Below are 144,179 nucleotides of genomic sequence, written 5' to 3'. Positions count from 1 at the left end.
TTTGCAGGTTTTGGGCTATTTTTATATTTTTTTTACATTTTCCCCCATATCTTTGGTGTTTATGGACCGATTTTCAAAAATTTTTCAGTTACAGATATCAAAATTAAATTTCCGCTCATTTGAAGAAATCAACAAAGACGGTCAGACTGCCTTTTTGCAGGTTTTTGGCTATTTTTATATTTTTTTACATTTTCCCCCATATCTTTGGTGTTTATGGACCGATTTTCAAAATTTTTTCAGTTAAAGATATCAAAATTAAATTTCCGCTCATTTGAAGAAATCAACAATGACGGTCAGACTGCCTTTTTGCAGGTTTTTGGCTATTTTTATATTTTTTACATTTTCCCCCATATCTTTGGTGTTTATTAATCGATTTTCAAAATTTTTTCAGTTAAAGATATCAAAATTAAATTTCCCGTCGTTTGAAGAAAACAACAATGACCGTCAGTCCCATCCACGAAATTTTGTGCTTTGCTACTTATGGATGTTGTCATCCTTGTTTTCTCTATGGTTGTAAGTCACTAAATTATTGAAATAGAGAAAATGATAATAATTCTTTACTCAGCCTGAACGTTTATTCATATACTTTTTTTGGGTTATAAAAATGATATATGACCTTGTATTTTGTTTAAATAATGTACTATTTTAGCCCATGGAAAACTAAGAGGCAAATTTATTTTTATTTTTAAAAACTTAAAATAAGCAATATAATAGTTCGTTCCCTAGTGCCTAGTCGAGTAAAGAAGCCCCCCTCCCCATTATTTTGAAATAGATTTAAATTAAGGTTTGTGTTTTAATTCAGAATGATTAGTTTAGGAAATTGCATGTAAAGGCCCCACAGGGCACACTTAAAGTGTTATGCATATTTTTTTCAAAAATAAGAGGAAGAGAATCTGTTCACTATCATGATAAGTAATCAAAAAAATATGTTTAATAAAAAAACTAGGGTATTATCCTCTTAGAAATTTTTTTTCAATATTGAAAATTTGAGTACCCCCCCCCCCCTCCCCGACAGCGAACTATGAACTCTGGCCGCAGCGCTCGGCTCCCTAGCCTGCCTAGCCGCAGCGCTCGGCCACCTGCCTAGCCGCAGCAGTACGGCCCCCTTGCCTGCCTAGCCGAAGCGCTCGGCCACCTTGCCTGCTTAGCCGCAGCACTCGGCTCCCTAGCCTAAAACCTAACCTAACCTAAAATAGTTGTTAATTGGGGGGGGGGGGGGGTGGGTACAAAATTGAAAAAAAATTTTAAAAATTTTCTAAGAGGATAACGCCAAAATAAGCTATCGAAGAGCTTTACAGAAATCTCTAGAGTAATCTCATTACCAAAACATTTTCGGATTATATTCTTGTCTACGAGCGTTTTTTTTCGCCTTGAAATCGGCCATTTTCAAGCACAAAGTCAGAAATTCTTTATCCCAAAATAACAACATATTTATACTTCTACATACTGCTAAGCACAGGGTATTCAAACAAAGTCAATTTTCAGCGCAGCTACAATATTGTACATGACGAAAGTAAAAAGTTATTTTTATATAAAATATATTTATTACTTATATTTAAAACTTAAGTTCTAGGCAAGCCATTTACTTAAATGTTTTAATTGATTTAGTAGAAATTTACAACTAATCACTTATTAATTTCATTGGATCAACAGTCAAAATGCAAAATTGTATGTATAAATAATAATAAGTATTCCCTCAAAAGATTTGTTCATAATATTTTGTTTTGGCGCACTGTGTTAGGAAAAGAAAATATTTTTTAGTGAGGTAATCAGAGAAAAGGATTGAAAGCTGATGTAGAGGGATGGAGACAGTAGCGAGGCGCAACAGTCTTCTCCCCTCCCAAGGGAAGGCACCATAAGGATAATTTTTGTTTTTAAAAGGGGATGGGGGGGGGGGAGAGATCAGATGCAGATTATATGTATGAGCTGGCCGGTATGTGTCACAGAAACGATAGCTTGCCCCCTCAACCCAAACACCTTGCACAGATTTACTTTTAGTCAGTCAAACTTAGATACTTCTGAGTCACACATCATTGTCAAACGAAAGCCATATCGCACGTACGAAAAACGAACAGTATAACAAAACGAGTATAAATATATTATAATTTAAGTTATTGTGGGGGGAAGGTTAAAAATGCCTACGTCAGTGGAATCGCTGGACGCGTCAGGTTACCTGAACGGAAGATACACAGAAGAAGGAATGGATGAGGATGGTTTCTTTACCTGTGCGGTTTCTGTACAACATAAGGTTTTTTGTTTATTTAACTATTTATTTTTTATAAATTAAATGTATGCTAAAAATCTTCACTTTTACATTTAAAAGATTTATTTTGTTTTAATATGGTAATTTTTTGTGATTGAACTAATATATACTTTAATTAACTTATTATTGTGTTATTTTTTCACCCTTGTTTTCCTATTTAATTAAAATAGTAATAAGAGATAACAAAAACTAAGAAAAGTTTATAACTTATGATTGCTCCGAAAATGTTAAACATTAAAGTAAGGTTGAAATCTACAAGTTTTGTTAATATTTAATTTATGCAATTTTTTGGCGAATATCTATCTCAAGTTATTTAAAAACTTTTATATTCAGGGGAAATTTAAGGTTTTGAAAATGTAGATTTAAAATAAAATAAAAAGCATTAGTATGACATTAAAATGGAAAAACATTATAATAAACTAATGATTGATATAAAATTAATTTTTAGCACGATGAAAGTATTTTACAAAAAATTACCAACCCGACATTGTTATATAGTTTTGCTATAAAAAATCTCTTTAGTAGCGAAACTACTCGATGATTCACTTTATCTGTCTGCCTGTCCGTAAAGCTTTGAGGGAAATAGGGTTTGCTCAGTTCCTACTAAAGGTAGACCTATTTGTTTTCTTGTCAACATTCCTTGTATTATGAAGCATATTTACGTATATAAAACCATGGCAAAACCATGGCAGTACGACTCCTTTAAAGCAGCTTTTTAGCTGCATTTCTATTTTTACTCATTTCCACATATCTTTGGTCTTTTTTTAGGATAGTTTTAGGATATTTTATGATCCTTTATCTAAATTTTCAAACAGGTTTAAATAATGCGTATATATGACAGTTTGACTCAATTCGACAACCCCCTACGGGCCTACACCCACCTAAGTCGGCTTGTGCTCGCCTATAATGTTTGGATTTTTAAGTACAACATTTTTTTTTATGTTTATGTTTATTAAAGTATTTTTGAATATGAAATCAAATTTTAGAAGCACGAGACAGAAACTGTGAGTCAGACCCGTGAAGAAGAACTTGGAAGAAAGGTTGTCTGGCCAGCAGAACAATCAAGATTAATCAAGAAAGCAATTGAATCAAACAAATGCTTCCAGAAAACGATGAAGAGCGAGGGATCTGTTCAAGTGGATCACCCACACTACTGGCTGAACAAGCAAGAGGATGACCAGAGCCAGGCAGCCCCGGTGCGTGTCAGCAGATCTCGCAGCCGCAGCAAGAATATCATGGAACGGGCACGATCCTTTGAAAGAGGTGCGGTAATGCAGGAGGCAGATCAGCACCAGCAGGCTCATATTTCCAGACCGGTCAGCAGGTCTGGATCTTTCAGAAATAGATCTGCGTCTGGTACAAGAAACAATGCCATGGAGAACAACTGGAATCAGCTGATGGACAGACCTGGCTCCAGAACAGATGTCGACTCCAGGAGATTCATGGAGGTTGGAAGGGTTAATACCCAATGTTGGGAAAATAGGATTCATGGTTCCACAGAATATATTCCCCCAAGAACTCCTCCACCCACAAGAAAAGATGTGCAAATCATGAAACAATATCGTGAGGATGTTGATGAAGGAGCTGGTACTCCTGAGCCTCCTCCACCACCAGCAAGAATGCACCAGATGCCCAAGCAGGAACAGATGTTCCCGCCTCCGCCATGTAGCGCCGGCAGCAAGCTTTCAGAGGAGTCGGTCAACATGCTCAGCCAGGATAATAAGGAGAGAAGTGTACTAGAGTGGGTACATTCAACTACACAATCCAGGGACGAGATACAAAAAGAGTTGGAAAAATTTGCCTATGATATTGCCGAGTCAGTTGTGTCCACTATGGAGAAAAATTCTGAAAAGGTAAGAAATATTTAAAGTTATTCATTTATATAGATGTATCAAAATTAAATTCATTAACGAAATTCAATAATTTTAGGTGGCTAAGTATGCAAAAATTTAAAGAAAAATTTACATTTTTACTTTTGGAAGAAGTAAAAGTTAAGAATTTAATTTTGAAAATTACTCAAATGCTTTGCAATATTCTAAGGTCTACCAATAACGTCAATTAACGCACGCATAATCTTCAATGATAATTTTTATATTAGCATTTGATATTTGTTAAGACATTTTTTCCCCTGAGATAGGGAGGTAGGGTTGTCTAATTTAGAATAAGGGAAATTGCCTTTATTATGTGAAACAAAGATTTCCTTGAAACTTTATGACATTTAGTCAGAAACATTTTAATATCCAATTCTTCGTAATTTTTGTATAAATTTTGAATATAATATTATGTATATTATTATACTAACATCTACTCCTCTGTAGACCTAGAGCTAGAATAATAGCTTAAAACCACCCCAAGATTTAAATATAAAATTAGAATGGCCTAAAACTATCACAGGACATATATGAAGCTTTCTTAAAATTGGGAACCCAATCGGTTTGGTAGTCATTGAGATCTTGAGCTCAAGGCAAAAAAAACTCTTACTACTTTTTATAATTGGACAAGTTTAAATAAACCAATATGACATTATTCTTGAAGCCGAAACAAGGAAATATTTACTTTCTCTAAATTTGTTAGGCCTGATAGTCACAGACAAAATATTCTACTATACCTAACTTGGATGGCATTTTAAGAATGGGCGGACGTTTGAACCGACCTCAGTTAAAGAAAACATTTGCTGTTCCTTTTTGTACAGTTGTTGTGATAATATGATTATTATTCCAAATTTGTCATAACATATTTTCCGTCCAATATTAAAAAACAACAATAAAGAAGATTATATATACATATGCTATACGTAATTTTTTTCAACTATTGTGTGCCTAATCGTTACAGGAATATAAATATAAGAATTCATATCAAAATAAATAACAACTATAGTAATCCTATATACCCATATATACTAAAGTGCATAAATTCCCATATATAGAAAACTTTTGTGCTTATAATTAAAATAATTATATTATTTTTGTTTTAGTCGTGTTCAAAGCAAGATTTAAGTGTTGCTGTAGAAAATCAGGTAAATCATTTATTATTATTATCTTATCTTTCTCTTTAACCTTTTCTTCTGCTACTAAGAATGTGCATGGCTTACTAAAAAATAATAAATTCTTCCACGTTTTTAATTAAACTGTTCAATAAAAAAGGAAATTTTTGAAGAATTTTTATTCAATTATAAATAATTAGATTTTATGAAACAATAACTATGGCTTGCTTTCTGCCAATTAACAGATATTATACCTTTAAGTAGATTTACTGGAAATATCGGTCTATTGGTTATCGAGATCTTAAGCTACAGACAATCACACATAGACAAACAAGATATTAAATTATGTAAAGAATGAACTAAAATTTTTATACTCATCACGTAATAAGTAAATAAGAGTCACGACTATCTTTAACTTTTACAAAACCTACTACTTTTCACATCTATCTTACAATGAAGTAAGCTCATCAACACAGCATGCAAAGGGACATTTAAAATGTTCTTATGCTTAATTGAAAACCATATGATATAGTTTTTTTGAGAAATTTTTTTTGAAAATTTTTGAATCAAATGTTCAACCAGCAAAAGTTCATGAAACGTACAAATTTGTTAGGAAATATGAATATTTATAAAAAACAAGTTTGATTTTAATTATAATATTTCAAACTATAGTCGATTAGAGAAATTATGTATTTTCATGATCTAAGCAAAATTTTGACAAAATATCGAAAGATTATAAACTCCTCTAAGATTAAGATTTTCTCTAAGATTAAGATTTTCAAATTGGCATCAGATTTTTTTTACAGATAGGGCCTATTTATAACAGAAGTAGGTCTGGTTGGTTCACACTCAACTTTATCTTAATTTTTTGAAAAAATATATGCATATTCCTTGGACGATTAGGAATAAATAACGATAAAGGTGTAGCAGTTCTATATTGGTAGCTTCAAATATAGGCACATCCATATTAAGCTTTCTGTAAAATTATATCATAATAATTGATAATAATTTGGCAATGGGCTTTTATGAATATTGACATCCTTGTTGATACATGAAGTAATTTATGAAATTCTTAACAGTTTTCATATAACCTTTCTCTGAAGCTGAAACATTTGCCCTTCAATTTGTTTTCTTATGTATAAAAATGATTGATTAGATTATGCAATGAAAGTGGGAAATTTTAAACTTTTTTTTACAACAAAGCTAAATATAGATTTTATAAACATAATCCTAAATTTTTATAATATTTCTTTCGGGGTGTTGCAGTTTTAGATTAGTAGATTTTATTTTCTGGCAATTTTTTATTTCTATAGAAATTCCTTGAAATCTTACAATCTTATACAAGCGTAGCAGTCTCCTAATTTTAACACTTTCACCATTTTGTATGTAGAAGTAACTATTTTCTTCGCCTCCAGCCTTCAGAAGCTTTATATTAAGCTGTATTCTGACATTCATTTATGTTCAGATATATAAAAGGGGAGAAAATTCGTTATGAGGGTAATTTTATTTTTTCAAAGAGTCATATTTATTTAAGAGGAGTTTATCTCTACTTCCAACGCACAGTTTACCAAATAGTATGACCCTCAATCTAACCTTTTAGGAGATCATGCTAGACAAGCATTCCTACATTTACAGATAAATAAATACATCAAGCTTATTTAGTAATTTGAACAAAATTTTTTTAAGTTGCTTTGAGACAAGAAAAATAATTATATCAAAACATATTTTGTCATAAAAGTTTATGTCATTAAGAAACCATTTTATAAAGTTAAGGTTTGTACAATTTTATGTTTTTATTTATCATATTTTGTAAATGATTTATACTTGAATGACATAAGAAGACAATGACAATGCAATGTAAAGTAAAGCTGCTATCATTTTAATTGATAGAATTCCTAGAAATGAAATATTTGAATTTCTGTTCTGAGATTAGAGAATGTTGCAGAGCACAGATTTATATAACAATTTCAACTGTATTATTTTTTTTACATTTTCAAATACTTTTCGTTCATTTTTTTTCAAATTAGATTTCTTTAAAAACGTAGTAGCAGTTAGATTTTTTCTCTTAATTACATATCCACAGAAGCGTATCCATCCCCTTAGCAAAATTAAGGCGGGTGGATAGAACCCTTTAGGCATCCCTCTCCACCCTCTGAAGCAGGGTAAAACAATTTATTAATACAGTGGGGGTATAAAGTGAAAAAAGTCCTACCCCTATAAAAATTAAGGGGGTATGAAACCTGTGCACGACACTCCATATTCACATAATAAAGTGAGGATGTTTATATAAATATGTTTGGTTTGTTGTCTTCTTAGAATTCGCTAAGTCGATTGTTGACAATTTTCAGGGAAATTTTTTAATTGGGTTTGTATGATTATAGGCCGAACCCCCTCCCCTTTATCGTACCCTCTATATGATAGCCATATAAAAATGAAAGGACTCCCTCAAAAAATCTTTTTTGTTTATTATTTCCATTCTTATTTTGATTATTGATGTTAGGGGAGATGCTTCTAGTATCTTTAAAGAATATTAAGTTATTTCACACTTATTTAAAGATAATATTGAGATTATGACCTAACTGTGAAAATATGCTGAGATGCATGTTTGTAAATAGACATCTTTGCATTTACCTTGAAAATTGCAGGGATGTGGAGTTTTTAAATAATGCAACTTTCTGTTTTGATTCTTTTATCAAATATTATTTCCATAGCTGGGTTTCTTTTTAGGCATAACGATCCTAAGTTGTTAAATTTAAATCTGTAAAATTATTTATCAGATACGTTGAATAGCTTCGGTATCCGCATCTCTGAAAACCTTGGACACAGCTTATGGTGCTGTCACACTTTTTCATGTCTTTCAGATGTCATATGTTTCTTAAAACATACAAGCATAATGATATTTAGAAATCTTTATTAACTTTTTGATTTGAAGTGATACATATGATTAGTAGCCTGCACAGGAGGCTGTATGTATATAAAAAAAAATGCAAAGCCAGGCCTTCCTAATTTAATTTATAAAAGGTTTATTTTACAACACATTTTAAGCCCCTCCCTTCTCAGGTAGTAAGGGAGGGGACAATGGGCAATTAATTCAATTTAAGAGTTTTCGCTGAAAGACCATGAAATCCAGATTTATCCAGAAAATGTTAAGGAAATTTTAAAGAGTGTGTTAATAAAATTTAAATAACTATAAAATAAGAAAAAAGTTCCCAGAAAAAAAATCATTCATTTGAAAATTAGATTACCAGCACATCAGACTGACTAACCATTCTGTAATTAATTACTAGAAAAATCGTCCCTGGAACCCATTCAACCCATAACCCCAAATAGTAAGGGTTCTTAGCTTGTTTATTACACAAATATTACAATAAAGTTTTGTACCTATGAAATGATATTTTCTGGAGAATTTTTTTTTTAAACCAGCCATTTCATAACAAATTAAGTTTATTCATACTCGTCTGCTATATTCAAAACTAACGTTGCAGTTAGAACCTGCTAAATTCTTGCACATTCCCTTTAAGCCAGTACCCAAAGTCTGAGACTCCTAAAAATTGAATATTCGGTCCATTGTCCCCTCCCTTATTCCCTGCCCCCCCCCTCCAATGCACGCATTAGGCCTTTCTCTTTTCTTAATCTTATTGCCAGGCAAAACAAGTTACTATTTTAACGTTTTTAATTATGTCGAGATTCGAATTAATCACCCCTCCCTCGGTAATTCTGGGGACGTGTTTTGTTTTATATTTTTATTTGTTTTACTTTTTATTGCTACAATGACATGACGATAGACACACGTCAGGTCAAACATTTAATTTTATAATTTCTTCGTTACTAAAATAACATGGCATTCAATTTTTTCATTGAAAAAGTATTAGAGAATTAAGAAATATTTTTTTCAAATTATCTGAGCAAGGTAAAACAAAAGATAAAGAAAATAATTAAGATAATATTTGACTTTCTGTCCTGATCACACACACACAAACACCACACACACACACACACACACACACACACACACACACACATACACACACACAAACACCACACACCCATACGAACACACACACACACGCCACAAGCAGACACACATTCACACATACTCTAAAACTCGAGATATTTTGAATTACTTTCGCATTCTGTTGAAGTAAAATATTTTTATTTTACTTGAAAAAAAATATGTTATCATATTATAACTATTTTTGATGTTTCATAAGATTCTAAATATTTATTTCAAAATATTTGAAAAACGATTTTTATCATTTGAGTCTTGACTATTCTTTTTACTAATAACATGATTAAGCTTGAGGAGAATACCAGATTTGTGTTTTTATTTACTCCATCTTTTAATACTAGTTTGAAAACATTCAAAGAACCTTATTAAGTACAAAATTTGATTTGCTAATTGTTTTTACAACAAAAATTGTAGCTGTAGTCACATCCTGAAATCTGTACTTGTACAATTAATCTTGGATTCCATTTTTTTCTTTCTATTTTTGAAGAAAATTACTTTAAGCTGGATTTTCGTGACTTTAGCAAGGCTTTTCATAAATTGGGGAGTATAAACTTTTCCTTTTAAGTTACTTTTCGATATATTAAAGTAATTGTATTTGTTTATAATATTCTTAAAGGAAATCAAAATAAGATTTCTCGTAAGACATAGCATCTAGGATTTTTTTGATAACCCGATATGTCCGTTGTCAGGTTCTTTTCCTGTTTTCATACTCGTAATAGAGGGAGGAATTTATTGCAATTTTCTTCAAAATTTCTGTTAATGGAATAACCACGTTAAATCTTGATTTCAAAATCATTGTAAAAATTTTAAAGTGTGTTTTTAATACTAACATCTAAAAGCTAAAAATGTAAATACCTGTTTATCCCATTAATTGGCACTGAATGAAACCAAATCTGGATAATTCCCTGCTAAGCTTGATGCTAACTTGTTGTGTTTCTGTTTACCCAGCAGATGCCGTCCCATCTTGTAAACCAGTTCTGGGAGCGACAAATGTCCATTCCTGAGAGTCAACTCTCTTCCTCTTCCTCCTCCAATAACCAGGCCTCCATTCCCGCCGTCTCCGCAACAACAACTAACTGTACACACTCTTCTACGCCGCAGGTCACCTTACAAACCTGCCAGCAGTTGCCGCAGGTCAGCCTAGTTTATCCATGAACAAGTGTGCGCGTGTGTCCATCTAGATTTTTTTATAATATAGAGATTTGTATGTACATATGCTGTTGAAATTACATATGATAACTGTCTCTAACATATCTCTCCACTAGTTTCCTTGACATGTTTGCTTGCCTTGATATTTTCCCCTTTATCCTGTCTAGATTCCGCACACATAAATCTCCTTAAAGGCCAATTAGAGCAGAATTTTTGCCATAAAGAAAGTTGTTGTGTTTTACACATCGTATTGTCCATTGTCTAGCAAAGATAAAAAATTAAAATACATGTTTCACATATTTTTTATATATTTTAGGTTGCAGCCCCAGAGAGGACAAGCGGTATTTTCCATGCAGTGCCAGCCAGGACTAGCCAACAGCTTCATGGTCCTGTTTATATCCAAGACCAGACACCCAGAGGACAGATGACATTCCAGCAAGAGGAAAGAAGAAGGCAGGAGCTGAGGATCAAGGAGGAGAAGGTCCAAGAGGAAAAGAGAAGGGCGGAGATCATGGAGCAAGAAAGATTAAGAATTGAGGAAGAGTCGCGAAGACAGGAGGAAGAGAAAAGGCGTTTAATCGAGGAACAAAGAAGACAAGAGAATATGAAAAGAGAACACGAAGAAGTCTTAAGACTTGAGGAAAAGAGAAAGTTCGAAGAGGAGCAGAGAAGAAAAGAGGAATTAAGAAGATTTGAGGAAAAGAAAAAAATCGAGGAAGAGCAGAGAAAAAGAGAAGAACAAAAAAGACTTGAGGAGGAAAGAATGCGACAAGAGGAGGAAAGGAAAAGGCAGGAGGAGGAGAGAAGAATTCAAATTTTAAGAAGACAAGAGGAGGAAAAAAGAATAGAAGCTATACGAAGAGAAGAAGAAAGGAGGAGAATGGAGGAGGAGAAAAGGAAAATTGAAGAGGAAAAGCGAATTGAAGCCGAGGAAAAAAGAAAAAAGGAGGAGATGGAAAGAAAGCGGCGTGAAGAACAAGAGAGGTATGAGAAGTTGCGCAGAGAGGAAGAAGCTTGTAGAAGAGAAGAAATGAGGCTAGAACAAGAGCTAAGAAGACAATATGAATTACAACAACAAAAACTTACTGAAGAAGAAACCATTAAGAAAGAGCAAGCTGCCCAGGAAGAGATTAACGTGCGTGAACATATTCCTAAAATCAATAAATTCCGAGCCTTTGACAACTCACAAGATCGTTTAAATGAGGTTGGAAAGGAACGTGAACATCTTGGCAAAGTTAAAACTGGCCAGGTCAATGACAAGAGAAACTTTTGGATTAGATCAACTTCAGCGGAAAGATCAGGTAACCAGGGCTTGAGTCCAGCTCCGCGCAGGAAAAGAATTAATACCTGGAGCAAGCAGAAGGATGCCGCACAGGAGGAGTCTGAGTCCAGACCTGGCTCTTCTATGGGACAGCCTGGTAATAGTTCTGTTAAAAATATAACCAATGGATTTCTTTCAAAATCTAGATCAACAGCTGCTGTGATGCAGGAGGCTGAGCGGGGCCGTCCTCCATCCAGAACTAGACATGAGGTAGCATGGACCAAGGAAAAATATGATGAAAACACAAATAATCAAAACTTTCTAAAATGCCAGGATGTAAAGACAAACAAGGTGAATGAAACTATATCTAGCTGGGGAAAGCATGATGATAATACTGCAGGCAGGGTCACACCTGTTCCCTCCAGAAACATTGGTCAGGTTTTTTCTGATAACAAAGTTGCGAAGGCTGAGAATGAAAAGCATGCAAATTCCTGGAGAACAAAGACCCCAGAGCCAAGCGTGAAATTGATGAATGTGCATGTAGAAAAATCTATTGGGTCTTCACAAAATATTCATATTTCTGAGAGTGCACATGCCCAGCTTGCAGAATTTGTTCAGGAAACCAAGACAACTGGCCACCAGGAGTTCTCCTCTTCTACAACTAGCTCCAGCAGTCAAACAACTATGCAGACAACTTCAACCATGAGTCAGCAGTCAGCAACTAAAGAGCAGTATACAATGAGCAGCCAGCAGTCAGTGACAACAGCAGTTAGTCAGCCTCCCCAAGCTCCAGAGAGAAACCAGAGTATTGGAGGTAAGTCCTCAGCATGTTACATACAATCTGAACAATCCGGTTGTCAATTCAATACAAAAAACAAGCTTGAATCAGTTCTTTGTGAGCGAACTGACACCCCCCAATCTAACCAAGTTTTAAATTTGCCAAGCTCTAATACCAATATTTCTAAACAGGACAAGAAGCAGTTTATAACCCATTCAGCATCTGCTCAAAGTATTAATTCAACTTTATCTACTTGCAGTAGCGGAAAGATACCTCTGCCAATAAAGAACTCATGGTTTGACGATGACCAGATGACCTCTGCCGCCTCAAGCTACTCCAACATACCAGGCAGCCTGCTGTCGCCCACTGGCCGCACCCCAATACCTGTGTCAGCTCAATGGTTTACACATTCAGATCTGGAGAAATCCTTCAGTGAAAATATTAAACACATAAATTCATTTGCGTCAATTAAATCAGTGTCCAGTGAAAAGAATGATAATTCTGATCATGCCGGCACAACTGATGACATTGACTCTAAATCAGTGAAAAGTGACACAACAGTGATTGAAAATTATGAGCGCACTTGCACACCCGCTCCTATCATTCCTCCACGCCCTGTTGAACTGAAACGACCATACAGTCCTCCCCCTATTCCTAAACATAATGATGAATATACAGATGATAATAATGCAAATACAAGGCAAAAATTTAATAAGCCTGATTTGATACCAACACACACAGAATACAACTCAAATCAAAATAAATCTCGCCTAAGTACATATGAAAATGTTTGTAACATTGAGCCAATACATGAAACTAAAACATTTTTAACAGAACACACAGACATGTTGAGCATACAGTCGGCTACCAGCTCATTCTGCAGCACAGCTGACAGAGATTCTATTAAAACTGACATTACTGTCACAGAGAAGTCTCAACTTACATCTAATGATGATAATATTTCAAAGCATTCATCCTCAAATGATCAAACATTTGCAGATCTTGACAAGCTTATTTCAGGTCAAAATGAGACGGTTGTCACAAATCAAGATTCCAATAATAAACCTGTCCATGTTTGTGCAAATGTTAATGCATCAAAAGCAGAATCAGATAGTCAAAGTGAGGCCAAGGACAGTTCCTGCATTATCACTGTGCCTCAATCTCCCAAGGAAATTAGAAAAAAGTTCCAGGAAAACGGTCATGCTCAAAGAAAATTTCAAAAGAGTGCAGATCTTGAGTTGTCACACGAATTCCGCGAGGGCATACGAGGCAAGGTCAGGGAATCAAAACAATCTTTTCTAGCCAGCACAAATTCTGACAAGTTTATTGAGGCCAAAGAACAGAGGGCCATGGAATTGAAACAAATTAGACTTCAAAGATCTGAGTCTAAAACGCGTTGTGATGACGGAGATGAAACTATTGAGACTCTGGGTGACAAAATGAGACAGGAAAAACTAAGAGAACTTCAAAATATGCAAAAGTCAAGATTTGACTCTAAAAATCTAGAAGAAACAATTAGTTCCTCAACGTATAATGAGCTGAAAAGGGAAAGACAGCAAGAGTTGGCAACCCTGGCTAATCGGAAAATTGATCTTGAAGACGCAGCATTTTTTTCACCCACGGAGCTTAGGGAACATCAACTTAGGGAGGAAAGAGAAAAAGAGTTGGCTGCCCTGTGTGCAAGATCTTACATGGTTGATACAGAGACCGAACAATCTGAACAACAATGTTCTATTGAAGAACTAAGAGAATCTGGAAGTTATGAGTCTAACCAAGGTATAGTTGAGGTACCTGAGTCACCTAAGCCAACACTAACTCGCAAAGCATCAGCTTTGTCCCTACCCTCAGCAACTATCCAAGATCTTACACGAGAGCTAGACGCACTTACAGATGAAGCCTTTGAAGTTCTTGACTCTTCAAGACAGAAAAGTATTGAACCTGAAATGGATGTTAAATCCTTGCGTGAAAAAAAATCCATCTGGCTAAACAAAGAGTCAACAAGTAGAGTAAGCGCAGAGAGATCCAATTCCAACACACCAACTCCTTCACGCAGAATTGGCAGTATGTTTCGCAAGGATTCTGAATATTGGAGTCTTGATGATGATTTACCAGCACCTCCTCCTGGACAAGAACCCCTGCATGGTAGCACTCACCCACAACAAATTCAGCCCCCTCAATGTACAGAAGATCCCAACCTACCTCCTCCCCCTAATAGTGACTCAACTGAAGTACATCCCCCACCTCCTCCTCGACAAAGTTCCCGTGGAAAAGTTGATGAATACAGGTCCTGGTCTGGAGCTTGGAAGTCAGGCAGTTCATTTGGCCATCAAAACTAACATTTCTTTCAAATATTGCCATGTATAGTATATCATTTAATTTAGAATTTCATTATTAGATTCATATTAATTTACTTGAAATATTTAGTAAAAAAATCTCCTGCTTAAATCTTAATTTTTTCTAATTGTAAAACTACATTTCTTATCTAATATTTATATAAAATAAAAGTATAAAACTAAATATTATTGTACTAATACCAGTGATAAATTTATATTTAAAGTAAAAATCTTTAATTTTGTAGTTTAATCAACATTTTTTTTCTAATAATTAACTTAGGAAAATTAACAAAGATAATGTGTACAAATGACAATAAATTTTAACTAAATGATTATTTGACTTTTTATTAAATACTTAAATAGTAACTCTACAAGCTTATCTATGGTCTGTTGGTAACTCTTGCATGCACTTAATATATTCTTAATTCAGTAAAATTCAAATTGTTAACGTTTCTTTGTCACCTGATATTTTTGGTTTAATTTGTTTTATTTTAAAATAAAAGCCATCGTTGTTTGATTTATATCACATCATTTAAGATTTAATGAAAAAAGGCAACGCTCCTGAATGAAATTTATATTCATTTTAATGTTATGTAGAAAGTTGATATAAATAGTGAAGTAAGCTGACAAGCACGGCTAGGTATTATCTGACATATTATTCTGCAGTCTAACATTAAACATCATTTATCTTGAGATAAATGTCCCTCCTCCCTCATCACATGCTAAATTTACCTTCTGACATCTAGAGAGGTGAGGAAGGTGTGCATTAATTTCCACCTAAATGTTAGTAGCGCAAATATTTACATCGAAACCCAAAAAGCACAAGTTTATTATGTAAAAAAATGGTCTTGGTCAAAAGAATTTTTATTTTATTACGGTCGGTCCGTCTGTCCGCACGTCCGTAACGGAATGCCCTTTTCGTTTATTTAGACATGTCACAATTGTCTTATCAATTTCAAACATTTCTTGATGATTCTTATAACAATTAGGCACGATTAAGGAAGCGTAGCAATTTTAAAATCGATACCAGAATAAACAAAACCGATCTTTTTTCAATGTCAAATTATCATATCCGCCTTTCACCACAAATGCAGCGGCGTGCACAGGGTTCTCGCAAAGTGGTGGGTATGTAATAAAGACACCAGGAGGGTTGTTTTGTTGTCAGGCGCTAAGTTTTTGTTCCCCTTCTCCTGCTTTTCTTGTGAGAAAGTGATAGAACTCCATAGAGGATAAAGTATTTGTGAGGGGCATAATATCAATACTTATGTCAGGAGTTATTCTAACATAATTCCCCCACAGATTACGATTAATGACCTAAAATTTTCGAAAATAAAATTAAAAGATAAGAAAATTATTTTTATAAATTCAAATAAAGAAGTGTTAAATTTTTGTTAGTTTCAGTACTTATAATTATATATAAATAAAAGCTTTATTTTTAAATAAAAAGTTTGACAATTCTTATAAATAAAGATTAATATAAAAGTAAATATTTAATTCATATACACATACATACTTATATGCTTATGTATACATCAACTTTCTCAAAGTATTATTCGCAAAAGAAAATACTAAAATATTCCCTAATATTCCTTTTTAACAGAAAAGGTTATTTTGATCTCAAATTTATGAGGGGGGCATTTATAACAGGGTCTGACAGCCGCTAATTTTTTTTTTTTTTTTGATGGACAATGCAGCAGATATTCGTTGCGTATTTAGGGAAAAAAGTGTTACTTATATGCGGCTGCAGATTGTTAAAAACAGCTGGAACTAATCAAATCTAAAAATAACGGCTGGATGTTGAAAATTGTTGCCAGTGGCTACATATTGTTATGTAGCCGACAACTGCCAACAGTTTTGTAAATGTGGCTGCACATAATTAAAAAAGAGCAGATTACTTACAACTTTGATTTTTTTAAACAGATGTACCCCACTTAAGGCTGCGGCTGTGAGTTTTAAAATATGCTGCAGGAAACCATGGCTGTTACTTGCCTAAATAAGGCGGTTAAATATTGCTGCAGATGCGGCTGCCAAATCCAAATTTAAATGTTAATCCTTATGAGGTTGCTTCTGAAATATTTACAATTACAAATAGAATCTTAAGGTGCAACTTTTTTAAGGATTTACAAATTTTATAGTTAAAAAAAACAAATGTGAAAATAAATCTCGGATCATATGAAATAGTAAAATAAAATAAATATATTTAAGCAACTTATTATAAGTAACAAATGAAAATAAAGTTACATCTTCAAATGTAAAGCGTTTGAAATAAAATAAAGTGACAGACATCTCGACAAACTTTAAAATGCCTGCGTTTGTAAAATTCTCTTTCAAAGTAAAAACACAATGTAATGAAAATATTATTAAGTGCATAAAAAATAAGAATTCAAGATTTTCTTGCAAGTATATCAAATTTTTGTTAGGCAAAATTTGTCTATAATGAGATAGTGTACGTTTTCAATATCAGGTTGAATTGATCGTTTCATTCGGTCCATTCTTTATCAAATAATTTATTATGATAAATGTAACTATACAAAAAAAAGGATAGTGAATAAACAGGAATTATAAGACGCGATGCGCAGAGAAAAAAAAATACAATCCTTGACAAGGGGATTCATAGAAATAGGTGCTTATTGATCAGGGGATACATGTCAAAAAAACTTTGACTTTCTATCACTCATAGTAGTCGAGTAAATTACATTTTTCGTATTCCATCCATCCCGTCTATCAGTCTGTCAATATATGTAAGAAACAGAATAGGAGAAGCAAGAATTGCTTAGCTTCTATTCAAGATAGACATAGAAAAAATTGTCTTCAAGATTCCCTGTACCAATAAGCTTCCAGTATATAATTAGTTGGTCTGTATGTCTATGTAATAGTCTATCGGGTTACTGGTCAAAGTATTTCAAAATCAGCCATGTGACGTCATAACAATGAGGGAGATGTAAGGAGAAGTGTGAAAGAAAATCCCTAAAAAAGAGATGGATAATCCCTCATTTTATGACGTCACATAGCTGATTTTTCAGACACTTTGTCCAGTTACGTCTATGATAAAAAAGACAAATAAGTAAAATCAAATATAAATTTCCGTGATTTGCTATATGTTTTTTCCCTCTCTTTCTTTTCCCCCTATCCTTTCATGATTATTAAATATCTGCTCAATATGAACCTAGTAATAGTGTCTAACTTTTTATCTTTGTGACGTAACAAAAATCGAAGGATGAGAGGGGAGGTGGGAAAGGAAACCTCTAAAAAAGAGATGGATTTTTGTTACGTCACAAAGATAAAAAGTTAGACACTATTACTAGGTTCGCTCAATATAATACTTTATTCGTTGGTGAATCCATGATTGCGTTTGTATCGCTTTCCATGGGTATTATCATCCTTGTTTAAATTAAACGATACGGTTACAATTTAAAATATTTCACTTTAACCTTAAGAGATTCACTTAAATAACGATAATAAATTAAATAAAATTTGAAGGTCAGCTACAAACAAAAACCCTATTCTCTATTCAGAACAAGTATATGTCACAGTAATGACTTGTGCAAGTAAACAAAACCGATTACGTGCAAGGTAGTGTTGTTAAAAACCTTTAAGCAAAAAATTAATAAATAGAAATCATTACAAATTCATAATGGGGAGGGAGATGTGTAAACCTTTTTCATGCTGTCATAAGGACCTGCATACAGATCTAACAGCAGAGAAAAACAATGTTGTTACAGCGATTAACGATTTCGTTTTGAATAATCAGACATACATGCATACATCCTGCCTCTTTTTATCAGAACTTTATTGAGGATTAAATCGCATTTTGTGTGTGTTTCAGAAAAGTGCACAAATTATCTCACACGTGATATCATAAAAACTATTGAAAAACTATTGTGTTTCAAATCAATAATAATTATCTTTTACATTAAATGTTCTATCTTACCAATGATCTACTGCATTCTAAGTGATTAGTTAAGAAGAAGAAATGTGTGAATATTAGACTGATCCATTATATTAAGGTCAGTTGTAGATACTCTGCTTTTAATTCTAGTTTCAAAGGAAAATTAAAAAAAAAATTCCTCAGGCGATTTCTCTTAAATGTGTGGTGGTACTCTCCCTAAAACAGTTATTAACTTTTTAGACCTATTAGAAGCTTCACTGTAAAGAAGAACTATATCGGTTCATAAGTTACAAGATTTTTATGGTAGAGACGGACGGACATCCTGTTACTTTTATCTTTATAATAATGGACCAGACTAGTAAATATAAATGAGATGTTTAAGTTTGGAAGACAATGCTTTCTTTGTCAAGAATTGCAACTTTCCTACAATTAGTTTTGCCAAGAAGGACAGGCATTCAACTTTACTTAGAGCTTTAGTTCACAAGTTTACACAAGCACAATTATATCCATATTATGCACAGTTTTTAAAGTTCCGTATATGAATTATCAGAACAAAACAAGTAATAAAAATAAAAGAGTAACAACACCAGTAATAAGATTTTTATTGGGATATGTAATATGCATGAACCAAAATCTTTTCTAATTTTCTGTAAAATTGAACCTAGTAATAGTGTCTAACTTTTTATCTTTGTGACGTAACAAAAATCGAAGGATGAGAGGGGAGGTGGGAAAGGAAACCCCTAAAAAAGATATAAATTTTTGTTACGTCACAAAGATAAAAAGTTAGACACTATTACTAGGTTCATTTATATCAACACAAATAGACATAATTACGTTGCTAATAACCTCGACAAACCAACTGTATATCAGGTGATACTAACAGCTCTCTAGATCATGAGGTAATTTTCATCTCGACTGTAACAGACAACCAACCCTTTTATTATAAAGTACAATTGTGTTTGTCTATACCTCAGATATTTAATGTATATGTGCATTCAAGCTATATGTCCTTAAAACAATTATTTTCAGACTCACAATGCAACACTCAGTCAATAGTAACATTGACAATATTCGAATTTTTTTTTTTGTTTACAAATAAGTTCAGTTGATTGGTATTTGGTGTAAACATTAAAATATATCTAACGGCAGTAAACTTTAAAGGGTAGCTGTGTTACTTAAAATATCAATTAAATCATGTGTTTTTAGGGTGACCCAAATTGCATGATGCATTACCGATAAATTTTCACTTAATTTATCAGGGCTGGGCCGTCATGCCTAAATGCAAGGTTGCAGTTGTGGCTGAGGCTAAGGAAGGCCATGGATGGCTCAAACTAAGAATGACTATTGTTGGCTGAGGGTGGCTGCAGCTGATTTGTCCTTTGGCTAATTGGGTTGCTTTACGCAGCTTTGCGTCTGATAGGAAGTTTGATTGGGGGGGGCTTTTGAAGCCTCTCGGCTAACAGTGTAGTTTATGTAAGCCTTTCCGCTGATGGTGTCTGTTTCTTTTAAGCCCTGAAATTTATAACCTTTCATTATTTTACATGATTTTAATCTTTATCTAATTTAAAGTAATTTAATTTGAAAAAGTTTGCAGTTCTATATTTTATTTAAATTAAAAAAAAACTACACGAAAAAATATTGAAATATGAAAATTCTCAAACTAGAGGTCAACGTACAAAATAAGCATACTTAAGTATATTCACTATAAAGATAATTTTTTATATTTCTTTCAAACAGTCTAGCACCATTCTATACTTAAAATAATCAATTTCAAATATTTTGCAACGCGAAGATTTATTTAGTTTGAATTAAAAAACAACAGTAGTTCATAAATAACAGGACTTGAAATTTCGTTGTCTGATACTCGCGCCATATTTACATTCTGATTGTAGTACAGGTTTTTTACTATCTTTATTCATTTGTAACCAAGTAACCTGTAACATCGACAACTCTCTTTAATGAAATCAATATTTAGAATATGATAATCGACAATTTAATAAAGTTTGCTATTTTTTTATTTATGGCGTTGTTGTACCGCTTATGTTCTTGTATCAAAATTGTATATACATGTATAACAATATTAATTTAGCTCAATTATACTTAATAAATAGAATAAAATCCATATTAGAACACATTCTGCATGTTAAAATTCAATTAATTCTAAGACTATATATGTATAAAAGTGTATACTTGTTGAAAAGTGATACAAATTGTTGAAATCAACCTAAGCATAGCATTGTCTAACATAATGTTCATGTTTTGCTTTTTAAGCCCATAATGATGTGTTTATCTGAGTTTATTTAAGAAAATATTTAAATTAACTCACTGATAAAATTAAAACAAGTGGATTATATAAAGCAAAGCTTAACAAATTAAACTCTGGATGTCAAAACTTATAATATTTAACTTACACAACCATTTTGAGGTCTTATTATAAAGGTGATTATAACCCTAATCGTCGAAGGAACCATCATTTGTCAAATCAAATGAAGAGAACATTTTATTATATAACATGTTTCAAATGATCGTTACCAATTTTGTTATATAGAGTTATCATTTTCTCCGGATTTTACCTAATTATTACAGGAATCCTTGTGCATGACTGAAAATCGAAAGGTTGCTTTAAACATACCCAAATATACGACATGAGTCTTTTGTTTTATTATACATTACATTACTAGCGGCTTCGCCCCTAGCCTCTAGGGGCTTTGCCCCAAGAGGTTTCATCAAACCAATTTTTCATATTTTAGATTTAAAGAAAAAATTTTAAAAAAATTTTGGGGGGGGAGAAATTTTTTTGGGGGGGGAGTAGGTAGTCGACCCCACTATTTTAATTTTAGTTTTAAATGAAAAAAGAAATTTTGAGGGGGGGGGGTATTTTTAATTTTTTGGGGGGGGTTCGGGGTGTCCCAACCTCCAAGAAAATAGTTATAAACCTTCCCGGGACCAATGAGAAGCTACCCTGTATAGGAGAACCCGATCAGTTTAGCGGTTAGCGAGATCCTTCGCTACAAACAAACAGACAAACAGACACATAGACACACAGACAAACAGACAAACACTCAGACAAACAGACAGACATCGTTCTACTTTGTATAATAGACTAGCGGCTACGCCCCTAGAAGAATCTAGGTAGGAGGGGAAAAGACGAACCCTTTTTAATTTTAAAAAGAAAAAAGGGGCGGTCATGTTTTATTGGGAGGGTGGAGATACCCTCCCCCAGAATAGTTAAAAACCTTCCCTGTACCTATAATAAGCTTCATTGTAAAGGAGAACCATATCGGTTGAGCGGTTATCGAGATCCTTCGCTACAGACAAAAAAAACTTATTACTTTATATAATAGGATAACAAAACTAAAGGTGTCTAGTCTAATCAGTTAATCAGTTTATAACTATACGTTTTAATATGCACAATTATCATTGCTTTTAACTTGAAAAATCAAGTATATCTTTATCTTGTATTTTTTTGCCGTCACCAAAAAAAATCATATTAAAAATATTTTTGTTTTAGATTATTTTTTAGCTCCACTACTATGGATGGATAATTTGATGTGCTGTAATAATTTAAGGTTGACAGCGGACAGTTGATGACATAATAGCTAAAATTAAACATGTTCTTTGTAGTAAAAGTTTCGTTTCTAGTGAACAAGGATTGAAAAAACTTTCAAAGGTCGCAGCTCAATTATTTTTTTATCGTAAAATATTTAGATATTATTGTTTAATATATATTTGGAAGAATATTGTTGTACAAATAGATGTAAGAAGTAAATTTAATCTGTAAATACTCAGTTTGAATTGTAAAGCAGGTATATGCATACACCTATTGATTTAGGTGCCACATTTCTGTCAGTGTCCAATACGAGATGTTTGAAAAATGAAACAAATGAACCAATCCCTTTTTATAAAAGCTTCGCTTTAAAAAATACTGTTTGGCAGATTTCCAGAGGAGCAATGTAAAAATATCTTGTTCTCTATAATAAAATATTCTGCAAAATCCTTCTTTATGCAATTAAAGAATCTAATTAGCCCCAACATTCCTTATTGTTAATTCATTTTTACTTGTAGTAAAAATTACGTTTAGCGTAATCGTGCAGATAAAAATAATTAGGTGGAAGGGGACATTAGATAAATATCAAACTTTGATTGGTTCGTAAAAACTAGCATTGTCCAAACTTTTCCATCAATAATTATCGTCAACTGTTTAAAAAATCTTCACTTTTAAAATACAAAATCATCTTTTTTTATATTATTTTTTCATGTTTGCTATATCAGTTTATGACAGTCAATTAATAGAATGAATTTCTAAAAAAGTAAAGTAAAATAAGATATTCTATTTGCAAAATCAAGTTTTTTTTAGAGCGGGTTGACGGTCAGACAGCCATAATCTAAATTTATAATAGTTGCACACTAAAAGCGACTAGAAACTAAATATAACATTACGCAAATCTAAATGGGAATGTATAAGTAATGTATATTTTCTGGAGTTGCAATTTTCTTTCTAAGATAATTGCAAGAAAGAAAAGTTTGGATCATGGAAAGAAAACAAAGTCATTCCTAATTAGGACAGAAGTCACTGGAAATTGATCTAAGGAAGGCTACTTATGTCCTTCATCTAACAAAATCTAACTTAAGGAAGGTGACTTATGTCCTTTGTCTGACAAATTCTTACAGTAGGAAGGCTGCTTATGTCCTTCATCTTGCAAAACTTAGCTTTTCTGTCCTTCACATAGCAAAACCTCACAAAATATTGCTTTTCTGTCCTTCACATAGCAAATTCTTGCAAAATATAGCAAGTTCTTACAAAACATAGCAAATTCTTGCAAAACATAGCAAATTCTTACAAAACATAGCAAATTCTTGCAAAACATAGCAAATTCTTGCAAAACATAGCAAATTCTTGGAAAACTTAGCTTTTCTGTCCTTCACATAGCAAATTCTTGCAAAACATAGCAAATTCTTTCAAAACATAGCAAATTCTGGCAAAACATAGCAAATTCTGGCAAAACATAGCAAATTCTTGCAAAACATAGCAAATTCTTGCAAAACTTAGCTTTTCTGTCCTTCAAATAGCTAATTCTTGCAAAACATAGCAAATTCTTACAAAACATAGCAAATTCTTACAAAACATAGCAAATTCTTACAAAACATAGCAAATTCTTGCAAAACATAGCAACTTCTTACAAAACATAGCAAATTCTTGCAAAACATAGCAAATTCTTGGAAAACTTAGCTTTTCTGTCCTTCACATAGCTAATTCTTGCAAAACATAGCAAATTCTTACAAAATATAGCAAATTCTTGCAAAACATAGCAAATTCTTACAAAACATAGCAAATTCTTACAAAACATAGCAAATTCTTGCAAAACATAGCAAATTCTTACAAAACATAGCAAATTCCTGCAAAACATAGCAAATTCTTGCAAAACATAGCAAATTCTTGCAAAACATAGCAAATTCTTGGAAAACTTAGCTTTTTTGTCCTTCACATAGCAAATTCTTGCAAAACATAGCAAATTCTTGGAAAACTTAGCTTTTCTGTCCTTCACATAGCTAATTCTTGCAAAACATAGCAAAGTCTTACAAAATATAGCAAATTCTTGCAAAACATAGCAAATTCTTACAAAACATAGCAAATTCTTACAAAACATAGCAAATTCTTGCAAAACATACCAAATTCTTACAAAACATAGCAAATTCTTGCAAAACATAGCAAATTCTTGCAAAACATAGCAAATTCTTGCAAAACATAGCAAATTCTTGCAAAACATACCAAATTCTTGGAAAACTTAGCTTTTCTGTCCTTCACATAGCTAATTCTTGCAAAACATAACAAATTCTTGCAAAATATAGCAAATTCTGGCAAAACATAGCAAATTCTTGCAAAATATAGCAAATTCTTGCAAAACATAGCAAATTCTTACAAAACATAGCAAATTCTAACAAAACATAGCAAATTCTTGCAAAACAAGCAAATTCTTACAAAACATAGCAAATTCTTACAAAACATAGCAAATTCTTGCAAAACATAGCAAATTCTTACAAAACATAGCAAATTCTTGCAAAACATAGCAAATTCTTGCAAAACATAGCAAATTCTTGCAAAACATAGCAAATTCTTGCAAAACATACCAAATTCTTGGAAAACCTAGCTTTTCTGTCCTTCACATAGCTAATTCTTGCAAAACATTGCAAATTCTTACAAAACATAGCAAATTCTTGCAAAACATAGCAAATTCTTGCAAAACATAGCAAATTCTTACAAAACATAGCAAATTCTTGCAAAACATAGCAAATTCTTACAAAACATAGCAAATTCTTGGAAAACTTAGCTTTTCTGTCCTTCACATAGCTAATTCTTGCAAAACATAGCAAATTCTTACAAAACATAGCATATTCTTGCAAAACATAGCAAATTCTTACAAAACATAGCAAATTCTTGCAATAAGTGTCCCAAACTCAAAAACAAATTTTCAGCGCGATCCGACCACCGGTTCTTGAGATATGGTGACCTGGTGTCCTTAGTACGGATGGTAAGATTTGGGAAATGGTTCAAATCCTTAGTAAATTTGGCTAAGTCCAAAAATTCTTTGACACTTTGAATATTTTCGACCTGGTGTCCTCTCAGTAGGTAGGCTTGGTGTCACCTGGGTATTTTTTCTTCAAAAATTTGTCTAAGTGTCAAAATATTTTTAGACTTAGCCAAATTGACTAAGGATTCGAACCATTTCCCAAATCTTACCATCAGTACCAAGGACACCAGGTCACCATATCTCAAGAACCGGTGGTCGGATCGCGCTGAAAATTTGTTTTTGAGTTTGGGACCCTTATTGCAAGAATTTGCTATGTTTTGTAAGAATTTGCTATGTTTTGCAAGAATTAGCTATGTGAAGGACAGAAAAGCTAAGTTTTCCAAGAATTTGCTATGTTTTGTAAGAATTTGCTATGTTTTGTAAGAATTTGCTATGTTTTGCAAGAATTTGCTATGTTTTGTAAGAATTTGCTATGTTTTGCAAGAATTTGCTATGTTTTGTAAGAATTTGCTATGTTTTGCAAGAATTTGCTATGTTTTGTAAGAATTTGCTATGTTTTGCAAGAATTAGCTATGTGAAGGACAGAAAAGCTAGGTTTTCCAGAATTTGCTATGTTTTGCAAGAATTTGCTATGTTTTGTAAGAATTTGCTATGTTTTGTAAGAATTTGCTATGTTTTGTAAGAATTTGCTATGTTTTGTAAGAATTTGCTATGTTTTGCAAGAATTAGCTATGTGAAGGACAGATAAGCTAAGTTTTCCAAGAATTTGCTATGTTTTGTAAGAATTTGCTATGTTTTGCAAGAATTTGCTAAGTTTTGTAAGAATTTGCAATGTTTTGCAAGAATTTGCTATGTTTTGTAAGAATTTGCAATGTTTTGCAAGAATTTGCTATGTTTTGCAAGAATTTGCTATGTTTTGCAAGAATTTGCTATGTTTTGCAAGAATTAGCAATGTGAAGGACAGAAAAGCTATGTTTTCCAAGAATTTGCTATGTTTTGCAAGAATTTGCTATGTTTTGCAGGAATTTGCTATGTTTTGCAAGAATTAGCTATGTTTTGCAAGAATTTGCTATGTTTTGTAAGAATTTGCAATGTTTTGCAAGAATTTGCTATGTTTTGCAAGAATTTGCTATGTTTTGCAAGAATTAGCTATGTGAAGGACAGAAAAGCTAAGTTTTCCAAGAATTTGCTATGTTTTGCAAGAATTTGCTATGTTTTGCAAGAATTTGCTATGTTTTGCAAGAATTTGTTATGTTTTGCAAGAATTTGCTATGTTTTGTAAGAATTTGCTATGTTTTGCAAGAATTAGCTATGTGAAGGACAGAAAAGCTAAGTTTTCCAAGAATTTGCTATGTTTTGCAAGAATTTGCTATGTTTTGTAAGAATTTGCTATGTTTTGCAAGAATTAGCTATGTGAAGGACAGAAAAGCTAAGTTTTCCAAGAATTTGCTATGTTTTGCAAGAATTTGCTATGTTTGGCAAGAATTTGCTATGTTATGCAAGAATTTGCTATGTTTTGCAAGAATTTGCTATGTTTTGTAAGAATTTGCTATGTTTTGTAAGAATTTGCTATGTTTTGCAAGAATTTGCTATGTTTTGCAAGAATTTGCTATGTTTTGCAAGAATTAGCTATGTGAAGGACAGAAAAGCTAAGTTTTCCAAGAATTTGCTATGTTTTGCAAGAATTTGCTATGTTTTGTAAGAATTTGCTATGTTTTGTAAGAATTTGCAATGTTTTGCAAGAATTTGCTATGTTTTGCAAGAATTTGCTATGTTTTGTAAGAATTTGCTATGTTTTGCAAGAATTAGCTATGTGAAGGACAGAAAAGCTAAGTTTTCCAAGAATTTGCAATGTTTTGCAAGAATTTGCTATGTTTTGTAAGAATTTGCTATGTTTTGCAAGAATTTGTTATGTTTTGCAAGAATTTGCTATGTTTTGTAAGAATTTGCTATGTTTTGCAAGAATTAGCTATGTGAAGGACAGAAAAGCTAAGTTTTCCAAGAATTTGCAATGTTTTGCAAGAATTTGCTATGTTTTGTAAGAATTTGCTATGTTTTGCAAGAATTTGCTATGTTTTGCAAGAATTTGCTATGTTTTGTAAGAATTTGCTATGTTTTGCAAGAATTAGCTATGTGAAGGACAGAAAAGCTAAGTTTTCCAAGAATTTGCAATGTTTTGCAAGAATTTGCTATGTTTTGTAAGAATTTGCTATGTTTTCCAAGAATTTGCTATGTTTTGTAAGAATTTGCTATGTTTTGCAAGAATTAGCTATGTGAAGGACAGAAAAGCTAAGTTTTCCAATAATTTGCTATGTTTTGCAAGAATTTGCTATGTTTTGCAAGAATTTGCTATGTTTTGCAAGAATTTGCTATGTTTTGCAAGAATATGCTATGTTTTGTTAGAATTTGCTATGTTTTGTAAGACATGTGAAGGACAGAAAAGCTAAGTTTTCCAATATTTTGCTATGTGATGGACCAAAAACCAATTTTATGCAAGATTTTGCTATGTGAAGGATCAAAAAGCTAGGTTTTGTGAGGTGAAGGGAGGCTACTTATGTCCTCAATCTTGCAAAATCTTTGTTAAGGGAGGCATGTTATGCCCTTCATCTAAGAAATTCTCACTGAAGGAAGGCTACTTATGTCCTTCCTAGGAAGGTGACTTCTGTCCTAATTTAGGAATGACTTTGTTTTCTTTCCATGATCCAAAAGTTTTTTTTCACATCTTCGTACATATAAAAAGTAATGACAATAATTGCCAAAGATAGGGAGAAGTACAATAATTATATCTGCAGAATTATGTAATTCTATTAAAAAAGGAAGTAGTATTTTCCTTTGTACAGCTATTTATTATGGCACATAGTTTTAGACCCGGTTAAGTGGAAGGAATTTAATTAAATTGTTAGTTCTAAGGCGTAATATCTTAACTAAGGGCTGGTGTAGTTGATATGAAGTTTTGCCTTCTATATAAATTACACTATACTGTAACTATTGTGACTTACTGTGACTACTGATATGATAATTTTTCATTTTTTTCATTTTTTTCTATATTGAATAATTATAAGCACCTTGACATCAACAAAGTGTTTGATATATATATAATTTGATCATATCGTGTTATTAATTCACTTCATTTAGAGGAGAAATGAGCGTTTGTGATGAGTCATTCAAGTAATGTGACAACTGAAGGCAAAACAAATTCAGGGAAGGAGAGAACAGTAAACTGTAAATTATTCTAATCCCAAAAGCTGTATAATAACATTCAGTTTTTTTTGAACGGGTTATTTTGTTTATCATAATTGGAGATGTATATCAATTTATAGTCCATTCTCATATGCTATAAGATCCATGAAAAAAAGTGTCTTTTTAAAAGAGTGATTTTGACTGAAATAATATTTTCTTAAATCTAAATCCAAAATATTATTTTGTTTTATGCTGTTGGTGATTATTCAGATGAACATTGTTAAATATTTGTATATATGCCACAATCCTATTATATAAAGTAGTAAGCTTTTTTTGTCTGTAGTGAAGGATCTAGTTAACCGATGAACCGATATGGTTCTCCTTTACAGGAAAGCTTCAAATAGGTCCTGAGATGGATTTAGGCAATTATATTTTTATATATAAGTCTGGGTATGGTTTTAGGGTATTTTTATGCCTTTCAATTTCCTTCAAATATCGAGCCCCTAGATGTTAGCCGCTAGTTTATAGTGTTTTATTCAGGCGATTTCCATATAATCCAGTGTGGACCCTCTCTCAAGAGTATATAGGCCCAGGGAGTTGGGTTAGGGCAAATAAAAAGAAACAAAAGTGATTTAAGATACGACATTGCTTGGTAGGCACATCTAAAAAGGCTTAACTTAAAAAAAAAGGTATGGAAGTGAGCATATCACGGCTATGGCAAATTATTATATATATTGAGCACCGAATTCCTTTACAGTATGTATATACAAAATAAATTTAGACGGTAGTGACTATGCTATGCGTATTAAAGTTTGTAATATAAAATATGGATTTATTGGATTTATTCTTGAACAATATTCATGCCAAGACCCATGATGGTTTCAATATTTCTATTTTTAAAGTAAAAAAAATATCATGGTTTTAAAAGCGAAGCTTTTCTATAATTAGGGTCGGTCCGTCCGTAACGGATAGCTTTTTTTGTTGATTTAGGCATGTTAGAATTGTCCTATCGATTTCAAACTTTGCATGGTGATTCCTGCAGTAGTTAGGTACGAATTAGAAAGCGTAGCAACTCTATAATCATTACCAAAATGTCCGTACGTCCATTTTAAACATGTTGATTTTTTTACTTTTTGATCTAATTATCCGATTGATCTGATTTTTTGTATACTGATTCCTGGGACAACAAAGTACAATATTATAAGCGAAGCAACTCTATAATTAAGTCCTAAAAATGTAAGTATGTCTATAAAAATCATTCTGTATCAAGTAGTTTTTCAACAAATTTACTTACAATTTTGCATCGACTCCTATACATTTGTATTCTGATTATTCAGTTCTGATACTATACAAGTGTTAATGTCCGTTTGTCCTACCGTTTCAGTGCTTCGCTTTTATGGATGTTGTCATCCTTGTTGATATGCAAAGATCCTAAAGCTATCTAAAGGAATCTCCTAGTTTTTTTTATCTTAACCTAACCGAGTTTGGATATGACATGTGTCCTAATTATCTTCTGTTATTAATGTTTTAAAAGTACATTAAAAAGGTTAAAATATGTTTATTAAGGTCCAAACTAAAAAAAAAGAATGTATGGAGATGTAAAAGTTAAAACAAGTCTCTTAGAGAAGATTATAAAAAGATATTACTGTATAATGAACCATTTTATTTGTAAAAGCTTGTGTAATACACAAACATTTTTCCCCTGTCACAGACAACTATCCACTTACTATATAATGTACATATTAGATTGCTCTAGAATTTGGACATGTCTTGATAAGATAGGGAAATAATGAAACGAAAAATTAAAAATCTAGGAATCGATCTAGCACCACAATTAATGGACAAATCTTAATGAAACTTGATGGAAATATGTAAAATATGGGTATATACATTACTTAATAATTTCAGCCATCAATCCTGAATAGGAATTGAGAAAATCTTTGTGAACACATGTAGAATGTAAAATCAATTAATCCCTAAAAATTTCAGCCCTCTATCTTGAAAAGGAATTGAGAAAATCACGAAAACTTAAAAATCTAGGAATCGATCAAGCAACCCAAATAACAGACAGATGGACATAGTATGGGCATATGTCATAGGAATCTTCCCTAAAAATTTCAGCTGTATATCTTGAATAGGAGCCGAGAAAATCATGTTTCCCCCAATTCATTAATTACGGACAGGCAGACGGACGGACGGACATTCGGAATTATAGAATAGCTTCGCTACTAAAAAGTTGTCTCCCTCTGACAGTATTACTTAAAAAATTGAATGTTTAATTTATAAATGGAGGCATAAAAATGCAGATCCTACATTTTGAAAATTTTTATTTGAATTAAACTCATAATTCAAATATAAAAAAAGGTTTTGATTTTGAAACATCTTATTTAGAAGAAGATTTCAAACAAATCTGTTAAGTAAATGATAAAGGCTTTGTATTAAATAACATGGCCCTTTCTATACCAATAAATAATTTGACTCTTTGAACTTTACAAGTACTTTGAGGAAGACATAATACTTTATTTTAGGGTATAGTCCCTTTCGTGGCTTCGCCCCTTTTAAAATGGCTTTTAATAGGTTATTTTAGGTTAGGTTAGGTTATATTGGGTTAGGTGATTGCTCCACAGGGTTAGGGAATTGGCCCCGCAGTGTTAGAGCCCCCCGCAGGGGCTAGAAATAGGAGAATAGCTACTGTGAAAATAACGAAGAATCGCCCCTTAAGGTGCGTTGCCACGAAAAGGACTATATCCTTATTTTAAGTTTCGTGAGGTTAGTTATACATATGTCATTTCTTAAGGTTTGGTTTCTGTACTCGAACAATACTTAATTCAGGGGTCCACGGATACACATTTACATTTTATCTTTTCAATTAGGTTTCATAAAAACTTTATGGCTACATTATTTCTTAATTTTTATTATAATAGAATGTTTTTATAATTCTATTCCATTTATCCACTTTTGTTTTAGTTCTATTTAACAATAATAGGATTAAACATACCAAACAATTGTTTCCTATGTTTCTAGTGTATAACAAGAATGACTACGTACGATAGAAGCGAAGAGGCTATTCTATTCCAAACTTTAAACATGTGTAGATGCTAAGCTTATGTATTATAATTATACATTTGAGAGAAAACTAAAAGAGAGAAAGGATTCGCTATTCTCATATACATATTTTGCTCGTAATATCCCATTTAAATCAATTTACCCAGAAGAGTGAAGATTTAAGCATGCCCTCGTTAGGACAGTCTGCAAAATTTTCTCCTTTTTTAAAGAAGACCGCCATAGCATTACAGACAGAAAGACAGACTGTAACAAACATCTATACATTAAATTCCCTACCTAAGATATTTAGCCCCTAAACTAATTTTTGATACATTCTTAAAATATTCAAATTATCAAATAATAAAAGTTTACAAAAAAAAATTAACTAAATTTATTGCACAATAATAAGCTGACAATTATAAAGAATATTTATACAAAAATGAACAGCATAAATAAAAAGCATATAAATGTATTACTAATTTTATTTGGAAGTTAACTCAAATTCATTATTGAAGCTCATTAGAAGGACCTTAACATCAAAATTAACATTAGCATGCGATGAAATAAGCAAAATAAATAATATACCAAAAAAAAATATTTTTTTAAATAGCAATAACTAAAAATCCTTATACCAACCAATAAATATGTAATATTCACCAATAACCTTAAACTAGGCTCCTGAATGTAATAAGTTAATGGTAATTAATAGTAAGACTTTTTGAATTTCATGTGTTGGCAAAAATATTTATAATTTCTTATTTAAAGGTGTCTTTATTTTTTATCTTAATTTAGTGACTTTGGTAAATTGAATATTCTGAAACAATATTTATTTGTCTACCATACTGTTAAACTTTCTTATCAATGACTTTGTATATGAAGTAGTGTCTTCAGTCTGGTGGTCTGGTTGTATCAGATTTGAGTATGATGAAGGGGGTGGGGAGGGGTCACTTTCTATTGAAGTGGGTCGCGAGGTAGCGCTGCTACTTCGCTTCTTCTCAAAATCGACCTGGAATTAAAATTATGTTTTAAATAATCTTTAATATAATCGGAATTTTATAGGTCAAATTTTCGCTAAGATCTTAGAATGGCTGCATTTTTTGAGCTATTGTTGTAATCTAACATCAAACTAACCAAATTTTAATCTTTAATGTCATTGTTCATACCTTGGCATAGAGTTGACCAATATCCTGTTGATTTCTGGTTTCCACCTGGTTCCTAGTCTTAACAATCTCTGGTGTGGAGGGTCCACTCTGTCCAACCATCTGCAACAAATCTGGATATGAACTGGATGTATCTTGATATTGTGTATGGGCCGGATTTAGTCCGGTTTCATTTGGATATGAAACTGTTTGATTTGAAAATGAACTTGGTTGGGTTGCAAAAGTCCCTGTTGGTTCTGAAAAACCTAATTGTTGTTGTAGGGCTTCATTTGAAATATTATGTTGATAAACAACGTCTCCATTGGCATAAAGCTCTTCAGATTCAAGGGGAGGAGCAAGATTTGTCGCTTCTAGTCTCTCTGTGACAGGATCATAAAGGTTGTAATGATTAGTAATGACACCACTGTCTCTGTGTGATGGAGGAACTTCGTAGTAAGGCTCTTCTTTCAGTATAAGTGTTGCATAACCTGATTCATCAACATCAGGCTTGTCAGACAAGTCAACATCTTCGTTGGAACTCAAACCAGCCCCTTCTGCACTACTATCAAAGTTGATATGAATAGGTCTGCTAGTAATGGCGCGGGCGCGCTCTTCTGCTTCTAGAGTTGGGGTCGAGTGATTCCAACTTGGCAGGGAAAATGGCTGTGGCGGGTTTACCTGGATAGGTTTAAAACTACTGGCACTTGAATAGGAACGCAATACGTTTGGATTAACTGTAGCTGGATGAATTACAGAACCTGACTTGACATTGTACACTCCAATCTTAGGCGAGGGATTGCCTAAGCCGGTGAAATTTCTACTATCAAGTTCATCTGGAAGTAATATTGTATTATTTTGAAAATCATTTCCAATAAAACTTGGAGGCACCGAATCATTTTCATCCATCTTTGTTGTCTTTTTATGACGACACTTTTTGCCCCAGCAGTGAATCAAAGTGAGAGGCACCATTAGTGCAATAAGAAGAGCAAGCAGACAATAAATTATGTTAATAGAGAGGGAGGCTGACCCACCCCATGCTGTTGTAAGTTGGCCTGCGTCAACACAGGTAAAATTCATTTTATAATCCCAGTCCCCGGTTTCTGAACACACAGCATGGGTCTCCTCTTGGGCAACTGGCTCTATAAATACAAAAGAAAACTTTATTTAATAGCATTTCTAATTCATAATTATTATTGTTTTATCAGCTTGTCTGGGATGCACTTTTCGCAATATTTTAATAGTTATCAGCAAAAACATACACAAATTTTGTAATTTAATTGAAAAAGTTATTTTTTAGAAGTTTAGATAGACAATGATATAAACATAGAAATAGTAAAGTTCAAAATAATAAAGCGACTATAAAGCAGTTAAAGGGCAGCTTGATAATAAAATATATATATATCTTCTATATCCACTGAGCAAATCTAGTCTTTGTTAACACAGCTGTTATTTAGACGACCTAAAGGGACGTCCCTTTTAATAGATTAGCTTGCAATACACAAAATGTATAAAATAAAGTTTTACCTCCAGAAGTAACATTAGCTATCATTATATATCCATCATTACAGTAATACGTTGCCTCGTCTCCCCAAACGGTTCTACCATTGATCAAGCTAGCCGTTGCATGCGGCATGTAGGGTGGCGCTCCACAATTCAAGATCTTGCACAGTGGCACTGAACTGCTCCAAGACCCGTCATCACACACCAGCTGTTCAGCTCCCCAAAGTATGTGACCAGCCTGGCAGGAAAACTTGGCGGTTGACAGGCGGCCATCTTCGTCTCTCTGTACCTGGACACTTCCTCTGTCTGGGGATGTCAGCACTGGACAATCAACAGCTGAAAAATAAAAAAAAAAAAAAATGTAACCTTTGAAATATGAAGTGGTAATAATATATAAGAAAGCCTGTCAAAGAAATAGGTTTGTATAATTAGTGTAAAGCATAACCCAATCGGGCTATCCATTTCCGAGATATTTTGCTGCAACAAAAAATAATACCTCATATTAAAGATAGAATCAGTTATTGGTCAAATGTTTCAAGACGAATTTTTTACCAAAAAAAGTTTTTTTTCCTTAGCTCAACTAATTGTAATAATAATGAAAACATTCAAATTCCCAACTGTCAAATGTCTAATCTGAATCCAAGAAAAATGCATTAACTTATCTGGTTTCCTAACCCATACAAGTTTTTTATAGGAAATCTTTACATCTTAGTCTTTTGACAAAATTATACGTTATAAAAGCAAAAAAACATTGTAGAAAAATGGAATAAAATCCAAAGAGATGCTAGGTAAAATTAAACAAAATAACAAGATATCATGTAAAATTGAAAAAAACAGCAATAAAATTAAAAATAATTAAATGGTCTTTACCGCTTATTATAACCAAACAATGATGACAATATTGAAGAAAGCAAAATTTGAAATAGTGAACACCAATATTTTAATATTACAGCAATGAAGCATTAAATGAAACTATGTAATCCTTTTCTACATGAAATAACAAAGCATTAGAAAAAAATTGGCATACACGAAATCCTCAGTTTAAGTTTGAAAAAAATGCAAAAATTGGCAATTCATCAATAAGAAAAGTACATAAATTCACGTTTAAAAGATTTTCTTCGACAGAAAAAATAAATTGAAATACTTTTATTGACAATACAATGAGTTATTTAATATCGCTCGATCATTTAATACCTTGGGATTTAAATATCCATTTATGCAAAATTTTGTTTGCTTAAATAACATTATTTTGCAACAAAAAGGTGATGTTAACGAATAATTCGTTAGTAAAATGATAAAACGTTTTTTCATTTAATTTTCATTTTTTTCACTGTTTAAAACTAAAAACAAAACAAAAATCTTCCAAATTAAATTAATTACTTTTAATTTCTTGAAAAGAAGGCGTCTTAACTTTTTTTTTATAGCTAGCCGGTTCTTTTAGTAAGTAATAAATGTAAAATTTTTCATAGAATTCAGATATGCAATCGTTTTTTTGTAGACCTCTTAATTTTTAAGTAATTTAAGTTTTAAAAAAAAAATTAAGTTGATTTTAAGGTACTAAAACGCACAAAAAATGAAAAAATGGCCATTATGAACAAAAATAGTAAGATCTTTAATTTGACACCTTACTTTTTGAATTTTGTCAGGTAATTATTGAAAAAATTGATTTTTTAAACCCACGAGAATAAAAACTTTGAACTTAATTTTATCATTTCACAGGTAAAGGATATGGGCCTATTATATTTTGTTGTACAGGCAACACTTTCTTTATCCCCTATTTACCCCCTCTTTACCCCCTTCCCATTTTTATTCTCAATTCAAGAAATAAGATGGTTGCCTGTATAATATTTTCATATAATTCCTTTTATTGTAGTTTATACACGGTGTTTCCAAAAAAACTGCGTTTTCCGGTTTTGGGAAACAACCAGAAGGAGTATGAAAAAAATAATTATATGTCCATATTCTCTGTACAAATGTGCATTACATTTACTTAAGGTGTTTTTTGATATCTCTAAAAATGTGGCTGTACTGATAAGTACATGTAGGGTAAAAATGCCTCATGCTAAAACTGTGATAACTATTAGATTCAATTAACTTATTTATTTTGTAACATTTTGTTTTGAAAGTACAATATTAAAGTAGTAAAAGGTTAAATCAATTTCACCATTTGAGATTTTTTACATATTTTCTTTTTTTGGCCTCATTCAAAGAGCTTTTTAGATTATTCAGAATTTAGTTTTTTCTATTTCTCTATGGCAAAGTCATTTTTCAAAAAAGATCTCCTTTAACCCATTAGTGCCGAACCGGGTTTTAAAACCCGGTGCCAGAAAATGTAAAAAAAACCGGTTTCCGGCTTCATAATTGCATCATTCTCAGTATGAATCCCCCCTCTACTACCCTGGCTTTCATTTCCCCCTGGAGCAGGCAGTTTTGCTTACTTCCGTTTGCCGGTATAGATCAACAAAGTTTGAAAATCATGACAATTCAAAATACCCCATCTAACTTTTTTGTTTTTATAGTAAAGTCGCTGATTTTTTTCGTTAAATCTAAAGTTTATTGACAAGTACATCTATTTGTGAATTCGTTTTATTTAAATTATTATTTTTTATATGATTTTTTTATCGTTTTTTTACGCCCTATATAGGCCCGGTTCGGCATTTCCATTTTGAGTCTGAAATTTTTATTACCCGGTTTCACTAATAGATCTTTTTTGACAACAACAACAAAACAGGGTTTTTTTACCCGAAATCGCCGGCTAAACACGAAATTTGAAATAAATCGCTTCGTATTATACTTGTAGCTCTTTAGATTACATGAGGTTGTGTAGTTTTCAATTACGGATCGTATCAAAGTTCTAAAAAGTGTTCATCTCACTTTTGGCGTTCAAAAATTACATTTTTCGATTTTTGGTCAACATAACCGGGTTTATACAGGTCAACCGGGTTTTAAAACTGGGGGAAAGCACCAAAAACGGGTGTTAATGCCTGGTTGGTATTTATGGCCAAGCCGAACCGGGTTTTTTTGCAACTTTCCTGTGCACGCCACTAGAGCAAAACAAAAAAATACGAATTCCGTTTTGACCATTATAAAGCTTCCCTGAAACTTACAGCTCGATCGGCCCATAAAAGTGGCGCTCGGCACTAATGGGTTAATACTGTGCGTATTAATAAATAAAACAAGTCACTTTTTATTTCATTTCAATATCTTAATAAATAAGCAAGTTATGTTGGTTTAAATTGTTGCTAAAAATGCGTTTTCTTAGATTAACTATGTTTTATGAGTTAATCAGTTATGACCTGTCAATCAAAATTAAGAGATTAAGAGATTATAGAGGGAGGGATGAGGTACATACATGAACATTTTTGATACTAAGAATCAAAATTCAAGCAATAAGATAATTAATTTTTGTTTTCATAACATGTATTTAAATTAAATTTCAAATGTATTTATTAGAATATTTTGTTGTGCATGCTAATATGTTGTTTTCAAGTAAAGAGAAGATTTTAATTCAACTTTATACCATAAAATTCTACGTAAATACAGTAACACACACACTTTTTAAATTCTTTGGGCTCTAAAAAGTTGCATTGTTTTAAGAGATATTAAAAATCACCTTTTATAAGTTCAATGCATATTTTTATAGAGAATATGGACATATAATTATTTTTTTCATACTCCTTCTGGTTGTTTCCCAAAACTGGAAAACGCAGTTTTTTTTGAAACACCGTGTATACTATATTGTAAACTTTTTATTTCAATTTTGCTTAGAATGGATTTGTAATATTTTTCTCATTCTAACAGTATATATAACGCCTATTTCTTATGCCTGGGTAATGATAAAATTTAGTTCAAAGTTTTTATTCTTGTGGGTTTTAAAAAATCGTTTTTTTCAATAATTACCTAACAGAATTGAAAAAGTAAGGTGTCAAATTAAAGATCTTACTATTTTTGTTCATAATGGCCATTTTCTTTCTTTTTTTTGTTGCATTTTAGTACCTTAAAATCGACTTATTTAAAAAAAAAACTTAAATTACTTTAAAAATAAGAGGTCTACAAAAAAAATGATTGCATATCTGAATTCTATGGAAAAATTTACATCTACTACTTACTATAAGAACCGGCATGTTGTCAGTAAATTTTAGGTTTTAAAGAAAAAGAAATTATATAATATAAAAGGTTAACTCACAAACAAAATATGAATTTTACATATTCGCTAAACCTTTACAAATTGTTTCGAGGATGTTTGCTCTCTTTAGATGTTAACATAACTTAAGATTAAATTAATATGCTTTTTTACAAATATGTTGGAAGATTTTTATGTAAATGAAATATTTTAAAAGATATATAAAGATATAAGAACGGTATACCAACCGGGCTACAATATTAACAATGTAATCTTCATTTAGATAGATATTGTTACTTATAGTGAAAGAATGTAATTTGTAAGTTAATGATTATGTGACTAATTAACATATATTATATCCCCATTGTGTCCAATAGCTTCTGTTAAAGTTCCAAAATAGCAAAAAACCAAAGGTGTTGCTTATGATGCGAATGAAGTAAATGGGAAGAAACAGTTTTTGCTAAAGTAATGATTTGCAGGTTTCAATCAAATTGTAGTTTTGTAATGAAAAACAAGTTTTTAATCGTCAGTGATTGGACACTTTAAAACAGTAATAGTTACTTATCGCATCGTATTAGAGACAGCTTTCCGCAGATAGAAAAAATAAAATTATAAGATTAATTCATTCCAGTTATTCTGATAATAAATTTATGTTTTTAAAAGCGAAGCTTTTCTATAATTAGGGTCGGTCCGTCCGTAACGGATAGCTTTTTCGTTAATTTAGGCATGTTAGAATTGTCCTATCGATATCAAACTTTATATGGTGATTCCTTTAGTAGTTAGGTACGTTTTAGAAAGCGTAGCAACTCTATAATCAAAACCAGAATGTCCGTACGTCCAATTTTAAACATGTCGATTTTTTTTTACGTTTTTAACAATACATTTTTATGTGATCTAATCATACGATTGATCTGATTTTTAGTACATCGATTCCTGGGATAACAAAGTATAAGCGAAGCCACTCTATAATCAAGTCCTAAAAATGTAAGTATCCTGTATCAAGCAGTTTTTCAAGAAATTTTGCTTCGGTCCTTATACATTTGTATTCTGATTATTCAGTTCTGAAAGTATACAAGTGTTAATGTCCGTTTGTCCTACCGTTTCAGTGCTTCGCTTTTATGGATGTTGTCATCCTTGTTTCATTATTATTAGTAAAAGAATGGTAATTATACGATATGATACACGATTTTTTCAGTATGGGTCAGAACCAGTTCTCATCCGACGTATATCAATCGGTTTAGAAGCCATACTGGAATAAGCCATTAAATCACTGTACACACCCACATCTTAATTAAGTTTTATGTAATCCTTATACTAAAGTAAGAGGATGTCTATTTGTCTTTGTGTTTGTACCGAAGGATCTAGCTAACCACCGAACCGATCGGGTTCTCTTTAACAGGGTAGCTTCTCATAGGTCCCGGGAAGGTTTATAACTATTTTGGGGGATGGTAAAACCACCCTCCTAAGAGAAATCGCCCCTAGAAAAAAATCCAACCCCCCAAAAGATTCGACTCTCCTAAAGTGCCCATAGAGGCCTCTAGAGGCGTAGCCGCTAGTCCTTATAATAAAGTAACAGGATGTGTGTTTGTCTGCCTGTGTGTCTGAACCAAAGGATCTCGCTAACCGTTGAACCTATTGGGTTCTCGTTAACAGGGTAGCTTCTTATGGGTCCCGGGAAGGTTTATAAATATTTTGGGGATGGGTACCACCACCCTCCCAAGAATTTTTTTTACGTATAGAGACTTGAGCGCAACATAGATAGGTATCGTAGAGACTTGAACGCAACATAGATAGGTATTAGGTAACGTATTATTTAAAAAAAACATTTAAAGTGCCACTAGAGGCCTCTAGGGGCGTAGCCGCTAGTATAATAATAAAATACAAACTATGAAAGCATGCACAGAAATTTGTGAAACTTGTATTTTTTCTGGGTATTTATTATCGAAAGGTAGCAGAATTTACTAATAGTAATCTATTAACAAAGTTAGCTTAATCTTCTATGTCAGATTTAATATATGAGATACGAGATATATTTGATGATGTATTTGTTAGGTAGGTTTTAGGTACACATTCTACGAGTATTTCCCAAAAGAAAAAATATATTATCTGTACATATTTCGTACTTTTGATGCTATTATTTCTCTAATCTTTGCATTTAGAATAAGATATAAGAATGAAAGATGAAAAGAACTATTGAACACTGCAAACTGTTTAAACAGTTGGGAAGCGAAACCGAGTCTAACTACATTATAACTAAGTTAGGTTTATTCTATCCTTATCCTATATTATTGCCTCATTAAGAAAACAATAATGCGATCTCAACTGAAAGATATTTAGAACCAGTGCAGTGGCGTGCACATCGATTCATCATGGGGATAAAAAAGGGGAAGGAGTCATTCCTTATTTCAATCTTAAGGAAATGTTGACACCTGTCTACACTCCCCTAGAAATTACATGGATATACATTCTTTGGCTAGAGAATAATTTTATTTATATAATGATTTTAAAACTAGATAAATCATTGAAAAATCAATTTTATAGTGGTAAACATCATGAAAAATCAAAAAGAAAGAAATTTACCAACATAGAAAATGTTTCTATGGAGTAATAGTTGGTTTAAAGGTCCCAACTGTTAAACCTGTGTGTCTATTCCCATTTGTGACATCATAGTGACCTCAAGTTATATAAAGATTTCTAGAACTAAATTGCACATATTTCCACTAAATTTAAAATTAATGTTTTGCATGTATGTATGTACAGTGTAAGTTTTAAAGTGAGTTATTCAACAAACAAGAATGCAAACATCTATTAAGGGAAATTCAGACAGTCCGTTATATGCAAACTTTTCAAATCTTTTACAATCAAGAATAAGAAAACTAATTAGTGGTTCAAAATAATTTTTTTGAAAACATTTCGTAAAATTGATGTATAAAATTATATATGATATAAAATTATAATACACTTTAGTATAATATAATGTATATCATAATGTATAATGTAGTAATTCCTTTATAGGATTGTGCCTTTTTGACTTTTAAGTTCTTAATTAATATCTTTTGCTTGTGTGTGATTGAGGTGTGTGATTAAGAGGGGAGGGGGAGAGTGGTAGTATGTGTGTAAGTTGACAAGGTGAGCCTCGCTATAACTATGTATCAAGTCCCGGGAATTCTGAACCAATTTCCAGGTTTATGGAACTGAACCTGGTCCGACAAAGTTGAATATCTCTCCGTCCAATATTTTGGATACAGGAGTAGTACTATATATATCATCAACATCCTAACACCACTTTGTTCATATAATCTATAAGCTGTTCAGTAGATATTTTTCAATAATGAAAAAACAATTTTAAAAAAATAATTTTTTATTTAGTTAAAGATTTTTATATTTTTCAGCATATACCTGTAAAAATAAAGTTATAAAAGATAGTACAGAATCTAATATAGAAAAGCATAAAAGAACAATTATGTCCTTAGTTAAAGCATAAAAACAAGGCAACTAAATATTTTATAGATAAGATAATTTTGAGAAAAAAAGTAACAAGATTAGTTTTCATAAAAACTTGAGCCTTTCAAATGTAAAACGTTAAAACACACGTAATAACAAATCAAATTTTAAAAACATAAATATATCAAAATGATAAAAGTGCTGTTAATATGTTATTAAATTGTAAAAATTTACAAAGAAGTAATAGTCGACTCGATTAGACGGTAAGCTTATTGTCATAGAAAACCTTTGCCTCTAGTTCATAAAGATCATAAAGTAAGAGTGACAAAACCTGAGGTATCTAGCACTTGTTTTGTCTTTAAATACCTTTTATGTTATGAATAATATGATGGAAATTTTAAACAAAAGTTTCATGAAATACATTCATGTAAAATTAATCCAAAGGGAACAAACAATTCCTTTATTCAATTTGTGTTCAAATTCACCGAGGGCAGAGAACTACTTTTTGGAAAAATTTGTGCCAAATTTGGGAACAATTTGGCTACTTCGTGAAGTGTGAAGATTTTAAAGTAAGGTTAGTTCCCAGGTTTAAGGCATTACCAACAAGCAAAATAAATCTAAAATAATGAAGAGGATTTCGATTTTAAAATGTGTTGAGGGGGGACAGCTGAAAAACACGTATAGGTTTCGTGATTTTTTTCTTAATTAATTTCGATGTTGGTATAAGCTGATTAGTTCCTATCGTTCCTGTCAAATTTTGAATATTACCAAAGTTGCCCCTTATCGTTAATCAAATGATCAAATATTTTGCTTTACTCAAAAAATGCATAAAATACGGAATAAGTTCGGAAATATTCTTTCACGTAAGTAGCGTGGAATGTTTAGTTCATTAATTTATTAACTGCTAAATATAATATGAACCTTATCAATACATAACTTTTTAAATCTGGAAGAATTAAATTTAGAAATTTCAAAATTGAATACACAAGGATGAAATAGATTAAAATCGTTTTAAAAATTTTCCCTGTCCTCGTAATCCATACATTTTATATATGTAAAAACTATCCACAAAAATACATTGTGAAACAATTTTTCAAATGTAATGTGGTTGTTTTATTCATTTCATATTTTAATAACACAAAGATATATTGAATTTTGATTGTAGGAAAACAACATTAAATTATAGTTATCTTGAATTCTGAAACATCTACTTCAACATTGAAATCTTTATTCTAAATTCTTAGAAAGTAGTTGTGTAATGTGTACTTCTTTAAGTGATATTTTACATATAATAAAGATATCTGCCTCAAAAATGACCATTGGCATAACGAAAAATTTATTTTAATATATGCTTTTAAATAACAATTTTTTTTTAAGGGAAACATCACAACAACATTTATTCTTCAATTTTATATAGCTAAGATGAAAAATAAAACATTTTCCCTTTGTTTTTGTTTTTAAAGCGAAGCTTTTCTATAATTAGAGTTGGTCCGTCCGTACGTCCGCCCGTAACGGTTAGATCTTTTCGTTAATTTAAGCAGGTTAGAATTGTCCTATTTATTTCAAACTTTGCATGCTGATTTCTTTAACAGTTAGGTATAACTTAGAATGCGCAGCAACTCTAAAATCGTTACTAGAAAGTCCGTACGTCCATTAAAACAAGCTGATTTTTTACTTTTTTGACAACAAATTTTCGTATGTTAAAATTTGCCTATTATTCTGATTTTTGAAATATTGATTCACATTACAATAAGGTACAATGTTATAAACAAAGCATCTCTATTATCAAATTCAAAAAAATGTCAGTATGTCCTAAAACAGTATCATGTATTTAAGCAGTTTTGCACCAAATTCCTCTTTTTTAAAATATAGAATTGTTTTAAAATCCTAAATTCCTATCTATGAAAATAGAAATACTATAATGGTGTTTAAATTTATCCTCCAAAATCATAAAGTGTATCCAGTTTGATTTACGGGTAATAGAATTTTTCCATTTTCAATATTATTTTTACATCAAACATTCTCTGTGAGATATTGCATTTTTCAATTTAGTATCTCACACAACTACACTATAATGCAGGGCTCGTCAGCTGTCTAGTTTTAGGGGGCTTTTCTGTAGCAGCTCTTCAATTTTAATGATTTAGCCACAATCAAATGTAATTTTTTTCAACAGTCTAAAACTTGCTAGGCGATGAATGCGACTGCTGAATCTTACTTCTTACATACAGAAAGAAGGATTACATGTTTATAACTTGTGCTTGTCAAAAATAACAACCTGTTATTTTTAATTTTCTCCAAGCATATTTAAATTTTTCAGCACAGACAATTGGATTAAGCAAATCCTTTAAGATTAGACATTTCCCATTTATAAAACGCACAAAAAGGAGTGAAATGGAAAAAAACATGTAAAGTTAAATTTTACCTAATCTAATTTAAAAGTTCTAAAGAGTGTGTCTATTCATATGTTAATGTTTTTTAAATTCGTTTAAATTTTCATCTTCTTTCTATACTACTATACCATAGAGCAGTAAGGTGTTTTTTTTATATGTTCCCTAATACCTCGTAAACAACTGGACAGAACAGTCCACAAATTTTAGGGAAGTTTAGTATTGGTCCAAGGAAGGTTTTAAGGTATTTGGACTTCCTTACAAGAAAAAAAAAATTCCGCAAAAAAAACTATTTTTTTATAAAGAAATAATAAAGGATAGTGTAACATATATCCCATACTGGTAAAAACCATACTGGCTTGACAACATCCTTAACGGGAGGCTTATAAATCAATATACCAATTAACAATAGAACAGACAGTCTAACATAAAAAAAATGTTTAGTGGCTTCGCTACAAAACAATTTAACAAGTATATAATAAAATATTAGATTGTATATGGCTAAATTAAATTTGAAACAATATTACATATATTTAAAACAGAAATTACAAAACAAGGAAAAGTACATTAAATTGTTGTCTTATGAAAAAATAATAAATCTTAATTGTTATATTCAATTTGGAATAGTTTATTCTCATATCTAGAATTGGATAGATTTAAATCTTTCTTTAAACAGCCCATGTTGAATAATTTTTTTAACCATAATTTCAGAAAAATGCATCCCGACACAGGGCAAGAGTATAAAAGAAAGTTGAGCCGGAGAACCAGAAGTATTGAAGTTGATATTGATGTTACCACGGCTCTGCTCATGGCAAACTATAATAACATCAACATTGAGAATGAAAAGGAGAAGCTTTTGAATGACTTTGAGGTTAAAGAGACAAAAGAATTCAGAAAAAGTTTTATTTTTGAAACATTAAATAGGCGGACTTGTTATAGACGAGAATCTGGTGAAGAGACAGTGTTGTATGTTAATAAAGAGAATGGTGCTTCACTTATGGATACACTTGTTCATAATGATAAATTAGGTTTGGCTGATAAAACAAGTTTGATCTCTTGATTACCCTTAAATATTTAGAGGCAGAATAACTCACATCCCAGGAGATCACTGATAACCTTATCTATATTTTTTCAAATTCGAATCCTCTGCCAGTGTAGGTGATTGTTTTACTCGGCCTTTTCCTAAGGTCCTAAATTTCATTTAACTTAACCTAACTAACCTTTAACCTACCCTAAAAAGTGTGTAACCTTATTTATTTTTAATATCTAATATTATCAGCTACTTAGGAACTCATTTAAATTATTTATCCAGTCCAACAGAACAACAAAAATCAAGTCCGTCAGAAATGGCTGATCGACCAACTCAGCTTGATCTGGTGGTCATCAGCACACCTGATCCAGGTATTTGTTTACCTGGATCTAGCCAGGATCCAAACAGCCCCCTCCATGGTGAGGAAAACCCGTGTAACTCTGAAGAATCTCCCAGCCTTGCCAAAGATATAACTGAATGCACAGAGATCCCGATATCTGCCAGCACTTTCAAAGAAAATGATGATATTCTAGCTCATATAAACAAAACACCAATTGGAAAAGAACTTGAGACTGAAGATATTCTTAAAGAAAGTAATATTGTTCAAATAAGCACTCCTGTGAAATCATCTAATCAGGATGAAAAAAGTAATGGTAAAGAGAATGGCTTTTATAATTATTCCAGACGAAATCCATCAAATGTTCCCCTTACAGAACTTCAAGACTATGGTCTTCATGAATATTTCAGGTATTTTAAAAGAAGGTGTATTAACTTTTTTGCTTTTTATTTAAGATAGCTAGCCGGTGCTTTTAGTAAGTAGTAGATGTAAAATATTTCATAGAATTCAGATATGCAATCGGTTTTTTTGTAGACCTCTTATTTTTTAAGTAATTAAAGTTTTTAAAAAAAATAATTAAGTCGGTTTTAAGGTACTAAAACGCAACAAAATAACAGAAGAAAATGGCCAGTATGAACAAAAATAGAAAGATCTTTAATTTGACACCTTACTTTTAAAATTCTGTTGCGTAATTATTGAAAAAATCTATTTTTTTAACCTCGGTTTAATAAAAACTTTAAACCTTAATATTTTCTCAAACAGACATAAAAACATGGGTTCATATATACCTTTAGAATCAGAAAAATATTACGAATCCATTCTAAGCAAAATTGAAAAAAAGTAAAAACTTAAAAAAATAAAAATGGCCTAAAATATTATATTTTTACAGGCAACACTTAATTGTAACTATTAAACTAGCCAATCAAAAATCTCTAAAATTGACGAATCAAGAAACTTCACCTCAAAACTTAACCAATAGAATTGACAAAAAAAGGATAATGTTCCAACAATATATACAATAGATACTACAATAAAAATAGTGATACTTACATAACATGTAAAGAATGAAAAATTATGAAAAAGTATGCTTCAGTCTGTTTATAAACTTTAAAACAATGCAGTTAAAAATGCATTATTGTTTCTTGTGTTTAAAAAATATCTGTTACAGTGTATGTACATTTGTTTAGGTTTTGTTCAGGTTTTGCTCAAGTCAACCCTTTAAAGCCGAAAATTATGATTCTTAAAATAAACTTATTTTTTTTTATTATAGTTTTATAAAACTTTTTCAATTTTGCTTAGAATAGATTTGTAATATTTTTCTGATTCTAAAGGTATATATGAACCCATATTTTTTATGTCTGTTTGAGAAAATATTAAGGTTTAAAGTTTTTATTAAACCAAGGTTAAAAAAATAGATTTTTTCAATAATTACTCAACAGAATTTTAAAAGTAAGGTGTCAAATTAAAGATCTTACTATTTTTGTTCATACTGGCCATTTTCTTCTTTTATTTTGTTGCGTTTTAGTACCTTAAAACCGACTTAATTATTTTTTTTTTTAAAAACTTAAATTACTTAAAAAATAAGAGGTCTACAAAAAAAAAACGATTACATATCTGAATTCTATGAAAAATTTTATATCTACTACTTACTAAAAGCACCGGCTAGCTATCTTAAATAAAAAGCAAAAAAGTTAATACACCTTCTTTAAACAAATATTTTAAGGCAAGCTTCAATTGACAAAAATTTAAGTATGATAAAAATGTTGTAAAGCCTACGAGAGAAATAATTATCAAAAAATAGCAGATGATCTTAAAATATATTTTCCAATATATCTTATAATCCTTGTAATTTAATCATTCACTATTTCCGATTTTTTAAAGCTTTTATCTTCTATTTAAAATATTGAGTGTCCTATGAAGTTAAAATAAGTTTCTAACTACACCTACACATATGTCTATATTAAAGTAAAGATCTTTAATATCAAAGTTTAGGAATAAACTTGAAACCCCTAATCCAAAACAATATGTATATATTTTGTCTTTTAAAAATACAAGAGCCAGGCTTTTACAACGTCTGGAGCTAGTTCCGATAGATTAACTACTTTTAGTATTACACTCACTTAAAATTAATTAAGAAGACAAAACATTTTACGAATTAAAAGAAATGAAGTGTCAAATTTTAATATGAAATGAAGTTCAAATGCAAAAAAATTGAAGATAATGCTACTAATAACAAAAAAAACATTGTAAAAACAAGAATAAAGTTACTTAATTCTTCATATATGTAAATGCATAATTTGACATAAAATGTCATCTTATTTAGAAACTAATCTGTCAAGATATCTTAAAAACTAAATTTACAACCTAACTCTACACTTTAATCCGTCTGTCTGTCCGTCTCTGATAGGAGCTCTTGATATATCATTTACATATTAATAAGAATCGTTATAACATATCACATTAAAAGAAAAAGAAATTTTATTTTCCTCCTGCCCCAAAATTATTAATTGCAACTTTATTTTCTTCTCTATTATGTACTCTAATAATCTGTATGACAAATCCATTAACTTTATTCTCCATCCCTGTTAGGAAGAGGTTACAAGCAAAACTTCATAGTTAAAGCTTTTGAAAAGGTCAGTAATCTACCCAGAGCAACAGCATTGATAAAAACCGAAAAAAATCCGGTAAAGAGAGTTGTACTTTCACTTCAATTTGATCCCAGACTACCCAATATTTCTAATATCTTGTTTAGGTTTTGGAAAGTCATGATACAGAATCCACACCTCAAAAGAACCTTTCCAGATCCACCAATGATTTGCTGGTCCAGACCTAAAAATCTACGGGATTTTTTAATTAAGGCACAACTCCCACCAGTAATTACAGAGAGAAGGTCAAGTAGGGTTAAAAATGGATTTTCCCACTGTGGTAGAAATTGTAAAATGTGTCACAATTCCCCCCGGTTTTGTAAAAGTGTCATAAACACTAAAACCAATGAAATCTTCCCTATTTTAAGCACTCTAGACTGTACTAGTAAAAACGTTATATATCTTATTACTTGTAGGAAAAACAGTGGATCCTGTGCAGTTAGGAGACCTCAGTATGTGGGCCAAACAAGTAGAATGATCTCCAGCCGTTTTAACGAGCACAGCCACACAATCAGCACTGGATCAACTACAGTTGGAAGTCATTTCAAGGCCCAAGGACACAATCTACAGGACTTGGAAATTGTCCCAATAGAGAAAATAAGAAGCACAGACCCCTGGATACGCCTAGCTAGGGAAAAACTTTTGATTAGGTCTTTTGATTCTGCTCTCAATAAAATTGTGTAATTTGCTTCACCCAACAAACATTTAATCATCAATCAAACAAAAAAATCCTGTTTTCAAACAAGACCCATCTTTCCAACAAATTTCTTTTTCAACACATAACATTTGTTTGCAGTTTCAGAGATCTACTAAAAAACCCTCATCATTTAGTTTGTAAAAAATATTTTATTTCTGAACATTTCTTTAAACTCAAATTAACTGTGTGCATTTGCAAATTTTTATAAAAAAACTTTTAAAACACAGTTAACATTTCAAAGGATTAAGCTTCTTTGATATTCAGGTTATCTTTTAACTCAAATCAATTGTTTGCATCATCAAATTATACTTCCAAAATTCTCAAATAAGTCAACATCTTATACCATGTAGTTTTCATTTCATGTTTTATCAAAAAAATGTACACATTTTTTCACTTTTTTGGTTAATTCAAAAGAACACCAATTCTTCCTCCATCCTAAAATCTAAACAAAGCAGGATATCATAAAGATTAAAATTTTTCCCATCTCAGGAATAACTCCACCCATTTTTTTAACAGATTTCAAAATCCAAATCTCCTCCCATAAACAACCAAGGACAAAGATAAATCCACAACCTTTTCATAACCCCCCCACTCCTCCCACTTTTTTGTCTCCTCCCAGGTTTTTTTCTGTCTCCGCCTTCAACCAAACTCACCATCCAAAACTCCGCCTATTTCCTAACCATCAAAAAAATTCCTCTAATAAAAACTATGCCCCGCCCCATAACTTAAACAAGGCCAAGAATTATTCCCTACTCCTCCTTTTTAAAAAACTAATGTTTTAATCTTTTATTTCAAACTTTATCAGTAGCCATCTGTATTTTATGGTGATACCTAAGATTCAAAATAATTTGTGACATGTTCTATATAAATGTATGTTTAATATCTTTGATCATATTTGCTGTTATCTAATGTCTCATGCCTATATTTTTTAGACAAAATGAATTGAAAATGATTGCTAAAATCGAAATATATCTTCATGTCTTAGAATAGTGTAATTTTTTTAAAAATAGGTTGAAAAACATACTAACTTTAAAATAAAAAATATCTCCATCCCTAGTCTTGTGATAGCTAAACTCTTTTTGCTTTTTCGTGCTTGTTTTTTACTAAAATATTCTCAATGTCCTATAAACAAATATTGTTGGTTAATTACTGCTGTGCTACTTATGGACACATTTTTTCATGTTAATATTAGAATATGACTTACACACAAATAAAAACATTTACATACAAGTTGCATGAGTAGACCAATCATGCCGGCCGAGAATTATTTAATGAGGGGCCATGAAGTTTCTTATTCTGTTAGAATCATTAATATGTACTATAACAAGAAAGATACTGTCCAAAAAGTGCAGCTTGATAAATTAGGCTCAAAATTTTGTTGATCGTTTCAAAATAGCTTAGCAAAATTTGACTGTAAACTACTCTATTAAGCAGAGTTGCTATATTTTTTTTATTAAAAGGAATCTTGATGCAAAGTTTGAAATTCATGGGAATTTAGCACAAAATTAAGAACATAGCTATACGTTATGCCGTATTAAGGACAGGCCTCATTCTGAATGCAAATAAGCTTCACGTTAAATAATAATGATGATGGGGAAATTATGCTCTTACTTAATTCTTTTCGTACTATACAACTTTTCTGTGTATAACAACCTAGTAAGAATCACACTTTTACCTCCCTGCAGTTTACAAACATTGAATAAGGAAAAATAAATCTAATTTATAACATGGACGATAACGTTTTATAAAGCATAGCTTTTTATTTTCTTTATATAAATTGTGTTGAACATGACTTGTGTGATTTAAAGGATTAACTATACATCTGTATCTTTATTTTATGGTTTTTGTCTATTTTCTAATTCTTAATCTAAGTAACGTAGCTATTTTCTCAACAGAGTCTGTACGTATGTATGTCATTACGCTTTAAATGATTATGGAAATTGACAAAACTTGTTTAATCAATGGTATATATATTCAATAGTTTAAAGGAATTTATGATAATTGTAAAATATTCAATGACTTAAACATCGCTAAAACCAGAAAAAATTCTTTATCTTAAAAATAAAACATTGACTGTATAAAATATTCTGTCTATAATCTTTTAATGCAGCGCTACTTATGGACATAATAAGCCTTGTTTTACAATTGAGATTATCTCTTATAACGATCAAATAATGTAATTATGTTGATGTATAAAAGTTTATTAGTTTTCTGGGAAAACAATTAGAAGCTTATTCTTTATTTACATACGTTTGTTGGTATGCCATTACTTCCCCTTATATATTTTCCAATCTATATAATCATCAAGACCGCATAAAATGACTACAGAATTTTTACTTCATTCCTGTACTGTTTGTTTTTTGAATATGAAACACTCATGAATAAAACTTTATAAAACAAAGAAACGCCACGTTTGGTTCATCGAGTAAAAACTAAAACCACTTTATTTATTCATATTTGTACGAATGAATATTTAATCTGGAAAGTGTGTACTTTTGGAATAATATTCTTTTTAATTTTTAGATTTTGTGAAAAGGTGAAAGGATCAGCTTATTATAAAGGTCTTCAGGTAAACTGTTTGCTTGTTAATAATTCTATTTATTTCAATTAAGAAATAAATAAAACGCTAGTTTTCATTGCATTTGAATCTAAAAATATTTGTATCCATTTTTTTCCTGTTCAATGATAATAAAAGCTATTATCTACATATATTCGATGAAATTCTAGTCTTTTCAAAATGTAGTTATTCTAAAAACATAAAGAAATTAGTCAAGCACACCAACTAATTATGTCTGTGTGTTGATATACACTTTTTAATGACAATTGTTGAAATGAAAGAAAACTATTTAGGTTATACTCGACGTTGGTGGAGATAGGTTCCTCGCCCGCAGGGTTCAACTAGAAAAATTTCCTTCCACCCGTCTAGGGAAACTAATGAGGGCAGAAAATTTGCGAGAAATCCACATGTACTGTGATGAATTTGTACCAGGTAACTAAATAAAAAAAATTCTCTCGTGATAGTAAGGGGAGATAACAAGGTAGAAGGCCCCGTAGATAAGCCATAACATGTCAGTGTCACCAGTACTGAAAACCCAGCTAAACCACCTCGTTGACTGGGTAAAGGAAGGCATCCATCCAAAGCCATTTCAATCTCTGAAGTGCCTTCAGTTGCAACCGTTTTAGAAGGTGCCCTTACTCGCTCCGCTTAAGGTAGAAGCTGCACTCGTGGTCACCTTTTAAACGGGTGACTGAAGGCTTGCTTCAGAGATTGAAAGCTAGATGGATGGATAATAACGTGTCCGTGTCCCCCCTATACACGTCGCTTCGCTCCGGTTAAAGACACTTACGGTATGGGATCTTGGACAAAGTAGCTTCGGACAAAGTAGCTTCAGGACAAAGTAGCTTCCGGACATTTACTTAAGAAAAGTAGCTTCTAAAAGAAAAATAAAAAAAATCGCCGAACCATTTTTAGTAAAATCCACGATCCACTTTTTGTAAAATCATCGAATTTTATGATTACAAACAATTAGTCATCTTCACACCTTTAAAATGGAGGGAAGCTTGGCTAAATTTGTGCTCTCCCAGATGAAGACTGAGCTTCTCCAAGACGACCATAAGTTTACCTACAGGCGTAAGCAAGTAAAAGGAACAAAGATTCACTGGATATGCAGCCAAGAAAAAGCAAAAAAGTGTTATGCTCGAGCAACAACAGAAGTTAAAGATGGTGTTCAACGCATCGTATCCATTCTAGTAAGTTTCTTTTACATTTTTTTTTGTTTACAGTATTCTATCTCAGGTCATAAAAAATAAATATATTATTAGCGAGGTAGGTTTGGTGATTATTAACTTTATATTTATATGTATAGCAGTTGGACTAGACCATAGTATTTAATAACTCTTTTAAATTAATTTTTAAGATATTTTACTTATATTTTTGTTGCTATTGATCATGGCCGCAGCGCTCGGCACCCTGGCCTGCCTAGCCGCGGGTGCTCGGTCCCCTAGCCCATAACCTAACCTAACCTATGTTTACTATTTTTTAAGGGACCACACACGCATTCCAGTGAGCTTATGAGAAAAAAAAGTCAAAGAGGTTGAAAAAGAGGCGATACAAAATGCAGCTAGAAACCCCACCCTTTCTACAAGAGTTGTGCTGGCTGAGGTGGCTACAAAGTTACAAACTGATTCGATGGCAGTGGCTACTTCATCATCTAAATCTGATACACTGTCCAAGGCGATGTTTAATGGAAGAAAAGAACATTGGACATAAATAGTTAACTACAATTGTAGTTTTAATTGTAATTTGATCAGTTTATAAATATAAATTGTTAAAGTTTTGTTTGCTTTCAATAAAATTAGAAGTTAATGTACATTAAACATTCATACATAGGTTAGGTTAGGTTAGGTTATAGGCAAGGGGGCCGAGCGCCCGCGGCTAGACAGGCCAGGGGGCCGAGCGCTGCGGCCATAACCTTTATTACTATTAGAAGCTACTTTTCTTAAGTAAATGTCCGGAAGCTACTTTGTCCGGAAGCTACTTTGTCCTGAAGCTACTTTGTCCGAAGCTACTTTGTCCGAAGCTACTTAGTCCGAAGCTACTTTGTCCAAGATCCGCTGCCACCTCGTTGACGGGTTAAGGAGAGAATCCCCTATTTTATCTGTGAACCATCATACGCCCCCTACAAATGAAATAATTTGTGTCCCCCATGTGCAGTTTGGTTAGTTTAGTTAGATATCTATCGTCTAGGCTGCTTGCAGAGACTAAAATAATGTTTTCAAGAAAAAACAAGGTATTATTCACACAGAAATATGTTTCTTGTAGCATAAAAAGTTTATTTGCTTTTTCATAATTAACATAATGTTAATAAGCAATACCTAAAGCAAAAGCAAAAGGAATTACTGATGATAGAATTGCGTTATAAGTTATTTAATCGGTAAGAATTAAAAAAATTATTAATAATCTTACGGACAGAAACTACTATACAGTATCTTGGCTTACAAATTTGGTTGTGTAATATATAAAAAATATTCTGAAACAAATGTAAAAAGTTGTATAACAGGACATTTATTTTGAGAAAAAATAGCTATAAAAAAATTATACATGAGTTTTATTTCATAAATTCATAATAAATCAAAACAAAAGTTATGATATGTGGTAGACTATCACACAATTTAGTTAAATATCACTATGATGTACAAGCTATTGTGTATTTTTGCAAATATGAAACGCTTAACGCTTGCGGATATACGTAAGTGATAAACGATGGCAGCGTCACTAGAGTTATCTTCAAATTTGAAAAAAAAAGATTTTGAGAATTCATGCTATTAAGGCCTTGGTGTTAGATAGATTATGTAGCTGTTAGTGTGAGGGTCAATCCGAAAGGAAATATATATTTTAAATATATATATATGGGGGGGGGGGGGGTGTGATCTCCGTTCCTCTCTATGTTAGCCAAAACATGCTAATAAACCAAATTGGCCGAGACAGCCTCAGGCAGTATAAGGCCACAAAAATAGAAATACAGACAACCTACCTCATTGTTTATCAGAAAAATACATGTAAAACATGCCAATAAATCATTAAAATTTGGGAGGTTTTTTTTATCAATTTATGCAGAAAATTTATGAGCAATACCTTGTATGGTTATAATCTTTATGCTTCAGTGAATTCTTTGCTTTGTTTAAGGATTGTTTTGAAAATTGGCAAAATCGCTTATTATTCAGTAACTGACCCCCTCCCTCCCCCTCTTGAAAACATGATTTAAGCCCCTGTAGAAATCTCTGAAATATATTTTGTAATATTTTTCAGTATCGCCTCTAATAGTGTTATTTTGATAAAAGTATAAGAGATTATTTATCTAAATCTAATTTTAGGAAGCACGCCAGAATTTTTCTTTGATCGAAATCCCAACAATTTCCGAGCTATCCTAGACTTATACAGGAAAAGAATAAAATTAAGCAAAATTAAACATTTTCTACAATGAAAATTATTGTAGATATAACAATGATGTATCTATATATCTGAGCAAAAACAGGATTCATTTTTTAAAAATGTGGTAATAATAGCTATTTTACCATGTATATAGAAAAAAAAGTTTTTGAAATTTTTAAGCATTTTAGTTCTGTAATTTTTTTACTTTAAATATCCGTATCATTTGAAATCATTTATTGAAAATGTAGTCATTATTTTATCAGAAAAAGGTTCATGTAGGCAAACCAGCTGTAACTACAAACCTATTTTTATTATCTCATCAGCTTAATTTTAAATAAAGCCAACCAAATTTCTAATCACAACTAAGGGAAGGCCTCTAGGGGTGAAACCGCTAAATTCTTTAAATAGTATATTGAACATAATCGTCCGTTCTTTATTTAAAAGGTTAATCTGTATTTTTGATATGAATCAAGCAAATTAGCTTAAACTTTAAAAACAAAGTTCAAAGAAAGTTTAAATGCCTATTTTATTTCTAAGCGGAATAGAATTTTATATTTCGAATTTTACCGACTAAAAATTGTACTATTGATAATATTATTAAAATTGATTTCAAACTTTCATAGTTTTATTTTGTTTTCATAAAATTACATTAAGAAGAATAACCAAAACTTTTATTTTTCTGTGAATTTTTTGTACCAAACCTTTATATGGAAAATATGCTTTATTTCATACTTATTGTTTTGCTTTAAAGAAAGAATAAATTTAAAGTGGAATACAACTTTTTACAAATTATGATGTTGAGATATGGATATTTGACCTTTAGGATTAGGTGAAAATAATAAATGTAAAGTAAGGATGAACGGATATTAAATAATTGATTTCTCTATAGGGATCTCAGAAAAAAAACATATACATACAAACACACACATTGTTTCAATACAAGATAACATTTTTTACACTGAGTAAAAACAAGGATGTCCAAGCTTTTTTATTTGGAGTGGGTAAAAAAATTAAAAATTTGGGGTTGCTCATTTGAGGGGAGTAATCAGCTTATAAATACTCTATTTCTCTTTCAATACTTATAAAGAACATGCCTTTGAACAACGTGATCTTCTTTGTGTTTTTTAGACTTTACCAAAGCATTCGATACAATTAAGGATATTAGTTGTATTTTGTTTATTGATTTGTTAATCAAGACTAAAATAAATATGATTGAAAACATCCATGAGTATTGAAGCACATAAATAAAGTCCCCACTATAAAATTATATGAAAAAAGACAGAAAATAATATAAATAAATAAGATACTCAAGACTGAGTAAAATCTCTGGATAAAAATGCAGACGACTTTATTAAAAAAAAAAAAGAAAATCAAATTTTCTTAAAATAGATCCTATGACCTATAGAGCATTACATACAGAAAAATAAGTTCTAGACTTTTTGCTCATTTTCAATAGAAATCTTCACCAAAAGCCTAATTCAGAGGTCATCTTTTTTTTTAAATTGGGTCGCTGCATCGCTTTCTCACCAAAATTGTTTTTGTGAAAAATCCTCCAAAATCACATTTAAAAAATCTTTAAAATTCTAAAAATCATAGAAGGGTTATTACCATATTTTTTAAGTTTTTTTTATGTGGTTTGGAGTAATTTTCACAAAAACACTTGTGGTGAGGCAGCGATAAAGCGACCCTAATTATTTTAAGAATTCACCTCAGTACCCATGTTATCTTTTTTTATTGATATTATGAATGTCTATATTTTGTAGAACCCATATTTTTATATGATAAATCTGTTTCCAAGTGTAAAAGTTTAAACCATACATTATCTGTACTCAAAACAAAACAAAAGTTTTTAATAATTGAATGATTATAATTATGATCAGGTTTTCTAATAAAAACTTTTTTTATTTAGAACTAGTGCCTTTTAATTTTTTACTAGCGGCTTCACCCCTAGATTTAAAATTAAAATAGCTAAAAAAAACATTCCGGGGCCAAAGTAAACATTCCATAAAATAGAGAACTCAATTGCTCCAAGAGGTTATACAGATCGTAATAGTCAGACTTGTGCTTTAACTTTTTTCATGGACAACAACATATTATGATATTTCTAACCACACACCCTTTCTTAATGTTTATTTGTAAATCGTTACTGTAAATCGTAAAACGAGCGTCATCTTGGATGTTATAGGTTCGAATCTCAGCCGAAATTACTCCGTTTCTTAAAATTGTATTTACAACTGTTGAGGTTTGGATTTATTATATACAAATGTAATGTAGAGTAATGAAAACTACTAATAAAAGTGAATGAGTAAGAGGACATCAAAGACATTCAAATCATATTTCAATTGTTGAGTTGCTTCGCTTTAGAAAGTGTAAAGCACTCATTGATAAACTATACAAAAATAATAGTGCTGGGACTATTTGAAGGACAGGAGTGCAAATTCGATAATTCTGGTTATAGAGATAACTGTACATTCTTGTTATCATTTCAAATATTATTGGCTTTCGTTATGAATAGATTTAAGACTTAATCTGACTGTTTCAGACGTGAGTAAGCTATGTGTGCCTATGTGAGCCTTATAAAAAGATGAGAGATCCGTCATTTCTGTGGAACTTACAGAACTGAACTTGCCAATAATTTTAATATACATATATTTTATTATTGTTTATCAAAATTGTACTATAAGCCCGCATGGTTGTTATTATACCAAGTGAATCTCCTTTCCACAATGAAACCTAGTACACTCCCTTATTTAATGAACGAAATGTCCTTGTTTTATAGATAATTAAGGATTATTTTTCCCTCTTTCCTGATTATGTGCGCATCAATGTGCATCATTACTCTTGGGGTTCTAAGAAAAGGCTTAGCCTAATGGACGCAGGATTGCATAGCTTTCCAGAAGGGATAAGCCAATAGCACAAATATTGATCAAAATTTCTAATTTGAAAACCTGGCAAAGGCAGATTTTACATTTCCTATTAATTGTGGGAAGGAGTGGCTTAGGGCGTTTTATGATTTCTCGTCCATAGCTTGATCCTTGTATCCATGTTAGCTTACACAAACACACAATCACACACTGCAACTAATTAATCTGTGTAAATTCACCCAGGATAGAATGCACACACACACAGCCACACATAATTCAAGATCACAAGTTTTACAACGGAACACATTCATGAGAAGAGTAAACACCTTATTTTGAGTCAACCCTTTGCTTAAAGCTTTTTTTAAAAGGAAATAAAGATGATTTAAATTACTGGTTTAGTATGAATATTTTCATAAAATAATTGATTTCCCATTTAAACACAAAACTGTGACATTTGGGTACAAAACAGAGATATAAAACAATATTAAAAAGAAAGAAATTATATTAATCTTATTTTTAAAAAAAGAAGATTTCATTGTTGAACACAGTAGTAGTGTCTGACTGATTATGATGTAACAAAAAAAAATAGCCAATGAGAGGCCACTATAAACAATACCATTGGTCAATAACGGCCTCTCATTGGCAAATTTTTTTTTGTTACGTCATAATCAGTCAGACACTATTACTGTGTTCTTCATTGTTGCCCTGGACATTCAAGGTCAACAAAATAGTAATTATCCTATGATTTAAAATTTTCCTATCCAAGGACAAAATAAAATTTATGCAAAACTAACACACTATACACATTTTCTTTATTATTGGTTAAGGATCAGTTTTTATCTGGAATCTAATTCGAAGCCACAACTTTGAAAAAATCTTAATCTTAAATTTCACTATTGTTATTAATTATTCTTGATATGACAGGACAGGAATATTCCATATTGAGGACACAGGTTGTGCCCTGGTGCTGCAGAAGGACCTGGAGTACTGGTCCATAGACGAGCTGGCCATGGAGCCCTGCTGTGCTCTCAAGTATTATCCAGAGATAGAGGTGTGTCAAAGTGAGAAGGATGGTGATATTGCTAATAAACAGAAAGAACTTGAGTTGGCAGAGGAAGAAGATTTTGGATCCTCCAGGTAAAATGAAGGGTCAAGGTCACCTGAGACGTCCAACCTTTTTATTTTGTGGTGGGTAATATGAGGGGTTTCAAAGTTAGAGGGCGTTAAGCACCCCTTTGCCCCCACATTTTAAAGTCTAAGACGGTTACTTAAGCAAATTATTGCTTTTTTAGTGCATAATTGCACAGCTAAAGGTCATCGAGACAACTAATTTGCCTGTGTATCGGGCCAATTTATTCCCCTTACACTGAAAAGAATGACACACATCTAACATAGCAGAATTAGAAACAATTTGACAGTCTTTCTCTATGATACGAACCCATACCCTACCTGACATAAATATGGAATATGCCATAACTTAAGTTCTATGCTATATTGAATTTAAATAGTAAATACATCAAGTATACCAACTTTATCAAAGCACCCAAATGCAAAATCTTCCATCTATATTACAAAGTAGAACGATGTCTGTCTGTCTGTCCGTCTGTTTGTTTGTTTGTAGCGAAGAATCTCGCTAACCGCTGAACCGATCGGGTTCTCCTTAACAGTGTTGCTTCTTATAGGTCCCGGAAAGGTTTATAACTATTTTCTTGGGGCGTGGGACACCCCCAACCCCCCCAAAAAATAAAAATGCCCCCCCCAAATTTTTTTCTTAAATTAAAATAGAAGGGTCGACTAACCCTCCCCCCCTAAAAAAATGTCACCTCAAAAAAAAAAAATTTTTTAATTTTTCTTTTAAATCTAAAATACGAAAAATTGGGTTGATCAAACCTCTTGGGGCAAAGCCCCTAGAGGCTAGGGGCGAAGCCGCTAGTATTATATATCCCAATAGTGTTTCTTATAAAGAATGAAATAAAATAAGAACAATAGAGATTAAATAATAATACCTATATAAAAAGCATTGTTCCTTGGTAATGAGTCTTATGTAATTATACAATATCTTGTGAGCTAGTATTAATATTTTGCTGTATTTACATATTTTTTATTCCTTTTCAGTAACGAAATTACTCTACAACTTGTTAGTCCGTATATCTGGATGGCAGAGAAAGAAAATTAATTTTATATTGAAAATAAATGTCAGATTTTTTATTTACTCTACTCTTAACTTTCTTTGTCCGTCTGTCTGTAGGTAACTCTGAGAAAGATATATAATTTTTACTTTCAAGTATCCGGAAAAAAATTCTCCTTATATATAATGTATTCTAGTAAAGCTACCAAGTAAATTTATTCAATAAAATATCAAAATATTTCCATAATAATTATAATGTGCACTTTTCTTCATGAATATGTTTTCATATGTAGTATGTACTTTTGATTAAAGTTATTGTACCTCTCCTGAGAAGATATAAAACTCTATAGTTAAATGTATCTGTAATAGAGGTTAAAAGTTGTATTGCTAGGCTCAAGTATATATTTATCTAGTTCTTATTGTTTCACCTATTTGTGAATTTGAGGATCATATCATATAAAAGTGATATGAAATATTTTTTCTTTGCAGTTTAATTCAGCTCTTAAGATTTATTATATATTATATTTATTTAATATATATTATATTATATTTTAGGAGTGGGCAGTTAAGATCCTATCTATGGAACACTCTGGAATATCCATGGACAAGTAGTTTTGCTCAGGTTACAAATTTTGCAACACAAATATGCATCAAATAAACAGGAATAGGCACGATATCTACAAAGTTACGATTTAAAGAACCTCCCAGTGATTTTAAGCAACTATGCACTAAGTTTCTGTGTAGTTAAATGAACAAAAATATAAAGTTATTTTTTTTTGTCAAAGTAACATCAAATGCTTTATTGAGTTCAAAGTGTTAAAAATACGTCAAAATTTCATAGAATGCTTTTAGTCTAAGCGTTTGATGATTTTTTTATCGCAAATCATTTTACTATTTCACAGTTTTTATAACACCATGATAAAACCTACTGTTTTTTCATTTGTCTATTAGTAAGTATATATTTGACAAGTCTATCTTTTCTAACTACAAGGTTCTTTTATCATTAAATAATTGTCTAGTAAATGTAAAAGATTTAAATTTTAAAGTTTTCCAACTGCATTTATAAAGTTTACTATGTAATACAATTAATCTTTGTGCGGACTCCTCCTAATCAACTCTAGAGACACAACATAATATCCCAACACAATTAAAAACATCATTATTTATCAATAATTACACAAACAACAACAATAACCATATTCATAAGCAGCGAAACAAGTGAAACAAAATAAATAATTAAAAGTTATAGGTTATTATTAGAAGTATGAGCATCTACTCTCAAAGATCAAGGACCTATGGAAATTTTAAGAGAATTTCAGAGAATAAGAGAATTATTTTGTTTGTCCTACTAACTTTTATTGTATGCTTATGAATTATATTATCCTTGTTGCACAATGTGTATGAACAAATAAATATTTGTATGTATGCTTCAAGTTTGAAATACGTTGAAGTGAAAAGTCTAGGAATAGAATCAAACTATTTTCTGTCACGAAAAAAGTTTTCATAGATGATTGTCTACTGCAGGCTATGAGTACTTTCCTTAAAGTTCATTATTTTAAGTTTAAAGCCGCCACAATCACGGCAATAATGAAGAAATATAATTTGCCTCAAAATTTTCCACCAATAAAACATTAAATAAAGTTAATAAATGTGGATTTTGCAATAAATTGCAAAAAAAAATATTTTTTCTAATGTTTGAATAAAATCTAAAATGATATATTTCAACTCAATTTTTCGAGCACATATGTTATATAAAAATTTGAAAATAAAAATGAAACTATTTAAATATTTTCATTTAATCAAACTTTAAATTTGAAACCACAACAAACAAAAGTTAAAAAGTATTTTGTTGAATGGGCTCCCATGAGATAATAGATGTATGTGTGTGATGGCACCCAACCAAAAACTCTGAAAATAATCAATCACAAACTTTACTAATTCAATTTCAAGCTTTTGTTAAAGTTAGTGAATGATGTTTGTGATGTGTTCTGTTCATTTTAGTTCTATATCAATAGAATATACCCCTTCATATATATAATAAATAATAAGATTCTTTTTAAATTCAACTTCATATTAACATTTACAATTAAATAACTTTTAACAAATTAAGGTAGATAAGTAGTAGATAAAAAAATTCAGCATTGTATTACATTACATAACGGAAAAGTTTGTATTAACGAACTTACATTGAGACTTATCCACTATTTTGGTGTTCCTAATTCTTATTAAATCTACTGTTGAACGCCATTGTCCTTGTTAATTATTAAAATAGTCCCTAAATCAAACCACAAACCTTAAAATAACTTAACTATTTCTTTTTTAAAACATGTCCAGTAAAAAATGAATATTATGATGTTTATCTTTTTTAGTTGTTTGCGTGCCTGTCCCTATCCATGGTTCTCATATCAACAGTCACCTTTGTCATCTCCACCATTGATGAGCTCCAACAAGACGAGAAGGGCAGAGTAGAATATCCAACAATCCTGGCCATCATAGAATATATAGACAACTTTGTGGTCGTCTTCTTTACATTAGAATATTTTGTTAGATTAATAGTGGCTCCGAGAAAGTTGAAATTTATAAAAGGAGCCATGAATATGATTGATCTCTTGGCAATAATTCCATTCTATCTGTCTGTGCTCCTTGAAGGACTAGAAGATTTTGAAATTATTGGCAAAGCAGGCAAGATTATCCGTCTGGTAAGAGTTATGAGAATTTTAAGAATTTTCAAATTGGTGAGACATTTTGCTGGACTGCAGTCATTGCTGTACACCCTACAGCAGGCATATCAAGAACTGGGCCTCCTTCTTGTCCTGGTGGCTGTGGCCATACTCACATACTCTAGCCTTGTCTACTTTGCAGAGAAGGAAATACCCGAAGGATTAAACTGTACCATTATCCTGAATGAAAACAGAAAGTTTAGAGAAATGGCTGCGGATCCTTGTCTGCAATGGACATTTGTCGAATCCTTCTGGTGGGGCCTCATGACTTTGACAACTGTCGGCTATGATCTGAATCCTAAAACTATCCTTGGTAAAATAGTTGGAGGTTTCTGCGCTCTTTCTGGAGTTTTTATCCTCACATTGCCAATTCCAATTGTAGTTAACAGCTTTGCCAGCTATTATAAAAACAGGTAAAATAGCAATATTTTTTACATACATTGATACTTTAGTGTAAGTGTTATTCAAAATTTTGATATTTTGCCTGCCATTTTAAAACTTGAATTCTATATTCTTAACTAACCCTTTGATTAAATGACCTTTTTTCAAAGTCTAAAAGTGTTATTTTACGAAATAACAACTTGTATAAATATAGAAAAATATTTTAAGGTAGAACTTAACCAAATAGATTTCTTCCACTAAACTGACTTGACAATATATTGACCAAGAAGACTAAATTAATTTTTGCACTTCCTTTAATATATCATCAATCCACTAAAATAGAAAGAAATTGGATAAATATGAATGCTAACTTTGGTAAAATGAATTTAATTTAGCTTGGTTTCCCTAACTCTGAACATGTCTTTTTAATTTGCATCGAGCAGTTGAGTAGAAGATATGTAATCCAATAAGACATTATAATTATTTGATTACATTCGTGTGTAATACCTGGTAACCTAGTGTTACTCTGTCAGCCAGCTTTGCGTTTTAATACCGATAGTTTATAAGCATCATTAGGGTTTTATAGTTGGAAAATATTTATGATCTGAATAGTATATGTATCAAATATTCATTTGCTATGAAGTGTATTTCTAAAAAAAGCTAATATGACATTTTATAATTAGATTATGGAGAAACGAAGTTGGTCACAAAAAACGAGAACGAACTCGACAGCAGGCGGCGGAACTCAAACAAGCTCAAAAACTCCTTCTTATCAAAGTAGGCCTTTACTTTAATTCTAGCGTCAAAAATTAAGTGAAAATCAAACCCAACTTTTGAAAATTGTGAGCATAAAACAGTGGTTAGGTTTTTTTTAACTAAATTTAGATATTATTTTCAATGTACCAAAGACAAATTTTAGTTTATTCTGATATTGGAAGAGATTAACTTATCTTCCATTGTCCAATTACTATATTCTTGGATTTCAGACGTGTACCCAAATCTCTCGATAAAAAAAACACTGACAAAAAGTGACAGAAACCTTATATATACAATATACATACAATTATTAACAACGCTCACTTTTCTTTGTTATATCATATAATTAATCATTTTGTAGTTCTAAACTCACATTATATTATAAATTGCTTTACATTAAGAACGATGCATAGTATTATACAGAAATAGCACAATCTTGTATAATTTAAGCTTCATTTAAAGAAAGAAATATTTAGCACATAAAAAAATATTGCAAAGCTCGGTAACAGTTGTAAAGATTATTTAATTTGCCATTTCTCATTTGTAAATAATCATATTGTTTCATATAACCATATTTTTTTCGCCTTTTGAAGGTTCAAATATTAAAATGTTTTCTCGTATTCATTCGAATCCGGTGGATAGGAACCGGTTCTAATCCATACGAAAATAGTTATTTCTCGTATCGTATTATAAACGGCTTTCCGCAGATATAGAATGTACAATTATAAGATTAAAACTAGTTTTTTTAGCCCCGAGGTGCCGGAGGCACCGGCTAAAAAAACTGGTTTCAATCTTATGATTGTACATTTCTATATTCGTAGAAAACTGGATATAATACGATGCTAGACATAGTTTTTTCGTATTCATGAGAACCGGTTCCAATCCACCGGATTTGAATGAATACGAGAAAATGTTTTCTCTTTATTTAAATGAATTTTTCAAGGTTAAACAGTTTTCCTTATAATAAAACCCATGAAAATATGTCCTACTAAGTCAACTAATTATTTATATAGGATTTATTGTTGCGTAAAACTAAACCAAATTTTGTTAAATCAATTTACATGTCTCCAAGGAAAAATCTATAAAATTCTATCTTCTTTTACCTTTTACACAAAACTTAATTTTATTTTACTTTTTTGGAAGCGTTGCTCCCTTTAAAGCCATTCTTACAGGTTTGTTGGTCTGTAATGCTGAAAGTTTAAAAGATATTTTCTTACTTTCTTCATTGTAACCTTAACTTTTTATCTTTCTTGGACACAACAACTTTCCTTTTTCCCTTTTCTTTGATTATCTTACGTTGAATTCACTTTTGAACTAAAAATTAATTTAGATTTTGAAGGAAGAACACCTAATGGACATAATCGCTATTCTTATTGTTATTCATGTTTTAGGCAATGGCTGCCCCTGGTGTGCAAACGACGACTTTAAATCATATCCCACCATCAACCCATACCAGAATTATAACCAGCAGAGCAAGAAATCATTAATCAAGATTTTCTATTGTTTTTACATTTATCTTTAAATACCAATTTTATATTTAAAGGGACTGTGAACGTAAATTTTTCTCATCTTAATATCAAATCTTAACATTATCTCATTCATAATATCTCACAGATAGAGCAAAACGCGCTTTTGTTTGCTTAAAAAACGGCTTTTTCCGACGATTTTTATAAGGTACGGGGAAAGGAAGAAATTTTCCGTATTATATAAAATGTGCATTAAATTGCTTTTTTCTCCCATTATAGCCAAAATTAAACTTTTTCACATAAATCTAGATTTTTCCTAACAGTTAAGCTGACTTTTAACATAATCCTTGCTTTAATCCAATGTATAGTTACTTAGAAATTGATAAAATAAGCAATATTTTTTTATTGAAAACCAAATACAATAACAAAGCCAGAAACAGGTTTTTTATTAGTATCCAATTAACTTTAAATGGCCCATTTCTCGCCCACCTTTAATTACAAATTTGTAAATAATAAAGACGCAATATTTCTTTATAAACAGTCTGATAAAAGTGTAAACTAATTCTCCAAAGTGGGTTATTTATTGTTCAACACAATAAAAAAGGATATTATTATTTTATATAACCTATGAGATTAAACCCTTTGTAGACAGTGAGGTATTTTTTTTGTCAATAATACGAATTTAAAATATGTCTTTATTACCTAATTACTACGTTATAAAAAAACGAATTGGCAATTTTATAGCATAAAATAAATCCTTAACAGTAAGTAAATTGTTTCAACTATATATGACAAGTTAAATATCCCTACAAACATTATAAGAAACAAAAACGTTCAGATTTTCCCTGTTTTTTCCATTTTCCCTCTCAAAATACCATAAAATCAAGGCATTATTTCTGGATATTTTTGTGAATAGGACATTTTTGGTTGATCAGTGCAGTGAAATGTGCTTAGTAAATGTTAAGATTTGATAATCAGATGAGAAATTTTTACGTTCACACTCCCTTTAAGAAAAAAAATATTAAGATCATAGAATATTGGTTCATACGAAAAAAAACTAGAATGGTCCCTTTTTGCCTGGTAAAATGACATTTTTAAGTAAGTTTAACTGTTTGGTCGCTAACAGTCTTTAAAGTTTTCAGTTTAATTGAATTGTTTGATTCTATGAATTTACCATGAACTGTACCAGAGTAACATACGGACATACACTTGATATATAGATGTTGCCATATTAAACGTACTTTTTTCTTCCTAATTATTTTCTGACAATATTTTGACAGGTTTTCCAGTAATCTTTTCTTTGCCTGACTTTAATATTATATAAAAAGCAAATTTAATAAATCACACGTTAATAAACAAGAACATTCATAGATTCAAAGTTAGTTAGATTAAATATATTAATGAGTCAAAAATACGAAGAAATGTATTTTTTAAGTACTTTTGAATTTTGCGTACAGCCAAACCTATCTAAAAAAAATATCTGGAATAGGCAAGATAAAATTATGACAATTAAAATAGGGATAAATAAAGTGCGCACAAATTTTTATTTCGCTTATATTAATGAGCGCGCAGCTTAATGTACATTATTGCATGTTGGCTATTTAGGATTATTTTTGGTTGGTTTTGTCAGTTCTAAGTTCTAAGTTCTATGCTGTTTATTTCGTAAATCCGGCTTTATTCTAACATATTTATTGACACCATCTATTTTTAGTTTTTTTTATTCATCAATGCTTTGATTTTAAAATTAGGCAACCTTATTACATTTACTTTAAAAAGACGTCACATTTCGTCATACCAAACTTTCCAGCAGGGCTCGACTGCCGCGCTTTCAGACACGTTAAGCCTCAATATTTAACCCGTTTGGATGCTTTTAAAACTTTTTCCAAAAGAGAGCTTGCTAAATTTGGATCAGTATTAGATTATTATTACAGGCGTCTTACGCGTGATGCCGAGCCCTGCATTACAGAGAAGTTTCGCTACTACAATATTCGTTTCCGTTCTAGATTTATTTTTTTAATTGACGATGATAAATTGTTTTATATTTAATGTAAAATTGCAAACATTAATTTTTAAGGAAAAAATAATCAGACTAAGACAGTAGCTGCTAATTAGCAAATTGGCCTTTTTCTTATGTGCTTAGTTTCCTAGACCAACCGATTAATTAAACTGTGCTCAAAACTGGCGACTGCTTGATCAAATAATTTACGATAGTGTTTATTAAAATTTGCTCCTTTGAAAAGGCAAAAAATTCTTCAATATTAAAAATCTTTTCCTCAAATCTCATAATTGAAAGCTTATTTAATCCTTTCCTATTTTTAGAAAATAAACTAAAAATAAACTTTTTTTCAAACCCCATAGAATAAAAATATTATCATTATAATGTTCATATTTTATATTATTAAAGTATATGTAGAAAAAAAACAAAGATGACAACATCCATAAAAGCGAAGCATTGAAACGGTAGGACAAGCGGACATTAACACTTGTATGGTGTCAGAACTGAATAATCAGAATATAAAAGTATAAGAGTCGAAGCAAAATTGTAAGTGATTTTTTTTAAAAACTGCTTGATACAGGATAATGTTTATGGCCTTACTTACATATTTAGGACTTGATTATAGAGTTGCTTCGCTTATAAAATTGTACTTTGTTGTCCCAGGAATTAATATTCCAAAAATCAGATCAAACGGATAATTAGATCACATAAAAATTTGTAGAAAAATCAACATGTATAAAATGGACGTACGGACATTCTGGTAATTATTATAGAGTTGCTACGCTTTCTAAATCGTACCTACTACAGGTATCACCATGCAAAGTTTGACATCGATAGGACAATTCTAATATGCAAAAATTAACGAAAAAAGCTATCTGTCTCGGACTGACGGACCAACCCTAATTATAGAAAAGCTTCGCTTTTAATTAAGGTAAAAAAAACTAGTTTGTATAAACCACCAGGAAAGTTAAAAAGTTATCTATTCTTGCAAATTATTATCTTATATTAGACATGGTAGATAAAATATCCTGTAGGTTATAAAATAAATATAGTGTTTATTTTTTTATTGATAAAATAAATAAAACCATAACCTAAAAATATTACAGCGCCTTAATTTGTACATACCAAGTTTCTCAGTATGTGATCCAGTAAAGAACAAATATATATTCTAGAATTGTTTTCATTCTTTTTATTTCTGTACAATTGTGGAAAAGATAACAAGGTTAAAAACATGCATGTTTAAGTAGCGAAATATCAAAATTCACTAGATTGCCAAATCCATGAAAGCAGGCCTTCATAACGCAAAAAAGAAATCTAGGTCTTTAGTCCCATTGGGTCTTTTTTCCGTTAGGCCTTTTGTCGCTTAAAATTTTTCTTATTTGTAAAAACCAAGGACATTGATCCTTGGCGAGAAGCTCCAGTTTGATGGGGGTACCAAAGAAATTTAAAATATTTAAAACAATTTTGGTGGGGAGAGGTAAACCTCAATTAGCCCCATCCATCATCGTCATCCTTGCCCACTGATATACGTCACAACAAACTGACTTAAATTCTGATGAAATAAAAAATTGAAATAAAAGTCTCCTAAATGTACTTAATAGAGAGAGAAATTGTTTAGAATTGTTTGAAAGTCTTAGCTAGCTACCATCCTTATAAACATATTCTCATTAATATTTAAACTTATTTTCGTGTGAAACTTTTTAGTAGGCTGCATTCACCCCCACGGAGAGAGATTTAACTCATGTTATATATGTGTTAAAATATTTTTAAAGGACAAATCTATTTGTTTACTTAACTAGATTTTGTCATCACAATAATTTAGTGGAAATGTAAAGAAATTGATATGAGGCTGGGTATTTAAAGTAGAATCAATAATAGCAACACTTATAATTATTTTTGGTACAATTCTTCTTGAATTTTAAAAATAAGTATTTAAAATATATAAAAGTTTTTAAAGTAAATTACTTTAAATGTTTTGAAGGTTTCAATATGGAAGATTTAAAAAGAAAATAAGACTACCAAGTGGTCGATTTTTTATTATATTTTCTTAGAACCAACCTTTTAATATTAATATTTGAATAATCGTTTAATACAACCAATACCACATGCAAGATGACCTAAATACGTACATATTATTATTCATCCCTGTTTAAGATTTCGTAGGGTTTATAACTTATTTTAACATTAACATTATAATATTTTTACTTTAAAATGCATAAAACTATTAAGTAGAAAAACATTGTAAGAGAAAATAGTTTTTTTTTCTTTAAATAAATGATTCCATCATGGCGTTTTCTTTTTTAGTAAAGCTTAGCTTTCATTTTTTCATTTTCCTATGTATAAATTTATGTCGCTGTTTCCTCTTCTGCAAACAGAAAAAAATTAACAAAGATTTTTTTCTTTATGGTATTTTAGTCTATCCCAATTTATATGTACATTAAACGAAGGAAATCTATAATACAATGTAGAACGATGTCTGTCTGTCCGTCTGTCTTTCCGTCTGTCTGTCCGTCTGTCTGTCCGTATGTCTGTCCGTCTGTCTGTCCGTCTGTCTGTCCGTCTGTCTGTCCGTCTGTCTGTCCGTCTGTCTGTCTGTCCGTCTGTCTGTCTGTCCGTCTGTCTGTCCGTCTGTCTGTCGGTCTGAAGCTTAAGATCTCAGTAACAACAGAACCGATTGGGCTCTACTCTTCAGGGAATATACCTACTGGTCCTGTGATGGTTTTGAGCTTTTTTTTGGGGGGGTGGGGGGGGGGGTTGGGGGTTGGATTTCCCCAACCCTTCCAAAAAATGAAAAATACCCCCCCAAATTTTTTTTTTCTTTTTAAAACTAAAATTTAACAAGGATGACAACATCCATAAGTAGCGAAGCACAAAAAATCGTGGATGGAAATACGTAAAAGTAGATTTAAAGTGTATTTATTCCAAAAAAGTTTGAAAATTGGACCAAAAACACCAAATATATGGGGAAATACAAATATATGGCCAAAAACCTGATAAAAGGCAGTCTGACAGCCATGGTTGTTTTCTTTTAACAACGGGAAATCTAATTTTGATATCTATAACTGAAAAAATTTTGAAAATCGGACCATAAACACTGAAGATATGGAGAATAATGTGATAAATACAAAAATAGCCTAAAACCTGCAAAAAGGCAGTCTGGCCGTCATGGATGTTTTCTTTACACGACGGGAAATTTAATTCTCATATCTATAACTGAAAAAATTTTGAAAATTGGACCATAAACACTGAAGATATGGTGGAAATGTGAAAAATACAAAAATAGCCTAAAACCTGCAAAATGGCAGTGTAGCTGTCATAGTTGTTTTCTGTAAACGACAGGAAATTTAATTTTGATATCAATAACTGAAAAATTTTGAAAATCGGACCATAAACACTGAAGATATAGAGAAAAATGTGAAACATACAAAAATAGCCTAAAACCTGCCAAAACGGGGTCCGACCGCCCTTGATGTTTTATAGTTAATTGTGCTCCTTAATAATGGGAATGTTGTCAAAAAATTTCAGCTGTCTATCTTTAATAGGAGCCGAGAAAATCACGTTTCCCCTATTCTGTCTTACACGGACAGACGGACGGACGGACAGACGGACGGACAGACGGACGGACAGACGGACGGACGGACGGACATTTCGAATTATAGAGTAGCTTCGCTACTAAAAAGGGGGGTCGAATACCCCCCCCCCCAAAAAAAAAAAAAATTCCCCCTTCCCACAATTTTTTTACTTTTACTTTTTAAATTTAAGATACGAAAAATTAGGTTGATCAAAACTCTTGGGGCACAGCCCCTAGAGGCTAGGAGCGAAGCCGCTAGTTTTTTTATAAAGGAACTCTTATGCTCACCCCAAATTGTAGGTATATATATATATATATCTTGTATTTTATGCTAAGAGCTTATTTTATGTCTTTTACTAGATGTAACTATGTTTAAATCTAGGCTATGTTGACACCAGTTTGGCTACAAGTTAAAAGGGGATTTTATGTTCAGCTTAATTTTGTTGGATATTTTATTCTTGTTTTAGCCACAAATATGTAGATTTCGTTTCCTTTTACAGAATTTCTAGATTAGACGGTCATCAGATTAAATATATACAGGAAATGAATTAGAATTTATTCTAAACTCACAATAATTTTATATTTTATAGAAAATGGCAAATAGGTTTACTACTTGTAAAGGGTATGTAATCCAATTACAAGTTTAGATTATTCTTTATCTTATTTTCCCTTTAAGTGATAATTGCATTATGCTCTCTTTTTCAGACAGCAAATCTTTATTATTTTTTTAAACCTAATTCACATTAGTTTTGAAGTTATTGGAGGATACGAATGTATGCTTCTTATATGAAGAAAGGTTTAATTTTTAGCGGATATATTTTTGGTACCAATTGGTCTTCTATTACAAACATTTCATCAGGAGTGGGCGAATGACAAATCCACCTTTAATTAGACTATAGGAAATATACCAATCTTTCGCCAGAAATCCCTTTAACAAAGAACTAACTATTTTACAGAAGCAGATAATTGCTAGCAACACTGAATGTATTCCCCTACCTTGACAGGTCAACTGAGAAGAGTTCCAAGCTCCGTTTATACAGGAAATTGTCTCATTCATTGTCCTTTCTCCGTCCCTACAAAATAAATTTTAAATTCTGATAAATCTATCATTTAACAATAAATAAACTAACTGTATGCCATTTAGAGAAGGTCATGCACACGTATGGGTATATCCTAGTTAAAGAGCGGCTACGTTACCTATAGAAAGAGGAAATAATTAGCACAAATCCTTTAGAAAATCTGACTTTTGCACAAGTTTTTTTTTCAGTAAATTGAAAAGTTTATTTAAAATTTAAACAGAAATGAAACACAACTAAAATTACTTAACAAAGTTCAAACTAAATTTCTTCTAGTTTTATCTTTTTAAGAATATACCTTTTAAAATATCAAAAATTATATTCTTGTAGCAACAATATGTATTCTAAGTACTCTTAACCTGTACACTATCATATTCAACACAGTACCTGAATATTATGTACCAAAAAATATTGCAAAATTATAAATTCCAGGTTTATTAAATTTTATACTATGTGCTCTCTATTCTGTAACTTAGAGTCGTTATATTCCTGGCAAACTTGAAAACGATACAAATTTCATTCAAAACAAGTGTACTCACTATGTACTCAATGTAGTTTTTTTTATGTATTAACTAGACCCAAATGCTACAATGAACTCTATGTATTCTCTCCTTGTACCCTTTATCTGTATCATATGTACCCCCATTCTACAATAGAAATTCCAGGTTTAAAAACTTGTCGCAATGTACTCTCTCCCTGTAAATCAAGTACACTGTACTTACAAAGTCGTTAGTGCCTGGTTCTTGCAACAATAGAACTTGTGCACTTAGTACTCTAGCTATCCTTGTACACTATGTTCTCTCTTCTTATACACTATACCTGTATAATCTGAACCCCTTAGCACAGGCTACTATAGATATTCCAGGTTTCACAACTTGATATTGAGACTTGAATGGAAGTTCAGGATCACCACATTCTAAAAAAAAGGAAGTATTAAAAAAATGAAATTGAAAACTTTAAATTAACACAATTGTTTGACCGTACAGTTCGCAGTTTTAGCCGCTATTCGAACCCAAAACCTACCATCTGGAGATAGCGGATACGCTATGTTTTATGCTATATATTTGACAAGATCTCAAACCATTTAAGTCCGTTTTTCGGCCTTGCTTTATAGTGAATTATAATAATACAAAATCTATCTTTTATGATTTTTTATACAAATAAATTATCAAAATTTATTAATATTGATTTTATTGGTGAGACTGAAGATTACGTCATGTATAAATCCTCACACTTCCAGGTAAACAGATAAGTATTCAGTTTTCATCCGTATTAAAGTTATTGGAGATAGAATATTATCAGATAGTCCTTTTTCAATTCCATGTCAATTTCACACTCTTACATAACAAGTATATTATGTTCTAAAAACATATTTGTATAGTATGTAAGTATTGAGTTATATCAATGCCAATTAAACGTTATTTTTAATGATTTTCTAGTTATAAGTTTCTATGGTAATAAATTCATAGCGGCTGCACTCCTACAATTTAGGGGCTCAGTATTAGAAGAGTTGGAGGAAAGGGAAAAAATAATTCTAGAACTAAATCTTAAAATAAAATAGCAAAATACCATCAATGGACTAATGTCAAAATTAATCCATTAAGAAATTTTCAAAATCTTAAGATGTGGACATAAAAACTTTACTACTTTATAATAGGAAGATACATAGATTGATATCTGTCTCTGTGCCTTGCCCACAACAAACTATTAAATATTTACCAACTTTTCTTCCTTTCATTACTATATTAAACAAAAATACAGGGCTCAACAACCGTAGTTTTTTTTTTAATTAACCGATGCAGTCCGTTTACCCATCAGGTGGCCATATTGTAAAAATGTTCAGTCGTAGCAGCTCAGCAATAGGTACAAATCAAATTCCTTTTATTGAAGGGTAACAAGTATTTTTCAATTTTTAGGAAGCCTCAGCTGCCTGTGATTGTTAAGAAACATTCCAGTGCTTGACACGCAGTTCTCATCGAATTGTAATTTTTTTAGCTGCAACCGTGCCGCTGTCGCACTTTGCAAATATTTTATGGTCAGAAATTTTATCGGCCGTAAATAATTTATTTTATCAATGTGTGAAATTAATTTCCAGCTTAGCTGACAAAAATATACTTTTCTCATCTTTATATAAAGATATTTGTTCTTAAGAAAACAACTTTGTTAGCTTTATCATATCAGTTCTAATATCGAGTATTTTTATATGATGATAATATTAAAATATCTAGAATATACGACAATAAAAAACATATTTAAGGCAAACGATCTCGACACAGCATTAAATTGTTTCTAGTTATAAAAAAAATCTTGTGAATTGAAACAGTTTTATGTATTTATTATACAAAATTTGCTTCTGATTATAAATCTTACATCAAATTTACTTTAATTGATAAGTATTATTTTGTGAATTATTAAATAAACATTATCTATGTGTTTTTTATTCCAATATTTATTTTTATATTACATTTTATTTAAATGCTCCACTTCCAGTACATGTATTACCTTAAGAGCAGAGCCCAATCGTCCCCAGTAATTAGCGAGATATTTAGCTTAATCTGGACAAGCGGACTCACATTATTCTAATTTGTTTGGTTATTTTTGTATATTATTGTGTGAAAATATCTGAATCTGTGTGTTATGCAAGTTTGTGCTGACTAGAGACTTTTTCATATTTCAACAAGTCATCTTTTTTAGTAGCGCAGCTACTCTATAATTATAATTTCTCCGTATTTCGCTCTTTGAGTATCATAGCGGTGGTTAAATTAGAGTACAAGCTAAATCTATATTACGAAGTTTTGAGTCTACAAGAATTGTTCAGGCAAAATACTAAAGTACCTACGGTGTTCAGACTCATACATCTCTTATCAATTTCTACAGTCTCTATTCAGTTTCTCTCAAATCACTTTATAGATATGTATATAAAAACTATAATACATTCTATTGATCTTTTGGTTTTAAAGCTTTTTCAGTTTTTTGTTGATATTTTGCTGTTAATGGACAAAGTGTTCTTGTTCTTTTATTAAGTTATGTATGTCAACCTGTTACTTTATTTAAAACAAGCAGCTGCGCCTCTGCCATCTATGGGCGCTGTATTCAAGAGGCAGAAAAATCAGGGAGTAAGGGAGGGGACAATGGATCGAATATTCAATTTTTAGGAGTCTCAGACTTTGGGTACTGGCTTAAAGGGAATGTGCAAGAATTTAGCAGTTTCTGACTGAGTTTGGGTACTTGCGCATGAAATGCCGCTACTTGTTGTGTATGTTTTGAATATTGCAGACGGGGAGAAGGGATAAGGGAAGTGGGGGCAAGGGAAATAACTACTCGTTGTGTTAGTTTGGAATGTAGCAGACGGGGAGAAGGGAGAAGGGAGGTGGGGGCAAGGGGCAAGGGAAATAAACAGAATAAAAAGGGGCAGTCATATTCTTGCTAGCAGCTGGTTGGGTCCAATAATCTTGTAATATAAAAATCACACCATAAAACCACAATATATTTCATTAAAAACAAGTTGTAATTTCACTTTACATGACGCTATGGAAATCTATTATTCAATTAACAATCCCTTTATAATTTCCTACAAATTTATTGGATTAAACTGGATTTCATGCCCTTTCTTTGATAACTCTTATATTGAATTAATTGCCCATTGTCCCCTCCCTTACTCCCTGCAGAAAAATAGACTAAAATCATCCTGGGACGAATTTATTTCTTCCTTCTAAAGGAGAACTAAAACAGTTTAGTAATTATCGAAATCTTGAGCTAAAGACAAAATAAACCTTGCTTCTTTAGCTAATATGTCTATCGGCTACGTCCCTAGAAGCCTCTAGGCGTAATTGAGGTCGCGGAGGAGGGGAAATTGACTCCACCCCCCCCCCCTTCCTATTTTTAATAAAATAGAAAATTTAGACGTGTTTTCTTTTGGGTGAGCGCATGTACCCTCCCATAAAATAGTTTTAAGATTGTTAAGGAAAACCGTGTCAGTTTAGCGGTTGATCCTTCGTTACAGACAGGCATCTTGTTAATTTTATAAATACATCCATTAAATTTTAATTTTTCATTAAAAAGAAAATTTTTTGAGTTTATTTTCAAGGGGCGATTTCTCTTCGAGGGATTGTTTACCCTTCCCCAAAACAGCTATAAATCTTTCCAAGACCTATGAGAAGCTACACTGTAATGGAAAACCATATCGGTTCAGTGGTTAGCAAGATTATTTCGTACATTCAGACAGACAGACAAACAGACAGAGATCCTGTTACTTTATTATAAAAATTTATTTCAATATTTGAATCTACATTTGAAAATATTTTCTATTTTGTTTTATGTAAAAAAGTAATACATATAATGAAATATAATGTTCACAGAATATTACCAATATTTGGAAATAGAACAGCACATATAAAAAAAAAATCTGTAAAACACACAAGGACATACTAACAAAAAATAACACACATACAAAGTTTGATATTTACTCTGCATGTTGATGCACAATTCAAGTTATAGTATGTTCTCCTCATTTAGAAGCATCTCTGATTCTAATTTTTTCCTTAGCAAATTCGCGTATTTGGGGAGATGTTAGGCTCGAATCTCGGCCCAAACCCAGGCGTCAAAAGTTCTGCTACTGCTAATGTATCAGTTACACGACATTAAAGTGAGAACAGGGTAATGCCTTGGCCCTAATCAGGCGCAACACTTCCAGAGGAGGTATTAAAAAACTTTTAAACGTTATCTATCGCAAACTATAGTTTTTCAAATCTTATTTGAAGCCCATACATTCATACATCCAGCTACTTAAAGAACAATGAATATTGCACTGTATTAACGCCATGATAAAAATTCATGAATTGATGTATATTGGTTCTGACTCATAAAAAATAAACACATACAAAAAATACATACATACATAAATACATATACACTATACATACTAATATTAAATTGTTACATCGAGTCCGCTCAAATATTAAAATATAAACTGATAAAAATAACAATAAGATTTTTGAAGTTTAATAATCTAAGCGTTTTCTTTGTGTGTATATATTCTACAAGCTAATAAACCCTTAGCATCTACAGTAAGGAAGGGTATTGAATAGTCTTAAACCATCCCATTCTAAGTATATTTCAACAAAAATTGGTAATTGAAACCTTTCCAGGATCTATATGAAGCTGCTCTTAATGAAGAAAATCAAATTCAATTAGTGGTTAACAATATCTTAACGGACAAGCTAAAAAAAACTTTGTTACTTTATATAAAAACAAAAGTAATAGTTAAATATAAAATAATTTAATTTTCAAATTCTTTTTAGCTCTTATCTGTATTTAATAAGTCTTTTGCGGAGACAATAGTGAACATATATTCTTATCTCTCTCTTCTTTCTTTCTCACCTAGTCTTATCTTTACAAACAAAGCTAGAATAGTATTACTACGTTTTCAAACTTTAAAACATAAAAGAAAAATTTGGAAGTGAAAATGTCTGCTCTGTGTGAAGTTTCTAGCCTTTTCAAGGTTTTGGAGTCTTTTGGAGTTTTTGTGGCGCTGGTTCTTCACAGAATTGGTAACCAAGGAAGTCAGGTAGGTTCATACATTCCTTAAAATTCTTATTCGTGAATTGGTGGGCATATTAAGCCTCCACCACCCCTCATGGTTGTACAGCTGCACTATATAAAACCATTATATAAATTGAAACTAAAGCTTTATCATTAAAAAGATCATAAAGTTTTAGTGTTATGAAAAAAAACATTTTATATGGCGCCAATCTACATATATCCTTATAAAAAAGTTAAAGGATCTTGTCTGTCTGTGTGTACCGAAGGGTCTTGCTAACCACTGAACCAATATGGTTCTCCTTTACTGGATAGAATCTCATAGGTCATGGGAAGGTTTATATCTATTTTGAGTGAGAAATCACCTTAGAAAAAAGGACAACCCTCCGAAATTTTCTTTTCTTTTTAAAACTACAATTGAAAGTGGGGGGGGGGGGGGGTAGGAGCGTAGCTGCTAGTAATTTACATAGTATAAAGATTAATTTCAACATGAATGCTAATGCCATTTAACATGAAATATTTTACAATAATTTTTTTTCAATATAACCCTTACTAATAAAACGTATTTTGATTTTATTTTGACTTAGTTAGCATGATATGCTGGTTTTGCAACTTGTTTCAATCTTAATTTAAACTTTTTAAAAAATCATGTCATATTAATACATTTTTTACTAGCTGCTACGACCAACAGGCATCTAGAAACCTATGAAGAAAAGTAAATTTATTCAGAGATTTGTCTCTATACCAATTTAGTTATAAATTATCCCTAAAATTCCTTCACTGCAAAGGAATTCCATATTGATCCAGCAGTAGGCGAGATCTTAAGCTACAGACACACGGGGACACAATCATGTTACTATTATATGTAAGGGTAATAACATTACGATTGAAGTTTTAATAATAATTTGCATTTAATTACGACAATATTAGAACAATATCTTCATGAATTTCGTGTAATACTAAACAATTTACATTTTACAACAACTTTAATTAAAAAAATAAACAGTAAGACCTCAAGTTATAAACTTAAATTGCATGGTATATATGTTTTCCAGGGTATCCACGGAAATAGTTCGTGCTGGAAACTTTAAAAGGTTATAAACTCAAAGCTTAAGAAAAAATACACTTTACTTTTAATTAATAAATTAAGACTGTTGATTACATTTTTTTATAAAAATCTTATTTGTGTCAGGGATAAGGGATAGGAAACCTGGCCATAAATTAGGTCTCGGCCTGGTTTTGAAAGGGATCATGCAACTTTTACCATTTGCCTAATTTAATGACCTTACTGGCGGACGGCTCATATTGGCTACCGCTCTAAACCAATAGTGTTCTGTGATTGGTTGATACAAAACAAGCCCAAATCACAGATGGCGGAAATTTTACAAGCAGACAATTCTAGAAAAAATAATGATTTCGTCTGCTACGAAAAAATAAATATAAATGGTGTTAGATCACATTAGTTTAATTATTAAATCTGCTTAGAGTTAAACATTTAAAAAGGGCCACATAGAAAAAACAAAAATAACGGGATTATTTTTTTGGAAAGAAGGTAGCTACGAATTTTCATTTGGTAGTTTATAAATTAGATGTTGTATTTTGAATTTTAAAAATTTAGTACGGAGTTGATACAACACCTTCACCCTAATTTTTGTACAATACAACACAGTACAGATATATCATTACATTATATCCAGTATAGTATCCAAAGAACTTGATAGAATGTTACCCAAGTGCATATTTATTTATTTATTTTGAATTTTAATTAGCAATGAAATTTTAAATAAAATTTTTACTCATTAATAAAAATGCAAATAATACAAACTAAAATCTATCTGAGGGAAACCCAACGATAGCTTTCTGACAGTTCAAATTACCAAAGTAAAAGATAAAAAATTTTGGGAGAGAAAAAACTTCATTTTAGCAAAAGCCATTAATATATAGGTTTATAAAAAGTTGTGTTTTTTACTTTAAACTAGCTACCTGAATTTGATTCTATACTTTATCTACACACACACACACAGCTTTTTCATTAGCATTTTATACGAACCACTGCGCTATCCCAAAACTGGTTTATTAGGCTAGAAATAGGCCTAGGCTTGAAATAGGCCTGAAATAATATTTTCCTACGTTTCCCATCCCTTATCCCTGATTTGTGTAGACTAGTCGCTTAGTTTGGGATGGGTAAACACCATATTATCCCATGCCCTCTTTATTTTAACGAGTGTAAAAAAACAAGAACTTTGTCAAGAATCTTGCTATTTGGTATTTTAATTTTCAGGAATGAAAGCACTTCCAATATAATGAAAGATAAATGGAAACACATAGATTTAATAAAATAAACAATGCCAAGTACATTGTCATGAACATTTTGCTTAAACTTTTTATACTATTTTCTCTTCATATATTTGCTGGCTTTAAAAAGGCTTATTTCTATAAAATAAACCCCAAAGCCAGAACTATCAAAAAAAGCTTAATAAATTTCTTTTCAAAACTCATCTTTTGGAAGAAATTAAAAAGTTTTATATTTCTCAGGAAAATTAATTCTTAGTTTTAAAAAGGAAGTTAATTAAAGTTTTAATTAGAAATTAACTTTAAGTAAATGCAGTGCTAAAACTTAAATAGATTCATGTTCTGTACATCTGTACATGTATATTTGGCAAATTTGTATAATTTCTGTAACTTTTCTTCATTTTTAAAAATAAAATTATTATTGTCTTTGGTCAAAATGGAGATTTGGGTTTAACTTCCAAATGATTTAAAAATCAGATAATTCCTTGTACGAAAACTAGAAAGAATGGGACCTTGATCCTTTCTCATAATAAAATGCAAATAAAATTGAGTGTGTTTAAAGCTTTAAATATTTAGGTATGGTTTGGAACCTCTGACTTTGAGATGAACTACAAGAATGTTCCTAACGAGACTGACGCAGAAATTATTGGAAGTGGAATCTTAGTTTGTATGGGAATTGTAACGCCAACTATATTGCTCAGGTTAATAAATATTTGAAAAACATAAATGATTGGTTGTCTGTAAAAATGTATTTTTCTTCCATTTAAAATCATGTAAACCTGTGCCGACTGAAGGCGAAGCCACAAAAATCTAATAAAGAACAAGAACAATATATATTGTGAGAATTGTATGCATTTTTTCTTGTAATTTCCTTCTGGAAATAGAAATAGATATTTTGTAGCTGGGTAGTTACTGACACTAAAGTGTGGAAAAGGAATAGATCTTAGAGCAATATACATACATTAGTGTAGCCTATAGAACTATATTACAGACATTGTGTAGCGTAGCACATGACACGTAAGTAAATATAACAAATATATCTTGGTACACTATACATACATTAGTGTAGCCTATGAACTATATTACAGATATTGTGTAGCGTAGTACATGACACGTAAGTAGATATGACAAATATATCTTGGTACACTATACATACATTAGTGTAGCCTGTGAACTATATTACAGAAATTGTGTAGCGTAGTACATGACACGTAAGTAGATATGACAAATATATCTTGGTACACTATACATACATTAGTGTAGCCTATGAACTATACTGAAGATATTGTGTAGCGTAGCACATGACACTTGTGTGTAGTCTAGTAGATCTTGGAGCTCGATACATATTTACATTTGTGTAGCCTGGGAGCCATACAATATGTATTGTGTAGTATAATTAATGATACACTAAAGAAAAGATAATTGGAAGATAAGCCCCTAGAGGCTACTGGCAAAGTCACTATTTTAATTAAAAGAATAAAAAGAAGTATACATTTTCAAACATACTTTAGCTGGAGCCTAAAAACCACTCAGTCTTTATATACTATAAACGAGTTTCATTGACTCCACTACACTGTATGTATTTTGCACATTTTAGGGTTATTGCAAATATATCTTTGCTTAAATTTACTATACTTTAAATTTCAAATAAAGTTTACAGCTGAGTACATGGTGCCTTTTAGATTCAATAAAACATTTCATTCGTTTTCCTTTAAAAATTATTTTAATATTTTTTCTGCTTTTTTTTATATGTTTTAAAAGACTAGAGGACTTTAAAGGCCTTTTATACATAATTTTATCGACTATAAAGTATAAAATTTGGACATGCATGACATTTTTTACATGGCATTATTTTAATGACATTATCAATTTAGGTTGTTCAAAAAAGTGTTCATTGATGACATAATGTCTACAAAGCGATATTAAATAATGAGTTTAAAAAATATTTTGACAATTATTAATTATCATTTCTGTTCCTAGTTATCTGATTGAGGGGAGAGACAAGATTCAGATTACTGTTGTTGATATCATGTTCAGCTTTATAGCCGGGGCTCTTCTCATGACAGCTGGAGGTAAACTTATTCTTCTCATTACAGCTGGAGGTAAACTTATTATTCTCATGACAGCTGAATGTAAACTTGTTCTTCTTATGACAGTTTGAGGTAAACTTATCTGTTCTCACGACAGCTGGAGGTAAACTTATTCTTCTCATGACAGATGGAGGTAAACTTATTCTTCTCATGACAGCTGTAAGTAAATTTATTCTTTTCTTGAAAGCCGGAGTTCACTTATTCTTCTCATGACAGCTGGAGGTAAACTTATTCTTCTCGTGATAGATGGAGATAAACTTATTCTTCTCATGACAGCTGGAGGTAAACTTATTCTTCTAATGACAGCTGGAGTTAAACTAATTCTTCTCATGACAGCTGGAGGTAAATTTATTTTTCTCATAACAGCTGGAGGTAAACTTATTCTTCTCATGACGGCTGGAGGTAAAATTCTTCTTCTTATGAAAGCTGGATTTAAACTTATTCTTCTCATGACCAGCTGGAGGTAAACTTATTAGTTAGACTCTCACAACAATGTAAGACCCTATCTACCCCTAACAGGTTTCATAAATAGGCAAGACAAGGACATCTAAGCTTCTTTGTGGTAGGTTGGAGTAAAAATCTTAGAGAGTAATTCAACTTAGGGGAGTGGATGTTAATAATTGCGAAATTTTATAACCCTCCTACCACCTATAAATTTTTATGGGGGAGTTAAACCCAAACTTTCTTTTCCTCCTGGACCTGAACATCAAATGCTGTTTTGATATCTAAAGACTGCGAAAGATTTTTTCAGTTAAATTTCTATTGAAAACGACATTTATTTTATATAATATTATATATATTTAGGATGTTCATCAAAATGATTTTTAGAGTAAATTAAAGCATACAATAATCGACACTTGCATAAACTAGCATGCCTAGCAATTCTGTAATCATTTTTAGAATGTCATTAGATTTTTTGACCATTCTGTTTCGATATTAAAAGTGTGGATGCTCTATATTCTATGGGCTGAATTTAATTAGTAAATTGCTTTTTCTATAAATTTGTCTTACCTTCATATGATTAATTCGGCTTCGCTTTAATGAACGATTTCATCATAGTTAAAGCAAAGCTTTTCTATAATTAGGGTCATTCAGTCCGACCATCCGTAACGTATAGCTCTAATAGTTAATTAAAAACATACTGATGTTTAACTTTTTGGACAGCATTTTTTTGTATCATACAAATATCCTATTTATCTTATTTTTAAAGTAATGATTTCTAGTACAATAAGGTACACTGTTTTAAGCGAAGCCTCCCTACAATCAAGATCTAATCTTATAAGTATCTTGTATGTATTCATGCTTTTGCTTCTAATTGTGCTTATGAAGTTCTGAAACTTAATGTTCGTTTGTCCTACATTAGTGCTTTGCTTTCATGGATATTGTTATCCTTGTTGTTATAGGAATGGCATGTTACACGTACAACAGCGTGTTTGCTCTGTCAGGACCTCCTACTGTTGCAAATTTAAACATCAGCAGAAATAGTCAACAGGTGAGTAAATCAATTTTAGTTTATGAAAGTTACTAGAACATTTGATTTTCGTGAATTCTAAAAGATATTTAGGTATTTATTTTGTTATAGAATAATAAATGTATTTTTTTTAGAAAATTTAAAGCTTAATTTTTGCTGGATTAAAAAAGATTCTTATTCATATTGAGAAATTAAACATTAATCCTTTTGATCCTTTTTTCAGCGAAAAATAACAAAGCATTGATTCACCAGTCTTTCTAGCAATTGGGGCCTATAAAACGATACCATAAATGTACATTCGTAGGTTGCTGCAGCAATGGGTGTGATGTGCTTATCCATCAGCTTGGTATACATAGCAGACTTCTTCTGGTGCCTCATTCAACGTGCCAGATGGCTCAATGAAGCTTAAACACTCTTATATTTTTGTTATCTAACTGCCTCATTATTTATAAAATGGATAAATAATACTTGGATCTTACATCAGATTATCATGTACAATAATATTTGAACCTTGTAAGGGCTAAAATAACGATCTAACCCCTCCTCCTTATCCCAAACCCTTCCCTCATACTGGATAAATGAACTGACCAATAAATGACAGGGGAGATAGCAACCTAAATTGAAGTAAATTTTCCCCTGTCGTAATATCCACGTATATTCTACATCCATTATTATATACAATTTTTATGACATTTTAATATATATAAACATTTGTGTTTTAATAGTGTACAATAATAATAAAACTTTTGAAGACTTTATAGTTTAAAAGGATTAAAGACTTCCGAAATAAAGAAGTCTTGTTAGGAGTAAAGAATGTTTTAAAACAATAAGTCGACTTTAAAATATACATGGATATGGGTATGACAATTATATTTTATAGTATTACCTTTGTTTTCTGTGTCCTTAGAAAAAACAGATAATTGACAGATGGTGAAATATTGTTCATTCTTCCGGTCATCTCGAATTAGAACAGTATCTCCCTAAAAAAAATTATTTTTATAACAATCATTTTTGATAGCGCAGAAACTCTTCATATTATTATACGTGTCTGTACGTCCGTTCGTCACTCTAAATATTTTATATGAAATATATTGATGCATTTATGCGAACATTATTTTTTTCCCTCCCAACAATGCATGGCATTAAGCCAGAACATTCCTCCCATGCTCCGGCATAAAAAATTAAAAGGTTGCGTGATTTTCTTATTTCAAAATGCCATGAAATTTAGAGATGACGGCATTATTATTATTTGCTATTCCTTTTCTACAAAATCCATGACGATGAATTTTCGATCAATTGTTTTTGTTTATAATCCTCATACTTACATAAGAATCCTTATTCTCTGGACAGGTGACCTCTACAGTTCGAACTGATCCACCAACATTTGATTCTGGGCTGCCGGAATGCACCAAATTTTCGGCAGATTTTTCCGTCAATCGACGTGGTTCCCGCGGCACCGAGTTATTGAAATGGCCGCAGAGTTTGTACACAGTTTTGTTTGAGTTGACCGTTTCCATCACAAAAACGGTGAATGCTTGAAGATTTTCTAAAACAATAAAGCATAATTTAACAAAATTGTATATATTATATGTTTTTACTTTTTAAATGCTTAAAGTGTTGATAACAGCCCTTTTCGTTTTAATCTAAATTCTTTATAGGTTGGATTATAGCTTAGTATCTTTAAACTTGTCCCCCTATCCCTACTTTTTATATTCTGTATGCAGAGGTGTATTTGAATGTTCGAAGTTGAGTAATTATATGGATCATAGAAATGAATATGTATATTGTCTAAATGCAAAGTTGAGTCCAAAGACTTAAAAATAAATAGTGGAATTGAATAAAAATGTTGTTTAAGAGATACTAGCGGTTTCGCCTACAGCCTCTAGAGGGTCTTTGCTTAAAGGGCTAAGAACAGAAATAACCCAAACATTCCAAAGGCTTAATTTTTAATAGTAAATAGCCTAATACCATCCTTGGACCTATGCAAATCTTCCCATAAATAGTAAATTTAATCTGTTCAGTAGTTATTAAAATCTAAAACTTCTGAGAAAAATACCTACTACAATATAAGTTTACCTTTTCTTAGTTGCAGCTGTACTCCTCGTATATGAGCTGGAGTATTTAACTCTACTTGGAACCATCTCTGCCTGTCCTCTCTACAAAATTGAAATATGCATTCGTTTAATAGAGAAATAAAAATAATATTTACACCTGATTGTATAATAAAATATGCAAACTTTGTCGTAGATGTAGAACAGAAAGACACTTTTTTATATAAAAATGTAAAAATAATTTGCTATTCTCCTGATAGTTAAGACTTTTCTTAAGACCATTTCTTTATAATTCGATCTTATTCGACTTAATTGTAAGATATTTTTTATGATGGTAGCCAGTTTAACTAGCTCTATAACTCACACACAACTATGATTGCACCACATTTACCTCTGACAGTCCACCGTGTTCTATTGATCAGTGGGTAAAGTGTGCTTCAACATTAACAAATATATTCATGCGCCTGACATAACACAAGCAAGTTCTTTCATGAATCTTATTTTAAATGCTACCCGCAACTAACAGACCTGTTAATATTTATTCTTAGGTTGAGCAGGTTTTGTGATTAAACTTACTTATCTGTCCATGCACAAGTTGTTGGGTCCTCGTCCAGGGCATTCTCAGCCTCATAGTTTCCAGCTGTAGATGACTGAGTGGCCACACCTCCTCTTACTAAATCTTTACCTGAATGATTTATAAATATATTAATTTCCTGTAATTTAGTGTCCTATTTCTCTATAAAAGAAAACTTTGGAAAGGGCGAATGGCCTAAAACCATTCAAAGACCAACACAAAGTTTTCCAAGATATTTCCGAGATATTTTAGTTCAGTCAACAAAAGTTATAAAGCTTTATTTCATAAATATTCTTAGGTTCTAAAGAGACAAATTGTTCTAGTTAGAATGAAATTATATTACAAAACAAGGATTATAAAATCAATAAAAACTAACAACCATCTAAAAAAACGGACAATTTTAAAACGAACAGCAAAAATTAAGAGTAGCGACAATTTAATCATTTGAGCTTTTATTATCAAATAAATTATAACAATCTATGTTTAAGAGGTTTTAAATATTATATTTGACAACGTACGGACGGTCGGACAAGACCTAATTGTATAAAAGCATCGCTATTAAAATGAATATTGATTTTAAAGTATGAAAACTTATAATAGTCCAAATTATTTGTATATCTCTATGTTAAATGTGCATCACCTAGGATACCACTCCTCTCTCCTCTCTTATTTTAATTTTATAAAGATTAGTCACAGATTAACTTACCTCACAGATCAAGCTCAACTTTTTTTTAGAGGTTTGTTTATTGTTTATAATATTTTTGATAATAATATGTGGCTGTTCCGTTAGGAATATTCAGATAGTTAACAGAATAATGTTTTATTTTATTTTGTATTTTTTTTTTGGGGGGGGGGGGGGAGAGAAATGTAAAAAAAAGCACAATATCTTAATTTTGTTGATATGAAAATTTTGATGAAGCACAATTCTGGATATATTATACTTAAAAGCGAGGATGGCATCCATAAAAGCGAAGCTTAGTGATTCATAAAGTCAAACTAACGAATATAACAAATATAGAGTAACATTAAAAAAATTTACATTCAACATTATTTAGAAATTTTAACAAAAAAGCTTGTAATAGGCATACTTACATTTCAAATTTTGAAGACTTTGCTTATATCTAGTAGTCCCAGGGAAATGTCAAAAATTAATTTAAAAGAATGATTATAGGTATAACCAAAAACTGAATTATTCAAAAAATATTAAATCAAAGATTATTTTCCTACATTCAGCAGGCTATAAAAGAAAATAGTCGAAATGTCAAAAATTTTAGATCTCGATACATACTTTTTAGGCTCAAATTACTTGTATGAGAGCTAGAAAGTTATGGGTAATGTGTCTATGGGCGCAGAGTTTTATGCTGAAGATAAAACTCTAAACAAACCCTATGCTAAAATCAATTTTAATATTTACTTTGATCTAATTGACCGCAACAAACACCATTATACATGTACATAAAGATCACACACACAAAAAATGGGGTAGATATACCACACTTTTCTGGGATCTTGCTGAGTCAAGTATCAACTGTTGGGAATATCAAAGGATGACTCCATACAAAATTTGAGCCGGATCCGGCCAAAACCGGCCGTGAATTTTATGAAAAACCGGTTTTTTCCGGTTTTTAGGGGGTATCTATAAAACAATTCAGCTGGAGCAAAACCGGTTGGAGGTACAAAAAATTTTACTTCACATAAAATTTAGCCAATGCAATTGCCTACAAAAATGTACTTTAACATCAACTTGATTGGACAACTCTTTCCCCTCCTAAATGTCCATTTAAACCTTGGAAACGGCAAAAATCGCCAAAAATCACGCCTTCGGCGACGATTAACGGCTAAACGGTCAGCCGGAGGCGTATGAAACATAAATAAAGAAATGTCCGCCTCAAAAAGTTGTTCAATATCAAAGAGATGCTTAAAGTCCCTAAAACGACTCCTTCCCCTCCTTTAAGGGGAAAAACTGAAAAAACGTGATTTTCAAAAGTATGCCCACTTCGTGGGTGTGGGGGGCACTGAACCCGTCACCCCAGGGTCACCAAATATAAAGTCTAGGCGGCCCATTATGCTGAATTTTCACCAAGTAAACATCTTGTGTCATTATCTCTTATGAGAAAAAAGTTATTAATTAATTAAAATTTCAAATTGTGATTTTTTGATGGATTTCTTTGATGAAATGACAGGCCGGTCAATTTTTAGGCCATTTTTTCCGGTTTTTGGGCCGTCACGCCCAAACGGTTTGAGATAATCTCATGGGACCTTTTGCCCAACCTAAGTTTGGTTATTTGTGAGGTCTAGGGAAAAAAATCAGACTTACACAAAAGATTATAATTATGATCTTTACACAGAAAAATGGCACGAGGTGAGGGTTTGAGGGGACAAAATGAGCCGACTAGCGGTTTTTGACGGCGCGTAGCTATGTCGTGCTTCATCCAATCCGGGATTTTTTTTTCTTAGACCTCACAAATAACCAGACTTAGGTCGGGCAAAAGGTCCCGTGAGATTATCTCAAACCGTTTGGGCGTGGCGGGCCGAAAACAGCAAAAAATGGCCTAAAAATTGACCAGCCTGTCATTTAATCAAAGAAATCCATCAAAAAATAACAATTTGAAATTTCAATTAATTAATAACTTTTTTCTCATAAGAGATAATGACACAAGACTTTCACTTGGTGAAAATTCAGCATTGTGGGCCGCCTAGACTTTATATTTGGAGACCCTGGGGTGACGGGTTCAGTGCCCCCCACACCCACGAAGTGGGCATACTTTTGAAAATCACGTTTTTTCAGTTTTTCCCCTTAAAGGAGGGGAAGGAGTCGTTTTAGGGACTTTAAGCATCTCTTTGATATTGAACAACTTTTTGAGGCGGACATTTCTTTATTTATGTTTAATTCGCCTCCGGCTGACCGTTTAGCCGTTATTCGTCGCCGAAGGCGTGATTTTTGGCGATTTTTGCCGTTTCCGAGGTTTTAATGGACATTTAGGAGGGGAAAGAGTTGTCCAATCAAGTTGATGATGAAGTACATTTTTGTAGGCAATTGCATTGGCTAAATTTTATGTGAAGTAAAATTTTTTGTACCTCCAACCGGTTTTGCTCCAGCTGAATTGTTTTAGAGATACCCTCTAAAAACCGGAAAAAAACCGGTTTTTCATAAAATTCACGGCCGGTTTTGGCCGGATCCGGCTCAAATTTTGTATGGAGTCATCCTTTGATATTCCCAACAGTTGATACTTGACTCAGCAAGATCCCAGAAAAGTGTGGTATATCTAAAATGGGGTTACAATTTTATTAGAGGGGGGCAAGACCGGTCACTTTTTGTATCGTATTTGTGTTTAGCAAAGCCAAACTTTTATTTGGTGTTTTAGCATTTATTTTAGTCTAAATGATGAATCACTGAAATTAAATGTAGAATGATGTACAAAATATATATCTGATTTTATTCAAATAATATGTTTTACCATCCACTGAATGTTTGTATTACACCCTAAGACTCATCTCACACTCCTCTACACCTCCGATGCGAAGTTACAACACCTTCCTTGATGTCTGCATTACACCCCCCTAAATTTTGGTTTAAAGGGATTGTCAAATTTTTGGTGTCTGTATTTCGCGCACACACACACACACCCTATTAAAATCCTATGCACACAACTCATTATTAAATTTTTATGGTTTGTTAAACGTTTCATTAACATTATTCTATTTTCTAGGCTTCTGAAAGAATGGGGGTTGACATGCCCGAGGTTTTTCATCTTTCCTTCCTGATCCCAGCGGGAGCCCTGGTCTCTACAACCGGAGCCTACTGTGCCATCAAAGCCAAGATGAACAGCCCCCCTTGCTCCACTATGGTCACCCTCCTAATGATCTGCAGCTGCTTTGCAGCTCTGGTTGGCTTTGGTCGTCTGTACGACAGGCTGCTGAATGCAGAGGATAAAGTGAAAGAGTTTTATCACCTGTTGGTTGCACCACATCATCTTGCTAGATCCATGCTTAGCTCAGCATCCATGCTGGTTCTAATAAACAAGACTATTTGTAAGCTCACCTTTCATACGGCCAACCCGAGGCAGGTTATCCTGGCAATTTTCGGTTTGTTGGCTCTGGTCAAGATTTCAGTTATCACAGTTCTACCGCAGCTAGAAACGACCGCGTTGCCTGAACGAGGGAATCAGATTGCTGCTATACTAGAATGTTTTGAAACGTTGATCGAGATGATGTGCATGGTTAGTCTGACTTCATTCTGGTTGTACAGACGCATTATTAATGGAAACCACGGTGTTAGTGAGGTCAGTGGAGGCGGAAGTCTTGCAGGTAGCAGTAACAGCCAACAAATTGATGAATCTGGCGAAACTATTGAGAACTGTGAGTATCCCCCAGGATGGATATTCTTTATAACCAGAGTTTCTCTTTTGTTACATCAAGTTGCAACAATCAAGAAAGATTTTCAGATACCAAGATTTTTTCCATTCCAATCTTTTATTTGGATACACTCTATTTCTATACCAATTATGACACTATGGAGCATGGAGAGCACCAAAATTTGCGCCAGTAAGTTACTCGGCCTGGGTCCTGCTGGCCAGGCCAATGGAGAGCAGGATAATAGCCAGGACTCAATTGCTATGAAGCAGGAAAATCCAGGTTCAGTGCCTACCCGTCCCAGCTCAGTGACCTTGCCCCAGCTGTTGCCGGGAGCACCGGAGATAAAACGGATCAAGTACATCAGCAACCTGAGACACCACAGCTCTGCCCTGGAAACTGTTATAGCGGCACCGCGCTTCCGCAAGGGAAAGAAGGGCGGCAAGGGTCCCCTGGACAGTGCTATGCTGGATATGGTGGGAGAGAAAATAATTCCTCTGGAAGAAAGTGAGTCAGAGGAGGAATCTAATTGTAAGCAGATGTAAAACTGAAATATGTCTAATAATATTTTGTTCTCCAAAACATTAGAAAAAATATTTTATGTAGCAAATTTCAAAAATATTTATGCTTTTTAAATAAAGTATACTTTATTTGGTAAAACTTTTTTAATTGCATTATTTAGAAATCACAAAAATCGGATGATCAGATGTTTTAAGCCTAATATTAGGTTATTTAGGACAGATTAATATAGTTTTTTCATAAATTTGAGCTCTAGGCGTCAAAAAAAGGATATTTTTTTTAAAATCTTACCACAAAAAGGAACACTGTTGGTCCACTTTCCATCCTGCCCACACTCCCTGACCTGGGACCCGTACAGTCTGTACCCTGGGGTGGGGCAACTATACTCAACCCTGTCCCCGACTGGGTGGGATTCTGGGGGCGGGGCTGCGGGGAGCAGGAATCCTTGTCGCTTGACCTTGAGCTGACCGTACTGTGGCCGACCAGGCCACCCACAATCTAAAAGGAAAAATTATATTAAAAATAAAGGCTAATTTGTCCAATTTTCGGTTACAAAGATATTTGAAAACTTGTTTATAAGTGCTCTATAATTATAGTATTAGTAATGTCCGTCCATCCGTCCGTCAAAGTCACTTAAGAAAATATGACGATAACTTGACAAATATATTTAAAAATTTGCATATTTGTTTTTTTCTACTTTGTACTATTTACTTCAATGTTGAGGATAAGTTTCAGAGATTAAATTATCTTTCCTTGTCCTCTCCCTTTCTGATTACATGAGAATTCATATATTCATGATTTATAAATTGTTCACACCAAACATATTATTTAGAATGATTAATTTTTATATAAATTATCATTATTATATAACATAAACATAGTCTCTAACCTCAGGCATTTTATCAAATACAGTGAAAGGTTCATAGAAGATAAAATAATAATTGATATAGATATCCTTCTTTGATGCAAGCATAGAAAAGGAACATTAAAATCACACTCTCAAATTAAATTTTTTGAGTCAAATTCAACCCCGGGTTATACATAGATCATTGTTGGTATTGGTCTAATCCAAAATTTATGATATTGAAGACAAATTTATTCCATTTTCAAATTAAATGTTTTAAGGGGGCGGCTTATACATTATTAATAAGATGGGACGTAGGGCCATCCAAATTATTGCAAGCAACCAATCCCTTTATTGCATGACCTTTGTTTTGAAGTCATAAATTGCTCCTGTTTATGGCACGCATACAACTATTATTACTGTTTCACTTCTGACATAGTAGCAGTAAGTTAGAGAAAGTTAGTACAAAGTTATTAAGTAGCAGTTGTGCTAAGTGCTTACACCGAACTTCCATCTTGTATATTGATTTATAAAAGCAATAAAAATAATATTTTATGAATTAATTTTGATTAACTTTACCACATAATTAATAGTATTACATGTATTAATTCCAGGGACAGGTGATTATGCGCATGAAAAAAAACATTTTGCACGAACTTTTTGCCAGTCCGAAATCTTAGATTAATTAGACCATTGATTTATTTTCAGTGTCTAATTGTAGAATAATAGCATGCCGTGATAGTTACCATTTAAGGAAAAATACAAAATTTGATATAGTTTTAATTTTAGACTAGAGAAAAGTTTTTTTGTGACTTTGTCTTAGATGCAGAATCCTTACCTCTGATAGTTTCCGATTACTTGTGCAAATTTCCCAAGACATTATTTCCCCTTTCATTATTTACAAATATATAAATACAGAGATAGAGGGATACACCTTTCATTATTTACAAATATATAAATACAGAGATAGAGGGATACACCTTTCATTATTTACAAATATATAAATACAGAGATAGAGGGATACACCTTTCATTATTTACACATATATAAATTCAGGGATAGAGGGAAATGATATCCTCAACAAAATTTATTTCATGACGAAAGATATTTTTTACCTGCGTATTTTATCAGACTATTTTAACAATCCTATTTATAAAGTAGTAAGCGTTTTTTGTCCGTCCCGAAGGATCTCACTAACCGCTGAACCGATATTGTTCTCGTTTACAGTGAAGCTTCTTATAGGTCCTGGGAAGGGTTTAAACTATTTGGGGAGGGTGTCTTCACCCCCCTCCCCCTTCCCCCCAAAAAATATTTTTTACTCTTTTGAAACTCAAATTTAAAATTTAAGTGTCCCTAGAGGCTTCTAACAATGGCATGTAAATTGATTTACATCCCCAATAAAGATACACAAAATTAACCCTTCTGTAGATTACAATTAGTTGTTGAAACCTTTGGACACTCAACTTAAAGAACCAACCAATCAAAATTTCGCAAAAGTCCCCAGGGTTGTTAATCCAACAAATAAGAATCGTTATTTAAAACTTTGGGGGTTAGTGTAGCCCTCTTTGCATATCCCTGGGTTTGTTAAAATATCATAGCATTTATATTGTAATGTTTCTATTATGTGAAAGGAAGAAGCTATCCCGGAAACAACTTTAGAAAATTCCCTGTTAAAAATATCGATCAAGTTCACGGTGAAATATTCTATGAACTTAAAAGGCTGCTATCGAATAAATTATGTTCGTACAAATAATCTGGAATAGCCATTACACAATTATGCACAGTAATCTCGCAGTGGACGTAAATGCGCAAAAAGAACTTATTTTACGCGTATATATCTCTATAGGATGCCCTGTCAAAAATATTGATATCTGGTATAGGCTACCCTGTTAAAATATTGCTATCTTGTAAAGGCTATCCTATTAAAATGTTAATTATATCTTGTCGATTAAACTATCTATTATTCTAACAGGGTTAGATAATATTTGTAAATGAAAATATTGACAATTGCTCTCTATATAAACACACAAGATAGATAAGTTAACACATATTCTTTGCTTCGCTGGTTTTGTTCCCACGCATACTTACACACACACACACACACAAACATCACACACTCACTCACATACTCCCTCACACACATTCTTAAGCACACACTCTAGTACATACTTTCACACATAAGTAGAAACATTCACACACATGCTGGTCTGTTTGTCTGTCCATTGTGTTCAAATGAGTATTTTGTGTAATATTCTAATTGTTCATAATTTTGCTGGTTTAGTGAATGTGTTTGTGTCTCATCTCTGACTCTCAAACAATTCCTTCTTTAGTTCTAAACATTTGCAACATTCAGGCAAAATAAAATAACTTTTTATGTCTTAGCTTTCTATTCTAGAACATCTAGTATCTCAAATTAAAACAGCTGCTTTAAAATAAAATAGTTGTAACGGGGCAAAGTAACTTTTATTTCTATTGAAATGTGAAATATCACACAGAGTGCGAATTTTTGTTCAGCCAATTTTGATTATCGTGTGAAGTCGCGTGCTTGCACACCAAGAGAAAATATTCTGAAAAAATACAAATATGTATTCCAAAGTAAAATATCTTATTAGGCCCTCATTCAAGTTTAAAGTAATTTAGAAATATTCTATCAAGTATCAGTACTACAACATAAGCAATTTCTTCATCTTTAGTTTAATACTATTGTGCCTAATGTTCTTAGGAATTCCTAGAATCGCCTTCACAAATTGAATATTAACAAAAAGATTAGATATAAGATTTCAGTACCTTTTACAAGTTTTTAGGAAATTAATAACACTATTCCAACATGCCTTTAAACTACGATCAGAACTATTCGTTTTATATGGACATATACACCTTTAGTGCAAATAAGCGCCGCTCTTTAAAATTAATATTATTTGTAACTGTGTACAAATGTTAATGTGCTATAGGGCTATATAGGGTAATTTGGTTAAATTCTGCCGAAAAAAATTGACCTCATTCTTAGATAGCTAGATTATATGTATGTCGCGCTTGTCCTAATTAGATTATAATTTGTAAAGTTTTTAAGTTTGACAAAATGCATTTTTACGACAGAACCTAACCGGCTACGACCGAAATTACCCTGAGCTATTTTTGTTGTTATGTTGAATGCTGGAAGTTAAATAGAATTGGTAATATGCATATAAACCCAGGGAGTGAGTACACTGTTTATTACACTAGTCCCCAAAGTTTTACAATAACGTTTTATTATTCGTTGGCTTAACAACTCTGGAGGCTTTCATTGAATTTTGATTGGTTAGTTAATTAAGTTGAGTGTCCAAACATTTCAACCACTGATTGGGATCTAGAGAAGGGTTAATTTAGTGTATCATTATTGGGGATGTATGATAATTTATCGGCCATTGTCTTATCCTATTCCATCCCTGATATAAACCACACACATGACTAAATGTTGAATTGTTCAGTCTTAATTACATAATGAGCTACATAAGAAATAATACGTATCAAACTACTATACAAATTCTACTTGTTGGTCAATCAGGTTGTCGGCAAGAAATTTACAATCAAAGGCGTTAACGTTTTTGTGCAGGATGGTGTTTTTCTGGATCATGGAAAGAAAACAAAGTAGCGGGTTTAATCGTATTTTCACATTAGCTTTTGATATGATATTTTAGGTTAGGTTAGATAAATGTTAATGGTTTCCTCGCAGGGAAAGGAAATTTGCCCCCCCCCCCCCCCCCCCAGGGGCTAGACATAGGAGAACAGCTACTAAAATACGACGAAACCCACTAACTCGTTTTCTTTCAATGATCCGATTTTTTGGGGGAAATGCATGGTAGTACAAGTAGATATGCTAACTTTATAACCATTTAAAAAATTATTCTTTCGCCCCAAGGAGTGTTGGGAGGACATAATCACCATACAAAAAAATCTCATGCTAAACGTTGGGTGTTGTATTACCCCTAACCCCACAAATCCTTAAAAACCAATCCCCAAAAATTCTCTCTTTGAAACTCTTAATTTTTACAAATCAGGTTAATTTAAAAATTTCACACGACAGTTGGATATTTACAACACACTTTTGCTATTCCATAAGTTTAACATTATTTATCACAATGAATTATTTGATAATGCATAAACATTATTTTAGTTATATGATGTAATGAAATAACTATAATTTTGATTATATTCTACTAGTAATAAATAATTTCTACATAAAGGTTATCTTGTTCCCAAGATTATTTAGCCTGTTATAACCAGGTCTTGGCAGCCGCACATTTTTAAAGCGTACCAGATGCTGAAGCTGCGTTTCTTTTAGACGGATGCGACTAAATTTCGTTTCATCGGCTTGTACCTAACTTTTCGGCCAATATTTTTTAACAGGTTGACAAAATTTTAATTGCAATTGATAATTTTTTGTCATATTATTAGTTTGTTAGAATACGATCAATTAAGTATTTTCATAATAGCGTGACAGGACATTGCTTCGGCTGCCGAGCCCTGATTACAACATCGTTCAACAAAAAATAATGATTGATCATCCTCTAATCTTTAATTTTAGTGTGAATTTCATCAAATTTAAATTTTTTGCATTCTTATTTATTGTCTATAATTTCAGCGCATATTATAATTAGCAAAGCTACTTCACAAGTCTTATGTATCGGTCCGTTGGTATAATAAAAATACAGTAAAATATTTCGCATTAATGAAACAATATGTATAATATTTTGTTTGTATTAATAGTTAAAATTTTATTTCATTGGGAAAAAAAAACATTTTTAGGTTTGAAAGTAAGTAATATTATCTTTATATTGTAAAAGAAAATTCAAAAATTCAGATGCAATGTTGCTATATGAAGAAGTTTTTTCTAAAATTTTTATGGAAAATTGGGCAACAAAAAGAGTTTGAGAGTAGCAATTATTAATATTATAGTTTATTTCATGTTATTTGTAATTATATTGAAATAAATTAATTTATAAATAAATAAATCGGTCCGTTGGTATGCTATTCATTCTCCAGGATATCTTTGAATGATAGGTTTTTTCTCCCCAGCCATGTTTTCTTTATTCGCCTTTTTTAATTTAATTGTATATTTTGTTTTTCAATCATTCGTTTAAACATTGATATTAAAATGAGACAAAAAAAAATATTTTAAAAAGTTTTTGTTACTGAAAAACATCAAAATTACGAACTGGCCAATAAAATAAATAAATAAATTCTCTTTAAACGTTGAAATATACGTATATAGAGGAACCCCATTAACGAATAATATTAAGTTTATAAAGCTGTAATACAACAGCAAATTGTTTTATTTTCAAAATCTTTCATTACTGACAGGCAGACAGACAAATATTAAATATACTTTGAATTTTAAACAAGGATGACAACATCCATAAACGCAAAGCTCTGAAACGGTAGGAAAAAACGAACATTAACATTTGTATAGTGTCAGAACTGAACACCGTAATAGTGTCTGACTGATTATGACGTAACAAAAAAAAATTAGCCAATGAGAGGCCGCTATTGACCAATGGTAAAATTTATAGTGGCCTCTCATTGGCTAATTTTTTTTGTTACGTCATAATCAGTCAGACACTATTACTGTGTTCGTCAGAACTGAATAATCAGAATATAAATGAATAAAATTCGAAACAAAATTGTAAGAACTAAATTTGTTGACAAACTGATTAAACACAGGATATTTAAAGGCATCTTACATTTTTAGGACTTGATTATAGAGATACTTTGCTAATAACAATGTGCTTTGTTGTCCTAGAATCAGTATTCCAAAAATCAGAACAATCAGAAAATAATATCACATAAAAATTTGTTGTTAAAAAAGTTAAAATTTCATCTTGTTTATAATGGACGTATGGATATTCTAGTTTCGATTATAGAGTTGTTACCCTACCTATTACAGGAATCACCATGCAAAATTTGGAATCGATGGGACAATTCTAACATACCTACATTAACAAAAATAAGCTATCCGTTCCGGACGGACGGACCGACCTTAATTAAGGAAAAGCTTCACTTTAAAAAAATGTAAATGGTATGACATTACAGTTTGCCGGATTTCAAATCGGTTTAATTCCAGTTGAAATAAAAATATTCTTAAACACATCAGAAATTTTGTTAAATCTGTTTTATTTGCTAGAAAATAATCTGTTCCTTGTATAAGTACTGTGGGATAGTTTGCTCTGTATAAAACCAAATGATATTTATCATATTTCAAAACATTTTACTTTCCTCTACAAATTTTCTTCGCCATTTGGAATCAGAATTTTGCGGTTTTCAACAATTTTTAAAGTGAGAATTTTTGTTAATTAGCTACTATACGCCAATATAAGTCAAGGACGGTTCTATTTTGCTATCTAGAAATAATTTCTTATTAAATCACACTGCATCCATTTTTCAAAGAGGTAAAATAATATGAATAAATGAACTATGCAGTTTGACTAGAATTTAAAAACCTCAAACAAAATTTGATTGAAGATAAGCATACATAATTGTCAGATAGGCAAATCCAAGATGATCCATGTTTAACTAAGTATAATTCTAGCAATTCTAGTATTCATTGCTACCAAATAACTAGAAAACAAAAAGAACAGACTTTACTTGATTGGTATTATTATTACGTTTAAATAAACATGCATGTTTTTTTTAAAGCGAAGGGTCGGTCTATTGGTTAATTCAAACATGTTTGGTACGACTTAGGAAGCGTAGCAACTCTTTATTTGTTACCATAATGTCCGTAGTCCAATTAAACAATGCTGAATTTTTTACTTTTTTGACAACAAATTTTAGTTTGTTATGAATATCATATTGATCTGATTTTTGAAATACTGATTCCTATTACCACAAGGTATATTGTTATAAGCGAATCCTCTCTATAATAAAGTCCTAAAAAATAAATATCTAAGTATGTCCTTAAACAGTATCTTGTATTTAAGAAAATTTGAACAAAATTTAATAACAATTTAGACTTATGCATTAATATTCTGCTTATTCAGTTCTGACACTATACAAGTTTTAATGTTCGTTTGTCCTACCGTTTCAAAACTTCGCTTTCATGGATGTTATTATCCTATGATAACAAAAAACGTATATTAAAACATATAAACTAAAATTACATCATATCTAAATTTATAATAATAAGTTCGATTCTCTGTTCATTAAATTCGGATTAAATGTATTTAAATCCAAATAAGAGGATTGATAAGTAGCTAGTTAGAATTTGAAAAATTAAAATAAATATATAACTATTTTCTATTAACTTAAACATTCATGTATATCTGTAAATCAGAAATATTTAATCATATATTATTTATTTTGTATTTATTGCTAATTAACAAGTTCAATAAAAAAAACTTATATTGTGTAAAATGACATATTGTAGAGTTGCGAACACAGTAAAAGTGTCTGACTGATTATGACGTAACAAAAAAAATAGCCAATGAGAGGCCACTATAAATTTTACCATTGGTAAATAACGGCCTCTCATTGGCTAATTTTTTTTGTTACGTCATAATTAGTCAGACACGAACCTAGTAATAGTGTCTAACTTTTTATCTTTGTGACGTAACAAAAATCGAAGGATAAGAAGGGAGGTGGGAAAGAAAACCCCTAAAAAAGAGATGGATTTTTGTTGCGTCACAAAGATAAAAAGTTAGACACTAACACTAGGTTCGTCAGACACTATTACTGTGTTCAAAATGAAAAAAAGTTTTTCTTGTCTCTCCCTTAAAATAGATATAAAACATTTCTGGATATGTAAGAAGGTGAACCATATCGGGTCGTCCAGATAGCTAGATCTTTCGCTACACATGTCACAGATCAGAGAGACACATTGACATCCTGTTACTTTTATGTAAGGATTAATGCTTCTGACTTTTTAGTCGTTAAATCATTATATATTACTACACTGTAAAAGTTTATATATTTTTAATAAAGTTTCTATGCTACTTCATAATTGTCCTTGTTATATAATTGGACTAATCTTAGGAAATAATTTGTAAAGCGCTACTCTGACCTTTTTTCATGTGAAAAGAAATTTGGGATCAAGACGAAAATACATAAGAAGTCCAATATACAATCGTTTAGGTATTTTTCTACAACTTAAGGCTACTAGCGGCCGAACGGCTGAAATCATATGCAAGACATATAATTATACAATGAAAGCCAAGCCATAGAAAATCAGTCTTTTTTGGCGTATTTGTAACATGCGTTTCATTATCGGGCCTAAAATTCTCCATATTATTTGTAGGGACTTTTCATACTGTTTGAGCCGTTTTTTATTTAGCAAATTATAAAGTTATTTTAAAGGTACCACGGCTTCTATCCTACTTGATTCATAATTTGTATTGCTTAACAATTCAATATTAAGTCTATTAAGTTTTAAATGATGTTAAGAAACGTCGTGGATAGAAAAATTTGTCGATGATCTATCATTTTCTTAATTGAGTTTAATCAAATATATGAAGGGAGAATTGTTGACATTTTATAATTAGAGAGACAAGCTAGACAAGAATGTCTGCAACCAATTGCAGCGAAATGGATATAAACTTGAACGAACAAGGGTTAAAAAGTAAAAAAAGGGCCATAGAAGAAAGGTATTGTCCAAAGGGAAATGGATAAGGCTTAACTGAGTTTTACTGACTAAACAATCTACCATATGTGACTTACAGGACCTATATATTTTTTGTATTTTTGATAATCACTTTTTTATTAAAAGCAAAGACTTTTTACGTTTATGAATTTAACTTACTTTGAGCAGAGTTTCCTTGCAGATGTATGAACAAGTATAATATTATCCACAACACACCAACCATTGTATCTATTTATTACTACACACTTTATCACGGAAAATTTCACCTCATGTCACGGTGTTTTTATATAACTATCCATATTCATTGTTTACAGTATTCTGAAAAACATAAATATAATCATTTAACGGCATTTCTGTAGCATATTCGGGGCTCTGGTAACCACTACTTTGGGTAACCAACTTTATAAAAAAAAAACATTGTTTAAATTTAAACTTACTAGCAACTATGCCCCTAGAGGCCTCTATGGGCACTTGAAGTAAGGGGAGGGAAGGGAGGAAAGGCCATCCACATTAAATCTTAATTTAAAAAGGAAAATGAAAAATAAGATTTTTGGGAGGGGTTATATTTTTATAGGGGGCGAATTCTTTTGGTAGGTCGGTGGTGCCCTTTCTTGAAAAAGTTATAAATATTCCCTGGACCTATGTGAATGACATTAGTAAAGGTGTAATTTTGACAGTGAATAAAAAATATTGCCAAAAATACAGCTAAAATCGAAATTGACAAAAACACACCCAGTTTTTGTCAAAAACACAGTGGATGTGTTTTTGCTAGTGGTAAAAGTGACAGCACCCCATAATAGCTACTGAATTTCACTCTGTCTATCAGTCCCTCATTCAACCAGTTCGTAACGCAATCGGGGAAATGTGATTTTCTTGGGTGCTATTTAAAATAGGTTGCTAATTCTTTTGTGTTACCTCTTTCCTAAGATCATACAGAATAGTCGATGGTCCTATGACCTGTCAAGCAACAAAAGACATATGATGTTTATTATCAGAATTTCTTAATCAATAAATTAATATATATTGGTTGTTAATAAACTAATATTAAACATTATGCCTAATACCTATTCATTAATTTTTTGGTATTAGACAAAAATTACCAAATATAGACTTAAACCTGACCAGGAAAAATATTGTGACAAATGAGTGGTTTTCAAGATCTTACTTGGCAAACACATATGTACTTACATCCAATCAGTTTATTAAATGGAGTACATTAAGCATATCCTATATATAAAAGTATTATGATAGCCGTCTGTGTGCTTGTACCAAAGGATCTCGATAACCGCTGGAACGCTATGGTTCTCCTTTACATTAAAGATTCTAATTGACCCAGGAATGTTTTATAATTTTTATAGGGTAGGCTACCTCCACTCTTCGAAGAGAAATCACCTAAGAAAAAAATACTACCATCAAGTAGCCTCTAGAAAAAGCATAAATAAAGAATTTAATTTTTCCCAAAGCCTTAAACACATAATTAAAAAGAGAGAAATTTGATTATTTTTTAATTATTGATGATCAAGCCAGACAAATATTATAAAATTGTATCTTTTAGTACGCGATTGGGACATCTTTACTCTCCCCCCCCCCCCCCCAAATTCCTCAGTTCATCTTTTACTGCTGTATATTGACTTTTGCAAACTAATGCCCGCCTGCCGACTATATATTACATAAACAAACCTAATTTAAAATTCAAAATATGCTTTTAACATATCAAACGAGGCAGGGGGGGGGGTTAGTTAATAGTAGCTAATAGTTAAACAATGTACATACAAGGGATTATACCAGCCCAGACCACAACTGAAAATGTTACTAAACCCCGTTACTTGGTAATAATATACATGTGAATATATTCTCACCAGATCGATTACACGGATACGGACAAGGATTCCATTAAATTATTGTATTTTATTGCTTTTAGTTTCATATTACGTTTATATTCTATAAAAAATATTATATTCTTTTTGGTAATTTAAATCTTTTTTGTAATCACTGATAAATATATATAATTTTGTATTTAAATCTGTGTCTGTGTGTTATTAACACATTTGGGAAACTGTTAATATAACAAGGGTCACAATATCAATTAAAGGTAAACTCTGTATTTAAAAAACGTAAAAAGAGCTTATTAATTCATCAAATCATCAAAGGTTTATTTATCTCAAGTTAGAATATGGTTCAAGAAAAAAAAAATTCGTTTTAAAACTTCCATGCGCAGTTTCATATAAATTAGAAAATGCTTGAGTAACTAACAGAACACTGAACTTCCTGTGCGCAACATAGTAACGTATAGACCCAAATTATAGGAATGTCTTGCTATTTAAAATTTGCACATGACAACTGGACTATGATTCTATTGTGTGAGTGTGTTTGTGTGTAGGTGTAGGTGCGTGTGTGTGTTAATTGGTCCACCATATAGCCGCGCGAAAATTTGAACCGCTTAGGCAATATAACCAGCAATTAGTTGCACGCAATTCGGAAAAATCATTTAATTAGTTTTCATTTCATGTGTAAGTGGGCAGTTTTGTAAAATGTGTTATTTCAATTCACAATATTTTTAATTAATTGTTTACAGAAATTATGATTATATAATGGCCTGCACAGAGTTTTGATGTGGGGTGTGAGACTACATTTCATGGGGTGTTGAAGTATTTTTACAGTTTTAGACTATCATTGAGATTTTTATTAGTACCCCAACAGCCAATGGAGCACAATAAGAGTTAAGATTCTAGGGGGCTTGGTGTCGCTTTGGGTACTAGACCTCTCCAAGCTCATTGAAAAATACTCTGCTTATGATTGTGGTGTAAAGCATCCATTTGCACATCAGAAAACCAACTCTCTGAGATGAACGTTCTTTGTCTGAGAAGTCCCAACTATGACATAGCAACAGTGGGAACCATTTTTAACGTTTTTAGTTATAACGCGGTGTCGGATAATGATTCAAACCTATCACCCTCCCGACGACTAGCGGATGCATTACGCGTTGAGCCACGGTCGCGGTCGCCACGGTCGGACCATAACCCCCCATCATCCCCAAGGATTTTTTTTTTGGGGGGGGGGGGGGTGTAGTATTTGTATAATATTGGCCATATTTATTAAGTGGCCAAAATTTTATATTAAAATTTTTGGCATTTGCTTAACCTCAACCAGTAAGACATAGTAACAAACGAACGAACCACACAAGAAACAAACTAACAGCTGTAATAATATGTTCTTTAATGATATATTAATACAGCATTCAATTGAATTATGAAATAGAAGTCTGATATGAACGTACTGAGACATAATCATAATTTCTTAACATTATGCCATACCATGCCATGCACATGAAAAAATATTTTAAATGCGATAATTTTAAAAGTCAACCTGTTTAAAATTGGACGTATTTACATTTTGGTTGCGTTTCTTTTTTTCGTTGTAACAGAAATCTTATATGCAATATTAAAATTAATAGGAGATAGATGAAATGATAAACAGACATGACATATATGTATATGTTGATAGTTGCCTAAATTTACAAGAGCTATCCGTTACAAGGCGTACAGATAGACTGTGCCTAATTATAGAAAACTTTGCTTTGCAATTTAAAAGAGCCGCCAATATATTTCCACGACAAATGAGCATGTATTCTATAACTACCATTGCCTGCCCAGTGCCCATATATCTTTTGTTTGTTTGTAAATAACGCTTTGATTAAATTGGATTTACTTAACTGCATACCTATAAGTTTTGCCTCTGAAATTTCTCGTTAAGATAATAAAACTCGCGACAAGAAATTCAAGTAAAAAATTTTATTTTCTTGGCTGCTTTTAAATTGAGCGGCTTGTGAAAATTTAGGTTAAATATGAGCCTGTATCATCTATATTTTTTTGTACTTATGGATTTAATTTTCCTTGTTAAAATTTAAACACGGGAATTATCAACAAAGGATTTGATTCATATTTAATTAACAATGTAATGTTTATCTACTCTCCACTTTCTCACAATTCTATATGTCCTACAGTTCATGTTATCCCTAATGAAATCAAGATATGATTTTTATATGATCAAACAAGGACGACCAAGGGGTGGGGGTAAAGGGGTGATTAACCTCCCCCCCCCCCCAAAAAAAAATATATATATATATATTTAATAGTATTTCATTAATAAGTAGGTACCTTTTTACATTATTAAATTACCTCCCCCCAAAAAAAAATTTTACGTACCCCAGTGGTAAATCTAGACATATACTTTGGAAATAGCGATAGTTAATTATCAAATAGTATTATTGACAGCATTCCGTGGATAGTAAAATGGAAAAAATATAATATTATTCATGTAATGTTGGACACGAGAGCCGGAGCCCTGATTATTTTTCTAGAAAGTTGTCAGTAATACGATATGAAACATGAGTTTTCAGTAGTGCTCAGAATCGAGTGGTTATTAATCAGGTTCGAAGCTAAACTGAACAAAAATCTTATTCAAATGTGCTTTTTTGATTATTATCTTGATTGTGTTAAGGGACTGCGGGAGAACTTTATGCTTGCTTAAAGAAGTAAGGATTAGTTGGGTGTGGTTCATATGTATTCAGTAGCTAAGCTCAGGGGTGTGCACTTGATAAGAATTTGGGGGAGGGGGAGGGGGGGGGGAGGGATTGCACGCCAATGAAAACGCTACTCTAAAAGACAAACATTTCTGTATGTCTGATTATTTTTGTTTGTTTTAAACTTGACTTTTGAAATAAAGATATTTAATCGCGGATTGTGTCTTATGTGCCTAATTGTCTTACGAGTTAATATTGCATACCAATGCTATTATCCCAAGATCGAAGCCAAAAATTGAAAGAAATAATATGGATAATAATTTTTGAGTAGTTTAGCTCCACTGAATATACTTTATTGTTACAAGAATCTTTGCAATCGATATAACTATTCCATAATCCCTAAATCTAAAATCAAGTCATACGTATTAAAGGACGAGAAAAAAATATAGAAAAGCTTTGCTTTTTAATTTTTCATTATCATAATTATAAGAAAAGTTTGTTTTAAACTTTGCATTTCTATGAATATATATTGACATTTGAAATTTATTTTGTCATGTAAAGTAATATAATCGGAATTTTATGGAAATTATAAAAAAAACTAAAACTAACTTTATGGAATATAAACTTTTAAGGAGAAATGGGATATTTGTATTTGTTGATCTGTCTGTATAATCTGTTAATAAACTAAATATTAGTTTCTAGGCATGTTTAACAATTTCATATTGAACTAACAATTTTATATTTTTTCAAAATATATCCTAAAAAATTATATGTAGGAGCCTACAATGCCTGTCAACAAAGAAGGGTGGTAATATGATTTACTAGGCTGCTATTCAAGAAAGTTATAAAAATTTGGTTAAAAACTTTACCCATCCGATGGCTATTAAATATGTTATAAAAAAAATTTATAGACCTACTTCATTTTCATTATTTAGTTTCTCCTATTTAAAAATGTTGTAATTCTAAGAAATAAAAAAAGTTTAAAATTACTTGTCATATAACTTGATTTTTTTTTTAATTAAAAATGTTGCAATACTTGAAATTGATGCCATTCAATTGTGCTTCTAAGCCTATATCACCTTGACAAAACTAACAAATAATAAAAAATGCATCAATAATATCAGCTCCAGTCACAAATCAAAACTCTTAGATTTATAGTACCAAAGTACATATTATCTGGTATGGTTGTTTTCCGTTCTTTGTAAGAAAATATATAACACTGTCATATTTTTCTTTACATTATCAAATTAACATTTTTTCCCCTATCATATTAATGATTGGTTTTTTACTATGATCATGACTTTTATTTGTTGTTGGATTAATTATGTATGTTGTGACTTGAACTATTGAATTTTGAATTATATCAATGATATTGATGCAAAGCAAATTTGATTAAAAATTACTTGTTAATCGAACGACATGTGGTTCATTTATTGCATAAACCAAAATTTCACTAATAACATTTTTTCATCTTAACATTTTCTAATGCGACTAAAGATTTGCGCGAAATATCACAAATCACCAAGGAATCTTTAATAACCCCCTTTCCTTTTATTTTTAATTGTAGTGCATTATCTGTATTAAGGGTCAATCAGTATTTAAGTTTTTCCTTTATGGCTAGATCATGGCTTTGCAGATACAAGGAAGCTTAAGATTACAATGAAAATAAAAAAAAAGGGGGAGGAGTTGTAAGTAGTCTGCTGATAATTTAAAGGCAATTCTGCCAAAAACTTATTTATATCATAAATCTTACAATAGTTTTACTTATAAAAAATACATATATTAGTCCAGCAGGTATATTAGTACACCCGTCTGTACATATGTCATATAAGTTACGATAGTAAAAATATCTAAATTTTACTTTCTTCTTTATTTAGATCCTTATTTTACGACGCTAATGCGTCTTCTAAAAGAACGTACAAAATAAATTTTAGAAAATCCACGAATATCAATACAAAAAAGTCTCACCGTATTATTTTTATAAACCACAAAGGTAATACTAATAAGTGACAAGTCTAATATTATTTGTGGTATTTCATTATGACAAACTCAACTCGAGGACTATAATATCTATTAAAGTAAAGCTCAGCTAATCAGAAAAATGAGGACGAACATTCAATCTTTAAAAAAAACATATAAGGATTAACAAAAACCTACTTTATTTGTTGTAAAATTTGTGTCTAAATTGTAGAGATTCTATTCTTTTGATATAGTACCAAATAATCAATATTGACCCCAATGACAAAATTTATGAGTTACGAACTTGCAGACGGACATACTCTATAGAAAATCTTTTCTTTTTATAATTACCATCTCAGCATAAATAAATTGATGCAAAAACAAGAACAAATTTCTCATAATTGTTGGTCATAATGATTCATTAAAAGAAAAGAACAACATAGATAGTATCAAAAATTACAATAGTATGGTATATTTATATATATTAAACCAAGAATGACAACATCCATAAAAGCAAAGCTCACCAATTCAGACTGCAAAATATATAGCCATAGGACTTAGGATTTTATTTTAAAATGATTAGAAAATCCTAACTTTATTATCAACAAGGATGACAACATCCATAAAAGCGAAGCCCTGAAACGGTAGGACAAACGGACATTAACACTGAATAATCAGAATGCGAATGTATAAGAGTCAAAGCAAATTTGTAAGTAAATTTGTCAGAAAACTGCTTGATACAGGATAATGATTATGGACATACTTACATTTTTAGGACTTGATTATAGAGTTGCTTCGCTTATAATATTGTACTTTGTTGTCCCAGGAATCAGTATACCAAAAATCAGACCAATCGGATAATTAGGTTACATACAAATTTGTTGTTAAAAATGTAAAAAAAATTAACATGTTTAAAATGGACGTACGGACATTCTGGTAATGATTATAGAGTTGCTACGCTTTCTAACTCGTACCTAACTATTACAGGAATCACCATGCAAAATTTGAAATCGATAGGACAATTCTAACATGCCTAAATTAACGAAAAAAGCTATTTAAAAAAGTAAAAAAAAATCAACATGTTTAAAATGGACGTACGGATATTTTGATAATGATTATAGAGTTGCTACGCTTTCCAAATCGTACCTAACTACTATAGGAATCACCATGCAAAATTTAAAATCGATAGGACAATTCTAACATGCCTAAATTAACGAAAAAAGCTATCCGTGACGGACGTACGGACGGACGGACCGACCCTAATTATAGAAAAGCTTCGCTTTTAAAAATAGGATAATTACCTCAAGTAAAAATTGATGTTAAAAGCTCAATATGTTTAAATTGGATGTACGGACTTTCTGTCAATACTTATACAGGGTGTCCGTCGCAAACTGGTTTTTTTAAAACGCTTATTACTCCCTTAATATTTGAACTATGTATCTTAGTCAAATAAAAAGGATTTGGCTGCCTACTACTGATCATTTTACAGAATAGTGATAAAAAATCCACAAAGTTAAAATCTACAAGGTAAAACATAACAGGTTGATTTTAATGAATAAAAGACTAATCCACAAGAAAAAGTATGCCTTGGTTAACTTTTAACGCAGCTGGTGGTCAAACGGTGGATCACAAAGACTTACTCAGGACATTATAAGAACTGGCATTGTAGTACAACAACAACAAAAATCTGATATAGTTCAGGTTCTTGTGTGCATTGGAAGCGAGCTAAACATGAAAATGAACAAAAAAAGACCTATATCAAGCTTATTTTTACATATTGATTACGTATAGTACACCTTAGATTCTTAAAAATTGTGAATTTTTTTGTTTGCCAAGTATAGCCAGTTCTATTGGTGTGCTTTGAAAGTCTGTGCGACCAGCCGTTTGGCCCCTAGCTCATCCTAAAGTTCACAAGGCAAATAATGTCTTGTGGGTCAGTCTAAAATCAACCTCTTATGTACTACCTCGTAGATTTTTTTCTGTGGATTTTGTGGATTTTTTTATCATTATCCCATAAAACGGTCAGTAGTAGGCTGCCAAGACCTTTTTATTTTAATGAGATAGCTCAGATATTAAGGGAGTAATAAGCGTTTTACAAAAAAAAAACAGTTTGCGACGGACACACTGTATGTAGATTTGCTACACTTTTTTTGTTATTCCTAAATCTTACAGATATCATTAATAGCAAAGTTTGAAATTAATAGGACAAGCCTTAATTAACGTTAAGGGTTACCCTAAATAAAGAAAAGCATTGCTTTTAAAATAAATGTCCCTCTGAAATCTTGTAGTCATTGAAATGTAGTTATGATAAATATAAAGCCAAAAAGCTGGATGTTTATGTTCAGCAAATCTCGTAAATGGCAAGACCGACCATGCATCGGTTAGGGGATGGGGTGAAGTTTTTGGGTGCAATACTGTTTGGGTATAATTCCAATGGAACACATAGAGTTATGATATAGTTGTCAATAGAGTTGATCTACCATTTAATTGGATTTTAAATATCCATAAGAATTAACATTTTTAAAGGATATTTATCGTTTCTATTTTTTATTTTATTTACAGGGTACGGTAACCGTGCAGTTGAGGGTTCGGTTTCATCAAGACCCGCAGCTCAGAGTAGCTGTGGCTGCGAAGCCCTATATGGTAACAAGTTGAGTTAAAAAAAAAACATAATAAGACTTTTTTGATAGGTTAAATTAAATTTTCTTTTGAAAACAATTAACAAAAAACAAATGAGGCTGTTTAGGATATGTCAAAATTTTATATCAAAACTGGACCTACATGTTTCTATAGGAATGAGTTGCTATGCTCCGAATATTAAACCTAATGCTTAATCACTATGCTTAAAAGCAAAATTTTTTAAAACTTTCTTAAATGTCTAGAAAATTAGCTGATAAAAAAAACTATCATTTATTTTGAATAAAGTTAAACAATTGATGAACACATTATCAAATCTTTACTATGGTTGGATGTAGATACAGAGATAGATAAATGGAAAATAGTTGTATCTTTTGATTATAAAATTTTATTTACTGAGCCTGAAATTGAATAATCTTAATAACGAGAAAAAGTAAATCATTTTCATTGGCCTATCTCTTTAAAGTATGACTGAATATATGAAACTTTTGAGCTGTTTAGACCAAAAAGTTTTAAACCATCCCAAAACTTAAATCTGAGATCAGGTCCTATGTGAATCTTACCTAAAATAAAGAACCTAATCGGTTTAGTATTTATATAGGAATTTCATTTTTATCTTAAACATTTACTATCATTCAAAAATGTTTGTTTGATATCATTTGATCGAATGGGGATATTTTAAGGCTCTATTTTGACTGGTATACTTTTTTAATTTAATACAAAAAACACATTGAAATAATTTGTATATACTTTGAAGTACATCCATTCATTTAAAGGTAGGGAGATTAATAAGGAAGTCGAGTAAATTTCAGGATATATGTAGTATTTAGAAAGTAAATCTTACCCCACTCAACTCTCACGAACTGTGGTAAATCTCAATAGTGTTTCTCAAATAAAAGCTTAAAGTCAATAACAAAAACCAAGGAATTATGATTAATATTCCTTAATACCAAGCTTCCGGGCTTTTTATGATTCCAACGCAAAAATGGTCTTCAATTTTAGGATTTAATGATTAATGACTGTTTAAGAAATTTCTTTATTTAGAAAAATTTAGAAATTAACTATTGTTGAGCATGTGGTTTTGTTTAATTCGGGTCCGTTTCATTAACACTATAACAAAGATGTAAGTATATACAATTTTATATAAAATTTAATGAATTTTAGGCAATTTAACGACATGATCATTTATGTTTTCTTAATATTCTGAATTTTCTATCGTTTTGATACTTTTTTATATCGTTTATATATTATTCTAGGCTTAGTTTGATTTACAATAGTCCCTGAAAGACATGTTGGTTTGTCATCCTTAGGGCTGGAGGACCTCTGGGAGCTTACACAGGAAAGTGAAAAATAAAAAAGTAAAATTGGGGTTGGGTTGAGGGGATGGGGGGTTAAAATAGATCCACAAATAAAAATTGATGATAAAAATGCAAAATATTTGACAAAGCTCTGCACAAAGTATAATTACAATAATTAGTACTTTTCTTCAATTCGGAATATTTTCACTTCCTTAAAAACCTTCGGATCAAGTCGCGAATGCATTAAAATGCATTTTTGGGTAACGTGGATGGCTGCTAAGGGTCAAATGGCTGGTTGCATATCTCATGTTTACACATTAATAGAACTTGCAAATCCAGGACTACAAACAATATGAACATTAAATACCCAAGACTCAACAATACACAGAGATCGTATGGCTAGAGAAAACGCGCAGTAAGTGGTTTGCATTATATTTTTCATGTGCCTTATATGTAGGCTGTCCCAACTTATGTTTAATATATTTCTGTTCTAATGATATTAGGAAGTTGTGCATCCATCCGTTTTGCCGTAAGTACCATTTAAAGTTTAAAGAACAATATCTTCCTTCGTATTTGTGACTTGATCCAAACTTTCTACCTTCATAATAACTTTGGGAAATATCGAATTATAATTTCATTTTCCAGAATTCATTAAAGCAAACCTAATCATTTTAAATGAAAGCCCTACAATTTCCTTAAGGGAAAAAAGCCTTTTTTTGTAATTAAAGGACATTCAATTAAAAGTTTTAACTTTCATAATGAAAATGATTTTTATAATTATAAAATTGAAGATAATACTAGAGGAATCTAACTAATAAATGGAAGAAAGAGGACCTATAGGCAATTGTTGGAAGGAGTTTAATTCAGTATTTTGGAAATATTCATACCTAAAAGTATTGATTTGCTTGTCCATAAACTTCAAAATTTGTTTTATTTGTCAAACAATTAAAATTTACATTTACATCAGTACCAGCTGCCTAATTTCTAAAATATGTTTCTAATTCTCCTCCCTGAATATATATAAATACCAGCGGCTACGCCCCTAGAGTTTTTTATTTCAGTTAAAAAAATTATCAAAAAAAATTTTTGGGAGGAATTTTTTTTTTCTAGGGGCGATTTCTCTTGGGAGGGTAGTGGTACCCTCCCCCAAAATAGTTATAAACCTTTCCGGGACCTATGAGAAGCTGCCTTGTTAAGGAGAACCCGATCGGTATAGCGGTTAGCGAGATCCTTGGGTACAAACACACAGACAAAAATCCTTTACTTTAGTATAAGGATTAATTCCAAGCTTGCTTTATTTTTAACTTTTTTTGATAAATCTATTCTAATACAAATATCCATATCTAATCATTACAGAATCAATAGAGAAATAATGGTGATAAAAACAGAAAGAACCACTGGATCGAAAAATCCATAATCTTGCTGAACGAACACAGTAAAAGTCTCAGACTGATTATGACGTAAAAAAATGAACCCAGTAAAAGTGTCGGACTGATTATAACGTAAAAAAATAATTAGCCAATGAGAGGCCACTATATATTTTACCATTAGTCAATAATGGCCTCTCATTGGCTAATTTTTTTTTTTACGTCATAATCAGTCAGACACTATTACTGGGTTCAAAAAAAATTAGCCAATGAGAGGCCATTATTGACAAATGGTAAAATTTATAGTGACCTCTCATTGGCCTCTCAATTTACTAAAAAGCTTCTCTATAACTTATTATCGTTTAATGTTAATATTAAAGACTAACATTTTTTATCATGTCACAATTATAAATATCACTAACAAATACGTCAGAATTATAAACATTTGATTTATTTACGACACAAGTTTTCCCACAAAATGTATGTGTGAGTGTGTCTGTGTGGGTATGGGGGGGGGGGAGTGCATGGTAAATGATCACTACTACACTACTTGATTGTCCAAACACGACTGAGAATTCGGACAAATTCACATTAGCTAATTATCCCCCCCCCCCCCCTCCTCTCTCTATCTCTCATTAAACCAACAAATCCCCCGCCCCCCTTAGCTACTCTTCTTCATATTATATTTTAAATCTTAATTTTAATAAAAAGCAAAGCTATTCAACAGAGAAATGTGTCCGTAGAATAATTTTTCAGTTGCTATTAAACGTAAATTAAAAAATTGTTTTCTTCCTTTTATAAAAGAAACATTGACTTTAGCATAATGATTAAAATTTTACAAATTCAAAGTAATCCGTGGTTGTTTTAGCCTTTTTAATTCAGAAGTATAGACATTAACTATACTTAGTTTATAATGATGAACCTAAAAAACAAATAATTTCTTTTATAAAATGGATGCCAAGTTATGTGTTTGTTTTTGGTCTGTCCTGAGTTTTGTTAATACAGATGACTAACCGATAAAGTCAAAGTATAAAATTATTGTGTTGATTAATTATCAGCTACCCTTCAGTCTTACTGTCAGCCACGCAGCTTTTTTAAAGTAACCTAAAAAGCCGCTGCCACTCTAAACAGGGACTCTAAATAACATGTCTTTTTATAAGCATGGCTCATCCATGCAGCTTAGACAAAGCTGCAGTCGAAGCCACAAACAAACCACACAAATTAGAGATAGATGGAAGACTCAGAGGAAAAATAAACCACTTTAAACTCAGCCATGCCCTGTTTATACCACCTTCAGCTGCATCAGCAAATGTTTATTTAGCCGCGGCCGCGATTATCGCCTGAAAAAGGTTGCCTATGGTTGAACCAATGCTGAACCCAGTACAAACCATTCTGAGAATAGAAGATTGTATTACATTTAATAAAAACTGTTTTATTGAACGGCAGAAAAAAGACAACCAAACCGATTGTGAAATAAAAGAAAAGATTTGGCTGAATCTAAATTTACACTAAAATAGTTACTGACTAAACTTTAATGTTTATATGTGATTACATGCTTTTAGAATTTAACAGGGATACATGGAAAGGTCAAAAAATTCCATAAGATCAAAAAATTTCCAAATTTCTATTGTAAAAAACTTAGATTCGGACAGGAAATTTAATTTCTTGGGGTTCCTATATTATTTAACTCCATTAATTTATTGTTGCAGCTGTGAGCTGTTCTACCATTTCTGTTTCTTAATTGGAGATCAACTTTCTTAAATATATTGAACTTTTAATGGGCCGTTCCGTGGGTGTAATCTTTTTTGCAAAGTTTCGAAAGTTGAAGCATGTGATAATTTTAATATGAATAGATTTTTTTAACTGAAGTGAAAGATCATTATCATCAATTATATACTCCTTTTATCCCTGGGTTTTCAACCGTAAAAAAAGTATTCAGGGAAATTCTTAACTTAATCATTTTATAATTCTATACCAGCACAATATCCTTGGAATTTTTAGAAGCGTAGATTTTATACATTTGCATATATGGTTTTTACTCAACTGGAGCTGGATCCGTGTTTTTTTACCGCTGAAGCTGGTTCAGTGACGAAAAAAATAATGGTGGTTCTATATTTCTTACATAAGTAATGTTCTGGAGATCCAGAGTCGATATCTTATTTTTCTCCCAAGGTGAAGATGAAAAGAAATTGTTACGGAGCTTTACAATAAACGGCTCCTTCGTTTTTCTGTTTTCTTATGGAATACATATTTTAAAAACATGAGAGAATTCTTTGTAAATATTTTAAATAGAATAATTTTCAATATCAAATGCTTTCATTTATTTAAAATTTAAAACGGCGATTTATAGAACGATTATGTACAATATTAAAATCGTAGCTAAAGGTAGACTATACATTTGATATTCAGTATATGTAGGTAATAATATACTATTCTATACAGTTCATATGTTAGTTTGGCTTTTTTGTTTAATTTGTTTGTCTTGATGTTTTGACATCCTTGTTTAAAAGGTCCTTTAGCTTGTACAGGGTAGGGGAAGGGGGTATTCTTGCGTGAAATAATTAAGCAGAAAATATAGAACACAAGTTCTTTTCTTGTAACGTGTGGTATGATATCAACTTTATCGTATGTCAAAAGTTGGAAACAGTTCTGCAACGTTTATAATCAGTTGATTATCCAGAAGCTTGAGACTAAATGTGAAAGCAAGTTAGTTGAATAATTTCCCTCGACCTCTCAAAAACTTTATTTGTAGTGATAATAAAAGAATTAAAAAACATCCATGCACATGAAATAGGAATGAATATTTCCAACTTAGCCACTAATAATTCAATCAAAAGGGGTAGTTGCAAGAAATGCATTTAAACATGAACTTAGTGAACTGCATATTTTTTCCTGTTCAATGGTTTGAAATACATTTATAGGGCATATATTTGAGAAATAAAATAAAATTTTCTACCATGTAGTTTAAAAAAAATATCAATACTTGAAAATCGTATTCTTGTGATATATTAAATTTATATAGCTGGCTTATTTTTAAAAATACAGCATGACGAATAATTTAGTGATGTCTTATCGTTTGTTATTTATTGTAATACAAAATTATACATGTTTGATGGTATACTTGTAACTTATGCTTGAATTAATTTTTCTGAAATGCACTTCATGCAACTATCCCTTTAGAATTTTAGAGCTTTCCTGGCCTTAAAATAATCATGAATAATAATGATTTCTCTATATTACACAAATTTCAGTCATACAATAAATGTTTATTAAGATTTACTAATTAATTTATTTTATTAATTAATTAAGGAACTATATATACTTGGCTATTAGTCTAGATTATGTTAAAATTGCATCCAATATCAAAGCAATAACTTTATACTACAACCATTATTTGTTATTTTATGCCTTTATATGTCATAATTCGTATTATTGCAATAATGAAAATAATAACTTTAGGTTAGAAAAGATATTTTACTAAAACATTACAATTTAAATGTTATTGTTGAAATTTTAAATTGGGCGTAATTATCTTTTTCGATGTGTTACTATTTGCCAAATTAGTGTGTTTGTTTGTGTGTGTTTGTGTAGATGTGTGTATGTGTTTGAGGTGTGAGTGTGTGTGTATGTGTGCTACATTGCTAAATAGTGGGAAATAAAACCATCTGGTCTACTCTGTGTGTGTGTGTGTGTGTGTTTCTTTGTATAGGTTTATGTTTGTGTGTGTGAATATAAGTAAGTATGTGTGTGTGCACGTGCGTGTGAGTTTAAAACTATAGGTATGATATCGTTTCAGCAGAGATTTCAAATTCTCAAAACAAATAAAAAAGACTAATATTTTAGAAGTGCACAGTTGTCATTTTTACTTCCAACAAAAAAAACAGTAAAAAATCTTTTTACGAAAAAAACGTAATTTTCATGCCTATTTATGTTTAGCTCAGGTAAAGTGGGCATAATTGAAGGCTCCAAAGGGTTAGAACTCAACACAGGGGCTGCAAATATTTTTTTTTGGTAAAAAACTATTGGCAAGGCCTGTAGTTCACTCGTCGGTTAAGTAGGATAAACAGAAAGTCTAAAACAAAAATAAGTTTTTAAAATTTGCAGGAATAGTGATTACAATAATGAATTAAAATTTACAAGTTATTTGATTTTTTAAAACTGTTAATAAAATTATTCCTCTCATTATTCTTTGCTATTATTTAAAGTAATTTTGCGTGTCTAAAATGACACCAACTCTGTATAGTGCAGTGATTGTAAAAGCCACAATTGTAAGAAGAAAGCTTTCTAACCCCTTTTCTCCCACTGTCATATCTCTCTCTCACATATTGGTTATTAATTATTGTATCAGGGATAGGACAATGAACGACAAATTAAGCTTTTCTGTAATTTTGTCTCCATAAGATCGTCTCCCTATCCTTATATAACACAACCAAAATTTAAAATCTTTATCGAATGAAACAATTATTTAGACATTCTTGAGATCTTAAAGAATAACCCCTTCTGTAGATTAAAGATAGGAGGTTTGGACACGGCAAGTTTTCATAGCTCAATACAGAATTAATAAAGGTACTGCAACCTTTTAAAGCCAAGGAATGAGGGAACACGTTTATAAAACTGTAAATACAAGTGTAATTTACAGTCAAATGCCCCCACCCTCTGAAATTCAGATACCCTAACATATGACACAATTCTCCAATTAAATGTTTACAATTAAATGGTTTATGTCGGATATATGACATTTTAAAAAGTGGCCACTACTGACATATTTTAAAGAAATGTCGACCTGAGGTATTGATTGAAAGTGGTAATAGCTGATATATTGACCAGACATTATTAGCCACTAAACCTTTAAATAATGAATCATAAAACACTTACAATGTTCAGCCTTTTAAAGACTTCTTTATTTTTTTAAATACCAAAGTCTCTCTATGAGTGTTTGAGTCTGTCCGTCTGTCTGTCCGACTTTTATTACTGAACCTTAAGGTTATAAAGCAATGAAACAACTAAAATTAAAGTATCGGCCAGTTCATAAAGATCTTTTTATAAGCTTCGCTTTAAGTCTAAATTTTCTCCTTGTTTCAATAATTGTTAGCATGTTTCCTTGTTTTAATTATTCTCAAGTTGCGAGGTGTTTTTATCCAAGAATTTTGATAAGGACTCAGGATTTTTGCTATGTAGTATCTCTTTAAGTATCATCTTCCCCTTAATGATTTGATATTTTCTCGGCAAATCTGTCTAGGTGCGGATGCCGAACTCTGGTTTCTAAGGATGAATTATTAGCTTGCAATATTGTAGCACTTCCAATGAATATAATTGTCCTTGTATTTTATTCAAACACTGAATAAATAGTTCATGCATGAAAATCAAAGCAATGTTTTACAAAGTGAAATAAAAAGTTTTATGTTAATATAAAAATGACCTTTAGAAGTCAAAATTATGTTTTATTAAAATATTCGAAAAAAATATTACATTTTAATCTCTGGCCAATTAGACCTTCCACATGGACAAATACCTGAAATAATTATTATTAAAAATCTTTAGATTTAAACTGAAAAAATTTGATAAGAGATAAATCACTATATGTAACTTATTAATAATGTGAACAACTTGAATGAACTAAAATATAAATTATTTAGAATTGTTTATACTCGAGACTGAACAAATATAAACAATGTGAAACAGTTTATAAATATTCTCTAAGACACATTTATTGAAGTAAAAAACTGTTTTGTGTTTGTTTATTTTTTCCTGTGACTTAGTTAAGGCTAGGCGTACATATAGTGGGGGGATGGGGGGGGGGGGGTTAGATATAATGTTTAATAATGTAGAATATTATTAAAGATAAATATTAAATAGGCTTCAAGGATTTTGCAAAAAATCTTACAAATATCCTTTATTGGCAAGGACAATTATATCTATTACAAGTGTAGTTACAAAAAATGTAATAAAAGCTAAATAGCAAAGTATCTTACAGAGAAACTGGGCAAAGTTCAAAATTCAATCAATAGAAAATAATTTACATTCCTCTGCTCCAAGTAGATGGTTTAACGTATGGACCTATAATAATAGCTATAAAGTATCTGGGATACATGAAATACAAATAAGACTTTCTCGTATGAAGTATTGATAATGTGGAATTTATTGCATGAGAAAATTTTGTTAGTATATCCTTAATTGTATCATTTATGCATCTAATCACAAAAATGCCGTGAATAATACCATGAATAATAGGCAAAAATCAGGAACATTTCTAATTTGACACATAACCTCAATAAAAAAAAACTTAAATTTCTTATATAAAGCAAAGTATTCTCAGGCATATTTAATTAACAGAGATAAATTTTAAATTATTTTTTAACAACGTGATACTAGCTTCAACTTGAAAAAAAAACAAGGATGACATATCCATAAAAGCGAATCTCTGAAACCGTAGGACAAACGAACATTATCACTTAAAGAGTGTCATAATCAGTTTTCCAAAAATCAGATCAATCAATAAACTGTAACACATAAAAATTTGTTGTTAAAAAAAGTTAAAAATAAATGTTTAAAAGGACGTACGGGCATGCTGGTTACAATTTTAGAGTTGCTACGCTTTCTAAATCATACCTAACTACTTCAGTAATCACCATGCAAAGTAGGAAATAGATAGAACACTTCTAACATGCCTAAATTATTGAAAAAAGCTTTTCGTTTCGGAAGTATGGATGGACGGACCGACGCTTTTTAAAGAAAAGCTTTGCTTTTTTAATAAGATTTATTGCACACAAGAAACATTAAAATTTAAATATTTTTTTACTTCCTCAATTATTGAATTGTTTACTCAACTACTAATTTAGACAATACTTTTGCATATCAATTTTCAAGTGTTATAGATAGAACAACTATAATTTATAATTAAATTTTTCATAACCTTCTTCTTAATATACAATAGTCACTAATACTAATACACGTTGAATGAGGGAGAAGCCATTTCTACCATTGAATATACATACAAAGTAATAAAAGCTGAAATAATTGAATTGTATAATATGTTTGACCAAAGAAAATGTTTCTAGGCGGCCATAAAAAGAGGTCCACTTCATATCTTTCAAATCAAGGATAGAAAACATTATGAATCGGAAAAAAAATATTTCTGCTTCTTATTGTACTTACTATAATCACATAACATAAATAAAATCTTCTCAGTAGCGCGGCGTAGTTACTTGCATGCCCGACAGTCTGCATTACCGATTCTAGTTGGGGATATATACGCTTGTCCGAGCAAACTGCGTTTGTTTTTAAAGTATATTTCTCTTTATGCATATCCACACACTCTTATAAACCTGTGTTATTTCTTAACTACATGCTTACCATAATGTAAATTTACTTACTTAATGCTGTATTTCAGTTTACAGTTCTTTTTCTTTGTTTTTTTTTACTTTTTCTGAACAAAGCATACCCCTTCATATCTGTTGTTTAAATATGGTCGTAGTGTAAATAACTGTTGTTTTTACTTTAATTACCTTCAGTTAATGAATATTTGAATTGTTCTCAAGTAAAACAAAACATGTAACAACTATTCCTATAACTGTCAAAAGTGTTTTTGGAGTTACAGCTACTATATGAAAAATCATGCAATGCTAGCTTTATATGGTTTATACAGCCACCATCAGACTCATGACAATTATATTGAGAAATATATGGGAAATGCTTAAGAACTTTAGTTACAAATAACCAAACTTTATTTAACACCATTAAATAAAATTGATTTAAATTAATTGTATTTTGGCTACACTTTAAATATAAATATAATCTTAAATCTAAAATAGTTAATTAACATTATATAATAGACAGCATTCCGCAGATGGTCAAATAAAAAATCGAAGATTGTTTCCAGCTTTTTTGAACCCGGTAGAAAATTATAAATAATACGATACGATATTTGATTTTTCAGTATGCCTCCAAACAGGTTCTAATCCAGCGGATATCAATCTATTTCTATGTTAATTACTGGATATTTGATTACAATTGGTTGAGAATCCGCTGAACTGTCGAGCGCAACTGTGTTTTCCAATATTGCTGTCGTGACTGAGCCTTTAAAAATATCATTTAAATAAACAGCAACCTTTATTTGAGTAATGATTAGGCTGCCGAGCCTTCCTTAAAAAATTCACCATCACTTTCAATAAATTTCAATGTTTTCTCATCTCCAAATTGCTAAAATTGGTTTTAAGATTTACTGATTTATTTAGAATCTAATAGGCATATTTCTTTTTTTTGCTATTTAGACACTAGTTTTTTTTACACGATATAATGCTTGTTAACTTGATTTCTGTAACGATTCAACGGACAATTAAGTACAATTTTATCAACAAATCATCTGTGGAGTTAAGTCTTGAAATATATATTCATGTTCAGTTCATATTAAGCAACTTGAGGACAGATTTACATAATGTTTTACAAATTCGAGAGCCACTCACTCTAATTTTGTTTATCAGTCTACAATGAGAAAACAAGAATTTCTTGGCTGCTAAATAAGATAGACTTTTCAAAGATATATTTTTCTCCTTTAATTTATAAATTACGAATTTGGTTTTAAGAATTTCCATGAACAATAGGTGCCTACCAACTAACACTCAATGTTGCCTTATAAATGCATAGTTGTTCTAAATTTTATATTTAATATCTTTACTATTTATTGATGTTATCGTCCTTGCTTCTGTTATTATTATTAGGGTAATGTTTATGTAATTATTTTGCACTTAAATTATTATCTGTTGATATATTATATAAATAACACACTATCTTTTAAAATAATTTTATTATAAAATTTATTCATTCCACGGGATTACAAAAGATCATTAAATATTGTGTATGAACCTGATAATGAAATGATTGAAAAGTATCATGTAACTGAACCTTCCAGTCATTTCCAACCTCAATCATAAAACGTTAATTATACATAAAATAAATTAGCTATACAATATAAATTTTAGAATATTTGGATCCTATGATTTTCTCTGTCTGCTACAAGAATCCTACCCGCGGCATTAACCGCTATTCCTTCTAGTCCCTTAAACTCGCCATCTGCCTGGCCCCAGCGGCCAAAGCAGCGAAGGAATGTTCCGTCTGGGTTGAAAATCTGTATCCTGTTGTTACCGGAATCTGCCACGAAAATATATCCTTGTTCATCTACAGCTACGCCCCTGAAATAATTTCTTATTAGAAACAAGGATAAAACATACATCAATTTTAAGCACAAAAAAATCAAACAAACATTATCAATTTAATAAACAGAATATTATCTACAAGTTTTTAAAAAAGATTCGATGTTAATTTGTTGGAAAAATGTTTGAGTACAAGATAAGGATTTGCTTATACTTTAATGTTTCAGAAATCATCATGCAAAATTTGCAATCTGTTGGACGATTTACCATGTGCATTTGTGGGTTAAATTTTACAGTCTCATGTCCCCTCCCTCTCTGACTAAAACTGAAAATTTAAAAATTGAATTACCTAGGGAATTTGAACTGTCCCTCATCTGTGCCTTCTGATCCAAAAGTTGTCAAAACTTTTCCATTCACATCAAATATCTGTAGCCGATGGTTGTTTGAATCTGACACTATGACTCTATTAGTGTTGGACACAGCTATATAGTGTGGATGTTCTAGCTGTCCTGGCTTGTTGCCCATGCTGCCAAACTTGGCCACAAATGTTCCATCACTCTGGAATACCTGGACCCTGTGGTTCTCCTTGTCACACACGTAGATAAATCCTAGTGCATCTGTGCAGATACCCCAGGGATAGTTAAATTCTCCATTTCCGGTTCCCTGACTTCCAAAGGTTCTTATAAATTGACCACTAGGATCAAATATTTGTATTCTGTGGTTGTATCTGTCTGCAATGATGTACTGTCCAATCCTGTTGACAGCCACACCTGCCAGACAATCAAATTCTCCCTCCCCGTTGCCGTATCCACCCAACCAAAATCTAATTTGTCCTTGGGAGTCAAAAATCTGGACTCTGTGATTGGAAGAGTCTGCGACAATGATGGTATTGTCTGCACCAACTGCAATACCTCTAGGCCATGTAAAAAATCCGGGCTGGCTCCCCCTAGCACCGAACTTCAATACCAAGGCCTGCTTGTTAAGGTATTGACTTTTCGGCATACTACCTATACCTGCGGAGCCCGAGGGCTGCTGAGGTGTAGGAGCGGGGGAGCCTGTCGCGTTTTTTGACTGATCTCTTTCATAGCTAGATAATAGCCCACTTCCTGGTCTGGATGTTAAAGAACTTCTGTCTGTTTCTCTGCTGGATGTTTGTGCAGAAGAAGCCGCGCCGCGACCGCCATATTTGTTCTTAAGATATTTTGCCCAAGAACTAAGATTTTCATCATCAGCAGTTGTCTCCAGTGCTGATGTCCTGGAAGAGCTGGGTGTCTGCTCCTTTAGAAGATGTGAAGATCTTGATCTAGCCAGTTCTCCTCCAAATCTTGATGTAAAAGGAGTGAGTACTTCTTCATCATTGTCATCGTCATCATTATCTCCGAGACCAATGGTGGCAGAACTTTTGCTTTTAGCAATTCTGGCCTTTCTTTCTTTTAGGGCAGCATATCTTGATCTTCCACTGGGGTATTGGAGCTCACCTGAAATCTTTCTGGTGGCTGATACTGAGTCTTCAGGAGTCTCTTCTTTTGGAGAATCACTTGAGCCTAGACCAACAGCAGTTGATCTGGACTTGGCAAGATATCTGCTTACAAAGCTGTCACTGTCGTCCCTGCGTTTGAATCTACTGACATAACCCGAGTTACTGTCAGAACTTTCCTCTCTGCTGAACCTTCTTTCTGAGCTGACAGTTGGTTCTGGTGAAGCATACCTACTGTACCGTCTTGTAGAGGAAGGACTAGCAGGAGCAGTTGTCTCAGTATCCTGTCCCCAAGTTCCACCATAAGATGATGTTGTCTTAGCACCACCATATGACCTCTGAGTGCGACTACTACTGCTTGAGGGTTGATCATCTCCCCTGCTATATGATGACGTTGTTGAGCCACTGTAGGCTGATTGATTGCGCACTGGTGCCTCAGGTTGGGCTGATGCTCCAGCTCCATAACTGGAGCCTGCTCCATATCCAGAATATGATGATTGATTGCCAGCATATGATGAGCCATATGAACTACTAGCTCCATAAGCTGAACTGTAAGAAGGAGTCTCTGCTGACTTCTTTAATATAGATCTGGATGCAGTAGATCCTGTAGCTGCTGGCGCAGCTGTAGCACCAGCTGCTGGCTCCTCCTCATCATAATATTCATATTCATATCCATCATCAGCATCATCGTCTTCGCTGTCGGAGCTGCTAGAAGTTGTGCTGTCAGAATCGCTACTAGAGAAATCAGAATCTGGACTGGCCTCTTGTGTCTTAGCCGGTGAGGTGACACCATAACCAGCGTAGCTTGATGTAGCTGCTGCAGCTGCTCCTGGCTGCTGGGTGTACCTGCCAACAATAGAGTTGGGTGATGTTGCTCTGGAGTTGTATCTACTGCCTCCTGTCACACTGGATCCTTGAGCACCTCTTGATGGTGCTGTAGGTGGTGCAGCTATTTCTGTTGGTGCTGCAGATACTGATGATGCTCTTGAGGGACGCACTGGTGCCACAGGCTCGGGAGCTGTTGTTGATTGTCTTCTAACAGCTGCAGCGGCTGCAGCTGCTGATGACGGGCTTGTTGCTGTGGTTGCAGGAGCAGTCACAGCCGTTGTCTCTGCAGTTGCTGTGGCTATAGCTGTGCTTGTTGTTGTTGATGCTGGGGTAGCATCTACTTGTGTGGTTGTGGCAGTCTGAGTTGTTTCCTTAGTCTTATTCTCTTTCTTAATTCGGTCAATTTCATCATCGTTGTTAGCAGTTGGTCTGGGTGCGGGTGCAGGTACAGGGCGGGTCACAGGCTTGAACACTGGTGGTGGAGTCTCCTTCTTCTTGGGTCGAATCAATTCCATTTCCCTTTCCTTGGATAAAAGAAAAAAAGAAAATTAAAAATGGTTAAAATCATTTTATTTACAAAAAGGAATACAAATAAATATAAATTACAATAAATTATACGTAAAAAGTGTTATAAATCAATGGTGCTTAGGACTGAATTGAATGCTACAACTTCTGCTGTCTCGGCAAGGAATAGGATCTACCGGCACTCTGAAAAATAAAAAGGTTGAATTAGAAATGTATCCGTTAGGTTTCCCCCGAGCTGCGTTCATAATACCTAGTTCCTGGGTTCTTTTTAACAGGCAATTAGACATGCTTGAGAATATTGATACTGTAGGTACATGGCAAGGTACAGACAGTATGTAACCTCAGTACTAGGTACTCATAGCGCAGCTCAAGGCCTTCAGGATTCATTTACAACTCAACCTTTTCATTTCCCAGGAACTAGGGTAAAAAACAAAGCTGTGTGTAGGGGGAGGGGGGGGGGATTTGGAGATGTAATATGAAAGTTAGAATAAAAGGGATGGGGGAAAGTAAGAAGCAAAGTAGCCTATGTAAAGAGCAGGGAATATAAATGTGTCATGAACGCAGCCGGGAAGTCCAGAATAGAAAGCAATGTATGTATGGATAAATGTATTTGTATATGCTTATATGTAGTATGTGGTATTTCAGTAAACTTATGTGTACTTATGCGGATAATTTACTATCTATTTTTTAAATTAACTGACAAACTACATTAAAGGGCTTGAATTAGATTTTTTATTTTAGCTATTTTATCTAATAATATTAAAAAACCTCTAATCAAAATTGCAAAAAATAGAATTCATATTGAGCACTAAAACATTTCCCCACTCCACTTATTTTATTAAAAAAAAAATAATATGAAAAATAGGAAGTTTTTTGTTTGTTTGTGTGATTATTACTTTAGATTAGGCAAGGTTAGGTTATATTGGGTACTGGGGAGTCCCTGGGGGTCCAGCAGTGGTTAGCCCTAGGACCAACTCCTCCCCCCCCCCCCATTTATCTTTTCAATTTATTTTTGAAATAAAAGAGAGAGATGATATCAGAGCTCAATATAGAGTTTGTGTGAAAGCACTGAAATATTAGTTTAATCCCCTCAAATTCCAAACTAATGTATGCTTGTATGTAGATAAAATGATGATGTGTTTGTGTTTATATGACGTAAGCGCAATTAAACCTTGAGGATTTTAAAACTTTTATCTATTAAAGTAAACTTCTAAAAAAAGTAAAGTTTCAATTCAGAAAAAAAAAAATCTTCAAATTTATTATTTTGTAAAAATAGAAATAAAAAAATATTTACCTTTAGCCTCTGTATGACTCTGGAGCTGTCAGCCAGCCTGATGCAGCCGCTGAGTGGTCCACGGGAAGCATCCTCAGTCTCAATAACCTTGTTCCTCTCCTTCTTGGCAACAGATTTGTCATCATCCTCCATGTGAAGAGACTTCCTACGGTCACTGTCATCATCATCATCACCTTAAACATTTACACAATTCTTACCCTTCATTCTTTCTTGGCAGCACTAGCAAATATTGCCGGCAAAGGTTGAAGATTAGTTAAAAGGCATTATTCATTTTAGTAAAATAACTTGTTTGGTGGACATAATATAACTTTTTACACACTTTTTGACTAAAACTTTACCCTTTCTTCGCACTTGATTTAAATCTTGGTGCGTATGTTCAAACTATTAGATAAGCATTTATATAAAAAGTTACATTGTGTCTTAAGCTTATTTTGCTTTTTAAAAGCGAAGCTTTTCTATAATTAGGGTCGGTCCGTCCGTCCGTACGTCCGTCCGTCCGTACGTCCGTCCGTCCGTACGTCCGTCCGAGATAGATAGCTTTTATTCGTTAATTTAGGCACGTTAGAATTGTCGTATCGATTTCAAACTTTGCATGATGATTCCTGTAGTAGTTAGGTACGATTTAGAAAGCGTAGCAACTCTATAATCATTACCAGAATGTCCGTACGTCCATTTTAAACATGTTGATTTTTCTACATTTTTAAAAGCCAATTTTTTTGTGAACTAATTATCCGTTTAATCTGATTTTTGGTATATTGATTCCTGTGACAACAAAGAACAATATTATAAGCGAAGCAACTCTATAATCAAGTCCTAAAAATGTAAGTATGTCCATAAACATTATCCTGTATCAAGCAGTTTTTCAACAAATTTACATACAATTTTGCGTCGACTCTTATACTTTTATATTCTGATTATTCAGTTCAGACACTATACAAGTGTTAATGTCCGTTTGTCCTACCGTTTCAGTGCTTCGCTTTTATGGATGTTGTCATCCTTGTTAAATTAGACATTAGGTAACTGCACTTTAGGTAACTGCACTTTGAAACATTCATATAAGTGAACAAACACGCTTATTTACTGATAAAAAAAAGTATTTTCTATTTTAGAATATGTTCTAAGAACTAATAGGCGTGGCTGAATGACCCAGACACATTTTCTTATACATATTATTTAAATGTATGTATATGCAAGCGCCGCATGATGCTGCACTTTTTTAAAAGGTGCAGCGGCTGCCGTATCCTACATTTTTTTTATTTCTAACTTCACTATGTGTACCTAAGTTGTCCTTTTTAACAATTCATAGCTACAGCAAAGTATCACCATAAAAATTGACGGCTGACGAGCCAACCTTAAATCTTTATCAAAGATCTTAGGGTATAGATAGAATCACAACTTATATTTTCCCAATGGTTGATACATTGACCTTAAACTAGGTTAAATAAGATATTAATGGACACAAAAATTGTTGAAGATAAACTTTGATTTTATCACTTAACCTAAAGTTTGTAAGCCAATGACTGTGAGATCGAGTTTATTAACTTTGGGAATGAATACATTTTATAGTCAAATGTCCCCTACCTTCCTCCCTGATCTTAATCTGTCCACTATTAATCCCCCAAAAATGTAGACATTACTTGAGTTTATCAGGGCAAATCAATCTAATTCAAGGTCTTGACATAGTAAATATCAAACATATAAATTATTATTATAAAGAAAAATACATTCAAGATTAAAACTTATGCAGTTATTATTTTTTTTATCTTTTTTAAAAGCGAAGCTTTTCTATAATTAGGGTCGGTCCGTCCGTCCGTCCGTACGTCCGTCCGAGATAGATAGCTTTTATTCGTTAATTTAGGCATGTTAGAATTGTCCTATCGATTTCAAACTTTGCATGATGATTCCTGTAGTAGTTAGGTACGATTTAGAAAGCGTAGCAACTCTATAATCATTACCAGAATGTCCGTACGTCCATTTTAAACATGTTGATTTTTCTTCTTTTTTAACAACAAATTTTTATGTGATCTAATTATTCGTTTGATCTGATTTTTGGTATATTGATTCCTGGAACAACAAAGAACAATATTATAAGCGAAGCAACTCTATAATCAAGTCCTAAAAATGTAAGTATGTCCATAAACATTATCCTCTTTCAAGCAGTTTTTCAACAAATTTACTTACAATTTTGCTTCGACTCTTATACTTCTATATTCTGATTATTCAGTTCAGACACTATACAAGTGTTAATGTCCGTTTGTCGTACGGTTTCAGTGCTTCGCTTTTATGGATGTTGTCATCCTTGTTTTAATATAAAGTTCCTGCTTTACCTCTATAATGTTATATTGCATTTTATATGAAATCCTTTGGTAACAATTTGAAACTAATATACAAACAAAATAATTAAATAGAATATTAAACTTTTTATACGATTTCTACTGCACAAAGATTTAAAGGAAAGAAACGTCAAGAAAAAAACTGAAGATATTTTTTACAGTGCATAATCAAAAAAAAGTTTTTACCTCTCAAGAATCTAGATCTGAACCTGCTTGACCTCGTGGTTGTGTCATCTTCCTCTTCGTCTCCGCCAAATCTACCAAAGTTTGTCCTGCTCTTGTTCGCCTCCCTGCTGTACCTGTTCTCTCCAAACCTGCGGCGCATGGGCGGTGAGCTCTCTTCCTGTCTTCTGAACTCAGAAACAAGCCTGTGGTCGCTCTTGGAGCGAGACAGTCCGGAGGAGCGAGACTCAAAGTCGTCGTCTCTGGTCTTGTTCGTTTCCATCATTCTCAGATCTCCGATTTCAAGTATCCGTTTGGCAATGTCGTTGACCGTGTCGTGGCAGGTGAACCTGATCTTCCTACTGTATTCATCATTGTTGATTTCATAGTTTCTGATCCAGTCCATCATCTTTATAAAGATATCCTTGCAGTCCATCAGCTCGTTGTCATCCCATTTAGTCCCGTCGTCAAGATTTTTCTCCATAAGGTCAGAATTGGAATGAATGTTGGCAATTTCAAGATCCAAGTTATCTTTCAACTCCTTTAGATCCTTCATCTCTGAGACCAGGTACTTGTCGACGCTGGACTTCAGGTAATCAGTCCGTTCCTTCAGTGCGTTGGACAGCCGCCGGTGGACCTCATCAATTTCTATGACAACCTGTTCCGCGTTGGTCTTGAGCTGTGTCTGGTTGCGCTCCACCTGGGCCAGGGCGTCCTCCACCCTGTGCACACCACGCTTGATCTGGTTGTTGACACGGGAGATCTCGCGCTTCAGGATATCACAGTGGGCATCCTTGCACGTGTCGCAACACTTCTTATCACAGTGGGCGCATGGATTTACATAAGCTTTCTCTGAGCACACATTACATCTTGACATTATCTGATCTGCATTTGGATCCGGTAGCTCACCTAAAGTAGGATTAGAAATTATATAATAAAGACTCAAAAAAATATAACACTAAATATAACAGATGTTTGTAGATTACCCTAACAATAGCAAAATTTAAGTCTCCGTCTGCATGTCATTTCACATGCGATTAAAAAGATTATATCTGTCTGTATAATAGTTAAATTTTCTTATTTATCAAAAAATGATATTAGCTACGTTACTTGTGGACAGAAATGTCTTAGGTTATTTTAATTTTTGTAGAATACAACTGCCTAAATATGTGACTTAAATATTTTTAGGTTAGCGAGTCATCTTTTTTTACTTTTAAGAAATAAATACTTTTGCATTTGAAAACAATGCGAGCAAAATTTTCACAAGAAATGCAACAAAAAGTTTCTCCATTTAAATTTAGCTTTCTTCTTTATTAAGAATTAACAGCTTTGTGTAGAATATTGAAACGTCATATTTATTTTAGACTTTAACTTTCATTCAGCTGCGCAAAATTGTTGAAAGTATATAGACTTTTGATGTTGCAAAATTAACTGTTAAGCTAAGATTAATCAATTCTTTATTGAAAACTAGCGGCTACGACAGGCAGTCGAATTGAACCCCTTCACCCAATTCTTTATAAAAGTTTGGGGAGATTTTTTTGGAGTGGGGTATGATATTACCCTCCCCCAAAATAGCCATTAACCTTCATAGGACCCATGAGAACCGTATCGGTTTAACGGTTAGCGAAATCCTTCGGTACATATCCTGTTACTTTTCTATAAGGATTATCTTTTTTATATTTAGAGCATTACAAAAAAAAGACTTTTTCTTTAAAAATTTCATACATAAGTACTATTGCAAAATAAAATTATTAAAGGAAAAATTGGAATAGCTTTAAGACAGGTGGAAATATCATAAAATATTTTCTTTCCTAATATATGAAATAATTCAAACAAATAAATGAAAAATAAAATCAAACCTGTAATTTCTGCGTGAAGTTCCAGAAATTTGGTGAGCGTGTAGTTGGTGGGGAACCCCTGGATCCCATTGTACGGGATCCTGTGCTCTGCCCTGCACTCTGGACACTTGACCTGGCGCTTCACATAGTCCACCAGGCCCTCCATGCACGGGTCCAGACAGTACGAGTGTTGACAGGGCAACAGCTTAGGGGTTCGGTACCGGTCCAGGCAGATACAGCAGGTGAGCAGTTGGTCGAACTGCTCCATCCTGCTGCTACCTGGCCGCTCCCCTGTAGGGAGCTTTTCGTTTAGGAAATTCTTTCTCTGCTAGAGGGCCTAAAACAAAATAAAGATTAAAACTAAATTTCAAGAGAAAAAATACATAAAAGCCACAAAAAGTTATGTATAACTAACTATCCTTTAGATTTGAGGATATTACTATGCGATAGATTTACCTATTTATAAAACAAATATACATAAACCTGTCTTTTTTTATGCTTCAAGTAACAAATTATATACATTTTTACAAACTTTGACCAATGCATAAAAATAAACCTTTATTTAACCCGTACATTTATAGAAATAACCTTTTTAAAACCTACACTTTTCTTTTATTTAATAAACTTAAACTAAGTTGAATAAAGGAACAATTTTTCAAAATGATTATTTTTATAATACCTTAGATATGCCCCAAAATATAAATTAGTTATCACCAGGTAAGGTAAACTTTAGCTACTGCCGGCAATATCCTGCCTCTGCCCGCTGAGAAGGCATTCGCCTGGCATCGTGCCAGCTCACACACACGCACGCACACATGCACACTCATCTGTGCGCTAAGCCTTAAATTCGCACACACACACGCACTAATACACAGACACAAAAATAAAAATAAATTAGAAGGTTTTGTATCTGCTTTGTTCTAGAAGTGCTAATTCATAATGGGTTCATTATAAATAAAAACATTTAAAAAAAACTTCCCTACAATTCTTATGAATAATTGATTTTTATCTATTTTTTAAAATGTTACTGGACTTTAAAGTGTTACCATAAAACTTTAAATTTTAAAAATTGAAATTAGTTGCTTTGTTGAAAAAAGTAATATTGAAAAAAATTATTAAATTTCAAAATTTATATTTCGAATAGATTTTGCTTAATTTTATTATGTTATTATCTACTGTGCTGCGTGGGTCAACCTAACCTGTCCTCTTCTTACACACACACACACACACACACACACATGCACGTCACTATTTCCGTTTTTAGTTCAGGGTTTACACACACACACACACACACACACACACACACATACATAATCTAATAAACAATCGCACTGATATTTAGTTCTAATATGAGATACAAAAAACAAGGACTATTATTTGTATAAGTGCAGCAAAAACAATATTTAGGATGAAAATAGACAAGTTTGCATAATGAGTACATCATTCACCCTTAATAACGTAACAATATTGAATTGGTGATGTACAGACATACAAGTGTATCATACAACAAGGATGACAACATCCATAAAAGCGAAGCACTAAAACGGTAAGAAAAATGGACATTATCACATGTAATTTGTCAGAACTGAATAAGCAGAATATAAATGTATAAGAGTCGAAGCAAAATTATAAGTAAATTTGTTGAAAAACTGCTTGATACAGGTTAATGTTTATTGACATACTTACATTTCTAGGACTTGATTATAGAGTTGCTTCGCTTATAATATTGTACTTTGTTGTCCCAGGAATCAGTATACGAAAAATCAGATCAATTGGATAATTAGATCATATAAAAATTGATTGTTAAAAAAGGAAAAAAATCAATATGTTTAAAATGGACGTACGGACATTCTGGTAATGATTATAGAGTTGCTACGCTTTTTAAATCGTACCTAACTACTACAGGAATCACCATGCAAAGTTTGAAATCGATAGGACAATTCTAACCTGCTTAAATTAGTTTAAAAAGCTATCTGTTACAGACGTACGGACGGACTGACGGACCCTAATTATAGAAAAGCTTCAATAAAAAAAAAGAGTTACTAAGAGATTTGCTTAAATTTGTATTGTGCAACAGAAAAGTTTTGTTGAACGCAATAACATATAAATAGGTTTTATTTATTATTGTTTTCGACACAGTTAATATACAAAGAAATATGAAAATTAGTTTTATAGCTGTTTCTAAGAGGACAAATATATGTTCTTTTACGTAATATGAAAACAGCTGCAGCTGCAACGTCAGGCTTTTCAATTATAAAGTTAGAGTTGGTTCAAATCATTAGCCCAAAAATAGGCACATCAAATTAAAATATACTTTAAGGAATAATCAGTCCATTAAATGGTCTCTTTCTTCTGTGTAATACGCCTAGAGCATGAAACATTAAATGCATCAAAATGCAATTTTTAAAAGCTTTAAATAGAACCCATTAGTAATAGTTAAAGTCCTTTATGAGACCTTTTTGGAAATTTATTCCTACATACATACAACTAATACGTTATTATAGAATAGGATTGTAAGGTAAAAAGTTGATGATCTTCTTTATATAAGTATTCTCTTTGTACATAATGTAGAGTTAAATTTCATTACAAAAAACCGAAAAATTAAGATAATTCTAACTAAAAAATTTTTACTAGCTTATTTCAAGAAGCGAGGCTTCTCTTTACTTAATTAAGGCCTGTCTGTACATTCGTTTGTCTTAAAAAATTTACTGTTTAATACAAGGACGTCCAAGCTTTTTATTTTGGGTGTTGGGTATCTTGGGGTAAAATTTACATAGGAGAGTAATGGTGGAAAATATCCTCTAAATTCTTTTTTTTTGGGGTGGTGGTGGTTGGGGGGGGGGGGGAGGGTGGAATAAAATTTGATATACCCCACCCCCTTGTAAATTTAAATGGATCAATATCTTTTTTGTCTTCTGTGTTTCAAGTACTCTTGTTTTTTTTTATGAGAAAAAAAATTGAATTAAAAGGAAGAAAAGTACATGTAGTAGTTCTAGAAAGATATCAATAGTACAAAATTATTTAAATGTTACTCACAAAAAATTCCCAAAGCAACATGACAAAATAAAAAAAAGCAAAGTTCAAATTTAAAAAATTCTAGGGCCGAATTCTCTTAGGGGGAGGTGGAATCCACCCCCTATATAGTTATAAACCATACAAGACCTATGAGAAGCTTCAATGTTACGCAGGACTACATCGGTTCTGTGGTTAACGAGATCCTTCGGTACACATTCACAGACCCTGTTAATTTATTATAAAGATGGATTAGCTACGCTTTTAAAAGAATCGGGACAAAACTTAATGCAGTTCTTTATTTTAATAGCATTACTTAATACTGAATAATTATAGAAAAGCTTTTTACTAGAAAATAAATAGAACTACATGTAAACTGGTGTAGTCAATCAGTCTGCTGAAAAAAAAACCTATGAATAAGCAATTCTATGAGACTTTTTGACGCCCAAATAAAATTTTTAAAAAGTTGAATAAGAGAAATAAGACTTCAAGAAAATATATTTTGCGTTTGTCATGTGATCAAACATAAAGAGGAAGGTAACAAAAAATAATTATTTTGTTTTTTTTAAAATGGGTAATGGGTATATTTTTAAAATACATTTAAATTTGAAATATATTTTAAATAATCATTTTGATAGTTTTTTTATTTGATTTTTCCATGTTGAGGCCTTAGACTTTTGACGTAATTGTTAAAATTGTTTTATTCTTGACAAAAGAAAACATTTTGGTTTGTTTCCTTGGCCCTAATTCACGCTATGCACTGCTTGCAGACGTGTTATTAATTAATGAATGTTTTAAAACCTTGAAAGAATTAGTTCTGGATTAAGTTTAACCTCCAGACAAACTGGACCAGGCAGCCGCATTCAAGTCGGCAGAAAAAGCTCAATTTTTCTGCGGTTAACCAGTTATGTATAATAGTGAAAATAAAAGAAAATGTAAATGTAAAAGGGATAAAACGGCAATTACATATCAGCAAGTTTGTAACTTCCGAGGCTTAAATATTATTTTTAGTGTTTGATGTTGGTTCAATAAAAAAAGCTTTTTAATGTTAATTCCATATATCATGCCTTTTAATGTCAATTTTATAGAATAAGCTGTAATGGTACCTAATTCTGCTATGTAAGGCAAAGGATGGGAAATCAAAGAGTTTGTAGTCCGTTTAGCTTTAACCTTCTTAATACCCCCGTTATTTGGACAAAAAAGGAGACATTCTTCCTGTTTTAATATCCATGGTGGTAATTAGCACAAATAGTCCTTCATATTGATATAAATTAAAATTTGGTTTAATATAATGCAATATCAGAAGAGGTAAAAATTAAGAAAAACAAGATTTACGATAGTTCATTTATTGATTTGGAATCTTTTTTTCGATTTTTCTTTCTTGAAATGAAAGTAAAAGTTAAATTAAAGGACATCCTTTAGTAAAGTCAGACAAAAATAAAGCCATGCCTTACTAAAGTGAGACAAGAGAAGCGAATGCTTTGCTAAAGTCAGATGTTTACCAAAGGACACATCCTTGAACTCTTGCCCTCAATGTTAAAACAATATTTGTCAAGTATTTTTGGGTCAAACTAAACAGCTCCAGACACACACACAGACAGTTGTGAAGAAAGACAGACAGACAGACATATTTGCATGATGATGTTTACATGGTCGTGCAATTTATGTCAGTGCAAATTGACGTTCATTTATTTTCTACTGATTTGACCTGGTTATATAAATAATTAGTTAGATATAATACATAACAACAATAGCGTCCAAAGTTCTCCTGGAAAAGTTAATGAGGTTGTATACAACCTCGACCCCTCTACACCCCCCTTATCATTGATTTAACCCAAAAATGAGCCAAGGAGTTTAAATAGTCACACTTCCTTAAAATTAAGGAGTTTCTAAAACTGCCAATTCTTGTTCCTGTATTAAAAGAAAGTTGAAGGTAATATATGTTTTCAACAAAAGAAAATACTCTTTCTTAAACGTATTAGCTAAAGATATCGATCCAAATTGGTTGTACTTTTCATGAAAGCTTTACATACATCTTGGTCTGGTTTTAGGCTAATCTCGACCTTACCCGGCTTGGGGATGAAATGTCTAGTATTTAAATATAGTATAAACATATGCTGGCTTGAAGGGTGGTGAAGGAAAAAGCAGAATACTAAGAAACTTTCATGGTTGTAAAAAATCGACAATTTTTTAATATTCTAACTATTGATGTAAAATGTCAATAAAAGAAATTTAGAATTTACGTCTAAGAAAATTTACGTTTTACCAATTTAAAATTCCTTCACTTTTTGCAGAACGTACTGCGGAAGTATAAAAAGCGTATGAACTCATGTGATTTTTCTTAAAATTCGTACAAGAAATGGTAAACTATTATAAGTCGCAGAGGAATAGATTTATAACCCTAGATGGACCATCAGACACAATAATCCGTCAAACTTTAAAAGGAATTACTAGCAAACCATTTTTTATATTTAGTGATTCATGATTCATTCCAATAATACGAGGGAAAAAATTTGTTAAATGATATAATATTCCGATAGCTAGCTTTATCTTAAGAAATTTAACTAATTATAGCTGGCTTATTATTTTTTAATCACATTATAGGAGCGAAGAAGATATTATTTAACCGGACTGTTCCTCCATTGTTTTCCTTTTGTCGCAATTTACTAGTGAATCTATATCTTTTATATTTATTTGCGGGAGTTAATTTTACCTAATGTTGTAAATAAAAGGTCTGATTACTTCAACTAACCCCTTTTTCATGGCTTTTTAAAAATTATTTTTGTAACTTTTCCAGGTTTTTAAACAGAATGAACTACTGTTATATACTTAAGTGCACTTGAAAATAATCGTTACTTTAAAAAATTATAGAGATTTCAAATTTATATTGAATATGAAATAAAAAAAGACTTGCAAGTAGTAATAATCTTTTGTGCTCATAAAAGCTTAAACAGCGGTGATACATCATTATTAGAACAGTTAAGATTAATTTCAGTTCTTGTATAGAGACATAAATATTAGGCATATAGCTCTAATAAAAACATGTTTAAATGTCATATGTCAAGTTTAGAAATAATTTAACAACAAAAAATAATTACAGGTTCAACCGGCTTATAAAAAAATAAAGATGAATCTTCATAAATTCACCCACTTACTGTTTACTGTTTATCTAATTTAAAAACTGAATACACATAAATCACAATCACAGACAAAAGAAGAATATTGATGAGTAGCTGCACTACTAGAAATGATATAGGCCATGATATATTTTTTTGGGAAAAAATAATGTGTGCACCTACCTACAACAAATGTATTGTACAAAAGTATAAAGTAAATTAAAGTGGGGTCAGGCTAATAGGAAACTGTAAAATGACCGGCCCAGCAATCTTTTATACCTACTTTCCATTTCTCATGACACCAACAATTAATATTTTTTTTTTTCAGTTTAAATTTCAAAGTTTTTTTGAAAATCTACTGATGGCTAAAATGTTAAATGAACGAAAAAGGGTTAAACTCGAAAAAAAAATATATTCTTTTGTTTCGTACTAAGTACGTATTTGTATTTTGCGCATGTTATAAGAAATAATGGGTTAGTATGTTACATGGAAACATTTCACTGGAATCTTGCCAACTCTAAAATTAGAGATTATTTATTTTTGTTTAGTTAATCTTAAAATATGTAGTAAATGTCGTCTTACCAGCTGAATCATTTCAAATAAATTTTGTTATATTTTATTCATTCTGTAAAGCTGTATTCAAAAGCAAATGATCTCTGAAACGTAAAAGATGGCTATAGGGTTAATATGCTAAAGTTTTGACGATTAATTTATGATAAATTTAATTTATTTATAGTGTATTTTGTTAGGAAAAACTTCAGACAAATCTTTTTATCAATAGTTTTTAAAAACTACAAAGTTGGCGTAAAACTTGTTTTTTTATGTAACTGAAGAGGAGTGGGTAAGAAGGGTGAAAAAGGAAATGGGGTTGTGAGGAAATTTTTCTTTACAGTTGTTTGTCAGAATCACATTCCCTTTTCCCTGATAAAGCTGAAAAATACTACAAATTCGGATCCGAGACTTTAAGCCAAAAAACTTACTACTCTATATAAAAGGATGGCTTATATATTTAAGTAATTATTTCCAATATAACTGTACATTAAAATATATATACCATAGGTAGTACTGTACATGTATTTAAAACAAGCCCGATATTATCCTTAAGGATCACAGCAAGAATAACTGTATATGCTTTTCAAAATAAAATATATGGTGCAATAACCTGTAGATGTTTTAGGGAAAAAAATGCATTTTCAATAAAATATACATAAAAATGGCAATGATTTTTCTATCTTTAAAGAGACAGGCGCTCTTACAGGTTGTAAAAAAGCTTCATATAAAATCTGTAATTATACTTGATTTAATAAATGACCGGAAATCTCATTGTACACCAAATTATATGCCTAGTGCAGTGGTAAGTCTTTTTCGTTTATGAAACGAAATCAATAAGTTATTTTAATCTTTTTGTTATAATAGATATAACAAGTGGCCTTTGTCAATAGAATTGAATTCTTACAAATATAAAGAAGTGAACAATATATAAGTATTTTTTTCTGTCCAACAAAAATGAAGAACAGTTGTTTTTGTTTATTTCATTTAGCTTCTAGATTTTTTGTAGCTTTTGCTATAGATAACTTTACCAAATAATCGCTTTAAATTTGAGTCTCACTGACTATTGACATACAACAATGTCTCAACCATGACACTTTGGTTGAGCTTGACTTCCGAATTAGCGGGAAGTTCACGAGATCAGTTGGCGAACATACAAACCCCCAATACCAGGAACCATCAAGTTTCAACAGCAGGTTTGAATATAGATTTATTGATGAAATTATTTCAAAGACCTGAAATTACAATATCAATTAGTTCATAATTCCAGTTATTTATAACCACGTAATCTTATTTGCTTTTTAAAAATCATTTTTCTCTACGGTAAAAATCTTTGGAAACTTTGGCTTTAAAGGAAAATTATTTGGTTTAATAAATCATTGTTAAATGCAACAATAAGGCACATAAAAATTACTAAAACATATATTAATCATAATTAAGTTTCATGCTTAGCTGGCTAAAGCCCTTTTAAAACTACATATAATCGTCCTATACACCATTCTTCCTTATAAAATTAACAAATTCTACCTGAAGCTCTTATGGTTTCAAATCCCTGGTATACTAGGGTCGTTCACACACTATGAGACCAATGATAGGCCCAATTTTGTTCTCCGAAATCTTCACACACACATGTCTCATTCAAAAGTGAAAAACGTGGGCGCATATAAACAATCCATGCTGCGTCACTTTATGAAGGGAAAGTCAAAAAAGACGACATTTGCGCTTAATTCTAGGATTAATGATAAGGAATTAATTTTGCACTTGACAAACACAAAGCTTCCTCGAAAAGAGGTTAAGACACACCCCCCGTTTGAAAGTCAAATTAACTTCCTTAACGAGATTCAAGGTTTTTTTGCGCTGAGCACTAGCAACATTTCTCACTAAACTCAACTCACCATAATCACATGAGAATGGCCACATCCCGAAAACGTGACAATTTTGCTCCTAACTAAATGAAACCCCGTGAAATGCATACACAATATTATACTCCTCACTAGGACTCATAATACCTCACATTTTAGGATAGAAGGATGGGGATTGGTTTGTACCATACAACATTCCATGCACATGACAATCACAAGATCACATACACAAATCCTAAAATGGATAATCCTATTAATCATGATGTTGTAAATATAACAACTTATACTAAATAATAATCATTTCATAATCAATAGGTAATAAATCATTATTAATACATCAATAAGTACCTACGAAATCAGGTCGAAATGTAAACAATAATGGTAAAATAAAACGAAATAAATCTTAGACAAGAAAATTAAGATTTATAGGTACTTTAAACTAAATTTGTTAAGCATCAAAAAGAGTAGTAAGAAAAAATGTTTCAAAATCCTTGGGCAGAAAGTTTTTTCAAACTTAATGAATAAGAACTGTAATATCTTAATCAACAATAAAACTTTTTAATACTTAAAGAATAGCAAAATAATAATATCTTCGTTAGAATTTTCATTGAAATTATGAAAAAATACCAATTTTTCTTTGTAAAAAAAATATGCGACTTTAAATATGAATTTTCAATCATTCCTTGATCTGAATAAAAAATGTTTACTTGATTGAAATTCATATATAATCTTAAAAAAATCTGCTAAAAAAATACTTGATTTTTTCTTAGAATAAATATCGAATCACGCAACCTCGACACATTTATTCCTTTTTGGTAAACTTTTCAGGTAAGTTTTATAATGAATGGTACTTTTGAAAAGAAATTAAACTCAATAAAATTAAATTTGAGTATATGAAATAGAATAAAAATTAGTCGCATTTCATTTGATTCTTATTTTAGGCATAAAAATAGGCATATGAAAATGTGGCTTTTTACTAAAAAAAATGTTCTCAATTTTCATAAAATAAGAATCAATTATTGATCAAAAATTTTTTTAAACCGCTTTTTTTTAATATCTGCGATAAAATGAAGGAAAGGTTAATTTAAAATATGCATAGTTTATCTTAAATTAAGTCTGTGATATTCATATAAATAATCAATATTTTAATAATATCATACATCGTGTTCATTATTATAAATGCTTATCTCATAGAAAATAGAGTTTACATTTTTAAACATGAACGAAAATATATGTACCTAGGAAATAATTGCTATAAAATACTTCTCAAGGTTTAAAATTGCCCTGTCCGAAATCGCTAGGTACATATATTGCTACGAATCTCTGCTCTCGGAATGAAGAAAAATCTTTACGCGTGGATTATTAGGAATCCTTGCCTCCGGAGTGAAAGAAAAAACTTTATTTGCTTACAAATTAAAACAAATATCTTGATTTTTTGCGATAATCTTTTTAAAATAATAATAAGAAATATTTTAAACATTATCATAATAATTTTACATGTTGTGTTCTTTACTTTAATGCATTATCTCATATGAGAATCTGAGAAATAACATTTTTTAAGCAAACGTGAACCATGAAAAAATACCTCGAAAAATAATTTTAAAAAAATCTATTTTTCTCAATCTAAAAAAAAACTGCAAAAATCATTTGGTAGTTAATACACACAAACTTTTGCTTTTCGAAGTCATACTTAAAGAAACAAAATCTTTTAAAATCTGCTTTAAAAGTCTAAACAATTTTGTAGAATTTTTGTGCTTAAATATGAACAATATAACTAGTTAAATAATGAATACTTATTCTTTACAGAACCCTTTTAGGTTCCCTTCACAAGCTTAATATATAACTTGTAATATTTTTTCTTTAAAGATCATTTTCACATAAATAGTTTATGTTGTAAATTAGATTTGTGGGTTGGTAGACTTTCAATAACTTTCTGGCGGCAACACCCGCCATATTGCAGGCCCTTTACCCTGTGTCGGGCGGCCAGGTTGGCAGCAGCCAAGTCGATTCTTGATTCATGACAGCACCAGGGCAAGTAATAAAAGTGTGACTGTCACAAAACTTAGAATCATCTACCGGCTTTTGTCCGGCCGGAACCGAAACTCCCGTCGGCTCTTGTCCGGCCAGAATCGAATTTCTTATCGGCTCTTGCCCAGCTGGAACCGAAACTCCCGTCGGCTCTTGTCCAGCTGGAACCAAAACTCTGATCGGCTCTTGTCCAGCCGGAACCGAAACTCCCGTCGGCTCTTGTCCGGCTGGAACCGAATCATTCAGCGGCTCAATACCCGCCGTAACAATATTCTCAACGGCTACAGTATCGTTACCAATATCATCAGGAATAACTGCAGCACAACTAACATCATTATCAATATTAGCCACGGCAACACCCGCCATAGCCATGTTGTCAACGGCTGCGGCACTAGCAGAACCAAAAAGTTCATCAGCAGCGTTACAAGCAGAACCAACAGGTTCAATAATAGCAGCTACGGCAGACCCAACCGGTTCATTATCAACAGCTGCGGCAGTACCAACCAGCTCATTATCAATAACTACGGCAGTACCAACCGGTTCATTATCAACAGCTACGGTAGTACCAACCGGTTCATTATCAACAGCTACGGCAGCTTTAAACGCAGATTTCTGCTGACCAGCTCCATAGTCAGCACTTGTACAGATAAAACCACTACCAAAAATGGTTCGCCACAACATAGACTGGCCCACTTTCTGGTAGGTTGATGGAAACACGTCAGGATGTGTATTTCCAATGATGATATCTAAGCCTCCACTGATATATGTAAATCTTTCTGGCGGCATCTTAAATATTTCGGCGGCGGTTTCCGGATGGACCGAGCGCATCTCGTTGCCACCTCCGAGGTTAGGCATAACAGCTGCCTCAAATTCTCTCAAGTTACCATCCCTGTCCTTCAGATAGAACACCACATTGCGGCAGGATGATTCACTACCGTCAGCAACAGAAATGTTTGTATATCTGCCGGTAGATTTCAGCTTCAACTTGTGGGACATCTTCTCAGATATAAGTGGTAGACTCGCACCAGTATCAAACATGACGGCGGCATGGCAGGCGCCGCCGCCAGGTGCTACAACTGGAACTATTTGCAGCAGGAAGGTATAGGTGCTAGGCGCAGAACTTGATTTGTAGACTGTATTCACACTAGCACTAGCCTCATGCAACATACGACTATGATAACCGTCGCAATTATTGGTGCCACAGACACCAAGCTTATCCGATTTATTACAATTGTCAGCAGTATGACCATCACACAAGCAGAGTTCACACAACTTATTCTGCTGGACAACTTTTTTTCGGTCAACAACATCCATCCTCTTAAATGTGGGACAACGGAAAATAGGATGTTTATCCTCGCAATTTTCAACAGGACATGCACTGTTCCACTTGGAAGCCTTGTCCTTTCCAGCCTTTCCATTCTCATTGTCACTGCGGCCAGATACTTGCGCGGCGGCAGCTCTATCACGATTTCTCTTGCCGGCGCCATTGTCATAGGACATATCACCGGCCAACATGGCACCCCTGGTCCTCTCCAGCAGCTCTACAATCTTCTGGATGTTTGGTTGGTTCATGCTACCTAGCTCCATCATAATTTTGTCTCTCAAATTTTCAGGGCACTTGTCTTTAAAAATATGAATAAGAGTTAGGTGATTGTAATCCTTAGCTGCAGAACCAACGATGGCTTCTACCTCCTGCATCATGCTCTTGAAGGTAGCAATTGCGCTAACCACGTCCACAGGTTTATCCACAGGTTTCATCTTGTTCAACTTAGTTAAAATCCTCATGAACCGGCGAGTGTTTGATAAAAACATCTGATCAAGAAACGCCCATTGTTCATTATGATCTCTAATCGCTGACACTTGCTTGCGTAGTTCCGGGTTGGTTATCACCTTCTCCATACACAACATCAGACTTAACCTCTGGTCAGCAAATCCATAACCAGAGCATAGATCCTTAAAGACCTGTTTAAAGTTTGGGTAATCCGTGTCAGTACCGTCGAACGACGGCAACAAACTGTTGTCCCAGCGCCCATACTGCGGGTTGGAACTCCGAATATCCACGGCAGACATACTTCTGGAGAGAATGGCAGGTGTCCCACTCTCATCCAAATTAGATGAACGACGTTCCATCTCTCTAAGCCTTCGGTACATATCACGTACTTCTTGGCGCAACTCCATGGAAATTTTAAGCACTCCCATGTCCATCTTCACCTTCTCAATGACGTCGAGGTTCCTGGCGACAGTGCTTGACCTCGCGTCGTCTGAATCATTGTCAAGCCAGTACAGAATTTTTGTACACTGCTCCAACGACGCATAAACTTTATCTGCAACAGTTTTCTGCTCACTAGCTTCATCCAAATCACGCTTGAACTCGCGCAGCTCACTAGTATCCACGGCAGGTTTTAGACTTTTTATTAGGTCAGATTGGTCCTTGACCTCACTAAAAATGTCACGAATTGATTTTAAATTCACATTTTCACATGAACTAAAACTTTGGCAGGCTTTTAGATTTTCATAAAACACTTTTATCTGTTCGTCAAACACCTCTAGCCTTTCATTGCCAATAGCGATAGCTCGCTCAATTTTCTGCTTTTTAGTGAGCACCATATTGATTCACTAGGTAATTATTTCACAGAAAAATTGTCAATGTTTTTTTTTGCATCAATACACTATATGCTATTGATTTATTGAAGAATGCTAACGCCTATTCTTCAGATTCTTTGAAGAATGCTAATGCCTATTCTTCAGAACCATTTGAAATTGCTTGTGCAGCGCCTTCAACCATCATTCATTTGAAATTGCTTGTGCAGCTCTTTCTTTTTTGCATCAATAATCTAGATGCTATTGATCTCTTGATGAATGTTAACGCCTATTCATCAGATACTTTGAAATTGTCTCAACCATGACACTTTGGTTGAGCTTGACTTCCGAATTAGCGGGAAGTTCACGAGATCAGTTGGCGAACATACAAACCCCCAATACCAGGAACCATCAAGTTTCAACAGCAGGTTTGAATATAGATTTATTGATGAAATTATTTCAAAGACCTGAAATTACAATATCAATTAGTTCATAATTCCAGTTATTTATAACCACGTAATCTTATTTGCTTTTTAAAAATCATTTTTCTCTACGGTAAAAATCTTTGGAAACTTTGGCTTTAAAGGAAAATTATTTGGTTTAATAAATCATTGTTAAATGCAACAATAAGGCACATAAAAATTACTAAAACATATATTAATCATAATTAAGTTTCATGCTTAGCTGGCTAAAGCCCTTTTAAAACTACATATAATCGTCCTATACACCATTCTTCCTTATAAAATTAACAAATTCTACCTGAAGCTCTTATGGTTTCAAATCCCTGGTATACTAGGGTCGTTCACACACTATGAGACCAATGATAGGCCCAATTTTGTTCTCCGAAATCTTCACACACACATGTCTCATTCAAAAGTGAAAAACGTGGGCGCATATAAACAATCCATGCTGCGTCACTTTATGAAGGGAAAGTCAAAAAAGACGACATTTGCGCTTAATTCTAGGATTAATGATAAGGAATTAATTTTGCACTTGACAAACACAAAGCTTCCTCGAAAAGAGGTTAAGACAAACAATTATAGAGTAGTTGTGCCACTAAAAATATAAATGTGTGTAATATGTTAAAGTTTAAAACATATTTTGTAAATTCACATTCCATAACCAATACTCTCACATCGTCTTCCCCCCTCTCCCAAAGTTAAAAATCCCCATCAGGGATAAGGGATGGGAAACGTAGGAAAATATTATTTCAGGCCTATTTCAAGCCTAGGCCTATTTCTAGCCTAATAAACCAGTTTTGGGATAGCGCAGTGGTTCGTATAAAATGCTAATGAAAAAGCGCTGTGTGTGTGTGTGTAGATAAAGTATAGAATCAAATTCAGGTAGCTAGTTTAAAGTAAAAAACATAACTTTTTATAAACCTATATATTAATGGCTTTTGTTAAAATGAAGTTTTTTCTCTCCCAAAATTTTTTATCTTTTACTTTGGTAATTTGAACTGTCAGAAAGCTATCGTTGGGTTTCCCTCAGACAGATTTTAGTTTGTATTATTTGCATTTTTATTAATGAGTAAAAATTTTATTTGAAAATTTCATTGCTAATTAAAATTCAAAATAAATAAATAAATATGCACTTGGGTAACATTCTATCAGGTTCTTTGGATACTATACTGGATATAATGTAATGATATATCTGTACTGTGTTGTATTGTACAAAAATTAGGGTGA

General features: G+C 31.9%; 6 protein-coding genes across 9 annotated transcripts; 4 read left to right on the top strand and 2 right to left on the bottom strand.

The window, feature by feature from the left end:
- The first annotated feature begins 1,891 nt into the window (after positions 1-1,891).
- On the top strand, positions 1,892-15,111 carry LOC145316607 (uncharacterized). Of its 3 annotated transcripts, none has more exons than XM_080157238.1 (5): positions 1,940-2,248; positions 3,250-4,116; positions 5,238-5,279; positions 10,204-10,389; positions 10,721-15,111. In XM_080157238.1, the coding sequence occupies exons 1-5, from the start codon at positions 2,135-2,137 to the stop codon at positions 14,777-14,779; spliced, it is 5,268 nt and encodes a 1,755-aa protein (XP_080013364.1). In that variant the 5' UTR covers positions 1,940-2,134; the 3' UTR covers positions 14,780-15,111. The 3 variants fall into 3 exon arrangements, with proteins under 3 accessions (XP_080013366.1, XP_080013364.1, XP_080013365.1); XM_080157239.1 differs by having other exon boundaries at positions 1,943-2,248; positions 10,207-10,389; XM_080157240.1 differs by lacking the exon at positions 10,204-10,389 and having other exon boundaries at positions 1,892-2,248.
- Positions 15,112-31,797: 16,686 nt separating this feature from the next.
- Positions 31,798-100,275, bottom strand: LOC145318039 (uncharacterized). Its single transcript, XM_080159353.1, has 11 exons — positions 100,115-100,275; positions 90,792-90,998; positions 85,631-85,739; positions 85,080-85,159; positions 84,329-84,549; positions 83,890-83,983; positions 72,432-72,528; positions 71,533-71,609; positions 34,084-34,395; positions 32,584-33,698; positions 31,798-32,426 (listed from the first exon to the last, which is right to left on the bottom strand). Exons 1-11 carry the CDS (start codon positions 100,176-100,178, stop codon positions 32,247-32,249), a joined length of 2,556 nt encoding a protein of 851 aa, XP_080015479.1. The 5' UTR covers positions 100,179-100,275; the 3' UTR covers positions 31,798-32,246.
- LOC145316605 (uncharacterized) lies at positions 44,729-54,746 on the top strand. Its single transcript, XM_080157235.1, has 5 exons — positions 44,729-45,041; positions 45,301-45,790; positions 51,246-51,291; positions 51,573-51,711; positions 54,597-54,746. The coding sequence occupies exons 1-5, from the start codon at positions 44,729-44,731 to the stop codon at positions 54,704-54,706; spliced, it is 1,098 nt and encodes a 365-aa protein (XP_080013361.1). The 3' UTR covers positions 54,707-54,746.
- Positions 54,774-65,044, top strand: LOC145317956 (potassium voltage-gated channel subfamily B member 1-like). Its single transcript, XM_080159245.1, has 6 exons — positions 54,774-54,778; positions 58,443-58,655; positions 60,202-60,268; positions 62,016-62,779; positions 63,431-63,524; positions 64,895-65,044. The coding sequence occupies exons 1-6, from the start codon at positions 54,774-54,776 to the stop codon at positions 64,988-64,990; spliced, it is 1,239 nt and encodes a 412-aa protein (XP_080015371.1). The 3' UTR covers positions 64,991-65,044.
- Positions 76,953-83,759, top strand: LOC145318040 (uncharacterized). The gene is made up of 5 exons (XM_080159354.1): positions 76,953-77,178; positions 80,019-80,143; positions 81,423-81,514; positions 82,936-83,024; positions 83,308-83,759. Exons 1-5 carry the CDS (start codon positions 77,077-77,079, stop codon positions 83,410-83,412), a joined length of 513 nt encoding a protein of 170 aa, XP_080015480.1. The 5' UTR covers positions 76,953-77,076; the 3' UTR covers positions 83,413-83,759.
- A 20,251-nt stretch (positions 100,276-120,526) lies between the features above and the next one.
- On the bottom strand, positions 120,527-135,746 carry tn (tripartite motif containing protein thin). Of its 2 annotated transcripts, none has more exons than XM_080159352.1 (6): positions 135,656-135,746; positions 129,366-129,681; positions 127,531-128,415; positions 125,012-125,184; positions 121,237-123,716; positions 120,527-120,926 (listed from the first exon to the last, which is right to left on the bottom strand). In XM_080159352.1, the coding sequence occupies exons 2-6, from the start codon at positions 129,610-129,612 to the stop codon at positions 120,713-120,715; spliced, it is 3,999 nt and encodes a 1,332-aa protein (XP_080015478.1). In that variant the 5' UTR covers positions 129,613-129,681; positions 135,656-135,746; the 3' UTR covers positions 120,527-120,712. The 2 variants fall into 2 exon arrangements, with proteins under 2 accessions (XP_080015478.1, XP_080015477.1); XM_080159351.1 differs by lacking the exon at positions 135,656-135,746 and adding an exon at positions 130,024-130,238.
- Positions 135,747-144,179: the final 8,433 nt, after the last annotated feature.

This window comes from Acartia tonsa, chromosome 4 (genome assembly GCF_053477335.1).
Source record: "Acartia tonsa isolate MP-2025a chromosome 4, ASM5347733v1, whole genome shotgun sequence".
NCBI lineage: Eukaryota > Metazoa > Arthropoda > Copepoda > Calanoida > Acartiidae > Acartia > Acartia tonsa.
This window is presented reverse-complemented; position numbering and strand designations above follow the sequence as displayed.

What these genes read in the sequence shown, in the direction of transcription:
- LOC145318039 (XM_080159353.1), bottom strand. Translation starts at nt 100,178, where the DNA reads ATGGTTGGTGTGTTGTGGATAATATTATACTTGTTCATACATCTGCAA. An exon ending in GCAAGGAAACTCTGCTCAAA is followed by an intron (nt 90,999 to 100,114) that starts GTAAGTTAAATT and finishes TTTTCCTTTTAG; the next exon opens with ATTGTGGGTGGCCTGGTCGG. An exon ending in TTGGTCAACTCTATGCCAAG is followed by an intron (nt 32,427 to 32,583) that starts GTATGAACAATG and finishes TTTTAATTCCAG; the next exon opens with GTCGATTTTGAGAAGAAGCG.
- tn (XM_080159352.1), bottom strand. Translation starts at nt 129,612, where the DNA reads ATGGAGCAGTTCGACCAACTGCTCACCTGCTGTATCTGCCTGGACCGG. An exon ending in ACTTCACGCAGAAATTACAG is followed by an intron (nt 128,416 to 129,365) that starts GTTTGATTTTAT and finishes ATCCTACTTTAG; the next exon opens with GTGAGCTACCGGATCCAAAT. An exon ending in GAGTCATACAGAGGCTAAAG is followed by an intron (nt 123,717 to 125,011) that starts GTAAATATTTTT and finishes CTTTTATCCAAG; the next exon opens with GAAAGGGAAATGGAATTGAT.
- LOC145316607 (XM_080157238.1), top strand. Translation starts at nt 2,135, where the DNA reads ATGCCTACGTCAGTGGAATCGCTGGACGCGTCAGGTTACCTGAACGGA. An exon ending in CGGTTTCTGTACAACATAAG is followed by an intron (nt 2,249 to 3,249) that starts GTTTTTTGTTTA and finishes ATCAAATTTTAG; the next exon opens with AAGCACGAGACAGAAACTGT. An exon ending in TGGAGAAAAATTCTGAAAAG is followed by an intron (nt 4,117 to 5,237) that starts GTAAGAAATATT and finishes TTTTTGTTTTAG; the next exon opens with TCGTGTTCAAAGCAAGATTT.
- LOC145318040 (XM_080159354.1), top strand. Translation starts at nt 77,077, where the DNA reads ATGTCTGCTCTGTGTGAAGTTTCTAGCCTTTTCAAGGTTTTGGAGTCT. An exon ending in ACGCCAACTATATTGCTCAG is followed by an intron (nt 80,144 to 81,422) that starts GTTAATAAATAT and finishes TTCTGTTCCTAG; the next exon opens with TTATCTGATTGAGGGGAGAG. An exon ending in TCTTCTCATGACAGCTGGAG is followed by an intron (nt 81,515 to 82,935) that starts GTAAACTTATTC and finishes TTGTTGTTATAG; the next exon opens with GAATGGCATGTTACACGTAC.
- LOC145317956 (XM_080159245.1), top strand. An exon ending in GAAGATTTTGGATCCTCCAG is followed by an intron (nt 58,656 to 60,201) that starts GTAAAATGAAGG and finishes ATTATATTTTAG; the next exon opens with GAGTGGGCAGTTAAGATCCT. An exon ending in GCCAGCTATTATAAAAACAG is followed by an intron (nt 62,780 to 63,430) that starts GTAAAATAGCAA and finishes TTTTATAATTAG; the next exon opens with ATTATGGAGAAACGAAGTTG.
- LOC145316605 (XM_080157235.1), top strand. Translation starts at nt 44,729, where the DNA reads ATGCATCCCGACACAGGGCAAGAGTATAAAAGAAAGTTGAGCCGGAGA. An exon ending in GGTCTTCATGAATATTTCAG is followed by an intron (nt 45,791 to 51,245) that starts GTATTTTAAAAG and finishes TTTAATTTTTAG; the next exon opens with ATTTTGTGAAAAGGTGAAAG. An exon ending in CTTATTATAAAGGTCTTCAG is followed by an intron (nt 51,292 to 51,572) that starts GTAAACTGTTTG and finishes AAAACTATTTAG; the next exon opens with GTTATACTCGACGTTGGTGG.